The sequence below is a fragment of the Protomyctophum parallelum genome (assembly GCF_964188405.1).
Source record: "Protomyctophum parallelum genome assembly, chromosome: 7".
In the NCBI taxonomy this organism is placed as follows: Eukaryota; Metazoa; Chordata; class Actinopteri; order Myctophiformes; family Myctophidae; genus Protomyctophum; species Protomyctophum parallelum.
Genome location: NC_139705.1, coordinates 15,918,618 through 16,062,796, shown reverse-complemented (window position 1 = coordinate 16,062,796; position 144,179 = coordinate 15,918,618). Strand labels below are relative to the sequence as shown.

Below are 144,179 nucleotides of genomic sequence, written 5' to 3'. Positions count from 1 at the left end.
AAAAAGTACTCATTGCTAAAGAGTAACATAACAGTTTCAGGAGTCTCCCCAGCTTTTTATTAAACAGAAAATACATTTTCAGAAATTGAAATTGAAACTGGGATATACATGTTATCCAATCAGGATAGAGAATGCAGTCAGGAATCAGGAGGATACAGATGAAACAAGTGTAATTGTAACAAGTCATGACACAAAGAAATGAGGTGACAAAATTGGAACTGGAACAATATACAAATTAAGCTCATAAATAGATACTCTCTACTGATTGGCTGACATTTTGTCACCTACCACCTGAAAATATATTTTCTGTTTATTGAAGAGCTGGAGAGACAGGGAGACCCCTCTTACTGAACACTCAACACGCATCACAATATAATGATTTAACCAAAAAAGATCACTTGCCCCACCTTTTACTATATTTTGATGCCAATACTATTTTGATGCCAATACTTATGCCGTACTTTTACTCAAGCACATTTAATATGGGACTTCTAGGCCTACTTGTAACAGTGTATATACATTGCAGTATTGATAGGCTACTAGCTTTTACTTAAGTAAAACGAGTACTGAGAAGGCCTACTTTTTCCATCACTGGGGTTCATAGTCCACACTTTGAGAACCACAAATGCTGCTATGTAAAAGGTTTACCACCTGAGGAGGTCCGACTGACACATCTGAATGAGTGCATTATTTATTAGGCTGAGATACATCAGTGGTTCTCAAACTCTTTCATGTCAAGGACACCCAAAATTGACACGTATTAGCCCACGGACGCCCATTTGAACAGAAAACACATGCCAGGGACCCCCATACGAGAAGATTTGTACGGCTCTAGCAGTGATTTTCAACCATTTTATTTCAAGGACCCCCAGATTTACATGCATTTGTCTACGGACCCCCATTTAATGGCATTTCTATCTCTGAGACCCCAATTTATATTGTAAAACCAATGTTAATTTAACTCTGGGAATGTACACACACACACACACACACACACACACACACACACACACACACACACACACACACACACACAGACACTATGGTCTCAGTGGCACTTGCCCATCAGGCAAGTAAATAAAGGTCATGCCAAGTAAGTGATAGACTAATAAACAGTGCTTGCCTTTTATGATTTATTGAGCCTTGTGTTCTTTTTTTAATATGATAGATGGAGCCACTCATTCTGAGTCATTGGTCTGCAGACGTGGTGAAACAAACAGCTGATGCTGAATTGGACACGTTGAGAAGACGACAAAATGTAAGAGAAACAGAACTTTGACTTTTCTATGCTGGTTTATGCTGGTTTTGCCGTCCATGATAAAAAAAGGTACATTTTGAATTACCGTTCAATTTAACACTTTCTGGGGCTGTGCGATAAAGATTGTCATACCTCAATTTTATGCCAAGCTACCTACATAGGGATGCAACGAAAGGTAAATTGTTGGCTGAAACCGAATGCCGAATATAGGAAACAGTTGGCCGAAAACCGAATATCCGAATATGATGAATATTATATATCTTTTTTCCTACCATTGTTGTCATGGCCGTGCCTTAAAGCTACCTGAATTATGGCAAAATAAATGGTTATGGCAAAACTTAACTTAAATAATAATCACTATTATGGGTCCTAAAACATTTATTCAGCTCTTTCGAATGCATTAATTGCATACACTATTCTGTGATATATTTTCTGCCTATTCGGGCTGAAACCGAATAGGCCGAAAATGCGACAATAAATCGTCAAGATTTTTTTTAAATCGTTACAGCCCGCTGTAGCACACCCGCCACAGATAAGAGGTAATAGTCTATGCCGGTAAGCTCACAACGCTGATATCTCAATGCAAACTATCTTTGCTATTTTAAAATTATTATTTTTAAATCGGAAGCCTACTGTATGTGAAGTGTGAATCTTTCCACTAATCATGTTGTCGTGACAACATGGTTCAACGTGGAGGATGACTGTTATGACAGGGAGCCCATGGCAATATGGTGCCGTTCCAATTCCACACACACTCCCCTCGGTGTTCCCCCTGATGCCTATATATAGACACACACACACTCACCACAAACACTGTCTGAGCATTTTGGGAAGCCACATGAAAGTGGCAGCCGTATGTGTGTGTGCGTGTCTGTGTGTTTGTGCGTGTGTGTACATGCGTGCGTGCGTGCACGTGGATGTGTACAGTATGTGTATGATTCACAGTTGTGGTTGAGACAGTAGACTCTTCTCAAGCTCTCAGATTACGGCACTATTACTGAACTAAAGACAGACATCAGCCTCTGTGGGTTCTCCCCGGCTTAAGCAGCTCAGTCAGTGCAGCACTTCTAAACAACTTGTACCTCATGTTACACACAGCGACAATTTAAGTACAGTCGCAGCCAGGGTGCATGGTTTACTTATACTAAACAGATCATTTGCAAACTTGTAGACCAAACAGTGTGTGACACTTGGAGAAGAAAACAAGCTGCCCCTGGCATGGACAGCTAAAAGTACGGTTATAGTGTGGTTGAAACTTGAAAGAGTAAGTAAGGACGTTTGCTCAAGTACTATAGTTAGTTCACTAGTGTTGCACGATTCTTGCTCAAATGTGAATCTAGATTTTCTTGTGAGAATTGCTCACACAATTCAAATTTCTTTTCCATGAAAATATTTATTGTCTATAGTCTGATTGTGTGTTGTGTAGCCAAATTGATAGAAAATACATATTTATTCTATGTGTCAATTCTATGGTACATTTTAACAGTATTTCCATGTTTTGATACTTCTACTCCACTACATCTAGGAGGTAAATATTGTACATTTTTACTCCACCACAATTCTTAGACATCTTTATAGTAACTTTGCAGTTTTGGATTATTAAAACAAAACATAGGCAGTGATGTAAAGTCTAAGGATGCAGGATGCAGGCTATTTGCATCACTGCAGGCCTGCACTAACCAATTAAACTCTCTCTGACTATTTCATACTTTGTCTATTTGAAGATCTACAAGCAAAGCCTTGTGTGAGTTTGTAGATTGGCTAAAAAAGTTTGACAAAAAGATCTTCCAAACATTGTGTACTTTTACTTTGGTCAATGCCAGTACTTTTACGCAAGTCACATTTTAATACAGGCCTTTTATATTGTGGTATTGGTACTTTTACCTAAGTAAAACAACAACAACAACACCAAAACAATTAGTTTTCTACTTCCACCAGCAGCACTGACTGTTTCATAGTGGATGTAGCGCTGCACTGCACAGGGCGGGGGAGACAGGACTGTCATTCGGTAGTCACTCACGCAGATGAATTGCCAACTAACACATTTTTATCCAGGCCAACATTTTCCATTGCAGTCGAAACAAGGACCATTACTGTCCTCCAGTGGCCATTTGTGGAACTGAACAAGAAACTGTTCTATTATAGGAAACCCATTTTATTAACATTTTAAATGGCAGAACAAAATAAGATAGTTGTAAACTCGAGGTGGGGACAGGGAGAGAGAGAGATGGACAGACAGACGGACGGACGGACAGACAGACAGACAGACAGACGGACAGACAGACAGACAGACAGACAGACAGACAGACAGACAGACAGACAGACAGACAGACAGACAGACAGACAGACAGGCAGACAGACAGGCAGGCAGACAGACAGACAGACAGACAGACAGACAGACAGACAGACAGACAGACAGACAGACAGACAGACCGGCTATAGAAAAAAAGATCAAATGGAAATGGGGAGAGAAAGTGGACGGAAGAGAGATAGCTTTGAAGACAAACAGTACAGACAGAGAGACAGACAGACAGACAGACAGAGAGACAGACAGACAGACAGACGGCTTGCCTTTGTCCTCCCATTCAAAGGAGCAGACAAAGGAGCAGGACATCTGATCACCGGCCCCTGGACAGGAGAAAGCACCCAGTGCCTGCAGGGACCAAGGACGGGGCGGCGTGTGCGTGCATGCGTGCGTGTGTGCGTGCGTGCACGTGTCTGTGTGTGTGTGTGTGTGTGGCTTACAATTACGAACAGATTCAGTTGGTACTAGTTAAGAATAGGGATTTAGAGGTTAGATTTAAGGGTTACGCTTAATGAGTTGTGCCTGATTTACGCGTTGTTGTGAGCTTTTAGATCATCGATTTCAGTGGCTGATACATGGAGGCTCAACTAACTCAGGCTTCAATGTTAGGGTTTTTATTGTATTGGAGCTTTCGAGCGCCAGTTGTTCACATGTATGAGTCTGTACCGTGCATCTAAGTGACAATAAAGTGAATCTGAATCTGAAAAATGGCAAAAATAAACGATTACAATTTCAATACAGACTGTATATATAGTACAGAGTACAGAAACAGTATATAAATTTGCTGATCTTAAATGTAAATGTCCTCACAAGTATAGTAATACCAACGTGTGCATGCATGTGTGTGTGTGTGTGTGTGTGTGCGTGTGAGTGTGTGTGTATGTGTGCGTGCATGCGTTTGCGCACGCAGGCATGCATGTGTGTGTGCGTGCGTCTAATGTTTGCTGGGTTAGGGGTGAAGCAAGGAAACAGGTGCCCATTGTAGTGAAGGAGTAATGATGGAGGTAATGAGGGCTTGGGTTTCTCTACCTTTCCTTTCTGCCCGTCAGAAGTGCATGGTGGCTGGGCTCCAGGGAGCCAGGAGACTGGGTGAGAAACACAGAGCTAGAGGGTATCAATGAAGATAGCGGAGCTTGATCTAGATAGCACTGACTGAATAGTGGCCACCGCACTCCCAAGTACCACGGAGGGAGCCAGCCTTTTATAGCTTAATGGCTGCCAATTTTAGACTTTAGATTAATGCGTTATTACACCCAACTAGCTCCATTGGGTTTGTTAAACATAATGGCACATGGAAGCTGGGTGTGGGAGAAACTTATTTTTTCACATTGTGCGTTCTCTGCAGTATTGTCTTTGACCACTGAGCGGCAGCAAACTACACCATTGTTAGTGTGTGTCTTCTGTCAAGCCCCTTCACACTCATTACTTTTTTAGCTCCTTTAAGAACTTACAGTATGGTTCTTAAAAGGACACATACACAATACACATTACACACAAATGCACATGCACACACACACACACGCACGCACACACACACACACACACACACACACACACACACACACACACACACACACACACACACACACACACACACACACACAGTCTCACACACACACACACGCACGCACACGCACGCACGCAGTCCACGCACGCACATGCACACACGCACACACGCACACGCAGGCCCATGTGTGTCCTCTCCATTGACAGATAGGGAACATTATTAACATTAAAGCAAACACGACCACGTACAAGCGAACAAATGAAATGTTGTGACTGATGAATAGACACACGTCATGCACGCACAACACAATGTGTACATTCTTCATTGTGAGGGTGAGCCATAGCTTCCCGTTACCTTTGTATTTGGCAAACAAAGGCACATCATAATGCAAACAGTGTATTGTCTTATGTGACAGGGCTAATTGTGCTCGCAGAGGAAATGAGACATTAATTTCCAGGTGAGAGAGGGGATGTCGTTGATGGGTATTTTCTGTTTACACTTCTATGGAGTTATAGAGACCTGTCACTCTTTTCAGTGACAGGACACTATTATGTCGTGGTGTTGGATGGAAACCTCCATCCAACGGATCTGTCCCATTTTTCATAAATCCATTGGCGAATTTAGAACATTGCTGGCCCACAATATCCTACCTGACCTGGCTGAGACCTATATGCTCCGAGGAGCACTTTTTCTAGTTGAATCTCTTGTTGCCTTATCTATGCTCTGTCGTGCAACGGTGTCCAATGCTAAAAATGGCAGATTTTCTATTTTTTGAGGGGACATACGACATAGGCCAAAATAGGCGTACTACTAAATATATGATGTAACTATTCCCAACAAAAGATTACTGCAGTGTTAATAATTATATGGGAGCATTGAGAAGTTGAATGATGTTGGTGTGATCAGATAAATGAGAGCATCGTTTCAGAGAAACTATACCAAATATTCCAAAATGCATTTCCAAGGTGTTAAAGGTCTTGTGGAGAGGTTGCATCACCCTTCAACAACACAATGCTTCCTCCTGTTCCACCTCCTCCACCACACTAAAAACACAATGCTTTTAACCCCTGGCCCTGACTGATTGTTACCAGGTGGAGGTCTTCCTCATCGCCTGCATGTGTGTATGCACGTGCGTGCGTGTGTGTGCATGCGTGTGCGTGGAGATGACTCACATAGAATAACCCCGTAGAATACCACAAACTCTCCCTACATAATATGCACCAACTTTCTGACAAACCCAGATGTGTTCTGGGTGATTTATCCTATTTGGATCTAACGGAGAGTGTACACATCATGTAACCAAATGGACCCTTAACGAGTGTCCATGTGGTTTCATTCATATACTGTACTGTACAGTACAGACAGACAGGCCCTGGCGTACAGTGAAGTATTCACAGGTGTGCATAGCCATTAACATGTTTTTATAGCCCTGCCTCACACACACACACACACACACACACACACACACACACACGCACGCACGCACGCACATACAGTACATACAAATTCCTGATAGACATCCACACAAAATCACTGTCACATCGTTTATGTTCCCAATGGAGATCAATTAAACAAACTAAAGTTGGAGTGGTTTATACTTTATAATATCTCAATCAGAAATGTTTGACTCGCAGCCAGAAAGCAGTGCATGGTTGGGCTGGTGATGAAGTGCAAACATAGATTTGCCATAATCATTCCCATGTAAAAAAAAGAAAAGGAATGTTTCAAGGTGTTTATCTGTGCAATAGGGCCAGTGAAAGGAGTCTACGATCATGGTTTACATTCTGTCTGTCCCAACCGTGAAACACGAGCCTTCGGTGGTGCATGGCGATGTACTGTAGCTATGATAATGACCGTGGCGTTGTCAGGCTGCGGTGGAAAGTGGTGGAAAAAGTACTGCAATATTTTTACTTGAGAAATACGTATACAAATACTAGCTCCATTACAAGTAAATGACCGGAATTCAAAATTGACTTGAGTAAAAGTACAAAAGTTTTGGTATCAAAATGCTTGTTGTGGGCTTGTGATCTACAAGCTCACACACATTGTGAGCTTGTAGATCGGCTATTTTCAAATGGCCAAAATTTAGTGGTTAACCAATTTAGGATGGGAACCACTTTTGGTGTTTTAACCCCTTTTGGGGTATGTATACGTACTGTATGTACAGTATATATTTTTCAGAAAACTTAGGTCAGGATTTTGAAGGCGAATCTGCCTCAGCCCTACAGTATGTATGTTTTGTAATAATAATAAATCAAAATGTACAAAGTAACTATTAACTAAAGTTTTCAAAGTAGTATAGAAGTAAAGGTATTGAAAATTGGAATTACTCATGTGAAGTATATACCTCTAAACTGCCCTAAAAAGTACAGTACTTAAGTAAATGTACACGATTACTTTCCACCACTGATCACTGCAACAAGGCACGCTGGAGCCTTGAGAAGTGATTCAGCATGTACAGTATTCCTGTCTTTTCACGCTGGAGCCCCTCGAGCCTTGTTGTAAATGCGGAATTCTCACTCTTGACAAGCGGGGCTGAAATGCCATCAACTGTGGACAATCTACAGATGTGGTACTTTGCTGCCTGGCGTAGAAACTGCCCCCCACCCCCCCCGTTATAGACTATGAAGGGGCCCTGCATGGCAGAAACTGCATGGCTGAGATTTCTCGTCATCGCGGGCCTGCCCCGCATGCTTCGGATTGTTGGATGACGCCGACTAGCCTCGAGTCATCATCAGGTCTATTACAGGACGCTCACACAGAGAGAGATACAGTACACAGTGGAAGAGGCAGAGAAGAAGGACGTTATTCTCTGCGTCGACTGAGAGCTGTGACAGATCACACAGGCAGACACAAAGAGAGGATGATGGGGGAGATAAGAGAGAGAGAGGGACAGGCAGACAGTTAGGAGATTGATGATGAAGCCCTCGAGATTTGTACTTCGTCGTACAACCGACCGACGCCGTCACGGACCGGAAACAGTTGACCTCTAAGGTCACGACGCGTTGTGAATATGATGCGTTGGGAGCTTATAGATCGGCTATTTTGCGGCCTATGACGCTGTTGTACGACAGAGTATATAATCAGGCACGAATCAAAGACAGACGGAGGGAAAGAAAGAAAGAAAGAAGGGAAGAGGGGGTGGGGGTCAAGGAGATCGAGGCAGGAAGAAAAAAATTGTTTGAGCAAAGCTTTTACCACAAAATGTAAAAGTATGTTTTTTTTGGGGGTTTTTTCCATCTTTTTCTTAATAGCTTTTACCACAAATGTTTGAGGTAAAAAAGTTTTAACAAAAGTTTTATTTTTATTTTACCAAAAAGGTCCAAATAACCCCCAAAACATATTTACATCTATAAACTAAGATGGATGGATGGATAGATAGATAGATAGATAGATAGATAGATAGATAGATAGATAGATAGATAGATAGATAGATAGATAGATAGATAGATAGATAGATAGATAGATAGAAAGGTGCGTGGATGTACCAATGTGCACTGTATACAGGGTGGCAGAAAAGGATCTGTGAATGGCTGACAGGCCTACACACACACAAGCACATGCACACACTCACACAAAGACAGGCATGCATACATACTGTACATACATATGTTGAGACAAACATCCATCAGACTTGATTTCAAGAGTGGAGGCTGGTACAGTAAACACAGAGAGCTAATGTAACCCAGAGATTCATTCAGTGTGCGCGCGTGCGCACGTGTGTGCGCAGCATTCTGGCCAGAGAGTGAATGCAGCTTTAAGCCCAAATAGACCCCAACCTCAAGGCAGCAGCAGCAGCTCAGTGGAGGATATTGCTGTTCTGATTATACAGCTCAACATGATGGGAACGGAATGCAGCTTGTAAAACACATTTATGGCCACGTTACATCTTGAATTAGTTGTATTTATGTGTGTTTGGGGAGGAGGAGGTGGAGAACCCGACATGAAGGCTTTGCAGGTGATCTTCCCTGAAGATCTCCATGTTTACCCTGTCATCCTGGGGAAGCACTATAATCTTATGTATGTCATAAATGGGAACAGCATGCAGCCCAAAAAACACAGTACAGAGTGTATGAATGGACGCGGAGAGAGAGAGTAAGGAACGCAGTGAAAAAAGTGGGCTTGCAATAAAAATTACGCTCAACTATGATAATTTGAATAAAATTGCCCAGTGTGTAGGGTTTACGAGGGACCACCTCTCGACCTAGGGGTCGGGATCCACCAAGGGTGGCGCATGCAGCGAGCATAGCGCAGACAGCCTCTAATAGGTGGTAATTGTCATGTTCCCCCTGTATTTTTAATGATGTCAGGGTTATTACAAGAGAGCCGTCGCTCCATCCAGGCCTGGTGGTTTGAGGTTACATCGATGCGCCTCTGTGTTCAGATGAGTGTGACTAGTGCCAGTGACATGTGCTAAATAAAACATCATGCATGCATGCGCGCACGGACACACGCACGCACACACACACACGCACACGCACACGCACACGCACACACACACACACACACACACACACACAGCCACTTTGAAACATGCTAAATAAATCATTAGACCCCAGTAAACTAATCCTGTCCACATATGCTACGGCATGGGCTGCACACTGCATTGTGCTGCTCTATGACAGGCTTGAGTTTCACATCAGAGACCATAACACTGGTCCTTAGAGACTATTTGTTACGAGTGAGTACGGATGAGGACCCAAATGCAGGCGACAGTAGGCAGAGCAATAAACTTAGAAGGATTTATTAAAACAAACTGAGGTTCTTCCATAAACAGGGCAAAGAAGGCAGGACAAAAACACAGAAACCATACAGGAACTCACACCACAGGGAACTACGAACCAACAAGAACAATATGCAAACACAGGACTTAAAAACACACAGGATAACAGGGCACAGGTGGAACCAAAATACAATCAACATTAGGATAGGCTGGGGGACTAAAAGGACACAGGTGGAAACACTGACAAATTACAAGGCAGGATAGACAAGGTAACTAACAGTAAATAGGAAGACAGGACCACTAGGCACAATACTACAAAATAAGAAACACAAAACCAAAACCAAAGAACAGTCAGGAACACATGAGCAAATACATACAAAACATACTGAAATCAGTGAAATGACAGAAATACATATTAAAGTCCAATCTCAAATAAAGGACAGTCAAAGTTCACGGTCCGAGGAGCGGACCGTGACATAAACTTAACTTAGGCACATAGGCAACAATTAAACTGAGGCTAAAGCGTATCAGCGTAGATATAGAGGTTTCAATTTAACGGAGCTGATGATACTACTAGACATGATACTGAGAAGATACTAGACATGTTACTAGACATGATACTATACAAAGTTCACGGTCCGAGGAGCGGACCGTGACACTATTCAATGAATGGGCTACAACTTGGTGAAAAACAATCATCCATCCTCAACCGCTTATCCAGAGTCGGGTCGCGGGGGGCAACAGTTCCAGCAGAGATTTCCAGCCTTCCCTATATCCAGAGCAACATTAGGCCAGTGTGAAGATGTAATCTCCTCATATGGGCCTTGGTCTACCCCGGTGTCTCCTCCCAGTGCGACGTGCAGTGAAGACCTCCCTAGGGAGATGCTCTGAACTGGAGGCATCCGTACTAGATGCCCGAAGTCCCAAACCACGTAAGCTGGCTCCTTTCCAAGCGAAGAAGCAGCGGCTCTAAGACTCTTTCGTGTGACTGACCTTCTCACCCTCTAAGGGAGATGCAGCCACCCTTCTGAGAAAACTCATTTGGGCTGCTTGTATCCATGACCACCATATTCTTTTGGTTATTGGTTTTTTGGTCACCCACACTTAAAAATAACTGCATTGCAGAGTCAATTCCAAGACTTCAAGGCAGTCCTTCATACGGTATACGTTTTCAAAGCAGTGGTCACAGGTTTGTTACAGCATGGTTTTCTCCACCAGATTTCCACGTATCGGTAGGCGTCAATCTCCCAGCCCCATGCAGCTGAGTGGGACAACAGTGTTCAAAGTACACACCATAACACTGGTCATTGCTAAGCCAATTGCATAAATCACATTGAATTTTGGTCACCGCTGATGTTCCAGCACTGAACTTGATTGATGGAGCACGTCTGTGTATTTGGGGGGAAAAGAGACGCGACTAAATAATTCCTTTTGATATGCCAGGTGATGTGCTGAGCTTGCACAAGATCTTGGAGTGCAAAACGAAGCACGCCCTGTCCCATCTGGAGCAATTGAGCGCAGGACATGGGGAGTCGAGAAGAGCTCATATAGAAAGGCAGCTTTATGGAACGTAAACAGGAACCCATACTGACAAATTATGAGTGGAGGTTCTTTGAATAGCACATGCCCTCACGTTCCTCCTCCTTGTTCTGTTTGCTTAGTTACCTTAAATTGGGTAAACTGTTTTACGAGGCATCATTACTGCAGCGCCATAAAACCCACAAAGGAGACCAAATGAGACGATCTGTTTATCGCTGATCTTTATTTAACCCTCACTTATTACCCACCAGTTTCAATTTATGCTGATTTTAATGCATATAGGCTGTCACGCACTTTGCCCTATACTGTACCTACCTCATGGCTTTTTTTAGGGAGGGGGGTGTGTGATTGGGGAGGGTGGGGGGTGGATAGTGCTGAGCTAGTGTTAGCATTATAACATGCTACAATGCTAATGGCACAGAAGGAGCCTTGTAAAGTAGGCCTGCTTAGCCGCAGTCAGGCCACATAACGCTTGGCTTGTGATACGGTTTTTAGGCCCTCCTTCAGCACAGCTAAAGAAGTCAGAACTCCGTAAAAGCTGCAGCTGCTTTGTGGCAGCAGTGAATGAAGCTAATAGGCCTGAGTGCAGTGTAAATTACTAAATGCTATTGTAATTACAACTAATTGCAATGCTCTACTTGTAGAAGGGGAGGTGAGGGCATTTGGTGTAACGTTACCCATATGATCTTTCCATCGGGCGAATGCGTAATCACCCGTAATTATAATCTGTTCTTATAGCGAAACATGCAAAAGTGTTTGTGCGCGTGCGTGCGTGCGTGTGTGTTTATGTGTGCGTGTGGGTGACTGTGTGTGTGTTTCTGTGTGTGCGCATGCGTGCGTGTGGATCTACAATGAGTGTTCACATGTGTGAGTCCCTGGATAGATGAAGGAAAGGTCAGAATAGTGGAGAGAGAACAAAGATGGTTGTTGTTGCTGACTTGAGACACAGAGATTAACTGTAACGGTTTTGCAGCTTAACCTTATAACGACCTGCTTCCCGTCAATGTCATTAATTTACCTCAAAACTAACAGGGGAGAGACTAGACAATGGATTCTATAGTAGACTATAATAGCACTGCCCTACAAATCATCTTGTTTAGTGCATTCCTCACACTAAACAGTAGTAATTGTGCTAAATGACACAAAAATTGGTTATTTGGCATGTATGTCCAAATAAACTAAAAACTAAACTAATAGCACGTCAACAACCCCAAAGAGCCCATTCAAACAAAGTCAAATAGAAAATACAAATGTAGGTTATGTGACATTTATATGATATTTTCATCATTCAGTTAGGTATCCCTGCAGTCTCTTAAAATGATTTGTTTTTAGCGTAAAGATGGACGTTTTCTATATTTTGTCTTGCTTTACGGAGACTTTTGAACCAAACACGGGCTACTTTAACAGGACAAGGAATGACACTTTGCTGACTTTTACAGCTGTGCGCAGATTACAGACACGGCCCCAGACACAGGTGTGTGTTTGGCGTCTGACATGTGACATACTGGTGTAACCAGCCACACAGACACCTCTGGGTCAGACACCCTCCATGATTTACCTTCCTGCATAACACACACTCAAACATACACATGCAAACACGCACGCACACTCGCTGTGTTGCAGTCCAGAATTTTTATGGGTCTACAGTTGATTTAGGACTGTGAGGAATGATAATGCTCCGGATTCTCAAGATCCTGTTACACTCTGGACGCTCAACTATGAACACGCCACGTTAGCACGGCTGCAATGCTGTGAGCCTTACGGTGGCACAGTACCCCGCTCCATCACTATATCATCTTTCAAGGCTTCCAACATCATGTCAGGCACTCACTAATCTCTGTCTCAAGAACAGATTCTGAGCTGCGCTACCGAAGCTGTCTGCAGGGCCATTCAGAACGTCTATACCTGTACATTGTTGATAGTGGGAATGAAAACACAGGAGCACCACAGGAAGTGGAGGGCTGACATCCTGTTATACACATTCTATTGGGAGGTGCCCCCAGAGGCAAATTCAAAGGAAACAAGGGAACAAGAGGGCACTGTTTTTCCTTTTTTGCTGATGGGTTCCCAGATTGGGCACTCACAGACCTGATTGCTGGTGGTGACCAAACACTGTATAATAATGTACGAAGAAGCGCACACTATTCAGTGGCCAGTCTGGCCACTACATACTAGGATCGTATAGAATCCTCGCCATATTGGTAGGGGCAACTTGCCATAACTTCACTGCATGTGACTGAGCTGTATATACAAGTACCTGAGACAAAACCTTTTTCACTTCAATTTTGTATTTTAAATAGTTGATCTACAAGCTCTCAATGCGTCGCCTGGCGACAAGTTGACAGTATCCACTATTTTCACTATTTTAGAAGTGGGGCTTATGTACTGTAGTAACTTATTTTTTGCCACCCTCTATTTCTTCCTGAAATTACGCCTCTGTATTCGTCACACGACAACTAATATAGGGCTAAAAGTGGTTCTGGCTTGACAATCATTGCAGTAGTTCAGTAGTAGGAGACAAGGGGTATTACGTGCCGTGGAAAATGCCGTTAACTCTCTAACTGAAACAGACGTTTTGATGTGCTTGATATGTCTACAGAGACATATCAACCATCCGACAACTCATTCATGTGCAATTTACCAAACGTTTTATGAGCCTTGCAACGAGCCACAGAGGCGATGATACGATGCCAAATATTCCACATTTATTGGTGGCGATGCGAAAATCACATATCCTCTGATGGGTTCTACAGTAGAATGCTGTAGGATGCACCGTCCGTCCTCCACATGTGCGTGCACGTTCACAATCAAACTCTGTGCCTGAACAGCATGGATGGAACATTTGCTTGGCATGTCATGACAGATTGATTGATTTGTTTTAATGTCCGGATACCTTGTCCAGGACAGGCTTCAGACGCGCCCCTCCTCAGGAGACTTGGCTCAGATCTGAACCCAGTTGATTTGGCGTTAAGACTGAGGTTGCGACCGCATGCCCTTGCCGACGTTGACCCCAGGCAGCGTTCGAACCCACAACCTTCCACATGAAAGGCATATGCTCTAACCACTACACTAGGGCGGCCCTATCATGTCATGACAGATAGAGTGGTCATTTCAGTTCATTGTGCTATCTGAGCTGACAGTCAGTCCGTTAGTCAGTCCCATGGCGGTCCTCCTCCTATATATATTATACGTGCAAAACAGGCACATCCGCTGGTTTGGAAATTCCACCTGCTTGAAAGGGGGATTGGGCCCTGCGTGTGTGTGTGCGTGTGTGTGTGTGTGGGTGTGTGTGTGTGTGTGTGTTTGATCTATAAAAATTCCTGGCATTGCTACAGAGCACATTTAGCCCTGAGGGTCGACGTTTTACAGCATTTGCTGCTTGACCTTGTTTTTGAGTCAAGAATTTCACTTCAGAAAACACTTTAAACAACATAATTATTTATTTCTTGCTGCGCAATTGCTTTATGATTTATGTTCACAACTTCACACATACAAACAAACAGTATATACTGTAGGATATGTACATATGAGTGAGTGAGTGAGTGTGAGTGTGAGTGCGTGCGTGTGTGTGTGTGCATGTGTGCATGCGTGCGAGGGAAAGGAAGGGAGTAAACTTTTGAAGTTAAAATAAACCACTTCTGATGGTTTGCATACCACCGTACCTGAACCCGATGAACTCAGCGAGGGATATGATAAATGAGAGGAGCCACCCCCCCCCCCAAACCCCGGCCTAACACACCTGTGATACCTACGTACCTGTACCTGTCCATCTCTATACCTGTCTGTCTGTCTGTCTGTCTGTCTGTCTGTCTGTCTCCTGCTGCTGAAACAGGATCCCGGAGGCCTTGGGACGGGACGGGAGGGGAGGGGGTGTATGTATGAGATACTGCCCCTGCCGCTGATCTATTCAAAACCCAAACTCCCTTCTCCCCCACCCCTCTCCCCCAATACCCTCCCACCTCACCCGTATCACCCTGGGTGGGAGATCAGGTGTCCCCCTTTGAAATCTGGGATGGGATCAAACAGGCCACAGGCACTGAATCGGGCAGCTAGCTGCCACAGACTATATAGCATGCAGGACCCCTTAATGAGTAGTATAGTATGGGAAAACAGGACTGCCTTTTACGCAGAGCCTCGGTTTCGATGGGCGCTTGTTTTACAGCACCGGCTACTGCCTACCTCAAACCCTAACCACAAGCATGGAGAAGCGCATCCCTCACCAACCTTAATCCAGTCTTTTTAACAGAACCCTCACCAACCTTAATCCGGTCTTTTTAACAGACCCCTCACCAACCTTAATCCGGTCGCCTGTAAAACAAGCGCCCCCTCAGTGACCATTGACTACCAGGCTCTGCGTAAAAGGTCATCCCATGGGCAAACACCGGCGTTGCCATGTCTGATTAAGTAGCATTGGGCTTGTTGTTTTCTGTTAAAGGGATAGTTCACCCAAAAAGTTACTTATTTTCTATTGGTTACACACCCCACGAAGCCTTGAATTAATGGAGATTTTGTTTTGTTTTTGTCATATGCGTAAGTCAATAATTTGATGACGAGCTGAGACTCAATGGAGACTATTCGTGTTGTGAGCCTGTAAATCGGCTATTTAGGGGTTTCTTTTGGGATTGTTTTCACAGACCTGGTTGCTTATTTCTTCCGCAGAACCTGGCAACACTAGCAAACACTGTCTGTGAAAGAATAGGTGTGTGTGTGTGTGTGTGTGTGTGTGTGTGTGTGTGTGTGTGTGTGTGTGTGTGTGTGTGTGTGTGTGTGTGTGTGTGTGTGTGTGTGTGTGTGTGAGAGAGAGAGAGAGTAGAGATTGTAGAGTAGGGGCTGCTAGGGTCTTTTGTGTGCTTTGAATGTCAAGGGTGTATTTGGGAGTTAATAGACTGTGAGGGAAGCATGACAGTGTTTCTCTTTTCTCTCCAAGTGTAATTTAGACCACTGAATGAATGGTTTGAATGGTTTATTTCCATCTATTCAGTTAGACAATTTAGTAATTTAGACCACTACGTATTTTTTTCTCCGTATAAACGTTCTAATGCTTAAATGTACATGCTCCGTTGTGCGGCGGTGTCGCTTGCTGGAAACAGCAGACGTACAAGCCCACAAAGCATTGCAGATGCAACACATTGTGAGCTTGTTGGTCGACTGTTTCCATCATGCCAGAAGGACCGGAGGGACCGAGACGTTGCATTATTAAAAGAAAATACTCATGTACCCGAGCAGATACACAGTGTGCAGGTGTATTTTCATTCATTTCATTGATGTCCACTGGCCTACGCACCTGTGCATACGCCTGATTTTTAGGTGTGCAAAAGCTTTTTCCTACATTGGATGAAGTTTAAATTGGTCTTGAAGCGGTTTCATCCAATGTTGATTTTGACAATTCATATTCATAGTCTGTTTTTTTTGGTGGTGAGGTGACCACCGCTCCGGTGGTGAGGTGACCACCGGAGCTGAAATAACGTTGAGCGGTGGTGAGTAAAAACAGAGAGAAGGGCTGGGGCGGTGGTTTGCTCTTCACCGCGGCTCGTGACATTGTAGTTCGGTGGTCACCTCACCACCGAAAATCCAGACAGTGAATAACGCTTAAGTCATAATCCTTTGAATATAGTTTTAGTCATATTTTAGTCATTTGAAATGTTTTTGTTTCAGTCAAGTTAACTTTTAGTTGACTAACTAAATTGACAGTTGATTTTGTCGGCAATTGATGGTGTGTCTTTTTTTCTTTTTTTTTAAGATATTTTTTTGCGGCTTACGCCTTTTATTGATTTTTTAAGGGACAGATAGTAGGCTGACAGGAAACGGGAGAGAGATGGGGGGATGACATGCGGTAAAGGCCGTGTCGGGTTCGGGAGTCGAACCCGCGGCACACCGCGACTGGATCACCAGTCCGGTGCCCAGACCGTTACGCTACGGCCTGGGCCGATGGTGTGTCTTAATGCCTTATTTTACACTTGGTTGCATGCTGAAAATAGCCGATGTACAAGCTCACAACGCATGTAGATCTTCTACTTTCAGCACGCAACACCCAAGCACAACCAAACATAAAATGACTTGTCTTTTAGTTCTACTGGATCTCTTCAGTATTTTTCGTCATATTTTTAGTCGACGAAAGTACTGTAACACTGGAGCAGACGCACATCTGGAGCCTATTGGATAATCATGGATTTCACAGCTAAGAGCCATTCTAGGAATGCATTCAAAGAACAGACAGATGGGAGGGGGGGTTGAAGGAAATGTACATTTTGCAACTTGGATTGCAAAAAAGTTCAGAATTGCTTCAAGTTCAAAGAATGTTGGTGTTGTGTGCAGAAATCCTTTATCTTCCCATATGCTAATACGAGGGTTAGCATTAATATTACATTCCCGTCATTAGTGTGCAGCTTACTTCCTCAGCCTGCTTCCGCTTTTGCCTTTATTCTGATACCAAGTCCAGTGATTTATGAGGTTTTTATACTTTACTCGAGTATTTCCAAATTCAAATACCGTTATTTTCTACTCCACTACATCTCAGAGGCAAATATTGTCTGTTAGTTACTATACTTTAATTATTATTACAAATCATAGCCTACATTAAATACTAAAGGCCTATATATATTTTGGCCATTTAAGAATAGCTGATCTACAAGCTCACAATGCAGCGTATTTCTACACTGCAGTATTGATACTTTCACCTTTATTTTTAAGTAAAAAATAAAAATGTGAATACTTTCCCCCACCACTGACGTTACATAAAAACACGCTGCATGGTTGGTATTCACTGGGTGGTATGGCCGGTTGCCAAGTCACCATATACAGTATCCAAATGCACGTTGTTTCATAGACTCTGTACTATGTAGCTGCTTCCTTGGCCCCGGTAATTGTTTTCAGATTGGTGTTCTGGGGCCTTTCAAATATTTCTGCTGAACTAATGGTTCTGCTCGTCTACGTCTCATCTAATTAGGTTATTGTTTTGTGGTCAATTACAGTGGCATGTTATGTTCTGAATTAGCCCCGCGGAGAGATGAAGAGATACAGAGGGATAGTGTTTTGTTTTGTGTGCTTTGTGTGCAGGATGATTGTTTTATTACGGCGGAGTGCTACGTGGAAAATAATTTGGTTTTGCGCTTCAGCACAATGTCACCGTCTCTACTAGGCCGCTTAAACACTCAACACACGTTTTTATGCTTTCAGGGTTAAAAATTTAAATGGCAAAAAATATCCCATCTACAGTACAGTACATGCTCACAATGTGTCACGATCCGACGCATTGTGAGGTTGTAATTTACTAGAATCTTGAGCGTGCTGGTGTTTCGGTTTAACTTGTTTCGGTGTTGTCTGGTTCCCTGAGCTGGCTTTGCGCATGCACAAGCCGTCTTTCACAGATGTTGTTTCAGGAATGGGGCGGAGCTATCTTCTCATATTCTTTTAAATAAAGATCATTAAATATCCATCCGATTGTTTGTGGAATCTCACTTGTATGAAGCAGTGACAATATGCACTTATAAAACACAGTTAGAATGATAAAAAATATATATCAGTGTGGGAAGTGGGATTCGAACCGTCTTTGCAATGAACCAAAATAGCCTGGGGAGCTGTGCGCAACCCATCACACAATGATGCACTGACAACTGCTGTAGGAGACGATCTATTTGATCTTACGTGCGTCTGTCCAGGTGTGAACTTGAGAACAGTATAGTTACAACATGCCATGTTATCTTGTGACTCTGTTTTTTTTTAACAAATATAAGCACTCCGTTGAACTGATCAATGAATAGCTGTAGAAACAAGTCAATGATGTTGGTATAGTCACACCATGAAACACAAACTCTTCTGTGGAGACTGACAAATGCAGAATAGCGTATTAACTGAGTACACTGTGCAGAGCATAAAACAGCACCACCTGTTGTTGTCTAGCAGGCAGTGCAACATGTCAACTTGTGACAAGTTGTGTGGCATGCATAGTTGCAGCAACCATCATAATGTTTAGCCTTTGTAAATTATACTATTGACAGCCTATTCTGCATTTGTCAGACTTAACACAAGAGTTTGTGTTTCATGGTGTGACTATACCAACATCATTGACTTGTTTCTATAGCTATTCATTCATCAGTTCAACGGAGTGCTTATATTTGTTAAAAAAAACAGAGTCACGAGATAACATGGCATGTTAACATGACATGTTATCTTGTGACTCTGGTTTTTGATCGTGACTATACTGTTCCCAAGTTCACACCTGGACAGACGCACATAAGATCAAAAAGATCGTCTCCTTCAGCAGTTGTCAGCACATCATAGTGTGATGGGTTGCGCACAGCTCCCCATGTTATTTTGGTTCATTGCAAAGACGGTTGGAATTCCATTTCCCACACTGATATTTCCATTTATTTTTTATTTTCATTATTTTAACTGTGTTTTATAAGTGCATGCCATGTTATCTTGTGACAATACCCCATGTTAAAATGTGACAATACCCCATGTCAAAATGTGACAATACCATGTGACACTGTTAAAATGTGACAATACTAGGGCTGCAACTAACGATTATTTTCATAATCGATTTATCTGCCGATTATTTAAACGATTAATTGGATTATGACACTGCTATTCAAATAAAAGACAAACTAAATTAAAATTAATGAAAGCAACTCATGGTGTCTTTAGGCTTATTCTGACTGCATACATTTGATTAAAGAATAGCTACACATGTGTCAGTCTAGAAGGAACAGTACTCTTCTGAACTCAAATACATAGGTAATTTAAAATAAATATTGTTCTTGTTCTTGATATTATATTCGTTATGTGTCATATTTTGCTTTGCAGTTGCTACTGTGCAACTATCATCAGATTGTAAGGGAAGAGAGATGGCTCACTTCTCTTTTACTTTACTTACACTTAACACTGGAAAAACTATGGTTAAGTGCATTGAAATCACCTATGATAAATTGCAAAAAAAATAATGATTAGTTGCCGATTCGATTAATCTTTTACTAAATTAGTTGACAACTAATTGAATAATCGATTCGATTACGATGAATCGATATATGTATACCGGTATGTATATTCTCAGGCCAGCGCATCCTGGAAAGGGAAACCACTTGCCGAACTGAACTGCGGAAGTGTGCACCGGCTCAAATGTATATAGATATTTTCTCTATATTGTCCGAAAATGTTGTTGTAAATGTCAGTAAGTTTCCGCCTACAATGACATGCCCAGAGTAGGTATGCCAGGTCAAAAGTGCTTAATATAATGACATGTAGATGCACACACAGACCGACATACATCGATGAGCACGCACGCTCGCATGCACGCACGCACGCACGCACGCACGCACGCAAGCACGCACACACACACACACACACACACACACACACACACACACACACACACACACACGCACACAAGCAGGTAATAAGCAGGTAATCATACTTTAAGTATGACATCTTGGCTAGTTGCCAAACAAACATGGCATTCTAACACCACCCCCTCCCTCCTGCTTCCTCTTTTGTGCCTTAAATATATAAGGTGAGATGGTGAGAGAGAGAGAGAGAGAGAGAGAGAGAGAGACACACACAGAGAGAGACAGAAAGAGAGAGACACAGAGAGACACAGAGAGAGCCAGAGAGAGAGAGAGAGAGAGGTGGAGACAGGAGGAACAGTTGGAGGGGGTGCAGGCAGTATAGTTGTCATGTTTAGATTCTGAAATGTCTCTCACCCCGTGATGGTTGGTGTACTGTGTTCGCACAGTTTCCAGGGGCAACTGAAAAGTCTCTGTATCAACAAGTCAGCTTTAAGTCTAAGTCTGAGGTTTTCGACCAGGCACACACACGCGCACAAACTCACACAAACTCACACAGGTGCGCACGCACATGTACACACACACACACACACACACACACACACACACACACACACACACACACACACACACACACACACACACACACACACACACACACACACACACACACACACACACACAACCATAATGGCGGTTGTGTGACTGTTCAGTGTTCACTCACGCAAGTTCTCACGTTTCTCCAAATGCTTACATTCCGCCTTGCTGGTTTGTCCGGAGCTCTCCCCGTGTCAATCCCCTGAGTTTACACAGTCAAAGACAGCCAAGCCGGGGGAAGAGCCTGGATGACAGGGTGACATCCAAGGCTTTACAGCCCCTGATGGATATACAAATGAATCAGGCTGCATGTGTGTCTCCAGCAGTGCTGGAAAGTACATTTTTATCCAAGTACTCTATTAAGTAACATTTTGAGGTGTACTTTTACTCATTTCCAATTATTTTGCTTCTATTCCACTACATCTCGGATGCAAATATTGTACCTTTACTACACTATGTTTATTAGAAAACTTTAGTTACTATTTTAGTTACTTTGTAGATTTTGATTATTATTACAAAACATACATTTTGAGCTTGTATATTTTATTCGTGGGTACTTTTCCCTCCACTGGTCTCCAGACAGGCACTAGTAAAGCTTCTCGAGGCAGAGACCTTGGGACTCGGCTGGAGAAGTGAGACATTAAATCCTGATTTGTATGTAGTCGTATATGGCGGTGCTCTGCACCAGAAAGAGCCGATCTTCCTGTAGATCGGCTATTTTTGGTGCTGTCGTATGACAGAGTATAAATAAGGCTTAACCATTTCAACCAGGGGACTTCAACAGGGGTTCCGGGACACCTAGGGCAGGGGTTCTCAACCTGGGGGTCGCAACTTTTTGCAATTGAATGGCTCGAAGATATAGTAGTATAGTACATATACTACATGCATAAACTTATACAGTATTTATGTATGGTTCTATCATTACGTTTATTAAGGTTATTGTAGCGGTCAATTTGTAATGGGAGTGGGGAGGGGGGCGCGGCGCGAGTTGCGAGACCTGGCCAAAACATTTCCAGGGCTCCTGACCTTGTAGGGGCCGGGGGTCCTCAGACTCAGAGATACTGCAAGGGGGTGTTTTTTTTATTCTTACATGAACCACTGGGGTCCGCTCGTAATTCCGTCATGCCATTACTCCGACCACGTGGCTTAATGCGGTTAGGGTTAGTAATGCGGCAAGTTGGACCAACGAGACGTCGTTGGAACAATGACACACATTACTGAAACACTTGAACACTATAGCATCCATATTCTGGGGGAACCATTAGCCGAAAAAAATAGCATGTCTACAAACTCACAACACGTCTGTGCCGCTTGTAGATCGGCTATTTTCGGCAAAGAGGTTTGGTATCCAGGGAACAAAGACCAAGTACCGAGCCAAAGATCAGATTGTTAAATGACCGAATTTGACCGAAAACACACATTTAACATGAATTCAAAATGTGTGGAGGAGGTCCCTGCTTCATATTTCTCTCACCTAAGGGCTCCTTAGCCTAGAGAAAAGAACGTTGAAGACCCCTGATTTGAACCCTATATAGCTGCTGTGAAAGCTTACAATTTAAACGGAACGTCATGCTCAACATGGGGTATACAGTATATTATCTTTCATCAAAGCACATTGCGTGGCTACTTTTTTCTTTTTAAGTGTACATATCAACACGGCCAAGAGCGGAAGCCTGTGTTTCCTGCAGAAGGAATGTGGGTCAGGGTCAGAGGTCAACTGGGCACCCCGCCGTCTTTGATGCTTAACATTTATAACCCCAGCATGCAGTCACACATTACATCACATATTTAATCAATTTTGTGCGGGAACCACTTTTGGTGTGATGCTTTAGCTGTTGAAAAATAGCAGATCTACAAGCTCAACACCGAGTGCCGCGCTATGAACTTGTAGGTCTGCTATTTTTGAAAAATCGTGAAAATGTGGCACAAATCTTTGAATATATATTCTTTCAGACGTTTTTAACTCAAATCTTTGCTTCTGGGAGGGTCCCTGGAACAACATGTTTTCAGATGGGGGTCGGTGGCAAATTACATATTTTTTGAAGTCCTTGACATGAAATATTCATCATCATCATCATCATCATCATTTATTTAACTCACGACCATGATCACATGGTTTGGAGCACAGATTCATAAAAGTATACAATCGAAAGTATACAATACATTACAGATTACACGATATACATAGACATATCGTAAGGCTTTCCCTATTTATACAGTGGGAGAACATTTTTCAGAAAAGCACCCAATTTATAAATAACTTTTTGTTTTTCAGATTTTTGTAATGCAATTAGTTTAAACATAGAAGGGTAGGTAAAGAAATAGTGTATTTTGTAGGTATTTTTGCCTGAAATTCATAATGTCAGTATTCTTACATTCCAACAAAACATGATACTCATCTCCAAGTCTGGCTTCATTACATAGGTTACAAATCATCTGATTTCTTTCCAATCCTTTATATCTACCGATGACCTTTGGGATTCTTGTGTTGTTTAGCCTAAGGTTGCAAATAGCCTGTCTATACTTACGGTTTTCACATAGAAGATATTTTTCTAGTTTGAACTCTTGTTTGTATTCAACATAGATGTCACATGATGTCATACTATTGAGTTCACTTTGCCACTTTTGCAAATTGAGCACCACCTGACATAGGTACATACTGTAGGTATTTCAGAAAGCTTTCAGGATTTAGAAGACATTTTTTAAATGTCGACGTCAGGTCTAAATGGGTTAATCCAGGAAGTAACGCTAATGTCACAGCCTATGCTATCTCCTGCTACAACACGCCGCTGAGTCCATGCAGGTAATGAACCGCAGCTGTCCACACACGCGCGCCCGCACAAATACACGCACGCACGTACATCAGTGGTGGAATGTAACCAGGTACATTCACTCAAGTACTATACTTGATTGCATACTGTACTTGAAGTAAAGTTCAATACTTTACACAAAATTGTATTACCGGTCTTATGATCATTATTTGTATTAAATTGTACTTAACAGTATTTCCATTTTGCATACTTTTTTACTTCTACTACCAACCACATCATGAGGACGTCCCACATATATACGGTATAGGGTCCACCAAAATCTCCCGGAGGGGGCGTTAACATATGTGTCACGTGGTAGCGGCCGCCATGTTGGCAGGCATTTCTCGTTTGTTTACAGTCAGCGACCATCTGTGTGCGTTCTAATTTTTAAACACCAGAGGGAGTTCAACGAGCTCGTTCCTGGCGACAACACAGTGAGCCAACACCAGGATGGAAAGAAAAAGCGTCGGCCTCGACATACCTTGCTTACAAGGACAAGCTTAACTTTGAGGAAAAGGAGCGTTACCTTAACAAAATCAAGGATATTGACGGTCTCGACCCCTATGAACACACTGACTGAACAGAGGATTCGATCTTCTACCACCACTAATGCGACTACATTTAATGCTTGTCCTTGTAAGGTATGTCGAGGCCGACGTTTTTTCTTTCCATCCTGGTGTTGGCTCACTGTGTTGTCGCCAGGAACGAGCTCGTTGAACTCCCTCTGGTGTTTAAAAATTAGAACGCACACGGATGGTCGCTGACTGTAAACAAACGAGAAATGCCTGCCAACATGGCGGCCGCTACCACGTGACACATATGTTAACGCCCCCTCCGGGAGATTTTGGTGGACCCTATATGGACGTAAGTACCAACGAGCTGTCCAGATGTATCATGTATGGTGATTCGAGAACCGGGATGATTGGAGGCGATGATGGAGCGCTCGTCTGGACGATCTAGAGAGAGAGACTATCAAAGACTATGGTTCACAAACTTTTTAGCCAGAGACCCAAAAGAGAAATTGGGGACTAGAAGAAAAACGTGAAGACATAGAACAGACAGCCCGGACGGCTAGGGTAGCGGTCTAGGCACCTATAGGCTGCTGAAGATGGCTAGGGTAGCGGTCTGGGCACCTATAGGCTGCTGAAGATGGCTAGGGTAGAGGTCTGGGCACCTATAGGCTGCTGAAGATGGCTAGGGTAGAGGTCTGGGCACCTATAGGCTGCTGAAGATGGCTAGAGTAGAGGTCTGGGCACCTATAGGCTGCTGAAGATGGCTAGGGTAGAGTTCTGGGCACCTATAGGCTGCTGAAGATGGCTAGGGTAGAGGTCTGGGCACCTATAGGCTGCTGAAGATGGCTAGGGTAGAGGTCTGGGCACCTATAGGCTGCTGAAGATGGCTAGGGTAGAGGTCTGGGCACCTATAGGCTGCTGAAGATGGCTAGAGTAGAAGTCTGGGCACCTATAGGCTGCTGCAGACGGCTAGGGTAGAGGTCTGGGCACCTATAGGCTGTTGCAGATGGCTAGGGTAGAGGTCTGGGCACCTATAGGCTGCTGCAGATGGCTAGGGTAGAGGTCTGGGCACCTACTGTATAGGCTGTTGCAGATGGCTAGGGTAGAGGTCTGGGCACCTATAGGCTGTTGCAGATGCGTGGCGTGGGTTCGAATCCCGATCCTGAAGACCTTTGCTGCGTGTCACCCCCATCCCTATCTCTCTGTCCCCCCATTTCCTGGCAGTCCAGCGATCAATTCCATTCATCAATTTTTTAAGCCTATCCAGTGTCAACACCGACACACATTTCTTCTGATTTCTTTTTGTTTTTGTACTTTTCAGTACGAGTGAACGAGGCCGGGCTTTGGCGGAGACGAGAGCAGACATCCGAACAAAAGATGGCAGTCGTGGAGTTTATAGGAACAAAGCCAACAACATCCTGACAGCCTCAGAACGCCCCCGTCTGCTCCACGTGTCAATTTCCAGGTGAAAGTGGGAAGCTTGTCAAACACCAAGGCAAACAAAGACGGCCTCAAGTTAACCATGTTTTCTTTTGCTGCGGCAATGATACTGTAAGTGATCGCAGCACGGCAGAAAGTGCCAAGGCGGCCCAGAAAGCGTCTCCTGTTTGTGTGGAGCACAGAATGTTCCTGACAGCGGGCCTGACCTTCCTCAGTCATCCCTGTCTTCAGCCTGAAGTGATGCTGATTAGTTCTGTGGTTTAGGGCTCAATTGTGCATGTGTGTGATCTGTAAGTGTGAGTGCATGCACAGTTGCACGCAGTGTGGTCATATATGTGCACATATAATTAGCGTGTTTGCCTATTTGGTAACCAACAGTATTGTTCCTGGAAGACTTTATTATTTCTTTACTGTAGAACAACCCAAAGTTCTCCACGCTACTTCGCCCACTGCGTCATGGGGATTTGGGAACGGCGTGCTTTCATTTTGCTAAGTGATACATTTTTTGTTTTTTGTAAATGGGAAAAGGACACGACTCATTTAATTCTATCTTGGAAACTGTTAGGGTTACAGTTACACTTGGTAGAGAGGTTCACAGTTCAGTGGCCTAACAAAATAAATATTACATCAGTCGGACTTATGGTGGCGCTAACAGCCCACTTTAAGTTTTGATCTAACTCCTGAACTCAGGAGTTATAGAATCATGGCGCAAGTTCCCATATAGAGTAGGCCCTGCCCATTTGTGTCTGATGAGTGACAAGATTAATTATTCAATATTTATCCACTTTGATGGAAAGGTGAAATATTTAGCCATTTGTTGCAAAAAGCAATTTTTTTGGAGGGGGCCCAACCAAAATTAGGTACACTTGTGCCGGGGCAACCACACTCGCAATTTCCCCAAATTGCACCTTTCTAGTTGTATTCGTAATACGGATTGACAGTACCAGTGCGTGCGCTCGTGCGTGTGTTTGCGCAAGCCTGTGTGTGTGTGTGTGTGTGTGTGAGTGTGTGTTTGTGTGTGTGTGCGTGCACTTGTGTATGTGTTTGTGCAAGCCTGTGTGTGCACGAGAGTGTGTGTGTGTGTGTGTGTGCGTGCGTGCGTCTCTGTGTGTGTGTGTGTGTGTGTGCGTGCGTGCGTGCGTGCGCGCCATGCATATTACTTGCGCACATATAATTGTATTTGTTATACAGTTTGACAATGTTGCCAGTCAGTCTGTTCTCACATTCCCACTTCTCTGTCTGAAGTGCAAGTTGGTGGAGTCTCAGAGGAAGCTGGAAGCAGTTGGGCTGAAGCAGGCCATGGTCAGACCCTGCTGTGTTCCATCCAGCAGCAGTGCTGACGTGCACTAGTACCCTGTGAGACAAAGAGCCAGTGCCAGCTCTGATGTGGTGAACTCAAATCACTTGTCAGCTGGTTTTAATGGCGGCCTTGTCCCTGGGCCATCTCATTCTTTCCTTTTGTATGCTCTCTCTCTCTCTCTCTCTCTCTCTCTCTCTCTCTCTCGATGTACACCAGAGTTGGCACCACACCCATAGCAGACCCTGAACAGTTTTTTGGAGGGGCGCTAGGCCCTCCAATATTCAGCTTTAGTGCTGATTTTCGTCTTACACAAACATTACATTCCCATTGACAATGAATGGAGAATTTACGTCATATGTGGACAAGCAAATCGTTATTTTTGTCCTACACAGACAGTGTGTGTCCTACACACACTGTCAAATTCCTATTGACAGTGAATGGAGAATGTACGTCTCTCTCTCTCTCTCTCTCTCTCTCTCTCTCTCTCTCTCTGGACGTACATACAACAGAGTTGGCATCACCACCTACTGTATAGTGGACCCTGACTGGTTTGTTACTATAAAATGTGTCTTAACAAACGGAATGAGAAAAGAAATAAACGTGGCAAAGGCTGAGCCTGTTGGCGGTATGGCGTTGCATGTGGCCGACACTCTGCAGGCCTCCTCAGCATGGCAGCAGTAACACGTTAAGTCACCGGGGCGTAATGCAAACAGGGCATTCGTCATTTGGACAGTGTTTTGTCAGGTTAGATTGGGTTGAAGTCCATGCACTCTTTTTTTCCCCCTTCTTCTTTCCAAAGGAGTGCCGTTAATTTATTTAATTTAGATTTACTGGGTTGAAATCAGTATACTTTCCACTTTTTAGCCCCACGGGTGGTAGGGCTATATATACACACTTTGGTCCCAAACACGATCTGTCAAAAACTACAGGCTGAATTTCCACGAAATGTTCCGTGGACCTTAATGCCTCACGCTACAGAAACAGGAGATACAGTAGGCTCCTAGCTGTCCTATGGGCCTCATACAGGAGATACAGTAGGCTCCTAGCTGCCCTATGGGCCTCATAGCTCAGCAAGGCTTACATTTACTTACTACTTCATGCTCACCGGAGGATTACCCTTACTGCTTTTTGTGATCCCAATGACCCTTCCATGGCGCCCAAGGCCCGGATTGGCCATGGGAGGGGTGGGACAACCGCCGGTGGCCTGATGTCTGTCAAAAAATATAGATATTAAAATAAATTAATAATAATAATAATCCATGGCGCAGCAGCTGGCGATAGCTGGTATAGCGACAAAGACAAGCTAGTCAGTTTAAAACAAATAGGGATTGTTTAAATTGTGTGTGTGTGTGTGTGTGTGTGAGTGTGTGTGTGTGTGTGTGTGTGTGTGTGTGTGTGTGTGTGTGTGTGTGTGTGTGTGTGTGTGTGTGTGTGTGTGTGTGTGTGTGTGTGTGTGTGTGTGTGTGTGCGCGCATGTGTGTGTGTGTGTGTGTGTGTGTGTGTGTGTGTGTGTGTGTGTATGTTCCATGCACTGTACCTAGAGTGGAAGGGTGTAGGCCAAGATTTCCACTTGCACACGAGATATCTCAAGATGTTCGTCGACTAACTTTTTTCACTGACAAAAACGGAATATAAACTAAGCTATGATATCTAAACTTAGACTAAATATATTTACAATTTCGTCAACAAATACAAATTTGACTTAAATGTCAGGGAGGTATTGTGTGGAACAGATCCAGTAGAACTAAAATACAAGTCATTTTATGTTTGATGTTGCTCGGGTGTTTTGCTCTGACAATTGTAGATCTACAACGCATTGTGAGCTTAGATCAACACAATTGCACACAAGATATCTCAAAACGTTCATGCTGAACTATTCTTATTTCGATGACCCCATGACCTGGTCATGGGCACCACGTTCAGGTCAAGCGTTACATTTTTAGCTCCTCTAAAAGCCCCCTCCCCCCACACACACACACACACACACACACACACACACACAACTCACCACAAACAGGGGGTGGTGTTGGCCCCTTATCGGTGTCGTTTTGTCCTGCCCCTTATGTGACGCTTCTGTTAAGAGTTATTTAGAATCTAGATCACTGTTTCCCAAACACTGAGTCCCCATCTTTGGGTTGCGGACCAATTTTTCATGGATTGTGAGGTAAAGTAGGCCAAGGAAGGTTTCTGGTTGGGCGGGGCCACTTCCCTGCTGTATACCAAGCACGCTACCGCTGCTGCTGATGTCATGTATGTAAACACATGACTCACTCTCCCATTCATAAACACTGACAGTCTCCATCTTTCCCTCTGTCACACACACGCTTTCAACCCCAACCCCCCACATACACACAAACACATGCGTCTACAGTATACACAATATTACACATGTGTGAGACCCCCACTACACCCCAAACACACACACATGCATGCTGTACAGTGTTGGGGGTAACGCTGTTATAAATAATGACGTTACTGTAACGGAATACTTTTTTGGGGTAATGGAGTAACCTAACGAGTTAGTTTGAAATTTGAGTAATCTTTTACCTAGTTACCTTTTGCAATAACAATGGCGTTACTAGTTACATTTAAGACCTATATTTCCCTGTGTTTTCTGTTGCCACAAAGGAAAGAGAATCCATCTGAATGAGCTCTGTCAACGGAGAAGCAACACCGTCGCGCCACAGTGTTACACGAACATCAGTGACCCATATGCTTTGCAGTCATCACTGGTGTGACACACACAGCTTCTTGTTTACTGTTGTCACACGTGACGTGTGCGAAAAGATTGAGAGAAGACAAAGACTTTATCCTTTAGTATAGCTGTGGCAGTATCCACGCTATTTTTGGATTTGGGTGCGTAAAGATTACTTTTACTTTTACAAGTTACAAGGCAATCTTGTAACACACTAATCCTAACCTAACGAAGTTACTTTAGAAAGTAACGTTACCCAACACTGATGCTCTACATGTGCAATTCTCCCAACACACACACACACGTGCGCACACACGCACACGCATGCACACACACACACACACACACACACACACACACACACACACACACACACACACACACACACACACACACACTTATATGTGGTTTAGCTTATACGGTGATGTCATTCTACAACCATGTGATGCTGAATACTTGTCCAGATTGTGGGAGATGAAAGCGCAGGAAGTTGGTTTAAATCTTGCCAGCAGTGCAGCCAGCGAGGCTGGATTTTCACTGAATATGAAAAGTTGTCATATACACGGCCAGTCGGCCACAGCCGATAATAGCCAATAAATGCACTTGAATTCCGAGTCAGACGGTTCATCTCTCTCTCTCTCTCTCTCTCTCTCTCTCTCTCTCTCTCTCTCTCTCTCTCTATATATATATATATATATATATATATATATATATATATAATATACCTATACAGCCATGAAACCGTATAGTGGAGGAGCATGTATGCTGAACTTTAGCTGACATGATGGAGAATACAATTATAAAAACCACGTGGTCAGCTGACATTTTCAATTTGCAAAAGTGGTCTGACGAGACTGACATATAGGTTCAACATGGCAGTCCCCCCCAAAAAGTCAACAGCTTGGATTTCTCTCTGCGTTGGTCACAGGCGGTCGGTCACACCCCACACACCCCCAGCTGAGCTGTGCTGTGGACTCTGAAGCTGTGAGCTCTGGCTTCTGGCACATTATGTCAAGACAGTGAAGAGTTTTAATTGTGGCAGAGGACAGACGAAGGGCAGTGAAGTTATGGTTGTGTGTGTGTGTGTGTGTGTGTGTGTGTGTGTGTGTGTGTGTGTGTGTGTGTGTGTGTGTGTGTGTGTGTGTGTGTGTGTGTGTGTAGGAGGGTGTTCGTTCGGAGGGGTGGTCTTGTGTGGTCCTCCTGTGGTGTGGAGGGTGAGTTAGTCAGAGGTTTATGAATGGAGTGGAACAGACATCTTTATGGGTCTGTGGCCCCGGGCTCTCTCTCTCACCTAGACAACACTAAACACAGAGAGCACAGTTCAATGCACAGTTGACAGCTCCAGAACATGGTATGTGTATGTGCAAGTATGGGTAAATTGCGTGCATGTGCGTGCGTGCGTGCGTGTGTGCATGCGCGTGTGTATGAGAGAGATAGACAGACAGAGTGTGTGCGTGTATTTATATTGGCCCTTCCATTAGGAGTAGATTTTATCTCGTCTTTGCCTGGGGAGAAATAGTGCTCGAAAAGAGACCTCCACTGCCGTGAGGCCTGATTTATACTTTGTTGTACACTGGTGTCTTCCTAGCAGATCTACAAGCCCATGACGAGTTACGACCTGATTGTGTTGTGAGCTATGCAATTCAGACCTCCAAAAACAAACTGATAATGATTACTCCTCAGAGTAATCCCGTACGACGCACCTAATTCACCCTTTGTCAAGTCCCGCCCCTGGTTGTGCCCCTCTTCGCACCCATTGGTTGCCATTTTGTGGTTGGACAAAAATCCTTTCTCTGTCTCCATCCACTACCATTGAAATAACGTGTTTTTATTTGCTTCGTATTGATATTCTGTGCATTCAATTCTTATTTTAAACTGTCAGTAAAAAGGAACATTACAGGTGCAGTATGGTGACTCATGGGCATATCATGTTTTTATTTTATTTGATCAAATTCAACATAAACAAGGCGGAACCAGGGCGGAACAAGGCAGAAAGAGCCTGCTGTTAAGTCAGTCAGGGACCAATCAGAAGTCTGACAAATGGTGAAATCCAGCGCACTTTGCTAGTTTGCGATGGCTCGGGCTAGGAGACAAGCGGGTTAAGGAAATATCAATGGGATTGGTATTCAAGATAGTCAAAGAGACAGTGCCCTCAATTCCCACATATCTGACTAACTACTTCTCCAAAGTGAGTGACACCCACAGCCACAACACTAGAGGGAGCGACCATGATCTGGTACTACCCTCTGCCACAAAATGTAGAATTCCCCGACACCATAACTTGAAAAAGAGAGAGGCTAGCACTTATCAGACAAACACAGTCCATGTGTATTGGGTGCATGGTTCTGTCTGAAATAGCATCTTAGAAAAGATCACCAGTACTCTCTTGTTTATTTAGTCATGAGCCTTAGCAGCAGATCATACCGGATGGATCTTTTGGCCCACCCCACACACGGCCTGACACCATCCATAGGATGTGTAACGCTGATTTTTCATGTATTACTGCTATGTTGATTAATTTAATATATGATACTACAACAGAAACAACAATATGTTTTTTCAAGATAGTAAAATATGGAAAATAGGTTTAGGGATAAAGGGTAAGGCGTGCCCAATATAGGGTCACAAATATCTTACTGTACCAAATAAAGTATTCAATCAATATAAAAAACTTGTAGATCTGCTATTTTTGGCAAGGAACATGGACAACATAACTAAGTACACTAGCCAGCGTGAGGCAGAGCTTCCATTTAATTAAGTGATACGCGCAATATCCTGCATCACAGAACCACCATCCAGCAGGTCTGGTCTTTGTACGTCTGCGATAGGAATGTTTTCGATGGCGAGGAACACAGCGTGGAAAAACACAGCTGCAATTACTGCGTAGGATCAGCCTCGTCATAAATGGGGTGTGCTGGAAATGCTGGAAATGCTTAGTGCATCACTCAGTGTAACACGGTAAGCAACTATAACAAGCCTACGTTTCACCAGCATATAGGATATTGAACCCCCCCCCATACACACCCTGGATCCATAATGGAACGATTATACAAAAAAGAATGTCCCCGGTCGTGGCAATCCAGCTCGGTGCCAGTGGTGGAAAACAGTACTCAAATGTTTTGCTTAAGTAAAAGTATCAATACAATATAGAAATAGAGATATCAGGCCTCGAAATTGCCCTGAAATTGAATCTGTGCGACATAAAAATATATTTGGGAGCAACTGTGCGACTACCAATCATTTCTGTGATTGGTAGCTCGCTGAGTTACCAATCCCTTCGTGAGGAGAGGCTGAGACGAGACACTTCCACTGTCTGTTGCAGTATGTTGTATACTCTGTTACAAGTAAAACTCCAGAATTCACAATGTACTGAGTAAAAGTACAAAAGTAGTTGTATTAAAATGTAGCCTACTTAAAGTACCAAAAGTAAAAATACTCATTATGCAGAATGTCCCATTTAAAGTTTTCAAATGATGCGACGCATTGTGAGCTTGTATATAGGGGCTGAAGTGGTTATATTTTGTAATAATTATCAATATCTACAAAGTAACTATAGCAACTGAAGTTTTCAAATAAATGTAGTGGAATGAAAGTGCAATATTTAGATCCGAGACGTAGTAGGAGTAGACGTAAAATTGTACTCAAGAACAGTACTTGCAGTAAAGGTAGTCCACTTGGGTTACTTTCCAGCAGTGTGCGGTGCCAGCGTACATAGTGGGAGAAGCCACCACATCTTGTCCCAGTTAGAGGGACTTAGCGAGCAGCCAGGCTCATTCCAGTGACCTGTGTGCTGATTAGAGAAAGTGTCTGGCACTGAAGACAGGGTGTGTCTGCCAAACGCTAACCACCCAAGTGTAGGGTTTAAAGTCATGTGTACGTGTACGCACATACGTACAACTGTGCACGCACGCACGCACGCACGCACACACACACACACACACACACACACACACACACACACACACACACACACACACACACACACACACACACACACACACACACACACACACACACACACACGTCACACATACACACACACACACACACACACACACACACACACACACACACACACACACACACACACACACACACACAGACAGACAGACAGACAGACACACACTTTTGAATGGAAACACAAGTATACCATAAAATCTGACTCCTTGAAAATATCTTCATATCCCCACCCCCCCTCCCCCTCCCTCCCACAGGGTCACACATAATTTCCAGTCAATCCGGGTTGGATTGTTTTGGTGTTTAGTTCCATTCCACTGATCTTTTTTTGGAGTAACATCTATGGGATAGATTGGTCTGAGTAGCGGCATGTGTACAGGGGCAGACTGTTCTATCCAGTCTAGTGCTGCACAATTAATACAAACATTCAGAATACAAATATTCAGACACCTACAGTGTGCAATCTCATTTCTGAATTTGAGCATTTTTGAGAATTTGAGAATTGTTCAGCACAGACTTTAAGAGTTGAGTACTTTGCTGTTGTCCATTTAAAGCCATGCCAGAAGTTGGCTCCGGGTGTGTAGTAATGTTCAGCAACTACTGACTAAAGACAATAAATATTTCATGGAACATTTTTTAATTGTGTGAGAATCGTGATCTCAATTCTTGTGGAGGAAAATTGCGATTCAACATTTGTGCAGCACTAATCCAGGACAATAGAGACTTTATGTGAGCCGGAGCCATTCAGCTTCCGCTGGGGGCTGAAATAAAGACCACGATTAGGGTGATAATATTCACACCAGTTCTCACTGGTCTGACTCACATAAATTGGGGTTAATAGCAGGGGGAGGCCCTTTTCTTCCCCAACATCGTTCCCATTTCTCTTTTTCCTTGCTTCCCTTTGTTTGGCCATGGCGGACCTCCCCCGGTCACCTCGCCCTGAATACGGTTTAGAGCAGAGATCTAGAATCTAGAATCCTCAGGAGTTTCTGACTTGCCTCTCCCCCATTCAAAAAGCTTCAAGAAGCACGTCTAGCGCAGGCTCCGAGGAGAGCCAGGCACATGTTTGAAGAGTGGATCCGTCCAGAATTATTCCCACATTAAGGAGAGCTGCCAAGTTCTCTGAGAAAACAATTCTCAGAGAATACACTCTCATGTCTAAGACAAATTTCTTCCTCGGGAGACAAATAATAAAGAACCTTGAACCTTGAACCTTGATGTTATCCCACGGGTCAACAAGAGTCTATAACGGCATGGCCTTTCCTGTTCATTTGAAAAGGCTTAGAGATATTTAGCTAAATAAAAAACTGTCTTGATTCACCTTACATCTTCGCCTACATAACTCATTAACTGACAGACTGTTCCCTACCAGCGTTTTTACTAATCTTTCAAGACCAACAGAATATTTTGTACACCAGATATCTAAAAAGAAAATCACACCCGTGTGAACTGAGTGGTCAGCCTCGTCATAAATGCAACTCCCCTCTCCCCCCCCCCCCCTCCTCTCCTCTCTCTCTTTCTCATTAGCAGGCAACAGTACAGCACAAATTCTATCTCTCTCTCTCTGTTTCTGGCACAACAGCGCCCCTACTGGTACTCATAGTCATACTGGTGCTCATGGCCACATAGGTAGGTGGGTTAATGTCACATAGGTGAACACGGACATTGCTGTTCCTTGGAGTGGTTGCACCACTCAAAAAGAAGAAAATCTTTGCTTTCATCGTGGGAGGGGGAGTCTACTGTTCTTTAGTCATTGGCAGTTGAACATTGGGAGGAAGAGCATCTTCTATCGTAAACACTGAAAACACCAAATTACATCTATACGTAGAGGTCAATGGCGGTGAAGGAATGAAAAATGTCGTCATTGGCAGTCAATGAGAATGTCAATTGTAAACCTTTCTACAGTTATAGCCTGTAGAATTTTGTGTTCATCCTATTACTAAAGATAAGATAATAATGTTGCACCAAGCACATACACTGACTTTTAAAAGGCTGAATAGCTTGATAGACGTTGATATTACATTTATTGTTTCACCTTAAAGCCAGCATGGAAGTGACAAAGAGGAATCCACATCTGGGTTTTACCCAGATGTGGATTCCTCTTTGTCACTTCCATGATGGCTTTGATTTGAATGAGTTCCATACTGTGGCATTAAATCCTCCTGTAATGTTTTTTAACTTTTTATTCAACTTTCTCAATAACAGGTCAACTCCTGCTGATGCTATCAGCACGCCTGTCTTGTTTTCCATTGCTGTCAACCATGGTCCTAAAAATGCAGTTCTATGACTGAAGTTGCGGTCATTAAACTGCAGACTTTTGCACTGCAGGAACCGAGTATACTGTAGTAGGCTGCAGTGGTCTGCTAAATGCCTAAATTGTAAATTGTGGATGATCGTGACATCAATATCTCATGAACCTGAGATTACTGTATGTCTCCCCAAATTGTCTTGATGGGTATAATTCTTCCCAAGGATGCAAGTCAACCCTTAGTTTGCGTTCTTGCGTATTGCGAAAAGGCCAGAGATACAGACTAAATGGCTGGCCCAGTGTCTGTCTGAGATGATAATTGCCTGCTGGCCCATGAATGCACGTCTTGCACGTGCAACAAGAATGACTTTGGATTCTGCATGAGTGTTGGCTCAAGGAAACAATACCTCTAAAGCCTTTGAGGCCAAGTGGTAAGAGATTCTTGGAATATGAAAGAAAGAAGCATTGAATGTTACTTTCAACAGTGCTTTTGAAGTAAGGCTATAATACCGTGGGCCTAAAGGATCAGCATTTCATTCAAAGACTAATATTAGGCAATGCGGTTATACGTTCTGTACGCAGCAAATCCCACTGCTCCTCTCACATCCAAATACTTGGCTCTGTGTATTGATTATATAATGACATCCAAATGTTGGGAAGTGCAAATGGTTTCAGTAAAGATAACAAGTACGACTCCAGAACTCCTTTGACCTATTGATTTTTCCACTGCGTAGAGGGTCTGTTAGGATGACTGCATGTGATGTCTAATTAATTCATTTCACGTGATGTAATGTCTGTGTGTGTGCAGTGAGCAGTGACCCTGAGATGTTATGAGTAAGATAAGTGAGTAAATTGTAAAAATGTAGAAAGGAAATGGAATATGTTTGGACCGAAGATTATTTTAGGGGGGAGAGGGGGGGGGGTGCATTTTCTGCCTTTATTGATAGGCCTACAGTAGTCAGACAGGAAATGGGGAGAGAGAGAGGCATGACACGCTGCAAAAGTCGTCGGGATTGGGAGGATTTAGGCTCTGTCAATTGAAAATGAGTTTAATTACTATCATAAAAAATAAATAAAACTTGAATGAACTTTATAGTTGTACAACTGTACTCTGAGAAGGAACAAGTATTTTCTTTCCATCCATATATATATATATATATATATATATATTTATTATATATTTATTATCATACTGAACTTGTTCAGGATCACACCATTTGATGTCCATATGTTCCAAGCATAGACTGTAAAAAATATGGACAAAGCGTTCTCCGGGTCTAACATGAACGTAAAATGAAGCCTGAAATCGCTTCATTGTAAATCGCCATCTTTCTAGATCCGTTTGGTACCAGCTGGCCATTGGCTGGCTCCGTTTTGGACCAGCTGGCCATTGGCTGCCCAGACAACGAGGCGGGACTTCCCCCCCTTCTTCTCCGTTGGTTTTTATTTTGACTCGAGTGGGAGGGGAATCCCGATCATAGACTGTAACGGTAGCCACGCCCCTCAGAACATACGCGATGGGTTTTTTTCTTTATGGTCATTTTTTTTAATTAATGGGACCATAATTTTCCAAAAAGAATATTATGACATTAGAAATGAGACTTTAGGCCGCATAAATTCAATCAAAATGAATGTGCTTCCCAAATTCACATACCTCTTTCAATGTGTCCCTGTGTCCCAAAGTCGTTCTTTTCCTCTTTAGACTCAACAATTTCATCATATATTTGGCAGAATAAGAGGCCGCGTGTGAGCAGAATGTTACTTAAAAGGGTAAAGAGGGATGGAGGCATGGGGCTCCCTGATTTTCGTCACTACTATTGGGCTGCTAACATCCGGTGTCTTGCCTTTTGGAATCATTTCTACCTTAATCCCAATTGCCCAGAATGGACATCTCTGGAGCTTAAATCGTGTAGGAATCTATCACTTCCAGCTATTCTTAGTTCACCGCTTGGCCGCCCCCTGCCTGATTCAATAACTAACCCGGTGGTGCGTCATACGCTGAGAGTGTGGGCCCAGTTCAGGAAAACTTATAATTATAGAGACCTCTCCCTGATCAGTCCTGTGGCTTCCAACCACCTTTTTGTTCCATCAATGCAAGACGTGACCTTTCAGAGTTGGCATGGAAAGGGCATCAAATGGTTTAGAGACCTGTTTGTGGGAGAGGGGTTTGCATCCTTTGATCAAATTTCAACGAAATATAGTCTACCTAGACCACACTTCTACAGATTTCTGCAGGTCCGGCATTATGTGAGCTCTATATTACCTGGCTTCCCTAATAAGCCTAATCCTAACCCTATTGATGAATTTCTGTCTTTGGACCCAATGACTAAGGGCACCATTTCAATATTATATGATACCATTTCAAATTCGAGGCCAGCACCCTTAGATAAAATAAAGGCTGACTGGGAACACGATCTGGGGCTCACACTGTCTGAGGAAGTATGGGATTCTGTTTTCTCTTCTATACACAGGTCCTCTCTCTGTGCAAGACATTGCTTAGTGCAGTTTAAAATAGTCCATAGAGCTCATATGTCTAAGGCTAAACTGGCTAGTATTTATCCTGACGTAAGTCCTACCTGTGACAAGTGCAAGAGCGGAGATGCAACTCTGTTCCATCAGTATTGGATGTGTCCAAAATTACAACCATTTTGGGGGAATGTGTTCAAGACTCTGTCCAACATTTTACACCAAAATCTAGACCCAGATCCCTTAATGGCTCTCCTTGGCACTGCTGGAAGGGATGACCTTCCTCTAACACGCATAGAGTGTCGTATGGTCGACTTTGCCTTATTGCTCGCTAGGCGTGCCATTCTGTTCAAATGGAAGGATGCTGCCCCGCCCGTGCTCTGTCAGTGGCTTCGTGATATAATGTCCTGTCTTGAGTTGGAGATGTTAAGGTTTTCAATTGCCGGCTCTGAAAAAAAGTTTTACAAAACCTGGGCTCCGTTTATGACATTTTACCACAACACACAAACGGTATAGTGTGCCGTGCCTATGCCTCGGCCACGCCAACCACAACTGAAACAAATTCTGCTCTGCTAGTAAAATCTGCTTTATTATTATTTTTATTTACATTACATTAATTATGTATGCATGTATTTCGTATATAGATATATATATATGTATTTTCCAACTATCCTTGGGACTGTGGGTGGGGGGTGGGTGGGATAGGGGATGGAGCTTTATTTTTTTATTTTTTCATATTTGATATGTCTCTGTCTAATGCTTGCCCCTGGGTTTGTTTGTAAAAAAGAAAAAAACTTCAATAAAAAGATTTTGAAAAGAAAGAAATTAGACTTTAAACTAGTGACTGGAAGAAGAAAGTATTCATGACCATGTTTATTAAGGTAATACAGTCTAGGTGAAGTTGGGCCAAAATACATGGGCCTCTATGGAGCTATGGGGCTTTTTGGGTCCAGCCCAGCGCCACAACAGGCCATTATATGAACTACCGATTTCAAATGAGGCTTCACGAAATATCTGGCTGACTGCCCCCCTGGTTCCAAGATGTTTTTCAACGGTCGGTGTAGTCTCGCTACAGTATCTCTGCTCTCTATTGTATCATGCCAGCTCTGATTTTCCATGCAGGCTGAGTGTGAAGAATTGCTTCTGTGAACATCCTTGAACTCGTGATCACCTGTTTTCCATGACGCTTTACAGTACACCACGGCACCAAACAAAAGACATCTGCCCCAAGTCCACCGTACACAAATATACAGTACACACACATTTACATCTGCCCCAATTCAACTGTACAGACTACAGTACACACACATTTTCACTCAAAGGACCACTGCGTGGGGGAAATGAGCTCTCCAGCTTTGTGATTTATCCGCTTGACAGATATGTACAAATACATGTTTATGTATACATTTTTGTCAATAAAGTGTCAATCAATCAGTTAATCAATCAATCCATACCACCACACAATAACACGCACTTCCCGGACCGAAGACGTGCAACTCATACTGTATGCAGAGTTGGCAGTGGCCGGTATCAATCCCACAACCTTGGGGTTCAAAGGTGATGCTACAGTAATAACACATAGCTTGTAGATCAGTGAAGAGATTTATAAAGGAAAAATAAAAAAGACAGGGTCAAGGATAGACTTCTGGGAGACGCCAGTCAACAAAGAATAGTGTGTAGGGTTTAAGTGGTTTTAAAGACTCTTAATCCCCCTATGATATTTCACTGACAATAATTTACCTTATCTTCTTAGTCTGCTTTTCTTCACCTCCACTCTTCCCCTCTGCTTTACGCCACGGAGCTTGGTACGACATTAGCAGATGCTGTTTAGTTTCTAGTAGCAGATACGAAGCCTTGTGGGGGCAGCAGATGTATCCCATGTTCTGGGGTTTTGTTCGTTGGTTCTAGCTGAGCCTTCTGTCTGTAAGCTATCAACTGTAACCCGCCACACACAAAGGAAACAGGGTGTTAACTCGCCCTGTCTGGCTTGATAAAAACACTTCTTGTGCGGCCTAGACTGTGACAGCTTTTGAAATTGACAGTTCAGAATTGGTGAGTTTAAAAACAAAATGATTATTGTGATTAAAGTGTAAATTCTGTATACATTATACAAACCTATACAATGTACATCCATTGATGCCCTTCATAACTTCTATATATTTTTTCTGTTCCTTATTTATATTTTTTGAGAACTTACTGGATAATTTTTTTTAAAGGCTACAATCCTTAAAGCTGCTATAAGCAATAATATCTCAAAAATGTAATGACCTTTTTTTTTTCATTCTTCTTTTTGGGTATTCAGACAGCCAGCAATGGGTAAAACGCTCCCAATAATTTTTTTGTCTCTGTGACACAATCTGCAAAGATTTTCCTAGAAGCTTTGTCATTGGTCGATTTGCCTGTCTACTGATTGGTTAGTCATTTCAACTGTTTTTTTTTTTTTACCAATGACAAAGCTTCTAGGAACATCTTTGAATGCAGATTGTGGCCCCTAGATGTGTCATAGACTACATTTTTTTGGGAGCGTTGCTGGCTGTCTGAATACCAAAAATATGAATCATTAAACATATGAACATATTGACATATTATTGCTTATAGCAGCTTTAAGTTTTATATCCGTTGTCTCCCACTCCCAGTGACAGCCTGAGAGGTACTCGCAATAATGTCTGAATACAACAAAGATATACTCTAGTGTTGATTTTGACAGCAAATTTCATTTCGTTTTATTCACATTTTAGTCGTCAGAAAGGTTTTAGTTTTAGTCTCGTTTCAGTCGACTAAATATAGGATTTTAGTTGACAAAATCTACAGTTGATTTAGTCAACTAAAATGTATTTTGAGAGTGCAACACCTGAGCGCAACCAAACATAAAATTACTTACTGTATTGTTTAGTTCTACTGGATCTCTTCCCCCCTACCCACTAGTGGTCCCTCCCAAAGCAGAAGCAATAAAATAGTGCTTTACAGGAAAGATGTCCATGGAATTCTTCCTATCCTCAGAAGCTACTGTTTATAGTCTGTATTCACTATACACACTAGCTCTCTTCCAGTAAACTATCTGTTTTCGTTAGGTCTAAACAAATTACCAAGACTGTTTTAGTGTTACATGGAAAGGGTCATTCACTGTGTGTTATCACCAAGATGGTTTTAGTGTTACATGGAAGGGGTCATTCACTGTGTGTATTACCTTAAAGGACAGCTCCAGACTAAATAACATATACTGTAGGCTCATTTTCCTACTTATATTGATCCCAATTAAGGACTTGCCATCGGGTCTATTTTGCAGAAATGCCCCTGTCGTCCAGTTTCCCCAGCAGATCACAGCAGCCCTCATAAGCATATCACTTTTATGCTATTTAAAAAAAAAACATTATTATTATTTCTTTTTTATGAATGTTATTAGTTGTCATTACAAACACATCCATGCCTTGGGTTTTCCCACACGAGCGGCCACAGTCTCGTCAATCACATTTTGGGGTGAGCGTTGGGCAAAACTGCCAATTAAAGTGACTGTATACTGGCCAATCACAGTGCGTCTTTTCCGAGACTTGGCAAAACACATACTGTAACTAGCATAACATATTTTTAGAAGACTCACCCTTTTAGTTGTAACAGAGTATCTTTATAATTGTGGTATTATTCACCACTTTAATCTGAGTTCCGCCACTGTGTGTGTGTGTGTGTGTGTGTGTGTGTGTGTGTGCGTGCGTGCGTGCGTGCGTGCGTGCGTGCGTGCGTGCGTGTACACGTACCCATGCATACGTGTGCGTGATGCGCGTGCGTGTACACGTACCCATGCATACGTGTGCGTGATGCGCGTGCGTGTACACGTACCCATGCATACGTGTGCGTGATGCAGGCTTGTGCTGCTCACTCAGTGGAGGATGTTAGTTCCTGTTGACAATCGATCTCAGTCCCATGCTGGCTCCATTAAAGAGTCCTTCCTTTCCTTCTGTGTGTGATGTGAGTCAGGCCAGTCTTCCTCATCTAATCCTCCATGTCGCCTGAGCATGACATGGATCTCTCTCTGGTCTAAACACACCCAAGGACATCTCAGGACAACGGCACGTCGGCACCGTCCTAAGAGCTCAATAAACCCCATAAGTCAAACACAACTGTACACGAACAGTGTTTATTTTTATCCCACGATTTTTCACCCAGTGTCAATTATCTAATGTAATCCTGGGCGCTACACTTCCTCTGCCAACCTGGGGGGGCTGCCTCCTTCTATGCATGAGGAGTCCAAGCTGCTTCTTTTCACCTGACAGGGGAGGGTTTCCCCAGCCATATGACTATGACTACTATGACAACTCGTCGACTACCATTTTTCACTGACGAAAACTAAATAAAAACTAAACTAAACTAAGCTATATTGACAATTTCGTCAACTAATGAACTAGACTAAAATGTTTGGTTGTGCTCCGGTGTTGCGCTCTGAAAATAGCAGATCTAAAAGATCTACAAGCTCTTGTGAGCTTGACACCATCAAGGCCCACAAAAATATATTTTTGTCGACAAAATAAACTGTAGATTTAGTCGACTAAAATCAAATTGACTACAACTAGACTACCGGTATGTCAAAAACTGACTACGACAAAAAAAAAAGCTGTCAAAATGAACCTTGATTTATACTTAGTTAGTGCATCGTAGGCTCACAATGTCACTCTGCATCATAGGCTCACAATGTCACTCTGCATCATAGGCTCACAATGTCACTCTGCATCGTAGGCTCACAATGTCACTCTGCATCATAGGCTCACAATGTCACTCTGCATCGTAGGCTCACAATGTCACTCTGCATCGTAGGCTCACAATGTCACTCTGCATCATAGGCTCACAATGTCACTCTGCATCATAGGCTCACAACGTCACTCTGCATCATATGCTCACAACGTCACTCTGCATCATATGCTCACAATGTCACTCTGCATCATATGCTCACAATGTCACTCTGCATCATAGGCTCACAATGTCACTCTGCATCATATGCTCACAATGTCACTCTGCATCATATGCTCACAATGTCACTCTGCATCATAGGCTCACAACGTCACTCTGCATCATAGGCTCACAATGTCACTCTGCATCATAGGCTCACAATGTTACTCTGCATCATAGGCTCACAATGTCACTCTGCATCATAGGCTCACAATGTCGCTCTGCATCGTAGGCTCACAATGTCACTCTGCATCGTAGGCTCACAATGTCACTCTGCATCATAGGCTCACAATGTCGCTCTGCATCATAGGCTCACAATGTCACTCTGCATCGTAGGCTCACAATGTCACTCTGCATCATAGGCTCACAACGTCGCTCTGCATCGTAGGCTCACAATGTCACTCTGCATCATAGGCTCACAATGTCACTCTGCATCATAGGCTCACAATGTCACTCTGCATCGTAGGCTCACAACGTCGCTCTGCAATGAGTTTGTAGATCAGCTAATTTTGTGTGCGCCACACCTTCCAACAGGTATAAATCAGGCATTACTGTGACTGACAGGAACCTTTCTTGAGGGACTTCTGACCCGCCACCTGATATACTGTACAAGTAGTATAGGGAATGGATGTCCGATATTATCGGCAGATAAATGCATAAATAATTCCGATAACGAAAAATATCTGCATAGTTTTTTTTTTTTAAAGGTGAAAGGCGATCATAAAGGTCTATGTTTTCCCTGGTTAATTGGGTGGAGTTATGTGGGGGGGACATGATGTCACAGAATGTGGTGGTGGGGGTGATGGTGTTTGGGTGGTGTTATGTGGGGGGGGGGGGGGTGATGGTGTTTGGGTGGTGTTATGTGGGGGTGGACATGCCACCAGGTGGTGGGGGTGTTGAAACTGTTCCTCAAGGGTGTGATCTTCAACTTGTCGATCACTTTCACTGTTATGCATTCCTAACCAGACCCAGTATGTCCCCCGAGGCTCGCGGGTTGGTACACATGGGCTTCACTTCACTCTGTACCTGGTTGGGAAAATAGCTGGGGATTAGTCGGAGACATTCAGGGATCATGGAGTTACTTACAGTAACCACATAGATTAAGGTATATAGATAAGTTGGGTGAAAACAAGCCTTTTCATTTTGTAATGTTTCATACCAAGTTGACGGCCATATATGGAGTGTGTCACGAGGCGTGACGGACTGACAACCTTCAGGAGTGTGTCACGAGGCGTCCTGATCTTCATATGGAGACAGCCGTATATGGAGTTTGTCACGAGGCGTGATGGACTGACAACCATATATGGAGGCTTGAGTGACGGAGTGATGGAGTGACGAACAGGTTTTGCAGGTTTTCATAGTAATCTGGGACATACAGTTGCACATATATTAATTGTAGGCCCATGATGTGAAGGTAGTCATGGTACTGATTACTGATTCTACTGAAGAAGGCTCACTAATGGCTATTTACCTAAAAGCTTCTAAAGCGCGTCTCATATGTACTGTATGATACTGTATACTTGGTCAAAATTTCGGCCTTGACATTTGGCCCAGACTGGCCCACTACAACTGGCACGATAATATTTTTTGGGCTATGATCCTTTGGTTGTCCCATCAGGCAGTGGCTTGTAGGTCTATTTTCTACACGCAACGCAACAATGAACCGAAGTATGAACCGGGGTTCAGTCAGCCCGCAGCCCTCTGCTACTTTACAAAGCCAGCAGAGCATCTCAGCGTCAACATGCTGGGAGACAGTCAGACAGACATCGACCCTGTCTAAACCCTCTCTTAACGACCTGTCTCCATTGGAGTCAAGCCAAGCCAGCTGCTGCTTTGTTTCTCTACCCATAGGTGTTTTTATTTTCTGCAGCGAACCCCAACGCCCTGCTCCCCTGTTCCCTGCTCACCGTCTCGCTGTAGGCCAGGCCTTCACTGCTCTGTCCTTCCTTGCCCTCTCATAGGTCAGAGTGGACTCCCCCAGCTGTCTCCTCACTCTCTGATATAGGTCAGAGAGTTTGTCCTTCCCACCCATCACACAACTGCACCCCAACTTGTCGTCCCTGTCCTCACACAGTAAAAGTCTGCATCGTTAAAACTCTAACATTATATGTATACACTCTCAGAGACAGAGGTTCAAATGGTCCAAATAAAGATTTTTCATCAGGTTATTCAGGTACAATGATTATACTAGGAGGACGATTTTATTTTTCAAAAAAAGTGTACAGAAAGTGTTAAAATGATGTGGCCACACCCACCAGTTCATTAAGTATACCTGGTTTTCAGGTGGGTGGTGATCCACCTGAACTGAAGCCGCACCCACAGCTATTGTTGTATGATAATGGGGGTGGGATTAGGGTTATGATGACTTATTTCCCTTTCCGATTCAAAGTCTTTCAGCTTTTAGGAAGAAACCAAACATACACAGGGAAGACATATTTGAATATTCTAATAATGATGAATTGCATTTTTATGGCGCTTTTCTATGCACTATGTGCCTACTCAAAGCGCTTACAATGGTTCATTCATTCATACATTGGGAGGTGAAGCGGCGAACAGTCGACGCCAGCGTCCTCACTTCCTGAATATTCTAACCACACCTTAGAGTAATGTTAACTCCATAGACACATACAAAACAGAAAAAGTACAAAAAGCATGGCACTACTGTCATGAACTGTGTACTTTTATTGTGTAGTTTTGTTCCTAGTGTTTCCTGTCTGCTCTAATTGTTGCTACCTCTCTTGTCTCACCTACCCTAGCCTGGCCTAGCCAGCATGCTTTCTGGTCTAGAGGGGCGGGCACGCTTGGAGCAACCGCTGGAGAATATTGGTTCACCAATCAGAGACCCACCCCCCGTCCCCCTCCGCTCCCCCTCCCTGGTAGAAATCAGCTGAGGAAAGCGACGCCCCTCTGCTCTGTAGTTCACTCCCACTCCTACTCTCCTAGACCAGGAAATGTGTCACGCTCTCCCAGGCTTTCATTTTCTGAGCCAAACGCGAACGGAAATAAAAGCCTGGGTACCGAGGCTACACCTATCCTGATTGCTAACTTGAGTCCACCTGTATCATTCATGTATCATCGAGCCAATCGTGTGTTGATTGTAGTTTTGTTGCACTTGTGTCTAGTTAGTCTGTGTCTATTTAAGCCTCCCTTTAAGCCTGCTTCTGGGTCCTCACCTGACTTGACACACTGTGACAACTACATCTTGATCATTTTTACTATACCCTAACAATTTACGCCAACCCCTTACTCTATAATCTTAAGATCTCACTCACAGTAAACGCCTGACACCCTCCGGCACCTGCATGCACGCACACACACACACACACACACACACACACACACACACACACACACACACACACACACACACACACACACACACACACACACACACACACACACACACCTCACCCCCTAATAACCCACCAAATACTTCCTCACCTCTCACAACTCCTATTCTAACTGGCTAAGTATGTCTTCGGCCGTGTTTGCTTAGCCCAAGGGGACACTGGGGTGGGATGATGTCTTCATACGGCGTCCATACCATCTGTAACTGGAGAAAACAGAACCGCCGTGACATGTATTGAATGGCAGTTCAGTTCTGTGTCCTGTAATGTGTTATTTAACAGCCTGCCAACGTGTACTGTGCCATTATACCCCGACTCGCCACTGTCATGCTTGTCTTTGTATCTCAATGTCATTTGGATTCATTTTCCATTTTGCTAACCGTTGGCAACAGCATACGGTGAGTATTTGGTACTGCACCTGTTATCTCAATCACAATTTACGTTTCATGTGTTGACTGACCGGTGTCCACCAGTGGTCTGTACTAGCTCCCCTCCTTTTTGCCCTCTACTCCAACTAGTCCAGTCAACAGCTGGCTTCTTTTGTTTAAAGTGAGAAATTTGGTATGACTTTTTTATTGGCCTAAAATATTGTCTATACATACATTCATGAATCCACTTGCTGACTGGCTGTCAGCATTAAGCAATTTGTTATAGGGGTTTATATGTGACCATACCATTAACATAAGGCAACATTTTTAATTATGCTTAAAATACTAGTAGCATATGACATGTCAAACTAGGGAGATGTTTTCATGATTCTGAATCCATTCCAAGCATTAGTTATGCACAAAAATCATATTTTGGGCACATTTGGGCAAGTGGCTGTCGTATCTTTCAGCGTTCTGAAGAAATAAAAACCAGCGTGCAGCCGTGTAGGGAGAAAAAACAGGTCAGGATACAAAAGAGTGAGTTTAAAAACAGGCGTCTTTATTTGCAGTAAAAAGAGCGATCCAGGCGTCAAGACAAATCACAAAGGAAAAACCGTCCTCGGGGGAGAAAACACACAGTAACTCGGCCAAAGTGAGTACCGGAACCAGCAGTCACCCTGGTCAATCCTAAAACCGGCCCTTATATTGTAAACAGGTCCCGCCTCTGCCTCGCTCTTTCTGGTCGGAGGGAGGCGGGACCTACAGGCAAGAGAAACCCCTGGAGTCCCTATTTGTTTAGATTTATACGCAGTTATACTGACTACATAGTTAGAACTTAACAAAACTTAAATGTAAACTGTGAACAGACTCTTATGAACATGGTTAATCATAACTAAAGGTATATGAAACGGAAACACAGGGAATGTTTAACGGAACTATAAAATTAAACTGAACACTCTCTTTTAAGAGGTAAATTAACACGGTGGAGCGAAACACTATATTCTTATAGTACATTTTAAAGGAGACAAGTTGCACTCACTATTAATGGTTATAGCGTCTCATTATTCTCTTATACCAACAGATTGTTAAAAGTCATTAAGTTTAAACTGTGGAATAGTTTTACCCAGTGTTTTAAGTCTGACCACGAGTAGCCTACCAAATGGAAAATTCCAGACTCTCCACCGCAGGGAAGGGAGCTTCAAAGTGTGAATCGTAAATGCTTCCTGTCTCTGAGAATTTGAGAGAGAGCCTTTTGTGAATGAGATAGCTTTTAAACACATTTCACTGACTTAGTGACAATAGTACCTTAGTTAGTTAGCTCATTTATAGAAATTATACGACATGGCTATGGCCGTTTTTAGCCAAAGGAGTGTTTTGAATGCTTGAAATGCATTCAGAATCATGACGACCCCCTAGTTTGACATGTCACATGCTACATAAAGCATAATGAAAATGTGAAAATCTTGCCTTATATAGGATGTTAATGGTATGGTCACATATGAAAATAAATTGCTCAATGCTGACAGCCGGTCAGCAAGTGGATTCATGAATGTATAGACAACATTTTAGTCCAATAAAAAAGACTATATACCAAATGTCCCACTCCACTAAACCCTTTTGGCCAAACATCCAGAAGCTCACACGTTTGGAGATCAGCTAACCCGTGAGGTTGTAGATCAGCTATTTCAGCAGACTGTATGACTATTTGTGCGAAATAATGTTCGCCAATTTCTTCCGAATGATCGCCTATTATGACACGCCCAGAATAGTGATTCTAGTGCTCATCGTTAATGTGTCATTAACGACCACAGGCATGCAGTGAGTGTGAATGGAATGAACGGTGAATGGTTAAAAGCAGTCATCCTAGCGTAAAGGGTACGTGTAGTGACGTGCAGCGACGTAGGATGTTGAGTCACAGTCATTTATGTGTCCAGGAAATGGTTCTCCTGAGAGATACATTTTCCTTGGATTTACAGTAGATGAGAGGGGTCTAGACCTAATTTCTTAGAAAATGTTGCTCTTGACAGCAGGTTTATGAGTTGTGAATCTGTGTATCTTTGGCATAAAAACGTATACCCACATAATTTAATTTGAAGTGGGTTGAGAACGGTATCCCTGTGGTCAGTGAATTATATACTGTAGGGTGTTAAGTGATTGAGGCAGTGATTCATTCTGTTGAATTACTCATCTGTAAGCAAGCGCTGGCAGTATCACATGGCATGTTCTGAAGTGTATTAAACAAATACATAATGTATTTGCTCAAGGCCACATTGCGTGACCAGAAGATAGATTAGTCATCAAGAACAAACAGAATCCAGAGGGTTTTTATTTGTCACTTAAACTCGTACACGCAGCGACATGTTGCCGATGGGACATCAGAGACTGTGCTACACAACAATAGAAAAGTGGTTTTCAACCATTTATGAATCACGGCCCACACTTTAAAAGTATTCAGGGCCCACCTATCTGACCACTTAACACGGCAGCCGAATTGCCAATTATTTGGGGGCCCCGGACGGTGTTCCACAGATTTACTTCAACACTGACTTCCTGTATACTTGGAACTGCAAGCAGTACACATGGTGACAGAACACATATTTATATGTTTGCTTACACAGCTTAAGTATATAGATTATAAGATTATATACAGACACCGGGATGTGGGTCAAGCCTTGCAATACAGTTTCCCATTCACATTGTTTTTTTTGTGCATATGGACTTCATGGGAAATGTTATGTATTTCCTTTCACAAAATAACTCCTGCTCCCGATTTAAACGCGCCACATGTGATTTTTATCAAAACCATTTTCCTTGTTTTTATTAGGTCGTATGGGAAAGTGTGTGTGTGCACTTTGGTAGGATAACCCCCGCCACAACAATGCATTTCGAGGCGGAGGAGATCTTCATGTCACTGAGTTGAGAGCAACGAGGGAACAAACCCTAAGGCCAGTGTTCCATTACAGGACACAATGCTCTCTGTGTGTCACGGCTGAACAACCCGGACAGGCCAGTAGGAAGCTTTCGCTGCCGTTTTCACAGACTAGCGTTCGCCTTGAATCTATAGTCAGTCACATATACTATGGGTGGTGATGTGAAACTATTAGGGCTGGGGCGATATGAACACAATCAAATTTCACAATATTTTTGGACCAAATACGGTACCTTGATATCAATGTGATATGTAGTGGCAATAACATCGTATTCTAATGATAATGCAGATTTTCTTAACTTTTCAAAAAAGTGTCGGAGATAACTAAAATAGCCGATCTACACGTTGCTTGTAGCCTACTGTACATTGTCTTGTTTGCTATTTTCAAAAAATTTGGCAAGTAAGGCTTAAGTGACTCAAACCAGGGAAAGGCAACACTTTTGCCATATCAGAATTATATATACAACCCAGATGTTATCTAGTCTCATATCACAATATCCATATAATATCAACACATTGCACAGCTCTACTGTATATATAATCCAAGCTCCTCTCTGAATCTTTACATACAATATTACATGAACAATCATAACAGTACACAGGACAATCCTCAGTGTTCATAAAACTCACACATGTCCTTCTGGTGACATTTGCACACTCTTTGACACTCTTTCACACATTTGTCTTTGAGTCGCTTGCGGTCGGTTGAGTCACGACTGCCAGCAGCAGACACAGCTACTTAACTAGAGTTGTGTTGTGGTTCATCGTCCGGGCTGAGCGTGCTTCTTTCCAAACCATTTTCCAAACCAAAGTGTAGAAAGCTCTTTTGAGAACACAGACATGTTGACTAAACAACTTAGCACCACCGCTGCTGACAATACAGCCACATTCCCCTTTCACTTGTTTTTAGATTATCAAAAGGCCTTATCATAATGGACACAGGACCAGACATCTGATTATTACATAGACTAAAGCTAACCGTGTATGGGAAAGGAGTGTTGCTTATCACCTATACTGTATGCAGATAAATGAGCCTTTAAGAGGGAGTGCCGTTGGGAATATGCAATTTGTTTAGAACTCTTGCAAAAAAATATAAAACTGTTACTGTACTGTACATGAACTTATGATTGTATTCTGAGGATAAGCACTTTGTACTTTACCACTGAATCAGTAATGAGCAACATTGAGTTAACAATTATTAGTAAAGAAAGGCCTTGTTGGTCCTGGCGGCGTTTCCTCTCCTCCGCGTCATCAGTGCACATACCTGAGGCGGGGTTGGCGAAAGAGCCTTTCTGTGTGGAGTTTGCATGTTCTCCCCGGGTCCCCTAGGGTAGGTACCCTCACAAAAAATATGCAGTAATCCTGGTCTCTAAACTGCCTCCCCCTGATCAGCCTGATGGAGGGGAAAGGAACTGTTTGGAATAACGTGTTCCTTCCATGCACTACATCCAACCAGGGAAACTCCCCCCTGTCAGGTGTAAAGGAGCAACTTGGACACTCATGCATGAAGGAAGCATGAGTTCAAGTCCGTTGCTCTCCCCAGGTTGTCGGAGGGTGTGTAGAGCCCAGGATCACATTCGATAATTGACACAGGGGTGAAAAATGGGTTACAAACATTAAAACATAAAAAAAAGAAAAACTATTGTATCTAAACCGCGCTCATCCTTGGCTTTAGACAGATATGTAGAATCTATGCAAGACCAACCGGATGTTGATACATTTGTACTATAATGGCGAAATGTCTGGGGGGAAAAGATTTTCTGAACGAATGGAAGAAACAATGGTGAGAGAGGCTAAAAGGTTTAAAAACCTTAAACATGAAATTATCACAAAATGCAGATGCAACACACTTGAGCATACACACACCCACACACACACACACACACACACACACACACACACATACAGTATATACAGTACGTTCACACCCTACTTTAAGGCCTTAAAGAGATGTCTGGTTTCCTTTGAGAGAGTTAGAGAGATGTCTAACAGTAGAGCAGTGGGAATGTATATCCAATGCACCTCTTGGGTATAGTATAGTATAGTATAGTAAAATTTTTAGCTACTTTTACTTTACTGGGGTATTTCCAATTTTCAGTACTTTTACTTCTACTCCACTATATTTCAGCTGCAAATATTGTACTTTCACTCCACTACAATTATTTGAAAACTTTTACTTAGTAGATTTTGATTATTTTATTATTACAAAACGTATATTAACCACTTAAGCCCTACATTTTGACAATAGCCAACAATAATTTGAAAATAGCCGATCTACAAGCTCACTTTCACATTTTCAAACTTGAAATGCTGGGACTTTCTGCCTAATGAGTACTTTTACTTTTGGTACTTCCAAGTAGGCTACTACATTTTGAGTATTGATAGCTCTACTACTAAAACATGTGAGTACTTTTTCCATCAACAGCAGCAGCCGGGGATGTTTGCTATAGGCCCGTGTATGTATGTACAGTATACAGTACACGGCGGTCCGTCCTTGTGGTTGTGGACAATAGCAGGATTCTGCGTGGTGACGTTGGGGGTGTGGGAGGAAAGGGGACAGAGGATTCAATGAGTGAAGAGGCTTCTGGGATGCGTCAGCACCATGAAGGCCATGATGATGAGCCTGTAGGAGGACCGACGCTTTAACTCAACACAATGCACATGGATGAACGGCCATTCATCTGCCACAGACGCACGCACATGCATGCACGCACGCACATGCACGCATGTTTGTATTTAATGCATTTGAAAGTTGCTGAAAATGCTGCAAACCTTTACCATAGACATGACATGACTTTGTCTCTATTTTGTTAAGTAACTTGCAGTGTTAATTGGAAAGTCATTACAGCGGCAGCTGTAGGCTATATACTAAGGGAGGGAGATATTAACAGACACATCCCTTCATTTGTTTCTGTTCTAAGCATGAAAAACAGCTGTAAAAAATATTTATTCTAGTTAATTTTATTCATATATGAATAACTAAGCCTTTGAAATGGCGGAAATTTGCCTAGTGCACGTATAGGCTATTTGCACTATATGTATATGCACTGTTGCACACACACAATGGAAAAACTGCTGTAAAATAACGTTTATTTTATTTTATTTCATTAGAGTCACGGAATGAGTTGAAATGCCACCGGCACCTTCCCAAGGATTATGGAGATGTTTTAATTTTAAGAGAGAATTGAGCGAACTTCAAATCTCAATATTTTACCAAAGAGCTCTGAGACCGCTGTTGCCATGTCTCATAGAAACAAGTAAATAAGTCTATAAAAAGAATCCCAAAAGAAGCGCATATAACGGGGGTCTGCAACCTATTTGAAATTAAGTGCCATGTTTTTATTTTCTAGATAGTGAGTCTGCCATATCAAGATTAATTTTAATGAAACCACATTAAAATTTCCAACATATTTTGATTGTCCACAAATATAAAGTTCTTCTTTTTAAAACCCATTTACTGCCACCATTTATTGAGAAATTAGGATCTAATTCACGCCAGATTTTTTTTAATTTTAGCTCTTATTTTGAAAAGCCACATTTTGCCTCAACCGGAAGTGGGCTTATCCCTGCCAGCTTTACGTTGCCAAGACAACCTTTGTTTACATCATCGGATCAATGCCGGTACACTATAGCCCTCCACAACGTCGGCTCGTGCCGTCAAAGAAACGCTGTTTTGACCAAAAATGCCATCTGGGACAAGGAATAGGAGATACAGGCGATTGAAAGAAACGGATAGAATGGATTCTTATGGCGACGGCGATCTAAGATGAACGATCCAGTGCAGTGCTAACAACACTGCTAGCTAACCGGCTAACGTGAGTAGCATTATGGCTCGATCGATCAAACGCACTATAAAAGTGCAATTGCCGAAGGGCTACGGCAATGGCAGCAAGTGTTAATATCAAAATTAGGCTTCAATTGCCGAAGGGCTTCGGCAATGGCGGCAAGAGGGTTAAACCCGGTCGATGCCAAATTTTGCACACACACTCCCTGGATGCCAACGATGAACCTCTGCCCCAAACTTTCCAGAACGGCCTGTTATAGCGCCACCAGGAGGCCGCTTTGTGCAAAACAAATTTTTGCACAGTACACCTACAGATTTTGTCCAAACATCGCGCAAATTGGTACACAGTCTCTCTAGAGCCATTCAACGAAACGGGTCTTTCAGATTTCTCAGACTCCATCCTGATTGGTTAAGATTCACAGGAGTGCTCAGTTTCAAACAAAATGCTGCAAATCATGAACACATCGCGTGATTTCCGTGAAATTGTGCACGCACATTCCCACTAGGCCGAGGAAGAAATGCCACATGAACAATTTCAACTCAGCCTCAAGGTGGCGCTATAACTGGCCGAAAAGTGTTTTTACCTCTAACTGCACGGATCTGTGGATAACTTTTGTTGCCCTTTTATCCAACCACCAGATGAAGGCAAGCTGCAATGTCCTACATTCCTATCCTGGTGGAGACCTGTGCCCAGAAGGGCACTTTTTCTAGTTTAGCACTCTTTTCTCCTTTCTCCAAAAGTTACAAGACACAAGTACATTATTTACAAAGCTTGGCCGGGCCATTGTGATGTGAGGGTGCAAGGTGTACTGTCCTAGCCTGGTTAATAAACCAGACCAATATCGCACGGATCCGCGGGATATTAGTCTGGGGAGGCTCAGCTTGGATTTCATTTCCAGGGAAACATTTTCTCTTTGACGCAATTGGTCAGAGCTACTGTCAGTCAAAGGTCTCAAGCATTGAACGTCACTGTACCAAAGCCCGCCCATATTGCATACCGTGTCCCTATTGGGCGCACACGTTTTCGTGTGTAGAAAATGGGTGTACAATTGAGCCTCTCCAGACCGAAATCCGCCGGTAGGCAATTTTTTTTTGCCAACGGCTGATTCGGTCTGGTTTATTAACCAGGCTAGTACTGTCCTTGGACGCCGGGCAATGTCAGAGGTTAAAGCCATGGTTCATATAACTTTAATTCTATGAACCTTGGCTTTAACCTCTGACATTGCAGATGATTGGATATCTCACATGGATGACTCACATGGATTGTTACACAAAGCATTCCATTACACAACTTTTCTATGTCGTCATAGTCGGGGCGAGGTCTTGTACAGTATGTCCAAAACCTTTACTTTTCAAGAAAAAACTAAACTAAACATGTGTTCCAACAGATCCAAAGTATGTTATAGTCCAAGAAGTTGGATTGAACAGCTGGTTTTGACCTGCATTTTGGTGACCATATGGGCCGCATGTGTGCGTGTGCATGTGTGTGTGTGTGTGTGTGTGTGTGTGTGTGCAGATGTCACAGCTAATACACCAGATATTGTTGTTGTTGATGAGGACAGTAGAGAAGTGACCATTTTGGAAGTGGCATGTACATTTGACCACAGTCTGGAAGAGGCATTCCTTACCAAGGTGCTGAAGTACCAGCGTCTTAAGGATGCTATTATACAGCTTAAGGCTACTAATGTAAACTATTTGTGTTCATATTTGGACAGCACTGTTGGAGTTTACACAAGAACGGCTCTGTGCGCTTCTCTGGAGTGTTGCCATGTCTGTTTATTATAAGCGACTTTGGGCTTCATTTTCTGTAAAGTTGCTTGTAAATATTGGTAGATGTGGTTGCTTTTCTTGTTTCTAAAGTTCTTATTTGGGCTTTTCTCCTAATGTTGTTTAAACCAGTGATCCTCACACAGCGACATTCCCATGTCAAGGAACCCCAGATGAATGCATTTGCCCATAAGGACCCTAATCCAGCCTCCGACGGACCGGTGCGGGAAGGCAAGGGAGCAAGTTACCCTGGCTGCGCAGCTGCGCTGCAGAAACAGACTGATCTACAAGCTCTCAACGCCTAGCGAACGGAGCTGCAAAAACAGGCAGGACGCGGCGCCTTGAGAGCTTGTAGATCTGGCTTTTTGGCGACCTGCAGTGAGCTGTTCTCACTTTACTTTTATGACACGAATACATCGTTAATCGGCGAATATTTGTCAGACGATGGGCGGTTGAAAAGAATTGGCATATCGCCCAACCTTACCAGTGACCCCCATGACAGATTTGTGTTTTTAAATGTTTCAATAAAATGTTTCAAAAATATTCCACAATTGTCACTTTTTTCCAAGATTCCTTTTGAAAATAGCAGATCTACCAGCTCACAATGCATCACATTGCGACGTGTAACATTGTGACATTGTGAGTATTGTCGGTTTAAACATCTAGTCAAATAACATTCTTCACAGCACATTCTGTACATTCATTAAAACTATGAACTCTGACTGCAGGGGGATATATATAATGATCATTATAACAATGTGCAAGAAAATATTTAACGGTGGCCGAGATTAGCTGCTCACGGACGGACACACGGACGGACACACACACGGACGGACGGACGGAGTGCAAAACATACTCTCCCCCCATGCCTTCGGCCTGGTGGAGACAAAAACCTGGACATAGAGAAAGAACTGCTCACTCTTGGCCAGATGAAGCCCAGTCTGGTCAAAACATGTTGCTGTTGTTTATTCATTCCCTGTCACATGTATTTCACCCCCCTACTTTTATTTTGGAGACCAAAAACTCACGGGCCGTAAACCGGCTGTAAAATAACGTTTATTTTATTTTATTTCATTAGAGTCACGGAATGAGTTGAAATGCCACCGGCACCTTCCCAAGGATTATGGAGATGTTTTAATTTTAAAAGGTTGAGAATTGAGCGAACTATGACCATTTCAAATCTCAATATTTTAAGTGCTCTGAGACCGCTGTTGCCATGTCTCATAGAAACAAGTAAATAGGTCTATAAAAATAATCCCAAAAGAAGCGCATATAACGGGGGTCTGCAACCTATTTGAAATTAAGTGCCATGTTTTTATTTTCTAGATAGTGAGTCTGCCATATCAAGATTATTATTAATGAAACCACATTAAAATTTCCAACATATTTTGATTGTCCACAAATATAAAGTTCTTCTTTTTAAATATTGTCTTGCACATTGTTATAATGATCATTATATATATATATATCCCCCTGCAGTCAGAGTTCATAGTTTTAATGAATGTATAGAATGTGCTGTGAAGAATGTTATTTGACTAGATGTTTAAACCGACAATACTCACAATGTCACAATGTTACACGTCGCAACACTCCAGAGAAGCGCACAGAGCCGTTCTTGTGTAAACTCCAACAGTGCTGTCCAAATATGAACACAAATAGTTTACATTAGTAGCCTTAAGCTGTATAATAGCATCCTTAAGACGCTGGTACTTAAGCACCTTAATGCCTCTTCCAGACTGTGGTCAAATGTTCATGCCACTTCCAAAATGGTCACTTCTCTACTGTCCTCATCAACAACAACAATATCTGGTGTATTAGCTGTGACATCTGCACACACACACACACACACACACACACACATGCACACGCACACATGCAGCCCATATGGTCACCAAAATGCAGGTCAAAACCAGCTGTTCAATCCAACTTCTTGATGACAGAATAGCTGGTCCAGTGATGGCTGGTCCCTCCCAGACATTTAGTCTAGTTTTTTATTTTATTGACAAAAATGCCAGTGCATTTAGTCTTAGTTTTAGTCATTATAGCTTAGTTTTTATTTAGTTTTCTTCAGTGAAAAAAGGTAGTCACGCTATAACATACTTTGGATCTGTTGGAACACATGTTTAGTTTAGTTTTTTCTTGAAAAGTAAAGGTTTTGGACATACTGTACAAGATCTCGCCCCGACTATGACGACATAGAAAAGTTGTGTAATGGAATGCTTTGTGTAAGATATAACAACAATCCATGTGAGTCATCCATGTGAGATATCCAATCATCTGCAATGTCAGAGGTTAAAGCCAAGGTTCATAGAATTAAAGTTATATGAACCATGGCTTTAACCTCTGACATTGCCCGGCGTCCAAGGACAGTACACCTTGCACCCTCACATCACAATGGCCTGGCCAAGCTTTGTAAATAATGTACTTGTGTCTTGTAACTTTTGGAGAAAGGAGTGCGAAAAAAACCTGGACATAGAGAAAGAACTGCTCAGGGCCGATTCATACTCCTATTTTATTGCTGTTTCGGCGCTGTAGTGTCGAAATGATTTTGGCTCGTTAGACATTTTCAGTAGCACCGAAGAGCCGACTTTAGGACGGTACCCCCCCCCCCCCCCCGAACCTCAAATTACGTCAAATTGTAGGCTCTACAGAGCCGAACCGACTTTTATTCAGCTCTAAAATAGGAGTATGAATCGGCCCTCACTCTTGGCCAGATGAAGCCCAGTCTGGTCAAAACATGTTGCTGTTGTTTATTCATTCCCTGCCACATGTATTTCACCCCCCTACTTTTATTTTGGAGACCAAAAACTCACGGGCCGTAAACCGGCTGTGTGAAGCCCAACACACACCGTCTGTGAAGCGGGTGCGCAGCGACACGGCACAGTATTGCCGCGCGGGATAGGTTAATTGAAAATAACGGAGGCAGCTGTTTTGACGCGCAGCGTTCACAGACGGTGTGTGTTGGGCTTCATCTTATTTTGATTTACCCAAAACATACATTTTGTATAACCGCAACCATCGACGCTTTAGTTTTTTTTTTTTCCTGCATGCTTTTCAAGGATGATCAAACGGTGACTCAGTTTTATGCCATCTAGCGTAAAACCACTGAAAGCTAAATCTGGTCTTTCTCGTGTTTGGCACTCTGAACCTTGGAAGAAAAAGACCTTGGTTATTTGAGCGACTCCGTGACCTTTCTGTCTAGCACTTTTTGACTCTTAGTCCTGTGAGTCTTGTTGTATTATCATGTACAACATTTGTTTTGATGGGTTTTACATGATAATTCTGGGTGGGAGTGTCGTGTGCAAGTGGTATGTGTTATCCCACACCACACACGCACGCATGCACGCACACATACACACATACACACGCGCGCATACACACATACACGTACGCGCGCACAAACATTGCAAGTCTCTATTGGAAGCTATATCTCTGCACTCCATCTGTCAACATGTAAGAACACAGTGTAATCTATAACATCGCCTTCACAGCCTGCAGTGGGCCGCAAAATGGCCGACCACAGGACGCTCAGAGAACCAGCGAGGCACAACATCAACACTGTCATGAGTGAGATGAATGAGGAATGCACGTGTGTGTGTGTGTGTGTGTGTGTGTGTGTGTGTGTGTGTGTGTGTGTGTGTGTGTGTGTGTGTGTGTGTGTGCGTGTGTCCGTGCGTGCACGTGTGCGTGTGTGTGTGCCTGTGTGTGTGTGTGTGTGTGTGTGTGTGTGTGTGTGTGTGGGGGGGGGGGGGGTGTGCAGATAAGCAGTAGAGATGCGAGCAGGCCTGGAGCTGTGTCTTTGTGGTGAGGAGGAACCTGTCCAACCGCTTCTCGCAGTCAGATAGCATCGATACAGATTATCCGGCTGTTAAAGAGCCATGCTGGAGATTAGGCTGGTGTTTAGTGTTTGGATGTACAGACAGGACAGATTTACTCTGCCGCACTGTGTCATCTGGAGGCTACTCTTACAATACCAGAGCAGTGGTGGTGAAAGTACTCACAAATGTTTTACTTAAGTAAAAGTATTAATACTGCAATGCAGAAATACTCCCAAGTAACTCCCCGGTATTAAAAATCTACTTTAGTAAAAGTACAAGAGTGTTCGCATCAAAATGTACCAAAGTGAGTACTCGGTTTGCGAAATGTCCCGTTTCACAAGTCCTAACTCTGAGAGGGTACAAACGGATTAGGCCTACCCGTCTCAGAGATGAAAGGACCAATTGTCTGCCTATCTTCATTATACCCAGAGTGTAGAGTAGAAGAGTAGAGACACACTTTGATCTCACCGCAAAGCGGGTGCTATGGGCTATAGTTCCAAACATTACTCCTATGACTGGAACTATCCCATTCAGAGGGAGTCAACGCTAGTGTCGCCACTCTCTTACTACTGTATATTACTCTGATTATACCTTAACGTATAATTGGTTTCTCAGAGGTGGACAGTTCAGAAACCTGCCTACCAGTAGATGTATCATCAGTAAGCACGTCGGGTCATTTCAAGAGTGTTAATGTTATGTTTTCAGGGGCACTAGCCCCTCCAATGCCTGGCTTTTGAAATTACGTCATATAGACTTTAAATCTAAACAAAATCTAATGGCAGGCAAGTCTATGGACTTTTAATGTTTGTTTAGGGCAGCAGTTAGACAAACATTGACGACGTGAGCCGTCATGTGGCCAGTATAAATACATCTTGCTACTGATTTCATCTTATATTAACACAATTAACTGCATCCACGTCTCATAACGTAGTGGTAGTGAATATGCAATGAATGTGGCAGCCGCCATGAATTTTGACGGGCGCTAGCCCCTCCTATGTCCAGCTTTTGGTGTACCACAGTTTTGGTCCAAACACAAACATCAAATGCTATTGACTATGAATGGACAATTTTGATTGTTCGTGAACACAAACATTGCATAACACAAACATTGATGACGAAGGTGAGGATGCAAATTCTGATTGGACGGAATGAGATGATGTACAGTATGATGATGTACGGTGATAAGAGCGCCCCTCACTTCATTCATGCAAGAACAATTCATTCATGCTGTTTCAGCATGCTGGTGTTCCAGGAAAAGAAGGGCGCATCGTTTCTGAACGTTCCCACAACCCACCAATGAGACACAGAGTGAGTACTGAGTAGATTCTTTATAATAAGTTAGGAGCAATTATATGAAGTTAATGTTGAAAATGGGTGAAGTGCTCCTTTAACGCCCAGGATTGTACCGTGAAGTTGGTGTCTAAATACCGTGCTGTAAATCAGCGCCGTGTCAAATTCTCTCACAACAAATCTCCATTCCTATACGGGCATTGACTGGTTATTATGGACCTGTAAAGAGACGACAGCACATTAGTGCTTTATCATTATAATCCCACATTGTACCTCATGGGCACGCACGCGAGCACACACACACACACACACACACACACACACAAGGTGCACACGTGCACACATGCACACCCTCGCAAAGGGTCTTGAATTGTGTATGAATACTATGAATACAATTTCTTACACTGCAGTATACATCACCGCACTCACATGCCCATATGCACGCGCACACACACACACTCTCTCTCTCACACGCACACGCACACAATAACAGTAGCTTTGGAGGAATGTGCTGTGGTGGCAGACTTAATGTGAAATCTCATGAAAACATGACAAACTTTTGGCCCTCGGGGAAGGAATGCTTTCTACTGCAGCAGCGAATTAATCACCGCTGACGCAACCACAAACCTTATTATCGCATTGATGTGAGCGTGCTCATGTTCGTAAGGCATCGGGAAAAAACCATTTAACTCTGCATTATGCCATCGTTTAACCTCCTCGAAAGTGAAAATACAAATTGTGTTTAAAGCTGCAATTCGCACTTTTCATGTCCTACGTGGGATCTGAACCCAAATCGATTTTGCGCGTCACTAATTAAAGGCTGGAATGTGTCGCTTGAAAATCGCCCCATGACGCATTAAGCGTGACGTGTGTCGCAGAATGAGTTGAGTTGTGTTCTCCGTTGCTGTATGTCTCGGAATATAACAGGCCAGGCTGGCACGTGCACACATGTAAAAAACTGTCCTCTCCAGACCACGAATCTAACATTTACTACGGTGAAAGAAATGCAAATACCCCCCTTTTCCATCCCATACCCGAAGGCAGCATTCAGGAGAATTGCCTTTTTCCGAACTCTCCTTTGTCTTGAACGCAACATTTTACATTGAAATCATTTGTCCTCTGTGTAGAAATCCATGTCGTACAACACATCTCTAGTAGCTAAAGAGAGCTTTGTTGCGCCCGAGTAGATCTGCTATTTTCGCTATTTTTGCCAAAGATGGCCTTCAGGAATTTCTCTTAACATTCTCTTAACATCCCTCTGACAGGCTGCGTACTTTTAAATGTAACTCTCTGGGGTTTTATTACCTCCACCGGTGTATATTATAGACAGCACATTGAGTATGTCCAAGGTTCATGGCTCTTTATTTGGTCTTGCGCGCACAGGTATACATAACAGTAAACCTTACTTTTGTTCACCAGGGATTTGTCGGCGTTTGTGCCGGCGGCCGGGCCAGCCGTTGTCACCCTTGTTCACGTACGTGTGGAGTATGTTTCAGGCTTTAGACTAATCCCCGGGGTTTAGAAACCTGATCATGCCGCATGCAACAATGTTGTTGTTTATTGTAAATAAGCTGCATTTAGGACCGGGCCGGGAACAAGGTCATATCGTATGCATAATACACTCTGACAGGCGCAGCAGTGTCTCAGGAGCCAGGCCTGGGAATCGGAAGGTTCCCGATTCCCAGTGGGTTAGTGTCAAAGTGTCCTTGAGCAAGACACTTGAACCTCTTTTGATGTGCAGGTTGGTGCTTTGCATGGTTTCCTCCTCCATCGGTGTGTGAATGTAATGGCGCTACAGTATATACAGTAAGGCACAATTTACCATGTTATGAATCTCTCAAGAAAGATTCTGCCAACAACAGAATCTTTCAGACAGTGCTACTGCCTTAAACATGTAACGTTGTTATTAGTAGGAGTAAACATAGAAGCACAGATTGCCGTTTTATTTACCACTCTCATGCTCGCACATATTCCTGACTTCTACTACCGGTGTCTTACACTGAAAATAGTCGACAGTAAGCTTGTAGATCGGCTATTTTTGCTGCGTGACACCCGCACACAACTGAGTGTTAGTACTAACTTACTAAGTATAACTTAAGCTGTGGACACACACACACACACACATGACTCTGTCCCATGTGTCGGAATCCTTGAAACATGAGGATATGGGTGCACTCTTGACCTCTGGTCCAGCCCTTGCAGCCCAAAGCACTCACCCCTCCTCAGCCTTTCTCACCCGTGGCCAGCCCAGAGTGGGCCGCGGGTTCAAAGTTCACAGTCTGGAGTTTCCCCTTTCAGACTGCAGCCTTGATAACAAGGACCCAGGCACATTTGACAGCATCACACCCACACAACCACACACACACACGAACAAATACGCACACTGACATTGCACTCGCGCACACACACAGACACACGAACGAGCATGCACGCACACACACACACACACACACACACACACACACACACACACACACACACACGCACACAAATACACACACACACACACACACACCTCACAATCAAACACAGACACACTCAATCAGAAATTGTCAAACAAAAGTCGTTTCTTTTTTTTGTTTGTTTGTCTGAGCAGATGAGAGTGTGGGGGTTCAGAATTCTTGAGCCTTCTCGAGTTGTCACCTGCGTTACATCTCTTGTGAAGGGCCTCTGTTTACTGCCTGTTAAAGTTTCTCATTAACACACACAGCATCGCAAAACCAACGCAAAGGAATTCCATTTTCCCAGGAAGAGGAGGAGAGGATGACACTGACACACAATCCTTCCTTTCTCTCTCTCTCTCTCTCTCTCTCTCTCTCTCTCTCTCTCTGTCGGTGCGGAGGGGTGGGATGTCTGTCTGCCCATCGCCAGGGGCTCTGACAGTGATATCGTTCAGGTCAGAGAGGGAGCTGGGAGAAAGACACACACACACACACACACACAGGGCCACAGATAGTGAGATGGCAAGACATATAGAGGGCAGGGGGAAACAAAGATGCGTAAACAAGAGAGAGAAAGAGTGAGAGGTACAGAGTGAGATAGAAAGAGGTTCAGAGAGAGAGAGAGAGAGAGAGAGAGAGAGAGATGGAGAGAGATGACAGTAAGAGTGACTGTTTTGATACTGGAGCCTAGGCCCCTATTGAATGCAGGGTGTGGCTGCCTGGCTGGTCTCTCTACCCAGGGTGGGTGAGGGGATAATATGGTTGCCTACTCTAGTGGATATACAGCACACAGCCACATCCTCAGCATTCATTTCATTTAACCACTTCGTTGTTGTACGTCAAATAGTGAAAATACACGTATCTACAAGTTCAGAATGGCGAATGTTCACCTATTATGCCCAAGACAGGGATGCCAGCTGGTCCATTCAAGGTTCAAGGTTGTACTTTATTGTTACCTTATGTTACAGTACATGCTTTAAGAGTACAACTTCTTTTGGTTTGGCTTCCTTCAGACTATGCAGCAGCATAGACAATAACAACAGTAGAATAATGATAAAAACATGAAAGAAAGGATAAGAATTAAGAACTAGAAGAGAGCAAGGAGAGAATACAATAAATTAAAGAGCGTCATCGAATGTACAGATAATCTTGATATATTTTACATAGCCGAAATGTTTGTCTTCGATCCATCATGCAAGAATAAAAACTAGAACGCAGTCTTGGTGTGCGCGACCCATTACCTTTATTTCCACATACCAGCAGCATTAAATCTTTTCCCCCCCAGTAGCTGCTACCTAACGTTGTACAAACGGTGTATTCTATGTACAAGAGGAGGTAAGCGCTTAAACCCTATACTTATTGCAGATGACCGGGGTTCCCCAGGGGTCCATACTTGTTTTTCCCTCTACACAAATAACTAGCCAATCTACAAGCTTGTAGATCAGCTATTTTTGGGGCGACGGCTTGCCTAGTGCCAGACCTTGGCATATTATGACATGCCCACAATAGGGATGATAGGGTTCATGTGGTTAATTGAGCTCTACGTGTTGCTTCATTGTTTCTCAATGACAAATTGCCCAATTCACCTTTAATACAAGTTACCAGCTGTTGACTGCAGCGGACCATCAAACCTCCATTCTTGTAAAACGCCATAAATGTAGCTGGATTCCACACAGCATTCTCTGTGATTGCTTTGCGAGCGCCAGCACAAATTCCACACGGCAAATGTAGTCTCTCAAAGATAATTTGTTTAGTTTAGCACTCCGCAAGGCTCCTGGTCTGCTCCTTTTTTCTTCTCTTCTATTCTGGACAATAGGACATGACGTGTCGTGAGATATGTGTATCAATCAATCAATCAATACTTTATTTCAGTCCCATATCACAGAAAAAATAAATACATCACAGTATAAAACCCATACATTACAGTAGAAAAGAAAGAAAAAATAAATACAAGTTTTCAATGTCTAACATGCAGACAAGTCCGCCAATGCTTCCACAGTTTGGAAGAGAATCTATACAAACTGTATATGGGTTAGTCAAAGCAGTACAATTTATACATCAGCATAACTATAACAGGCACAATCATAAATTGTGTCTGTTATAGTTATCCAGTATTTATTTTAGTGCAAATATACAGGTCTGTGCCAAGTAACCTCTCAATTCTACTCAAAACAACCATCTCCATCACCTTGGACATGACACTGTATCAAACGATCACCTAGTTTTTGCTGAATTTTCACCTGTTATGAAAGTGATGCTATAGTTTTCACGTGGCTATCTGGAAGTAACTACACAGGACATACCCCAAGGGTACGCGTAGGTCCAGGCCAGGGGTCATCGTCATGCTGGCTTGTGGCGGACATTTGTCAAAATTCTATTTTTGCCACAGACATACAAAATGAGTAACACAAACACACAAAGAGCTAGCTCTAAATGTACACGGCATGTGTATTGTGTACACTCTCTGAGTTATGGGAGTCCTTGGAAATAATACGTCTAAGAACCGCTGGCCTAGTGGGACTCCATAGTGTCAGTAAATCAGTGTCATATTCATATTCCAATAATAATCACTATCATATTCTGTATCATATTCTGAAGAGACTGACATTCAGTAATTGGGTCTTATGATGAAAATAAGAACATTATAATGGCGTGTAAAAGGATCTGGAATTTGCCACGGATGAGGCCAACTCTTACGTACTGTACATGTACGGACATATCGATGACCTCTGACCTCAAGGGTACATACAGATGTGCCATTCCAACTCTTCACGCTTTCCTGATCTTTTCCTACTGCTTTGCTACTGAAAATAAGTGATAAAGTGACCTTTATCTAATGCCCCGTCCCCCTTTCTCATTGACGATGTTCCGACAATGCACTGGTAATCTACCGAACTGCCAATGGCAGGACATGTGAAGTTCTCATTTGTATATGTCCAGGGAGTGACTCAGGTTCATTCATATTCACAGAGCTGTAGCTGTTCAATCAGACGCCAAGGTCTGACGTGACGTCACGTAACGTCCGTCCGCTACATTAAAAACTGTGATCCCCGCTGCACGGCGGAGGAAGAGGTTGAGTCATCCAAGCAGGTCAAAGTGTTCACAGCGGAGTCCATCAATCACCTCCTCCTGCCTCCAGCAGCAGGTATATATACGTCTGTAGCGAGCAAGAGGCGCGCACGTGTGGTTGAGAGGGGCGTGGAAGAAGTGGGTAGGCACTAGGACCTGCAGGCGAGCCACACAGGAGGGTGGGAGCAGGCTTTGGGACTCTCTCTCACTAAAACTTTCAGAACAATTCATTTCCCAAAGAGTGTGGGTGGGAGACAGACAGAGCGTGGATGGCCCCAGACCTGGATTCACAGCTTTAACAAGCAAAGGAGCCTATTGGAGTGGGGAGTTTTGCACTTTGGGATAATTCCGCTGCTTTGGAACTCCTGGAGAGTGTTTGTGTGTGTGTGTGTGTGTGGGTGTGTGGGGGTGTGTGTGTGAGGTGGAATATACTGTTGACAGACTTTCTGTGGAACTTTACACTTAAACCAAGCGAGCTGGGAGAAGGAGCCCTTATAGGGTGGTGAGTTCTGTGCTGTTTGATTTGGAGTTAAGTGAAATTGTGTGTGTGTGTGTGTGTGTGTGTGTGTGTGTGTGTGTGTGTGTGTGTGTGTGTGTGTGTGTGTGTGTGTGTGTGTGTGTGTGTGTGTGTGTGTGTGTGTGTGTGTGTGTGTGTGCGTGTGCGTGTGCGTTTGCGTCTGTGTGTGTGTGTGTGTGTGTTTGTGTGTGTGTGTGTGTGCGTCTGTGTGTGTGTGTGGGTGGTGCGGTGTGGAACAGAGAGTCAGATGTGTCACTCCAAAAATTGTTTTCTTCATACCTGTCATTAAGTGAAAGTGGAGCTTCTGAATTGCAATTGAAGTCACCAGCAGGCCCGGCGGCTCCCCTCGAGGGGACACAAAATTCAACAGAGAAAGATCAGAGATCAGTGATGGATGCATAATCCTCATATGGACTCTGTTATGTTGTGTTGTGTTCTGTTCTGCCTCTTTCCTCCTGGTCCCCAATCTGATAACCGTGGTCAATCAGAGACTGTATAGGAGAGGAGAGGACAGGACAGGAGAGGAGAGGGGGAAGGTAAAGATGGGGGGGGGGGGGGGTTCAGGGGGGTGAGAAGGGGTTTCTCTAAACTTCAATGGGAACAAGTTCGCTGTTCAGAAAACTCTTGGGACATCAGGTTACCGTCCTCTCTCTCTCTCTCTCTCTCTCTCTCTGCTCATGTTACACAACCCTCTGAGCGTCTTTTCCAGCGTTAACGAGCTCCAGCGTCCAAACATGAAGTGTGTGTCGGCAAGAGTTTATCCTCATGTCAGGGCGGGTCTTGTTGCAGTGTATGTGTGTGTGTGTGTGTGTGTATACCATACGTAGGTAGTATATTATGTGCATTACATTTTCATGGTCCGAAGTGTGCGTGTCTGTGTGTCTGTGAATATGTGTTTGTGTGCGTGGCCATGCGCGTGTGTGTTGTGTGCTAAAGACAGACCTCATGCCTGCCACTCCTACCAGAGAATTCCTGGCGGGCTTCTGTCAGGATAGGAATGTCACCACCGTCAACATTTATCCACAAACAAACGCAAACACGTAAACTGCTTCATGCATGCGCCGTAGGCTTAAATAGTTCTCTTTACAGGTGCACTAATAGTGAACCACATCAACAAGACCGGCGTTGTGTATACGCTTGCATGTTCTCTCTCTCTCCCTCCTACTGTGTGTCTCTCTCTAACTCTTTTTCTCTCTCTCTCTCTCTCTCTCTCTCTGTCTCTCTCTTTATTCCTCGATTTCACTCCCTTTGGCTGTAGCTGAGTGAGAGTCTGTCTGTCTGTCTGTCTGTCTGTCTCTCTCTCCATCTCTCTGTCTCTGTCACACACTGACACGCATCTGTGAATTGTCTGTTTCCGCAGTGTTGTCCACATCTGTGTCGGATAAACAAACTTATCAAAACTTTGAGAGGAGGCCAACGAGTCAAGCCCCTCTTGGGAGAAAATGTGCGCTAGCTGGACCGAGAGAGAGAGAGAGAGAGAGAGAGAGAGAATCCTGCAGATTGTTTATGAGCATCACTGTCGTTGCCAGTAGCGTGTCCTGGACAATGAAACTGACGATGTGTTTTCATCGCCCCAGTGTTGGTCTATGTCAACAGAGGAAGTGGAGAGAGAGAGACAGGGAGAGAGAGGTAGAGCAGGCTCTCTACAGTACACAGGAGCATAACGTTCTAAAGATGCATAGCCCCTACACAAGTACCAATAAACAGCACGTGTTTAATGATCCTGACCCGTCCGTTTGTTAAAATACAGTTTAGGCATTTAGCAGACGCTCTTATATCCAGAGCGACTTACAGTAAGAAGGGTAAACACATACTGTACTGTGCATCAAATGCAGAGAGACAGTGTAGTGTCTCAGAACACTTAACTATAGGATCACATAGAATGCAGAGAGACAGTGTAGTGCCTCAGTAAACTATAGGGTCACATAGAATGCAGAGAGACAGTGTAGTGTCTCAGTAAACTATAGGATCACATAGAATGCAGAGAGACAGTGTAGTGTCTCAGTAAACTATAGGATCACATAGAATGCAGAGAGACAGTGTAGTGTCTCAGTAAACTATAGGATCACATAGAATGCAGAGAGACAGTGCCTCAGTAAACTATAGGATCACATAGAATGCAGACAGACAGTGCCTCAGTAAACTATAGGATCACATAGAATGCAGAGAGACAGTGTAGTGCCCGGTAAACTATAGGATCACATAGAATGCAGAAACTATAGGATCACGAGTAAACTATCATCATCAGTCTAAAAAATATGCTGTCAAAATATTCATCTGTACATTGAGACTATAGATACACCAGGCAAACGATAAACCTAGCATCTGTCTAAATTATAACATTGTGGTCGAGAAAGACAAGCATAAGAAACAAAAACAAAATAAGTCTTAAATAGCTCTATCTATTCCCGTTGCAATCATTGCTATAGTATCTAGTCTCTCCATCTCATTAGTAAACAGAACTTAATGTTTCAGGTTGGGAAACCAATCAGGAGAGAGAATGAATACGTACATTACATGATGAAGTATAAACTAGTGAAATTTGAAGATGATTGCAAAAAAACGATGGTATAAATCAAATAAAAATACATTTTAGCATCGTGTTGACCACTTAAATCTTGTGTTCTATGACAGCAGCTTTTTCAGTTTGGAGGGAAATTTTCTCCTGTAATGACTTGCCAAAAATAGGGTTTGAACGTTGTTAAACGGGAGATTGTCTAATTGAATATATCCCTCAAAGTCATGCAAGCATGCACCATCCAAACACAGCCTGCAGCACTGCCTGAAACAGCTCCTACCATATAAACTATACAGTGGTGTAAAGTACATTTACTCAAGTACTGTATCCTACTTAAGTACAATTTTGAGTTTTGTATTTATTTATTGTCAATATTTTCACTTCTACTCCACACACAAAATATTGTACTTTTACTCCGCTACAATTATTTGAAAACTTTAGTTACTAGTGACTGTGTAGATTTAGATTTGTATTACTAAACATACATCAACCACTTAAGCTCTCTATATATTTCTATTTTTGAAAATAGCCAATGATCAGATTCCTATACATGTTGGTACTTTAAGTATATTTTTAGGCCAATACCTTTGTACTTTTACTAACGTAAATTCTGAATACCAGACTTTTACTTGTAACTGGGTATTTCTACATTGTGGTATTGATACTTTTACTCACGTAAAACAAATGACTCTGACTCCAGCATTGACTCTGGTCTTGTGTGTGTTGGGCAGATGGGCACAACCATGTCTGTGATTATTCATGACCCGTCTCAGGTTTCCCTTTGAAGCTGACTTACAGCTTTCCCTATGTTAGCACCATCATGATATGCGTGCGTGCGTGCATGTATGTGTGCATGTTCATGTGTGCGTGTTTCAGTGTGTGTGTGTGTGTGTGTGTGTGTGTGTGTGTGTGTGTGTGTGTGTGTGTGTGTGTGTGTGTGTGTGTGTGTGTGTGTGTGTGTGTGTGTGTGTGTGAAGCACATTACACTATACACTGTACATTTAGACAAGACATGATGGTGAGGACACTTTCTGTGTTCATGGTCAAAATGTTTTCTTACTGTTGGTCTTCCAGTAAGATTCAGGTTGGGTGAGGATGGCTATATCTTGCTCGACGGCCCTTACCCCTAAACTTATTTGCCATTTTTGTTACTATTTTGAAAAACATTTAAAAATAGTTCAAATAGCTGATATACAAGCTCACAATGTGTTGATGTAGGTCGGCTAGCAAATAAGTTTAGGGATAAGGGGTAAGGGGTGGCGCAAGATAGGGCCTCGATTTCACACATCCCAAATTTCTACTCACACTGCTTAGCATTGAGAGCTTGTAGATCGGCTATTTCTGGTGCATTTGTGTGTGTGTGTGTGTGTGTGTGTGTGTGTGTGTGTGTGTGTGTGTGTGTGTCGCTTCCTCTCGATGATATTTCTATATCAGTGGTTTTCAATGAGTGGTCCGGGGACCACCAGTGGTTCTTGAAGGGGTTCCAGGTGGTCCACAGCAGCTAAATGAAGGAGAGCTTCTAACCAAATGGACCCTTATTAGTTCTTTAACTTTTGTGTAAAATGAAACAAAATGAACCCTCACAGGGGAGTTAAATCATTGTTAAACATCTGCATTACTTAAAGATGGAGTGCCGCGATTTTTTTCCACCCTAAAACATGATCATCAGGTATTATTAGAATATAAGGAGGAAGATTTCTTTCAAAAAAGTGTACAGTATTTGTTAAAATGTTGTTTTTATGTGGGCACCCCCACCAGTTCATTAAGTATGCCTGGTTTGCCTGGTGGGTGGTGATGGGTGGTGATCCACCTGAACTGAAGCCGCACCCACAGCTGTAGTTGTATGATAAAGGGGGAGGAGTTAGGGGAGGGGCTGATAGTGTGATGTCACTATATTACTGTTTTTTTCATTGGCACGTTTGACTGTCAAGGGTTCAGCCACCAGGAAGAAACCCTAAATACAAACTCAATACACCATTGTCCATTGCACATAAAAACGACTCCAGGGTGTCTAATGAAGTACTCATAAACACATGAAAAACTGGAAAAATACAAAACTTGTGGCACTCCCTCTTTAATTTACAAGAAGTCTACACAATTAGAGAATGGATTTGTAGACAAAATCGTATCCAAAGATAACAAAATTCTTTAGTTTTGGGTCAGCAAGTCTAAATCTCATCAAATGTTGGTCTGTGGCTCAAATGCCAAATAAATAATGGCCCTTGATATGAAAAAGGTTGAAAACCACTGATTTACTTCATTATGTTTATATGTTCATCGGTTCACTACTTTGGTGGTGGTGGTTGTGTGGAGGGGGCGAAAAATACTGGATAATAATGGATCCATCACGGATAAAAGTCAGAAACTGTTATCTTGCCTATAGGCTCTTCAGCGAGGGGCCACCACCACGCTTTGAAAGTGAGTCTCCACTAATTTGGCCTCCTTTGTGATGGCTCTTCACATCCAGAGGGCTCCACCCTTTGAAGTTCTAAGCACTACAACATGATGGAGCCCCCTCCCATAAATACAGCATAAAGCAAGCTTCTAGTGGGAGTTGTCCAGACTTGAGAGGGTTAATGCGTATGACACCTGGGGGATAGGCGGACTGTGGGACACACAGTGGTGGAAAGTAACTATAAGTACATGTTTACTATATCCAATCCAATACTTTTACTTCTACTCCACTACATCTCGGATCCAAATATAGTACTTTTACACCCCTACAATTATTTAAAAACTTTAGTTACTAGTTAGATTTTCATTATTATTATTACTATATACATACATTAATTAACCACTTCATACATTTTGGCCATTACATTTTTTTTTTATTCCGTTATTTACTTTAAAAAAAATTCTATTAAAAATGTCAGATCTTTTTCCACCACTGGGTGTGTTAACCCATTTAACCAGAGGTGCTCCATATGGAAATTATGACCAATATCCGATTGTCATACCAGCTGATACCCACATAACCGCTGACGCTCTTAAAGGACAACTTTAGTTTTTTTCAACCAAGGTTCATGTTTTATGTTGTTATTAGAGAAAGTAAAAGGTGAGTGTAATTTATTTTTCATTTGCTGCTTTCTTTCGTTTTAGGGATTTTAGCTGTTTTTGACAGGGGGGCGGGGGCATTCGAGCACAGGGCTAAATATGTATTTCTTTACAAAATTTGATAGCGATTTATTTTTTTATTCTTTACTATAGTCCTACTATAGACCCCAAGAAATTACATTTGGCCACAAAACATCACGAGATCTACTGAATGTGTCAAACTGACATTGAGCCTATGACACACAGTGTGGCTTCCCCCCAGTAGGCTACCTTCACATTCAGTAGATCCTGTGATGTATTTGTGGCCAGATGTAATTTCCTGGGGTTTATTAGGACTATAGTAAATAATAAATAAAGAAATCGCTATAACATTTTGTAAAGAAATACATATTTAGCCCCATGCTCGAATGCCCCCGCCCCCCTGTACAAAACAGCTAAAATCCCTAAAACAAAAGAAAGCAGCAAATGAAAAATAATTAACACTCATCTTTTACTTTCTCTAATAACAACCTAAAACATGAACCAGACTGGCTGCTCTGCAGGTACTAAGACATTGACGTCACATTATTATTGCATCATCAATATCAGTAGAAGAAATCCGGATTATTTTAGATAGGTTCGATACCCATACCCATATTATGGCCGATATGGCCCGACTTTCATATGCTATACTGATTATATTGTGCATCTCTACATGTTACCCATTTGCCTATATAATAGCCGTCGATTAATTTACCTCTGCTGCACACCCCACAGTACCAACGTAGGTCCCATCCAAACATGTTTCATCACACAAAACCAGACACAACATTCTTGTGTGGTCAAAACAATACATTGATGGATCCATACTTTGTACAAGGCCCCTAGCTGCTTCGGTTGTTTCTAGGGTCGCTGCCACCGCAGCTTGGCACGGGTCAAGGTAGCAGCAGGAGGTCAGAACAGGGGGGGGGGGGTAAGGTGAAGCAGCTGCATGGAGCAGTCTGTCTGGAATATCTGTGTGAGAGGTTAAAGACTAAAGTTCAGACCTAAGGGTCATTTCTGTGTTTGTGGAGAAACGGGAAGAATTGGGAGGTCAACATTGCCGGAGAGGAGAGGAGAGGAGATGAGAGGATGGAAAACACAGAGACATCTCACATGCAATTTGGGGTTTGGCTTTAACTCCAGTGTGGATGTATGCTATCCCAACAACTTTGAGAAGAAGCATATTATATAACAGAGATGTTTGACAGTCACAACCTACTACGTTTAGACTGCTGGAGACGTGGGCAAGCATTCCATTGTCCCACCAACCATTGCACCCATATGGAGCTGTTTTTATAACTGCTCTTTTGTTGTTACCAAATCGAAAATATATACTATACTACCGCACTACTCTGTAAGGTTCCCAGATTGTGGAAAACTTTTAATCCAGAGGTGTTACGCAACTTCGGCTCCTCCTTGATTGTGTGTGACTGCTGCTAAAGATCAAGGTTTGACAGGTGCTTCTTCAAAGCGATGTGCTTGTCTGTGTTTGTCTGTGTCTCTGCGTCAGTCAGTCTCTCTGTCTCTCTAATGCGTGTGCGTGCATGTCATATATGTGCTGCTAGTGTGCCGTAGTAAAAGTGCATCAAAGTCTACTTAAAGTATATTTTTGATGCCGGTATCAGGTAACATGCATGGGGTCTGTCCCCGTTACTATGTGCTAGACCCCTGGGATATGGATGCTGAGGTGGAGCGCGACACCTACCATCAGCTCCCAGTATTTACCGTGCTAGACCCCTGGGATATGGAGGCTGAGGTGGCGCGCCACACCTACCATCAGCTCCCAGTATTTACCGCACATCTTGCTGCACCCAAGCCGTGCTACTCCTACGCTGAGTTGGCAGTGCCCGGGGTCGAACCCTTGACTTTGTGGGTCAAAGGTGAGAGCTCTACTGACTGTGTTAACCAGACGATCTTCAAATAGCCTTCTACAGTATGTATAAAATAGGCATTAAGTAAGTGGTTGATAAGTGTTTTGTAATATAATAATTTAGATCTACAAAGTAACTAGCAAATACAGTTTTTCAAATAACGTTTACGTTTCACTGTAGTGGAGTAAGACATTTTCATTTTCTTCTGAGATGTAGTGGTGTGCAAGCAAATGTACAGAAAATTGGAAATGCTCAAATAATATAATTATAAATAAATATGAGTCCCGGTACTTAAATACAGTGCTTGAGTAAATGTACTTAGTTATTTCCCACCACTGCATAGCCTACATGCTGGTGTGTCGAGTGCATCAAAAAAGACATGACGGACAACTCGATGCGTAGACAGACATGCCTGCTCATTCCATGTTGAATGCCTCTGTGACTTTCAGTTATGGACTACTAAGATGTGCTGTGCATTCATACAGCCTACTGCAGGAGCCCATAGTATGATAAATCACCAGTGGGGATTTTACTGGTACAGTAACAGCATGCTGCGGCTATAATGTGTTGACTTAGTCAGTGTTTGATATGATGACTTGCCTCACCGCAGCCACTGTGTGTGTGTGTGTGTGTGTGTGTGTGTGTGTGTGTGTGTGTGTGTGTGTGTGTGTGTGTGTGTGTGTGTGTAATCCTAAATGTCTGCTTGTGTAAGCGAGTGTGTGTGCGTGCGTCTGTGTGTACCTTGTATAGATCAGTTGACATGTTGCTGTCATCACTCTCTCTTTTCCTCTTTCCTTTCCCCGGCCGCTGTATTGGGTTGGCAGACTGATTGTAGCTTCTTGTCTGGACATGAAACACCCAACGTATATCACACGATGAGAGATACGATAATATCAAAATATAATATAATATCTGAAAAGCGCTCTTTAAAGTGATACAAGGGCCCAAATCTAAAGATAAACACAATAGAGTATACCGAAGTCTGGAGTAATTTACGCATCCTACCTGGGTCGCGTTTCTTTCCGTCATTCTGAATTAGACTTTTTAATCATATAAGAACTGTGTTCCAAAAAGAAAGAAACTAATTATCCCGGCGGTTATTACTGCCGACGAATTAGTTACATTTCGCCAAAAACAGAATGTGTATCAAATATGAGTGACTGACTATCGTAAACGACAAAGAGCCACCTCCCTGACAATATCACAGGGACATTTTTTTTTTGTGACCACAATCTTATATGAGACGATTCTAAGATGACCCAATGCTATTCTCCATAGAGAAAAATGCCCGCAACCCAGCTGGGGATGAACGAGTGACATCAGGACTTTGGTACTCTATAGAGAGAGATACACGCAAGACGAATTTAAAGGCATTACATAGACTCTAAACACACATTATTTGCAGCTGAGTAACCCCTTCACCAGCACAAAGCATTCTTCCTGATACTTTTATATTTTTATTTTAATATTTAAAACTCACCCTCAAAACAATTATACAGCAAGCTAGCAGGCAACATGGTATTGGTGGGTGACTTAAGTATATTGACATTTCCAGCTCTTTAATAAACAGAAAATAATTGTAAAAAAATAAAAGAAGAAAAGAAAAAATAAACTTTCTGAGTACCTCTAGAAGTACCCCAAAGTACCCCTGGGGGTACTAGTGCGGCAGTGCCCACTGCCCCCTTTTAAGAAACTCTACCAATATAGAGATAGAGAATTTAGACATACACAAACCCAAATCTAATACACAATACAGAGATACACACTCCAAATCGAAAGATATATACACAATATAAGGATACACGAGCCAAATAAGCAGCGGCGTGTTTGTGTTTGGTTTGGAAACGCAGCAAAAAAACACACGCCTTAGCCCCAAGGATACGTACAACTAAGGCTGCTTATTATGCACTTATATGCCAATTTGGGAATAAACTGTATGCACTGGGAAGATGAGCCCCTGGTGTCCACACACGCGCGCGCACACACACACACACACACACACACACACAGACACAGACACACACACACACACACACACACACACACACATGCTCTGTTTTACGCTACCATCACGCAGACAGCACCACTTCCTCCAGTTGCTAGTACAGCATAGCCACGAGGGATTACAAGAATTCAGCTTCTGGAGATGTTTGCCCCCCTCCCCTGTATGTGCACCGTGGCAGTCTGCTGTATGCGGCAACACGTTTTGTTTGGGTTGAACGCAGTGTTGATTTGGGCGACTAAAACCATGGCGACAAATGTTCGTCGGCTATACCTATTTTTCACTGACGAAAACGAAATTAAAACTAAGCTATATGTTTGATGACTAAAACTAAGACTAAATATACAGTATTGACAATTTCGTCAACAAATAAAAACTGGACTAAAATGTCAGGGAGGGACAAGTGGAGAAGAGATCCAGTAAAAGAACGGATATTTTATGTTTGGTTGCGCTCTGAAAATAGAAGATCTACACAGTACACACGCACGCCCACACGGACGCACGCGCACACACACACGCACGCACACACACACACACACACACACACACACACAGTCCAAAATACCGTAAAAACAGATCAAAAGCAGACACAAACAAGCCTGCATGCACCAGAGAGGAGCCACTTTCCACTCTCCACCTTTGGCCATAGCTCTGCTCACACACAGGACATGGTGTGCTGTTAACAGACAGAGGATAGCCTGGGAGGTCCCACAGAGACAGGTGGTCGACATCAGTGAGAGATAGAGGTAGCCAGAGCACCAGAGAAAACCACGAGAGAAAGTGTGTGTGAGAGAGATGAGGGGAGACCACACAGAATGGGGAACAGATAGGTCAGGCCTTTAGCTAGAAGGGCTAGGCAGGAACGACAGTGACGAACCAACTAATGTGACTGTAGAAGACCAGAAGGTATTTACCGCATACCGTTTCAAGTGTCTAATAATGCAATCCTGTCCGTCACATGGCTGAATCCGTACCAGCTGGACATGGCTACGTTTGTACTGGCTGGCTGGTCAGACATAAATTACGCTCCCTGTTTTTAAGGCTTATTTATTCTCCCAGAATATGAGACTATTACCATCAGCACCCAGTTTCTATATCCGTAAATTGATATACTGTAGACCCAGGCCCTCCCAGAATGTTACGCTGGCCGTAGCTGTCTCTAACCTAATGCCTAAACACGTCCATATATCTACAATACTACATTTAACTGTCTCTAATGACTATGGCTGTCCTGATTACACATAAGGCACATAAGTTGACAATTAATTGTCATGCACACAAATAATTGTGATCCATGATTAATGATTATGATTCGGCATTAAAATTGGAACTTTTAATATGAATAGAAATTACATTTATTTTTGCCTTTTAGGCTTCGTAATGAAAAAGTGCACAGGGCAGGTATGTCAAATAAGTTAAATAATATAATAATATTTGTAAAGGAAGGAGAAGGTCGCACAGCTCATAGTCACGATGCAAAAAAACATTTTTATTTAAAGACCAACGTTTTGGCAAGCAATATGCCTTCCTCAGGGTATATGTTATACCCTGTTATGATACCCATGTTATACATCATGGGTATGATATGATACTGCCGGTTCAGGAACCACCACATTAAATGTGTTAGTTGTAAAAGATGCAAATGTGGCAAAAGGACATTTTGTCATCCTAGTATGATGGATCCTTAATACCGCCCACTCTGCTGAGTGCTGACAGGAATGCACTGACCCTTTGCAACTTAATCCATGTCCTAGCACCTTGACCAATGTCCTTAATAATAATAACCATTATTGTTCCGAAGGATATTCATCTTCACGGGTCTGTTCAAAACACCCATAACAAAACACAAAAAATATAACCAAGACCATACATAAACATGAAGTCCCCACTGTATACCATCCTATCGGCGGGGCAGTTTGTTTAATGCCGCGATGGACGAGGGGACCTACTAAATCAGACCTTTTCCCACGCTAAGGTTCTGTATCTTTTGTCCCGATGGAATGAGGCGATACAGGGGACGATCAGCGGCATTTGATATTGAAAGTGCTAACGGTGTGATGGCCTTATTGTTCGTATCAGAAAGTGTGGGTGTGGAATGTCTGATGATCTGTGTGTGTGTGTGTGTGTGTGTGTGTGTGTGTGTGTGTGTGTGTGTGTGTGTGTGTGTGTGTGTGTGTGTGTGTGTGCGTGCGTGCGTGCGTGCGTGCGTGCGTGCGTGCGTGCGTGCATGCGTGCATAGAAAAAGAAAAAGCTTGTAAATATAAGAGACCCTTCGGTTGTACCGCTTGTAGCAAAAGCTCAGAGACCCACGGTGAAAGCGCTCAAACTTGATTTATTATCCTGCCCTGATCTCATTACCCCTCCCCCTCTCTCTCTTCTTCCCTTTCTTCACCCATTTTCTTGCCTGTAAAACAGTAATGTGACAATAAAGCTGATTCTTTACTGTACAGTATGCTACATGACAGAGAGTAATGACAGAGACAAAAAACTGTGCAAGTCGCGACAGAAATATCAGCCGATAGATAGAGATGCAGATCATTAACAGTGGGTTTATCGTGAAAGTTTGAATGCAACAAACAAGGACATTTATTAAATATTTCTAAATAATATGAACTACAGTATATTGTGGAAAGATGTTGGCAGTATGTTACATGACCCTGATGTATCAATGGGAAACCAGAATGAATGGTCCTTTAACCACTTAAATCCTATATAACGAAGTATATAGGGATCCAACTGGGCTCTACTTTGTCCACATTTTCTTCCTCTCTATAGGGGGCTCCATTTTTGTCTCATCTTTCTAAAGCCACTATTTGGGGATTTAGGAGTGGGCAAAGGGTGTTCCCCCACTAAAGTTGGTATTTTGGTTACCAACTTCCCTTAAACACCTCCATTACCCGTTATATTATGCATACTGTAGGTGTGGTTTGGGCGTTGCAATAATTAAACCAAATTCAACCAATCACCAGTCAACGTGTTATCCGTTGCCCGTTAGTGCTATATTGCTTCATAGCCGCTGCCCTGAAGTCTCACTGCTGCACCCCCCCCCCCCCTTCCCCCCATGGTGCCGGTGCCGTTCTTTTTTTTTCTCCACACGCACAGAGCCAAGAACACTCGTCTTTTCATTGAGTCACAACTCGCTCAAATCTTGCTCATTTCTTTAAATGCTGAGTTCTATGTAAACTACGGAATTAAGGCTTTTGGTATATCGTGCGTGTAGGCCGTCTCTACGGAACGGTATGAAGCGAAAAGGAAAGTTCGGTCAATAAACCCCATTTGCTGCTATGGGGTGATCATGAACTGAAAGAGCAAATGGAAATGGAATGGCACACAACTAACTTATTTGACTATACAATTATATAAACACAATGGACACACGGAAGTGGCAGGCACTCGACTTCTGCTGATTATAGGAAAATTACAAAGAGATAGTAGAATAAGTAGAGATGAGGCAGCCTACTCTGTGCCTGCAGACATCTCCATTGAGGCGTGCGGCGTGCCGTGTGCCGCTCTACCAAACTAATTTAGCATGGCTTACGGGTGCTTCTTCTTTTTCTTCTTATTGGGTTTATTGGCGGTTGGCAAACATATCTGTGCATTACCGCCACTTACTGTATTCTTGGAGTTACTATACTCTCCTATTTACAAAAATAAACAAAAAGTCCACCCAAAGTGATCCCCTTCCATATCTTTTGTCCATAAACAAAACTAGGTAAAAAAAAGTGCCCTTCTGGGCACAGGTCTCCACCAGGATTTCTTCCTCAGCCTAGTGGGAATATGCGTGCACAGTTTCATCGCAATCGGACGCTGCGTTGAGGAGTTGTGGCGATTTGTACAAAGCGGGCTACTCCTGAAAACTGTAAAAGCCAATCGTGGCCAATCTGGATGGAATATGAGAAATCAAACAAACCTGTCTTGATCACATGACTATGGAGATCATGTGTACCGATTTGCGTGAAATTTGGATAAAATCTGAAGGAGTAATAATAGAAAATGTGTTTTACATATGTCGGCCTCCTGGTGGCGCTATAAAGAGCAGATGTGAAAAATTCCAGGCAAATGTTTTTCCTTGGCCTCTAGGGAGTTGGCATACAAAGTTATCCACAGATCCGTGCAGTTAGAGGTAAAAACACTTTTCGGCCAGTTATAGCGCCACCTTGAGGCTGAGTTGAAATTGTTCATGTGGCATTTCGTCCTCGGCCTAGTGGGAATGTGGGTGCAGAATTTCACGGAAATCACGCGATGTGTTCATGATTTGCAGCATTTTGTTTGAAACGGAGCACTCCTGTGAACTTTGGAAGCCAATCTTAACCAATCAGGATGGAGTCTGAGAAATCTGAAAGACCGGTTTCGTTGAATGGCTCTAGAGAGACTGTGTACCAATTTGCGTGATGTTTGGACAAAATCTGTAGGTGTACTGTGCAAAAACTTGTTTTGCACAAAGCGGCCTCCTGGTGGCGCTATAACAGGCCGTTCTGGAAAGTTTGGGGCAGAGGTTCATCGTTGGCATCCAGGGAGTGTGTGTGCAAAATTTGGCATGGACCGGGTTAACGGTGGCCGAGATTAGCTGCTCACGGACACAAAGACGGACACACGGACGGACGGACACACACACGGACGGACGGACGGACGGACGGAGTGCAAAACATACTCTCCCCCCATGCCTTCGGCCTGGTGGAGACAAAAATCATCCCCATCAAGCATTGTCCATTCTGTTAAGTGCCTCCTACTCCGGGCCAGAGTAGGCATGAATCCCTCATTCAGCACTGTCCAGGTCCTCTCCACTGACGTCATCAATCTTCAGGAATCTCTTTGCCGCATCGAAAATCATTTTAATTCTCTCCGACTTCCCTTTGATCTCTACTGCACAATTAATTATAATTAGATAAACGCCAAAAAACTTTTCTTGTCCATACAGATGCCAGGCTCAGCTGCATTTCTTTTTTGTTCCTGTTTCTCTGCCACTCCTGCCTCTCTCCTTACTTCACTTTCCTCCACTCTCTTCACTGCTTCGGCGTAGTCCCTCTTGTCCCTCATGTCCCTCTTTCCAGTTCTAACCTTTTCCACTTTGATTTCTTTTGCCTTCTTAGGGCACTGCGCTGACCCTGCGTAATGTTCTCCCCCACAATGCAGGCACTTTGCTGGTTTTTCACTGCAACCCTCGCAGTTTTCCTCACTGCACCTCGGGCATCTTTTAATCCCCCTACATACTGCCACGATATGTCCATACATTTGACAGCAGAAGCACCGGAGTGGTGCTCTTTCAAACAGCCGGACCCTGTAGCTCAAGTAATGGCAATACACTCGCTCTGGAAGCGTGTCCCCTTCAAAAGTTAGGCAAACAGACTTGGTCTCTTCTCTTTCCCCATCTCTAAACCGTGTGAGCCGCTTTGCATCCCGTACTCCTTCAACATCAAGAAACTCGTCAGACTTTACTGTCACTGATCACTCCCTTAATTCACAGTCACCCGTCCGTCCGTCCATCGCTTTGCTTTGAGTGCTATCACTGAAAAGTAATCCCTTCACATCATTATATTTTTATCTAATGTAATCTACGGTGATGTACGTTCCAAGTACAAATGTGCTCTGCAGTCAGAACTAAAATGTCATTGTCTGTCTTGTCTGTATGCGATCTTTCAAATCACTGACCATATCATTATTATGTTCCATATATTTATTATGTTAGTAATTTCAGTGCTAAGGAAAATAGAGAGAACATTTCTTGGAATTGTAGAATATAGTAGAATAGTAATCTAAACTTCTAAAGCCCCTTTTTGACATGGAATCCATAACATTGTTAGGACCTGTTCAGTATCATGTATCATGGTCAGTATCATGGTTAGTATCATGTATCATGGTCAGTATCATGTATCATGGTCAGTATCATGTATCATGGTCAGTGTCATGTCTGTATCATGGTCAGTATCTCAGTATCATGGTCAGTATCATGTCAGTATATTTGTCAGTATCATGTCTGTATCATGGTCAGTATCATGTCAGTATATTTGTCAGTATCATGTCTGTATCATGGTCAGTCTATCATGTAGAACCAAAACTAAGTTCAGCACACTAGGTAAAGCTAAAGTATTGTTACTACTTGTACCTCGGCCTGGCTTTAAGTGGATGTGCGTGCTTTATTGTAGTTTTCAGTCAGTGTCATGTCTGTATCATGGTCAGTATCTTGGTCAGTATCATATCTGACCCGCATTAACTGTTCAGCAGAGCTCAGCAACCAGTTTTCTTTTTCCTTTTTTTTCTTGTCTAAATTGATCTGAAGCCATCATGTAACTTCAGGCTACATTTCATTCAAATGCCAGAGCTTAACTCGGCATGTAAACATGACATAAAATCATAAATGCATTAATGTGTAAGTGTAATTATTTCTAGTACTGATAATACCGAGTTTTCCAGACGTTTTCCAGACGTTTATTAGCTTACTTCAACATTAAGTCACTGTATGAAGGTAAGCGTGGAAAGTCGTAATAATTACCAGGCAATGTACACAAATTAACAATTATTAACCACGTTATGTTGTTAAATAGATGTATTGTATCGAAAACATTACGGTTTCTTGGTTTTGGAGAACCATGTCCGCATTTTATTCTTCTCTCTGTTGGCCTGTAAAGTTGAGTGCCGGCCTGAGATTGGCTAATGCTATATGACGCAGGTGTCTGTGATTGGCTCTGGCTGTTGTTTACTTCCGGAAAACGCAGAAGTAATGTGTACTCGAAATATTATGAATATAACGTTATTATAGAATCATAAATGGTTACTACTTCTACCATTCATTGCCAATGTAAGCGTTTCTAGCTGTTGCAAAAGACACAAAGCTACAAATAAGCTGTATACCTTTGTATCTTGTAGGCTATATAGCTATTTCCCTCATTTGAGAACAAAGGGAAAACAGCGCCCTCTAAATGCCACAGACCATAGTACTGAATGTCAGACATCACTGTATAAGCCATATCTCAAAAACTAGTGTGTCGAAAATTAATTGTAATTCAATGACTTAGCCCCGGTCAGAAACGGTCACATATAAGTATCATGGTCAGTATCATGTCTGTGTCATGGTCAGTATCATGTCAGTATCGGGGTTTACAAAAAAAAAAAGATTAACGTTCTCTCCTATGGCCTATACCGCATTACTACAGAATGGAATTGTGGACAAAATTGTATTCAACGACAACAAAATATTCTTAGTTTTGGGTCTAAGAGGCTAGATCTCATCAAATGGTAGTTTGTGGCTCAAATGCAGAATATATAATAGGCCTTTATATGAAAAAGCTTGAAAACCATTGCTATAATGGAACATTGCCAGCGGATTATCACATTTAAATGGCAAAGGAGCTTAAACACTTGAACCCTATTCTATATTCTGCAAATATAGCAGATCAACAACAACACGTTGTGAGCTTGTACAGTATATAATATATTGGCAATTTTACGCAAACACTGTTATTTGCTATAGAGGGGAAAAGGTACGGCCCCTATTACAGACCACCGCTAGGGACACCAGTAAAAAAAAGTATATATAGGCTTGTTTAAGAGTGGTTAAGAGTACAGTAGGAATAGCTACACCAGCAGTTCGCTGGACCACACCATAAGATGAAGTTTCTGGTAAAACTATCGGGAGGGCCGGGGAGACACAGGGATGCGGACAATGCATATCCTGTTTCTACTCAACACTTTGAAACTCTCTCTGGTTTACAGAGGCCTCCTCGTACATCTCTCTGTCTCTTTCTCTGCGCCCCCACAGCCTCCCCCAAATCTGTCCATCTTACAATCCCCACAGCATCCTGCGTCCCTTTCATCTCCCTCCTATAATATGGTTCTATTATTTATTGTTGTCCCCAGACATCATCACTGCCCATTTCTCCTCCATCTCCACCCTCTATTACTTTACTTCGCCTCCTATCTTCCCCCCTCCCTATCCCTTGACATCACTGTCTCCATTCCCTCCTCCATCGGCTGTCTTCAACTCTCTCTCCCCCGCCAGGCAGACAATCCCGTCCACAGCGCTCTCTCTTCTCTCTCTATCCCACCGTGGGATCTTAGGTTCTCTCTCAACAAGCAACGGGAGTTACAGCATTAGCGCAGCCAGGGCAAAACATTAGCCGCTTGTCATGAGAAGATTGTTGAAAGCCAAGGTCATAAAAGGCTGGGGGCCTGGAAAACATGTTAATCATCATCTTCATCCCCGCCATCGAGGACTGGAGGCTCGGTCTCCCAGTGTTGAATGGGTGGGGTGGATGGCGTTAGGGATGGCCCCGATTTGAGACAGAACCAGGGGAAGACATATCAGGAGAAAGCCCCATCCTAACCCAGCTGTTGTGGGTTCGTTCGTTGAACTGCTGGCTGGATGTATCCAATGACTGGAGCTCGGCGCTCCAAGACAGCAGCGGAGAGTTCATTACGAGGACATTCAACACCATCACACCACTGAAAATCACATCCTGACAGGAGCCCAGTGGGCCCTTAGGCAATGAAAGGAGAGGCAAATATTGTCAGTGGAGAAGCAAAGCTTGCTCTTAGGTTGTTTATTAAGATCAGACTGTAGTGGCAGTAGTAGCTATTTAGGAATTAATCTTGGTGGCATAGTTACTTTGTAGCAAAACCCTTATGGCTCTGACAAACAGAAAATGACAATGCAATTGCATCATTGTAGTGTCACATGAGGCCAGTTGTTCATGTCGAAGGCAGAATAATTTGTCAAAGCATGTCTATCTTTATATTAAATTCAGCTCGTTTGCCAAATAGAATAGGGTACTTTCGTATGTCATTCTGGTCATTCATATTTTGGCATTTAATGTGCTCTCACCTTAGTATGAGGAATGCAGGACTGTAGTTTCACAGACACGCGTATACGTAAAAATTTTCAGGATTATGTGCGAACCTTAAATTATTTAATTAAATTTACTGGGCCTGGGCTGTAGCTCAGCGGTCCAGGCACCTTGGCTGGTAATCCAGTCTGTTAGTGTGCCGTGGGTTCGACTCCCGATCCCGACAGCCTTTACTGCATGTCACTCCCCCATCTCTCTCCCCATTTCCTGTCATCCTAATCTGTCTGTTTTATAAAATAAAAGGCGAAAGCCAAGAAAAAAGAAAACAGATGGTGTTTATAAAAAAGAGAAACAAGTCAAATGCATTACACACTGTGTTCTGGTGGTCTGTGCCCTGTGTTGATGCTCGAAAATAGAACTGAGCTCTGAAAGATTCGCCAACAGGTTGTGGCGCACCCACTTGACACCTCCAGTTTGACAACAGCCGTTAAAAAGAATGGGTGCATTTCTAGACGCGAGCGGCCGATGCTTTGTATCTGTCAAGGCCTTTAGACACTCTCTGCAATGTATATTTCTGCGTTCCACCTGTTAATTTCCCTTTAAATAATGAGCACTGTATAACACATTTTGACGAACAAATTAGGTAATTATTGGAGAGTGGCAAAACTATAAAATACTAAATAAAATGCACCATTCCTTGGTCCTACAAAGAGCTGCATTGTTTTGGGTTGCACTTTCTGTTTGCTGCTCCTCTCTTACTTCCAAGTAATTACCAGTGACTCTAGCTCCCAGCTAACATGCAGTTTGTTTTTTAGAATTATTCACACAAGGATTCAATCTTCCTATTATGACGAATGCCTTTGCATACTTACTGTAGGACAATGGATGACAAAAAATTGGCTACGGTCACATTGCAGTCACAACTTTGTTTTGTGTCACGGGTGGCCCTAGCAAATTGAAAATGACTGGAGCAAATGTTGTGCCCAGTATTGACTGTAGAACTTTACCTCATACAGCTACAGTATGCATTTCTGAAAATGTGTGAAATCTCAACTGTAAAGCAGTGACTCCCAGTGTCAGTGCTCTGACCAGGTTTTGGAGATGGCGGCCAAACATAAAATCCGTACTCCACTATCCGGAAATGGGAACGCTAGTGCCTCTGTGGGTTTGTGTCATGTCAAAACAAGAAAGAAAGACATTTTGTGTGTTTGCCAGAGTGTTAGCTGGCTTCAGTAATACATTTTGGATGTGCTGAACTATTGTTCACTGTGGCTGACTGACATACGCATACATTGTATGTGGCGTTGGAACGACTCGCTCATTACTAACCCTGTCCCTAACACTAACTGCACGCAAAGCCACGTAGTCGGAATAATGGTTTACTGATTAAATCTATGTTTGTATCTCTGTATCTATGTATCTCTATCTGAGTAGAATAAGTTGTCTTTTTTGTGAAATTGGCACTATACGGTACATACTGTACAATATAGCTAATTGAAAGCACAGCCAATCAGCCATACGAGTACTCAAACTGTTCTGGCCATTTGTCCAGAACAAATTCCTTCCATTGGGAAGGCTAATTAAATTAAGTTGACAGTGAATTTCTGGCCTAGTTGGTGGTCGGTGGTGAATCACTTGATAGCTTCTGAAGCAGCCGCAGTCCTCTGTAAACTACAACGCTTGAAGACACGTATGCATACGTGCGTGCACGCACACACTCGTTGGAGGTCAAAACAGCCAAGTTGGAAAATAGGCATGTCCTTAGAGAGGGAAATCGGATCTCCATCAATCCGGTCTCCTGTGTTTATGGATTTGATCAGAAATGGGTTGTGTAATTTTCCAAAAGGAAAATGAGCACTGAGCGGATATAGAAAGATTTGACCCAGGAGAGCAGTACAGGTCTGCACCTGTATGTACACACACACACATGCACAGTTGCGCGCACGCACGCGCACACACACACACACACACACACACACACACACACACACACACACACATCACACATAAAAATCTGTTATCCCTGTTAGAAACTACCTCCGGCTACATGCCTACATCCCAGGATGATGATGGAAGATGAACAGACAGACTAGTTTTAGTCGACTAAATCTGTGCTTTTAGTCGACTAAATCTACAGTTGATTTAGTCGATTAAAATATATTTCGGCGGGCCTTGATGGCATCGTAATGCCTGATTTTACACTTGATTGCAAGCTGAAAATAGCCAATCTACAGCTTAGTTTTTATTTTATTTTATTTAGGCTAGTTTTCGTCAGTGAATTTTCATCATTGTTTTAGTCGATGAAATCAACACTAACAGCCAGCCAGAGAGACAGACAAAGACACAGGAGTGAGAGGGAGAAAGAGAGAAACACACACACACAAATAGTTTGGGTTCAACACTTTCATTTTGGAAACGGTTCAGAGTCTGCAAATTATTTGGATTCGATACGCTTCAAGACAAACACATGTCTCATTGGATCTATGTGTGCCATGTCATTTTAAAATTGAACTCAATTCTGATCTTGCTGAAAGAATGTGGTCACCATGAAGTGCTCCAAAAACACAGATTTTTGTGTCCACTAACAGTTTGCCCAAGAGATTCAATAAAGGATTCGAGAGGATTCTGGTTCGATACGCGGATTCCACATTTAGATTCAGATTTGATCGAGTCCTTTTGAACCCAAACCTGCACGAGACCTAAGCCTGTATCCCACTTGCACTAATAATCCACTGTAATGTTCTATATTGGCGTAATAGAGTGCCGAAGTCCTGGAGTCACTCGTTCGGGCCTGTTGAGAACAGTGTTCGCCGGCTGCCGGGCGTGGCTGCACTAATAACTTTGGGGCAGGCCCGTATATGGGCTTAACTGTGACAGCACCATATATGGGGGCTTCATGGGGTGACCATATACAACCAAACAAACAACACACTGACGGGAAATGCACGATTCCATAGTAAATGTGACCTGACAAAAGGTTGCCATCCTTCATAAATAGCATTTGTTCATGAGCTGTCCCCGCCAGCTCCATCCACTGCCATGAATTTCATCTTCCGGTGCGAGGTTTGCCACCCATGATGAGCATCCCCGGCATCCAAATCGTCTTTCCCTTTATAAACTAGCTTCCTTGGTTTTTACACAGACAAGATGCCAATGCAACAAAGCCCTAAGAAGACACACCGTTTGCCAGTGACAGTGCATGCGCAACTGACAGTTGGCTCTGTTAGCATTTTCCCAAGGGAAAAAATACCCGAATAGTACATATTTTATTCGATTCGACAATGTGTGAATAACTTTTCTGCCTTTGCTGGATATGCTTTATCCGGTAATGATATGGATTACATGTGAGAGAGAGAGAGAGAGAGAGAGAGAGAGAAGGCTCCACAGAATAGAGCTGAACCCAGTAAAGCCAGCCAAAGACACTGGAGAATTGCCAGAAGGCAGTTCATTTACTTTCCTCAGTCCTCACCTCGCCCGCATGCTTCCATGAGATTCTCAAGACACCCCGAACAGATGGGTAGATAGTCCTCCTGCATGCACACAACCTTTTTATTCCACCATGGAACGACCGGACGAGAAACATCTGTCTGACACAGTCGAAAATAGCAAGGCTTGGTCTCTCTGTCTGTGCGGGTTGTGTCCATGCAGAGATAATCTTCACAAACCATTGGACCGATCAACGGCAGATTTTACTTTTTTCACATTGTTTTATATTTTTATATTTTTATTTCATTGTATTCATGTTTTAAGGGGGGGGGGGGGGGGGGGGCTAAAGGGTTTTCTTCTTTGTGGGTCTTAGATATTTCACAGAGAAGATTGTGTGCACATCTCAATGCCTAGGTGCTGGATGTCAGGCATCAAGGCAGATATCAAGGAAGAGAAAAAACATCTGCACACTTTCTAAAGCTCCATGAGACTTACTTTATTAGGAGGCCATAAATTGCCTGATGAAGACCCAGTAGGTCCAAACGTTGCAATGTGTTTCCTCCTAAAAGAGTCTCATGAATCTTTAGAAAGTAGTGTGCGGATGTTTTTTCTCTTACTGGATCTTAGATACTTGACAGGCCTATATACATTTCGGCTTGTAAATCTGCTATTTAAAAAATATTATCTCACATTACAATACATTATATATTTGAAACTTGTAAAACGGGACATTCTGCTGCTAAACCCATTCAGGACAGGAACCCCTTTTGGTGTTTTGACCCCTCTGGACAGTCGGAAATCCCTTTTGGGGTTCTTGTTGCTATGTACAGTATAGCAGCATAACATTTTTGTATTAGATTTTTTTTTTTTTTTTTTTTTTTTAATTCAGAAAACTAAATGACACATTTTGACACCAATACTTTTGTACTTTTCGTCAAGTAAATTTGACTTTTATTTGCAACAGAGTATTTCAAATTTTCTATATTGTGGGATCAATACTTTTACTCAAGTAAAAGATGAATAATATTTTTCCACCACTGCAGTCCCAGGCTGCATGGCGACATGAAGTGATGAGATGATCCACAGTAGAGCTACCCTCTCTTCTCCCATGTGGAACCACCCGAGATCCACATGGTATAATGTTTTATGACGACTTTAATTCCAACTATTCCACACGCTCATCATCACTCACATACAATATATAGTATTATATATTCAGATAAATCCTACATATAAAACGGAACCTTTTGGCACAGCTACCTTTGAACCAGTTATGGTTTTATTAAATGTATAAAGATGTCAGATTTTCTTTTCTTGATGAAAACTGACACCACAGCTGCTTTAAAGCTCTTGCTGGCTCAATGTTCTCTCTGACGCTAGCTGAAAAAAAGAAATGAAAACACCCACACAGTGGATGTGTTACTGTAAGTAGTAAAGTACAGTACCTATATTTGTTCTGCTGCCAGAACAACTCTGTTAGGGTGAATAAAAGTTCACACGTTTAACGTATACATTTTTTTACTGGATTATATTTGAAAGCTGGTCCTTGGTTTAATACGAGGTTAATAGCCTTATAAATCTCTCGTCTGTACAATTTCAAAGAAGGGAATACAATTACCTGTGGACTGTACACAGGGACTTTTTTAGCACTGTGGCACTGCGGCCCAATACACCAGTCACACTTATACAAGTTGACGTTGAGCGATGCCGCACACATGCTTAGTGTGCCTGTTAGCTTATAGAGTGCAATTCTTCATACACTTGTACGCGTTCCTTTGTTCTATGTACGTTCCATAATTTGTCATCATTTGTCACTCATGTACTGTAGGTCTCTCTCTATGCCTCTCTCTTTTTCTTCCTGAGTTGTCCCAGGGCCAGGGGCAGTCTAGTTTGACGTTTGAAGTGTCCCTGATGCACAACAGGTGCCGTGGTTCCCACAGTAAAATGGCTTTCAAAGATGAAGATGAGGGTAAAGGACAGATCAGGGTCTGATCTCTTTCATCTCTGCTACTCACGTTACTGCGGTTATGAGTTGAACTCTAAAAGCATTCGCATTTTTCAATTCTCCTTCCACCACAAGTCTGGCATGAAAGCTATGGACAATACTGAGAAAGAAAGGTGCTTACCTGTGCTGAACGATATTTGATGCAACATGTTTGTAACTTGGTTCTCAAATGGCGTGCTGATCGAGGCACACATGGTGTGCCATGAGACAAGTTGTGAATACAACTATACAAAAAGTTTCACATACTACAGCAGTCTTCTTTCCTTCTGGCTTTTCCCTTGAGGGGTCGCCACAGCGAATCATCTGCCTCCACCTCACCCTGTCCTCTGCCTCCTCTTCTCTCACACCAACTGACTTCATGTCCTCTTTCATTACATCCATAAATCTTCTCTTTGGTCTTCCTCTAGGACTCCCGCCTGGCAGTTCCAACCTCAACATCCTTCTACCGATATATACTCACTGTCCCTCCTCTGTACGTGTCCTAACCATCTCAGTCTGGCATCTGGCTTTATCTCCAAAACATCTGACATGTGCTGTCACTCTGATCCTATCCATCCTTGTTACTCCCAGAGAGAACCTCAAAATGTTTGTCTCTGCTACCTCCAGCTCTGCTTCCTGTCTTTTCCTCAGTGCGACTGTCTCTAAACCTTACAACATAGCTGGTCTCACCACTGTCTTGTACACCTTCCCTTTCATATACTACAACAGTATGTGTAATTCATTCCCAATACAGAGGCACATTCTATAGGGCAGGGGTGGGCAACCTTGATGATGGAGAGGGCCATCGTCCACATTCACACTCACTCCAGACTCCAGAGGGCCATCATCCACACTCACTCCAGAGGGCCATCATCCACACTCACTCCAGAGGGCCATCATCCACACTCACACTCACTCCAGAGGGCCATAGTCCACACTCACACTCACTCCAGAGGGCCTTCGTCCACACTCACACTCACTACAGAGGGCCTTCGTCCACACTCACACTCACTCCAGAGGGCCTTCGTCCACACTCACACTCACTACAGAGGGCCTTCGTCCACACTCACTCCAGAGGGCCATCATCCACACTCACACTCACTCCAGAGGGCCATCGTCCACACTCACACTCACTGCAGACTCCAGAGGGCCACATTGCATATACTGTCAGGCTGCTCTCTGTATTTGAACTATTTTCCTACTTAATCATTCAATGTGACAACAAAAGTAACCAAAATAGCCGATCTACAAGCTCAAAACGTTGAGCTTGTAGAACTGCTATTTTTCTATTTTTAATTGGAATCCTGGATAATTTATTTTGCCTTTTTTTTTTTTATCCTGAAAAGTAATTTTTTTTATTTCATTTCAAGTGCATTTAGTTATACTTATGTTATTTTTATGAAAGAACTTAAATATAAATACATTGAACATGAAAAAGACTAATTTAATTTAATACTAGTCATCAGGGCTTAATTAATGCTGGAGCTGAGCTCCAGAAGCTGCCGGTTGTGCTTTGTTACTTGTAGAGGGTGCTCCGCTACATGTAGAGGCCACTCCGCTATCTATAGGGTGACCAATCTGACCATAATATTAATATACATATTATGTCCCGATCTGTGCGGGACGTGAGCGGACAGTCCTGACTTTTCCTGCGTGCCTGTGCTGTGTGCGGAGAACAGCTTTGGAAACTGTCACTGCGCGTGTGTGCATGCGTGTACACACTAAAAACATGTGGGTTATTTCTGTAACTCAATTCCTGGGTTACTTGCGTTGAGTTATATTTCTGGGTTATTTTCCAGAGCCATAACCATTTCCTGGGTTATAGGGACCCAATTCATGGGTTTTTAAAGTGGGTTAAGATTTCTGGGTTATTTTTCTGAGGGTAACCCAATTGTTGGACCGGATAGGTCACACCCCATGGGAGTGGTTAGAGGAAGTCCATTTCCCAGCATACACTGGGGTGCCAAGGACCGTGTGTTATTGTTCTTATATGTCTTATTATTTTAATATTAGAATGTGTATGTTATGGGTCGTTGTGTTTAGTGTTTTGTTATGGTATTATTTGGTGATATGTTGTTTTATGTGATTTGTTAGCAAAACCATGAATGTAAATGTCTGTTTGTTTGGTCAGTCTCTCTCCCCTTTTCCCATTCATATAGTATCTGTTGGAAAGGGTTTGTTGTTGATGGTTGCTCCAACAAAGAGTTTCATGCCTCTTGCAGGCAACTATACACAGTAAAAACACTTTGGATATTTATGTAACCCATCCCAGCCATATCAATTTCCTGGGATATAGGGACCCAATTCATGGGTTATAAGATTTCTGGGTTATTTTTATGAGAGTAACCTTATTGTTGGCTCAGAGAGTTGGGATTGATTGATTGATTTATTGATTGATTGACTGACTGACTGATTGAACCAATAATGCTTCATTCATAACCAACATTATGGGTCAAAATAACTTGAAAGTTGGGTTATGTTGACCCTCTGAATGGGTTATTTTTATAACCCAAGTTATGGGCCAAAATTAATAACCCATTTTGTTGCGTCAAAATAACCCAGGGGTTGAATAGGAACCTTTGTAACCCAGGAGGGGGGTTAAAAATAACCCAAGATGGGTTATTTTAACCCAGCCATTTTTTAGTGTGTACTGTATAGGTAGGATCCTGTCAATCAAACAGCGGGGGAAAGCATGCAGCTATAGTTAAGGGAACGCCCACAAAAACCACAACAAATAGTGAAACAAGTCAAGTCTTTTTAGCGACACTTGACTATAGTATACTGAAAATTGTGATGAATGAGGAAATGGGAGGAAACTACGACAGACAGTTGGCTTTGTTAGGACTCAGAGGGATGCTAAAGTAAACGTTTCTTTGTTAATATATTAAATTGACACTGCACTTGTTGCCGCTCTTGTGCCTCGAGACATGAGATTAACTTGGGACTGTACATAGTTGACTTGTCTTGGCCACATTACTATTGTGAGCTCCTTACTCTGGTGGCGAGGGAGGCGACCGCAAATAGGCCAAAATAAACGCATAAAATTAAGCACTGCTAGTCATTAAGGGACTTAATTAACATGGTTTTCATGAACTCCCGGAGTGACAAGGACTTCTTTAACATGTTTATTTAGCTCCCTATTAATTGATAACATTATAATAATGACTTACCGCGGATCGGGGCTCCCGTTCGATCGGCAGCTCTCGACTCGATTATCTTTGCCTGGAGCCTTATGGTGGTGGGAATAACAAGAACAACCCTAACTCTGGAGGCATCTAGTCCTTTATCTCGTATTTCCGGCTCAGATCGTGCTGGATGAACATAGCGAGTATGTTTAGCGGATCAATAGTAAATCCACGTCGCCACCTGGTTAAAATATTAATGCTTCATAAAGACTTTAAATGAAGGTGGGGGCCGCATATGGCCCTATAGGCTGCAAGTTGCCCATGTATGCTATAGGGCCTAGCAGGGGTGGCCATTTTCAGTTTACATCGTTCCAGATTCTAGGCTTGATTTTAAGCGTAGAATCCAGGCCATCCAGCCATCCAGGATCCCGATGATTCATGACTATAAAACTATCATAATATGCAAGGAATTAAAATACCTTGGTCATGTCCTCACTGATGATTGGATGGATGACAGATGTCTACAGGCAATTTATGCACTGGCAAATATGTTGCTCTGTAAATTGTCTATGTGTTCTGTTGATGTTAAGTGTTCACTGTTCAGAGCCTACAGTATGTCACACCTCTGTACACGGCTCATCTCTGGCATGCGTACAGGTTGAGGAGTATGCAGAGGCTCAAAGTGGCCTATAATGATGCTATGAGGTTGTCCACATTCCCAGATGGCATAGTGCCAGTCAAATTGGATTACCAGCCTAGGTGCCCGGACCACTAGGTCGTCCTGGGCCACGCTTGAGATCATTACGGTACTTTGACATAATTCACAGTTCAACTTGCCCAATGCATTGTCAATGGCCATGGCCATTTCAAGGGTAGCAACAGCAAATAACACAAGTCTATACATTTTATAATTATAATAATAACTTTACCCCAGGGAGCTCATATGCTGAGTTGCTAGTGCCAGGATTTGATCCCATGACCTTGTGGTTCAGTGTCAAGAGAAGAACACAATTGACCTTATGGACACGGCTGCCATCTTGCCAGCAAGGTGCTAACTAGGTGCAACTTCCCATTGACAGCCCATTCATCCAAACAGAAAAGTCTTATCTAATTGTATTAAACAACATCAAACTCACCAACATTGCAGCTGTACGAAAAGCTTGAATTATCCACTTTCTATGTGTAAGTGTTTGTTTCATAAAAATCCACCTGTCAAGAAATACCTTGCAGGTGATTTATGTCAGAGTTTGGAAGCGCTCGTTATCAGTAAAGCAACCTCCTGCTGCCTCCTGCATTATGTGCAAATTCAAAACAGGTGGTACGCAATACGCATGGGCCATCGAGCACTTCCAAACTCCAATCACCTGCAATGAATTTCTTGACAGGAAGTAGCCCATAACAAGTCTACGGTGGATTTTTATGACACAAAGACTTCACAGATTGAAAGAGGATAATCCAAGCTTTTCGTACAACTGCAATGTTGATGAGTTTGACGTTGTTTAATACAAGTAGATAGGACGTTTCTGTTTGTATGAATGGGCTGTCTATGGGAAGTTGCACCTAGTTAGCACCTTTCTGGCATGGATTGATGGCGAGGAAACCCCCGTGCAGCTGGGCTTTAACATTGAGCGCTCGTTTGCACTTCCGCATTGGACCACCAAAATGTGGTGGTCCAATGCGGAAGTAGACGTTTTGAGACAGTCCTTCCGGGTGCTTCAAAACGCCACTGAACAACTTCCACTGACATGAATAGCGGAGGGGGCGGAGCTCCGCACCTGATCAGCCTCTATCCTTCTTTATACTCTATGGGGAGACCTCCCTCCATTCAGAGTTCAGTGTCCACGCCCCAATACTCAGGTGTATTGTAGTAGTCACTGATTACCCCCTCCACTATAAAGCCTGGTGCTATAGACCAATTATTTGTTTATATAAATTGGGACTGCATGGGCGCACAGGTGAATGTTTCATGTAATCAATTCCCGCAACAGATCTCCAAACCTGTTGTTTTGGGGAGCGCTGGTTTCAGTCCATACAACCTCCTCTTGTGAGGTGTACCCTAGGAGACATTTATACTTCAAAGTGCAACAGTATTGCGCACAGAGAACAGCTGATATACAAGCTCACATCGCATCACGGATGCGACTGTTGTGAGCGTAGAAGTCTGTGTGCGCAACACCATCGCAGGATGAAGCATGAATTATACTTGATGGGCTGCAGGTGCGCGTGCAGCCATGGACAAACAGGCTCTGCCGTGATCATGAGCGCACCTCCCGTTCTTATGACAGCGACTGGAAGTGTGGTTTTGAGGACAACTGATTTGAATTGCTATTATTGTTCAAACACAACAGAAACCAATGATTATATTGCAAGGGCGAGAGATCAAAATACAAATCCTAATCATTCTTCCTCCACACTGGGAGAAAAACAGCATCTGAAAGTTTGATGGTGCATTTTTTACACGTGAGTGCAGTTAGAACTTTTCCATTGCATCTTATGAGAGGCAGGGTTCTTGTGCTGCCAGTATGCGCGTGCATGCTGTTGCTTATCAGTGTGACGTTGTCTGTTAAGGCGTCTATTCATTCATTGCTGCTTGGCTCTTTCTGTATGCACTGGCTTGTGCATAGCTGCAATTTGGAACACTAGATTTTTTATAATCTAGAGTTGCAACACCTGCAGTCATTGACAGCCCACACATCCAAACAGAAAAGTCCTATATGTTTGTATTTAACAACGTTACTCAGCAACATTGTAGCTGTATGAAAATTAAGCTTGAATTATGCTCTTTCTATCTGTGTCATAAAAATCCAAAATTCTGTGCAGGTGATTTTCTTTTCTCAAAGTGTTTGAGCATTGAAGTGCTTGTTGGTAATCACTCAACGGCCCTATGTTCCACCTGAAATTGCACGCGGGAGGCAGCAGGAGTTGCATTGTTGAAAATGAGCGCTTCCAAACTCCAACACTTTTTACTGTTAATCATAAAGCTGCTGCAGGTGTGGCTGTTGCTTATGTAGTTTGGAGGACATTGCTGGCCTGTCTGGAAATTAACTCTATTTCACCTACTTGTATACAGTCCAACAAAAACCCTTTTTTTGATGAGATCTTTGGAAATGGGCCTTGCAGTTGCTCAGTATTGATTCATTTCACGTTTACAACAGCCAGTATAAATGTTTGGGAGCTTCCGCGTAGTCAGTCGGGGATGATTCTGTAAGGTCTTGTAATGAAATTGCTATGGTATGAACATTCAGTGAAAATTGCAGTTCTACGACCTTACAGTGCATTGTTGGGAGCTTTTAGATTGGTTATTTTCTGCAAAGATATGTAGTGTAGTAGGCTATACGGGGCCTTTGGGCCATTAAAATTATATGCATCTAGGCAGTCGGCAGCCTTTGTAAACTTTTTTGAGATGCGAAATTAAGTGTTGTTTTTAATGGATGCGCCTGTGTGCTCCTGAAAACTCTTCGAGGGGGTTTGTCATGATTATTATCACTTGAACCATCAGAGTCGGCATGAGTCAGTATATGTATGCCTATGCATGGGCTAGACGCTAGAGCACTGGTTCCCAAACACTGGGTCGGGACCCATTTGTGGTTCGCAGACACATGTTTATGGGTCCCTTTCTTTTTTATTTGCTATACATGTTTTTAATGGTTATTTATTTCAAAACATTTTCTAAAAACGTTCTTAAAAAAGCAACATTTTTCATGAATTAAATAAATAAAAGGAAATGTTAAGTAAAGTAGGAAATATTTCATGAATAAATCAAAGAAAAATCTAAGAAAACAAATTGAAATGCCGATCTACAAGCTTGTAGATCTGCTATTTTCACTAGTTTGGGTCCTAAGGAAAATAAAAAAGTTTAACTCTTTCTTCTCTCTCTTTAAGGAACCATGCACTGGGCTAATAGTCTACTTGCCAGCCCATAGAGCCCCATTGTGAACCTATAGGCATGTTGAGTACATCAAAGTTTTATGTTAGAAATGTTGAGTATGGGTCCCCAGCATATAGAAACTGCCGGATGCTAACTTGCATTGTTGAGAGCAATTTTCATAATTGGCATAATATGTGACCATACCATTAACAACCTATAGAAGGCAAAACTAATTATAAATTTCATCATGCTTTATGTAGCATGTGATGTGTCAAACTAGGGGGTTTTCATGATGCTGAATCCATTCCAAGAATTTGTTTTACAAAAAAAAAAGCATGATGCAATTTGTTTTCCTTATAGGTTGTTAATGGTATGGTCACATATTATGCCAAATAATTTGCCAAATAAATTGCTCAACATATACAAGTTAGCATCCGGCAGTTTCTACATGCTGGGGACCCATATTCAACATTTCTAACATAAAACTTTGGTTTACTCAACATGCCTGGGTTCCCATTCTGGCAAGTGGACTATAAAGCAATTGTTCTCAAATGCTTAGGCTCGAGACCCAAAAGAGAAATGTGATGTCTCTCCAGCCAGGACACAGAACTAGTGAAAATAGCCAATATTTCTGTTGAAAACACAAGTTAATCGTGACCCATAAAGAAACGGGGACATGACCCACAAATGGCTCCCTGGGAAACACTGGGCTAACATGAATCAATGAATCAACACTTACCATAAGGATTTCAACTTTTTTTTATTGAGTTATCGTCAGAGTGTGTGACTTGTGCTGCCGTTGGACTTATTCGAGGAGGAAATCAAAGTTCTCCGCGCTGTCTCTGAGTGTATTTAGGTCATAAATTACCTCTGAACAACTTAAGGGTGTGCTTAAGGCCGGGTGCTTTGGTCAATGCATGACATCATTTTGCATGACAAGAACTTTGATTTATGGCGATAACAAGACTGTTGTATCAGTTCCACATGGCAAGATTTCTAAAACGTGACACTGATTGTCCTCAGTGGATGATTGGCTCCTAGGGAGCATTATTTTGGAATACAGAACATGTCTGCCCTTCAACTGATGTTCACAGTATTGGATGAAACTGTGACTACAATGAGACGTGGAGAAGAGAAGATGAAAGTACTATCAGCGGTGTGTGTGTGCGTGCGTGCGTGCGCGCATGTGGATGACTGCATTTCACAATTTCAATGATTAAAGAGTTCCATTCCAAACAGACTTTTTTAAAATGTTACACCTGTGGTGACAAAACCCTGGTTCAACCACAGTGCATTGTTGACGAAATTATCCTTAAAACACTTTTTTACCCGGCATACTCAGTCGACCGACGGAGTTCCCCAGGGGTATACATGGGGCACAGACGTTGGTCCGACGTGCAACAGTCATAACATGTGTGAGTCTGCCACATGCGTGGCTCCCGACATTCTGCGGGCGGTTATGGTTAGGTTAAGTTAGGTTTTGATATAGGGTGTCGGACTAATGCCTGTCGGACTGTTATTACGTCGGAACAAACACATGCACCCCGGTATACACTAGGACCTCATCTCCTGTTATCGCTCGACACAGAATATCTTCACCACAAATAGCCGATTTATAAGAATTACGATCGTTTTAAGGAGTTACATTTTTACCACAGTAAGTCATGAATATTAGGCAACATTTAAGGCTTTATCCGGAATGGATGTGCATGTGGGTGCGCCGTGGTGTATAGAGGGGAGAAAGACAGAGAGAGCAGGTTGACCTGGCACTGTTCCCTCTTGATAATTATTTCCAGCCAGCCGATGACGGCAGCAGGAGGATCTCCACTACACTGAGCTGATGAGAGACGCAGACACACTGTTTACCTACCTCTCTCTCTCTCTCTCTCTCTCTCTCTCTCTCTCTCACACACACATTTAATCTTCGTCTCTTGCTCTCTTATCGCAGAGAGAGAGAGTGCAAGTCAGTTGGCCCAATGGGCCCATCAGCCGTTCTCTCTCACCCGTTCATAATGTGTACTACGTGGGCCCTGGCTGGCTGTCAGCGCTCCGGAGGAGGTGTGTGTTTGACTGAGAGACCTGTTGACATTCCGCTCCAGCACATCTTTTAACGGGGACTTGTTACTAATGACTAATGTATCACACACTGATAGGGAAGGAGCTGTGCTTATCTGTAGCGCTAACCTCAAACCGATGACAGAGGATGCTTCCCCTGTGTAAACTATATTATCTCCCTTTTCAGACCACCTGTCTTGTCCCTACATCACACTAAACACCTCAGTATACATAAAGGGCAAGACCGCTTTGGTAGAGGTTTGGCTTGTGTAGTTTGCATGTGGAAGGTAGTAGTGCACGGACATCCATGGCCCAAGTGCAAGGCAAACAGAAATGCTGAAAAGGCTCAGGAGTCAGGACACCTACGTATATGTGCTGATGAAGATGGAATAAGATGGAAATGTTGAAGAGCAATACAACTTTAGAGGATGCTTTTTCAGTATCGCCAGTGTGCAAACTCTATTCTTCAAGGTTGTGTAACCTTGCCATATTGTAACAACAAAGGTGGGAAAGAAATCACAAATAATTTCTCCATTTGACTGGAAATTGATAATTTTATTCAACTCAGATATGGTAGTGGTCCAGAGCTCAAAAAATATTGAGAAGCATTGATCTACCTTCCCCTTGGTTGCCCTTTAATTATCTTCCTTCCATATAAAACGCATGTTAACTGAATCATTGCAACTTATGTATGAGAGAGCAGACACATGTGAATGATTATATGGACACATTTCCTATTAATAGTACCAATCCGGTACACATTCCCTTATTGAGTTCTTGACGTCCGACTTCCCAGTAACTGACAACGTTGATGCGTCATCATACGTCACCAGGTCATGTTTTCTAGTGACTAGTGGTAGAACTAAAATACAATGGAATCAACTTTCCTACATTACTAAATGCATGGTCAGGGACTTCATTCAATACCCTTCATGACCACTAGTTGAAAACCTAGAAAAACTATTAATCTAAGATTCTAAGTCAATGAGGAACATATTTTTGAATTATCAATTTCTAGTCAATGGAAGAAATATTCTTTTTATTTATTGCCCGCCTTTGGAGTTACATTATGGCAAGATAACTAGTAACTATCTCTATACCAAAGTGGTCTTGCTCTTTAATAACAACATGAAACGACCGCTTATAGCCTTGCTCAAAAGCGCCTGCACAAACATTAAAAATATACTTTAGAATAGATAGCATGTTATTCAGACAGATGCCAAGTTCATTTGTTTACAATATAGTTTCAATAGTTTTAATGTACTGAGCCGTGATCACTAGAATGTATTGTCTGTTAGACTGATTCTAGGTGTCTGCTTTACCTATGATCTATAGATTAGACGCTACACTGTATCTCTGCATTTGATGCATGTGTTTGCCTTGCTAACCATAAGTCCCTCCGGACGAAGAGCATCTGCTAAATGCCTAAATTGTGAATTGTAAATCCTCGTCCAATTGGGAATACAGTAAGTTAACTGGCAAACATCATCAGCTCATAGTCGACAGCGGTAAATGTGCGGCCGAGCCGTGCTTCCATCGCCTGCGGCAAAGTAATTAGTCTCTGTCTGCCTTGTGTTTCCCATTGATTGGTTTTCCAGGTCACAACCCTGGCAGCTGCGTGACTTATCTCTTTCTACGCATACTTGCACCAGCTTTTTTGGCAACCTTGTTTAACCAGGTAGTGCCTTGTAGTGCCTTATACGCTGTTATCGGTCACACAGCGCCCCAAAGTGATTGATGGCTAAAACAGAAATGCTCTTCATTTATTAGTTTGGCATTAGTGTGTGAGGAAGGGGTTAGTGCTGTTGTTTAGATCAAAGGACGCTTTAGTTACACATCAGTCTATCAAGCCTGTTGTTCTAAACTTCCTTTGTGCCTTTATCGGTGCCAACTTTGAACAAAGCACCATTCGTAAATAATAAAGACCACAAAAATGTTTGGTTTTGGAGAGAGTGTCTGCATCTGTTATTAGTTCATTATTAATGGTCGTAAACAACACATTTTGATGATTATTAATCCAGCTGGAAGGAACGTGACATTCTAGTTCATTTATAGGGCAATTTGCTCCCATTGGTTTTACATTTTGTGTTTTGGTTCATCATTTCCTTCTTTTCCAACGTCTAGCTTTCGGAATTATGTCAGTAGGCACCAAGTCTATGGACTTTAAATGTGTGTTTATAGTACTCTTAGCCTGGTAATGTTTGTTTAGAGCACTTTTAACGTGACGTCATGTGGCAGCCAAGTCTAGGGACTTTTAATGTGTGTTTAGAGCACTTTAAACAAACATTACCACGTGCCCCTCACTTCACACGAGTGTGATTTTATTTTATTGAGACAGATTACCGGGATAGGGGGAGTCATGGGAGAGAAGTTTCTGTGTGATTTGATCCCAGAGAAGGGGGTACACACATTCCAGGGTTCCAGAGATGATGGGGGGGAAGGCCTCCAACCACATGCCATCTCTCTGGGCACCCTCTTGCTGTTTTATTCATCAAGGCCCCTTACACAACCACATGTTTGTCAGTTATGCCTTTCTGACATGTTGAAGTCATAACTGCAGTTATCCACATGTGGACAAGCATGTCAGCGCAATTTGTGGCGACGCTAGTCCGCCCGGCATGCAGCCGAGGTGGACGGGTGGGAAATTTGGTATATAGTATTTTTTATTGGCCTAAAATATTGTCTATCTACATACATTCATGAATCCACTTGCTGACCGTCAGTATTGAGCAAAAGTATTGTCACGGTACGCTCCTCTGCCCTTGGACTTTGTCTGTGTTTTGGGACTTATTACTTGTATTACCTTATTTTGTAGTTTTGTTCCTAGTGTTTCCTGTCTGCCTTGTTTTCTGTCTCCTGCCTTGTCTCACCTCCCTGTATTAGTGTAACCCTAGCCACCTGTGTTCTGTTGTCTGTTAGCCTATCCCATTGTTGATTGTGTGTTTCAGTTCACCTGTGTGTAGTTAGTCTTGTCTATTTATATGCCCCAGTGTTTTCAGCTCCTTGTCAGTTCGTCGTCGTGAATGATGTGTTCAGTTCCTTGTGTTTCCCTAGTTAGTTATTCCAAGTCCTAGTTATTCCAAGTTGTTTCACATGTGCGTTTTTGAGAATTAAAACCACTTTAATTCACTCCTCTGCCTGTGCCTGGTTCATCTGCACCTGAGCCCTACACCTCCGTGTCCATGTGTCAGCAATTGTTTTTATAGGGTCTCTTGTGACCCTACCATTAACATCCTATGGCAGGCAAAAATGTCAAACTTTCCTTTTGCTTTAAGTAGCATGTGATATGTCAAACTAGGGGGTTTTCATGATTCTGAATCCATAACCACTTGCCCAAATGTGCAAGTGGATTCATCAATGTATGTATATAGACTAGATTTTAGGCCAATAAAAAACACTATATACCAAATTTCCCACTTTAACAAAAGAAGCCTGTTGGCTGCCGGACTATAGTGCAAATGACTCTTGTCGAAGCTAGAGAGTTGGAGGCAACCTCACACACCATGTTATGTAGGATGAGACTTCCGCTTTTATCAGTACCATATGCCAAGACTTATTTTCTGTAGAGCAGTGAGTTCACAAACGTTTTAGCTCAACCGGCCCCCCCTATATATATATATATATATATATATATATATATATATATATATATATATATTGCCCGGGACCCAAACTAGTGAGAATAGCTGCTCTACAAATGTTGTGAGCTTGAGCTTGTAGATCGGCTATTTTCACTACTTCTTAAACATTTGTTTTAATTTTTTGAATTCATATAAACTTACACTTTTTGGGGGAATTTATATATATCTTTCTTTCCTACATTTTGTTTTAAATTATATATATATAATTTAAGAAATAAAAGGACCCATAAAAATGTGTCCGTGACCCACAAATGGGTCCTGACCCAGTGTATGGTTTAGAGGATGTCGGAGTGTAAAACCTGGTGGACAATATAATCGAACTTTTCTAACGCAAGTCCTGATCAGCAGCCAACCCACCCCCCCATAAATGTTTGTGAAATGTCTAGCTTCCCATGGACTGCTTAGCAAAAGCAATGATCGCTATAGCACCGATCTCTAAGGCAGAGTGTGGATTAGCTAGCTTCCACCAAAAGCCATAAAGTAAACAAAACAGCATTTGGGCACCTGGCCAAAACCCTGTTGACTGAAATAAGAAAGCAACCGCAAGAAAAGTCTGTTTTGAAAAGTGTCTTCTGTTTTCGCTTATGCACGCCCGTGTGTGTGTGTGTGTGTGTGTGTGTGTGTGTGTGTGTGTGTGTGTGTGTGTGTGTGTGTGTGTGTGTGTGTGCGTGCGTATAGTTGCGCTGTGGAGAGAGAGAGAGAGAGAGAGAGGGAGAGAGAGAGAGAGAGAGAGAGAGAGGTGCTCTGTAAAGCGCTGTGGAGAGAGAGAGAGAGAGAGAGAGAGAGAGAGAGAGAGAGAGAGGGAGAGAGAGAGAGAGAGAGAGAGAGAGAGGTGCTCTGTAAAGCGCTGTGGAGAGAGAGAGAGAGAGAGAGAGAGGTGCTCTGTAAAGCGCTGTGGAGAGAGAGAGAGAGAGAGAGGAGAGAGAGGTGCTCTGTAAAGCGCTGTGGAGAGAGAGAGAGAGAGAGAGGAGAGAGAGGTGCTCTGTAAAGCGCTGTGGAGAGAGAGAGAGAGAGAGAGAGAGAGAGGGAGAGAGAGAGCTCTGTAAAGCGCTGTGGAGAGAGAGAGAGAGAGAGAGAGAGGGAGAGAGAGAGCTCTGTAAAGCGCTGTGGAGAGAGAGAGAGAGAGGGTGAGAGAGAGGGAGAGGAGAGAGAGGTGCTCTGTAAAGCGCTGTGGAGAGAGAGAGAGAGAGAGAGAGAGAGGGTGAGAGGGAGAGAGGGAGAGAGAGAGTGTAAAGCGCTGTGACCCCTGTGCTCTCCTGCGGTGCCGTGTTTACGCTGCCTCCGCTGGCATTAAACACAGGCCACATATTTTTAACATTAGGATCCTCCCAGGCAGGCAGCTCGCCCTCTGGGCCATGTAAATATAATACAGTCTGGATCAATCACCCCTGTGCACTGGCCGGGCCGGACCAGTGTGTGTGTGTGTGTGTGTGTGTGTGTGTGTGTGTGTGTGTGTGTGTGTGTGTGTGTGTGTGTGTGTGTGTGTGTGTGTGTGTGTGTGTGTGTGTGTGTGTGTGTGTGTGTGTGTGTGTGTGTGTGTGTGGAAAAAGTACTCACATATTGCACTTGAATAAAAAGTATCAATTGAGGTTATGTGCGTGACATCATCATCATACCAGGAAGTTATGCTGGAAAGCCTATGAGTGAGAAAAAGAATTACTTTCTGGCCTTGCCCATACATCCTGACAGAAAAGTTCCACTCGATGTGCCACTCACTTTATGCATGGGAATTACCATAGTCTATACTGCAATATAGAAATACTAAAAAGCCGGAATTCAAAATGTACTTGAGTATAAGTGTTGGGATCAAAATGTACTTAAAGTACCGAAAGTAAAAGTACTGGCCGGTTCAAATTTTCAAATGGCCGAAATATATGTAGCCTAGGGCTGAAGTGGGTAATGTATGTTTTGTAATAATAATCCAAATCTACAAAATAACTAGTGACTAAAGCTGTCAAATAAACGTCAAAAAGTCCTATATTTGGATCTGAGTCTATTGGTGCATATGCATACTGTCCTGACCGTCCGTGTGTACAGTATGTCTGCATGTTTGCATGCTTCATGAGAGTCTGGACATTATAAAGCTTCAGTCTAAAATTGCACAGACTGAGCTACAGTGTACTTGCATGCCAGAGCCATTGAAGGAGAGTCACGACATCTCCGTTCACTTCACGGGGCCAGTCCAATGGCGGCTCTTCTACATAGACTGTAATTGGTGAAGAGCATAGCGAAGTCCTGGACCGGTAGTTGACAGAAAGCACTGGACTCAGCACTGGACTCAGGCAACAGCCCAGCTTTAATGATCTTAAATCCCTATATTTTACATAGTTTTTTGGTAATAGTACAACATAATCATTACAGAGAGACTTTAGTTGTCACTGTACAATTCTTTAAAACGGTTTGCTGATATTTGCGCCGCCCTGGTTGAAAACAATGTATTTAAAACTCCAGCTTGTCACACTCCATGGCTGCATGAACAGCGCTCGAGCGCTGTTTTCTGCCCCCTCAATGACACCACTCTCCTAGTCTACAACACCACACTCTTCCACGCTAAGTTTGCAGGCACACTTGAAAATGGTCTATTCTTCTTAGACATTTGACATCTTTAAATGGGACATTCTGCATAATTAGTAGGCCTACTGTCACTTGAAGTACAAATTTTGATGTCAATACTTTTACTTGTAACGGAGTAGTTCTGAATTGCAGTATTGATACTTTTACTTAGGCTATGTTACGTAAAACAATTGAGTACTTTTCCACCACTGATAGTTTAGAGAAAAGAAATAAATTAAAAAAGTGTTCACAGCCCTTCCTATGAGACAAAAAATTGTACCATTTTATCATGAACATTAGTGAGGACCAATTACTGTATAATTATGATGATGGGTTAAAGATGGGTGAAGTCATCCTGTGTGGAAATTTAATCCATTTTGGGCGGGAACCCCTTTTGGTGTTAGCATTATGTTATGCTTAAGCTATTGAAAAATAGCAGATCTACAAGCTCGTAGCGCGCCACCGAGTGGCGCGCTACGAGCTTGTAGGTCTGCTATTTTTGAAAAAATTGCTTAATGCTCTGCAGCTTCTCTATCGTCTCCTGCACTGCTGCTGAGGGCCTGAACACTGTGACGGATCTAAAGGCCTGTATCTGTGGAAGCCAAGATCTGTGGATATTACTTAGTCCGTCTCTTGAGATCACTCAAAACACAACATGCAGGGGCCAGACGGCAAATTGACCCTGGGCCTGAACGCAGACAAAACTGAAGAACTGTGGACAGCCCTGCAAGATCATTCCAAGGACTTTACTTTTCTCATTGTAATTGTACTCAGTGGTGCCTGAACAATGACATCAGAGTGTGTTGTCCTTTTTTGTGTATAGCAGAACGTTCTGGTTATAATGAGAGCGATTAGATCTGTGACATTGCGGTATAATTATGCCAGTTCAATATTGTTGCTCCCATTAACAACGACCTACTGCAGGAAAGACGGGCAATACTGCCCTCTTCTGGTCATTATGTGTCACCCAAGCTAGGCATTCAGTTCAGCAAAAGCTTGGGTTGTGAGTCACGTTTATCTGTTGCTTTTAATGCTCCATGAGAAAGTACCCTGAAAGCAGAGATTAATTTGACTGTTAAACAGAGCTGTCATTTAATTTTGGCTAGATTTTATGGTATATTACCTTTGATGTTGAGGTTAAACATTTTAAGCTCTACTACTATAGTATGCTGGTAATAATTGCTATGTCGTATTTGTTCACTAATAACAGGGATCTCAATGTCTCTCCAGATCTTAAGAAAAGAGAAAATACATTTTCAGGCCAGGAAACCAATTTTAATGTTTTCTCTTTTTTCATCACTTCCAATTTCATCCTGTATCTTGCATGAGTTCTCTCTCCTGATTCGATCAAATTGTTATCCCCGGCATGAAAATGTATTTTTATGCCGTGATATATTAACACAAATCTTCTCTTCTGGGGGTTCCTGGCACAAAACAATTTCAGAAAGGGGTACGTGTCTTTCTCTCCCCCCACCAGGATAGGATCGTTTTTCCCTCAAATTGTACTTAATGGACCAATCCTGCAAACTTTGGAAGGCAATCTTAGCCAATGAGGAAGCGGACAGGTCCGTGTTGATGACTATGGAAATAGTGTATACCGATTTGCGTGATGTATGGATAAAATGTGTATGAGTAATGTAAAGAAATGTGTTTTGCAAAAGTCGGCCTCATGGTGGTGCTATAACAGGCCACTGTTTGAAAATTTTGGGCAGAGGTTTGTCGTTGGCATCCAGGGAGGGTGTGTGCCCAGTTTGGCATCGTCCGGTCCAACGGTGTCGGAGATTAGCTGTACACAGACGGACGGACGGACACACACACACACACACACACACACACACACACACACACACACACACACAAGGACACACGGACGGAGTGCAAAGCATGCACAATAAGTCATTTGGGGGTGTTGTACCACTCTTTTAGTAGATGTGGTCCACCACTGGGAATGGGACTGATTTGAGTGAATAGAATATGTTTTCTAGCCAACCAAAGGTCAACCCCCGCCCCCACCACCACCACAAGGCCACTAAAAAGGCAGTGTTAGGGTTAGCCAACCAAAGATCAACCCCCACCCCCCACCCCCACCATTAACAAGGCGGCGTTGAAATAACCATTTGTCACAGTAATCAGCTTTGTGATGTTCCAAAACGTTCCCATCTGGGTCCCATGTTTACAGGAAGCATTATGCAGTGCTTCTGACACACCTGTTTTACGTCTCTCCACAACAACGACCTTGTCAAGGGAAGGCTCGGTGTGTGTGTGTGTGTGTGTGTGTGTGTGTGTGTGTGTGTGTGTGTGTGTGTGTGTGTGTGTGTGTGTGTGTGTGTGTGTGTGTGTGTGTGTGTGTGTGTGTGTGTGCGCGCGCGCGCGCATGCGTGAGAGAGTTTGTCACACATAGTGACACCATTCTTATAAATGCTGTAAATAATGAGGTATGACATAGCTCACATTCCACTGCTTGGCATATCTAAACTGTGTCAGTTAAACACGGTGAGTGTGTGTGTATAGTATACGGGGCATTTGACAGGGTCACGTAATCATGGCTCATACAGACACGTGGCTACGTCGCTTCACAAACACAGGCAGAAAGAATATTGTGTTGTGCCTGTTTTCAATGGGAATACGTAGCCCTGGTCCATAGTGTAAGGAGAACGTCTCCTTAACGTACTTTCAACTTCCTGCACACGCATGAAAGACAGCAGCCTGTCGACTGCTGCAAAAATAAAAAGAACAATTTATCACCAATACAAAGACGGTTTTGTGCAGTTGAAAGCCTATATTTTCCCTAGTGGACAAAATATTTTGTTTATTCCAAGCCGCCGCACCGTAGAAGCAGAATGCTGCTTCACCATGTTTTTTATATGCCATTGTGGGCGCATCGAGCAGGTCAGCAGTAGAGGACCTGAGGGGGGCCGTTTGGAACATATCTAGGCAGGCAGTCATTATAGGTAGGAAGGTGCCAGACCATTGAGAGTAAAATAAAAGTAAAATAAAACAACCGGGAGCCAGAATCAGAATCATCTTTATTGTCACATCACAGTTGTACAGGTAAAAAAAAGTGGGTGAAATTTGTTTTGAGTTTGAGTTTGAGCGCACAACTGTACAACCAATGTAGCAAACGCCAATGTAGTGAAGCTACATAGAATTGTTTCTTGAGGTACAGTGAAGTATTTTAAAGTCTCTCGGGTATTAAGAGCAAAAAAACCTCCCAGTGCAGAGACATAAAAACTAACACTAACTCTTGCATGTGATTCGCTTCTATATTTCAAAAACTGTTTTGCTCCAAGATTCGAGGACTGAACTAGAATCGAAGACATGCCCATACAATTTAAATGCATGTTGGCTTTATTTTTATGTGTAATACACATTCACAATATTCATACTTCATCGTACGCCCATGTCGGTCGCTGAAAAATAACAGATTATTCTACGCATCACATCACGTTTTCATTTTCAACAAACAAAATGAGCCAAAAGACAAAATTAGCCACAGGGCCGATGTAAAAGGTTAATGTCTATAGCTGAAGGCAACCTTCTATTCCCGGAAAGCATTCCTCTGTGCATTTCTCCTCACATATAGAAAGATATTCCACCTTCAGACACCAGGAAGCCTGTGGGCAGATCAACATGCATGACTTTCAAATGAGCCGTCATTGATAAAAGTATCAATACTGCAATGCAGTAAAATGCAGTAATCAAAATGTACTTGCATAAAAGTACAAAAGTATTGGCATCAAAATATACTTAAAGTAGCAAAAGTAGATTGTATGTACATTATTCAGTATGTATAAAAGTTATTGTATGTATAAAATGTATAAAAGATATTTTGAAAATAGCAGATCTACTCAATTTTCAAATATCCATTTAAATATGGAGTTAAGTAGTTAATGTATGTTTTGTAATAATAATCAAACTCTACAAAAAGTAACTAGTAAATAACGTTTTCAAATACATGTAGTGGAGTAAAAGTACAATATTTGTCTTGGAGATGTAGTGGAAGTAAAATGTTAGAAAATCTTGTACCCTAGGCTACTACCCTCGTAAAAACAAATCAACATTGTACCTAAGTTACTTTCCACCAGTATGTGCATCTGTTAATGTGTTTTGTCTGTGTGTGTGTGTGTGTGTGTGTGTGTGTGTGTGTGTGTGTGTGTGTGTGTGTGTGTGTGTGTGTGTGTGTGTGTGTGTGTGTGTGTGTGTGTGTGTGTGCGTGCGTGCGTGCGTGCGTGCGTGCGTGCGTGCGTGCGTGCGTGCGTGTGTTTCTCCCTCCATGCAGAGCTGTGGTTCCGGGGGTCCAGACGGCAGGCATGAGGGGTCCGGCCTGCACTGGAGTCTGGCTCTAGAGCCCAGAGGGGGCTCACACTTCAACTGGACACATTCCACAGGTACACACTAGACACGCCACTGAAACACCTAGCTGAGCATATAGGTTCACTAGACACGCCACCACAACACGCCACTGAAACACCTAGCTGAGCATATAGGTTCACTAGACACGCCACCACAACACGCCACTGAAACACCTAGCTGAGCATATAGGTTCACTAGACACGCCACCACAACACGCAACTGAAACACCTAGCTGAGCATATAGGTTCACTAGACACGCCACCACAACACGCAACTGAAACACCTAGCTGAGCATATAGGTTCACTAGACACGCCACCACAACACGCCACTGAAACACCTAGCTGAGCATATAGGTTCACTAGACACGCCACCACAACACGCCACTGAAACACCTAGCTGAGCATATAGGTTCACTAGACACGCCACCACAACACGCCACTGAAACACCTAGCTGAGCATATAGGTTCACTAGACACGCCACCACAACACGCCACTGAAACACCTAGCTGAGCATATAGGGTCAAGGGTCAAAGGGCTTCGCTATGGTCGCCAATGCGTGAGTGTGAATATTATTTTATCAAGTGATTAACTGACAAGAAAAGGCCACATAACTAAGTCTGCTTCATAACTCAGTTGTTTTCCGGTATAGGGCAGATCTCTGCTGGTGCATACAGTACCAGAGTTGATTAGATTTTGTCGATTAAAACTGTGATGCTGCGTCTATCTTTTTTCACTGACAAAACTGAATAAAAACTAAATAAAAAATAAGCTATAATGATCAGCTATAAAATCTGCCATTTGTGATGCCATCAAGGCCCGCCAAAATACATTTTATCGATAAAATCAACTGTAGATTTACTCAACTAAGATCTTATGCTATTTAGTCGACTAAAACATTTTGGATGACTAATATATGACAAAAACAAAATATTTCTTTATTCAAAAGATTATGACTAAAACTAAATCAGAATTCGCTGTCAAAACCAACACTAATACACAGACAGACTCCACTATTTGCATTTTTTTCCCCAGTCATCTCCCAGCAGTATCCTTAGACACGTTCCAGATCTCCATAGTTTTGCTATTTGTGCCAGAATAGAGACGGGTTGGATACCTAAATGTTTTTTAAACAATGTCTGTTTTTGAATACCACACTGAACCTGACGCTGTCTCAATTGTTCTGGGAACTTTAGATTCCAAATATGTGTTACAACGAGCAGAGCCGCATTCTTTCCTGTGCTCTCTGATCTCTGTCCATTTTTATTTATTTTGACATTCTGGAAGAAAATAAAGTTCAGATTATTTTTTAACTGTAGCTCAATGAATTGAGCAGATGAATTCACCGGGGAAAGAATTAAAGTTGATATAAAGTCTGGAACTACAACTCCTGAAATCCGAGCAAGGAATCTGGCATTTCCGTTGACGAAAATATAGTTTAAAAAAAATATATATAAATATATATTTTTTTTTATATCCATTTCTGCTAAGCAGCAAGCTATATGCTTATATGATTTTGATTTATATTATGATACATGAGCACTTTCTCATGATCAGTGATTTCTCATGTCATACAGTCCGTTGCTCCAGACTGTATGACAGAAGCATTCTAAAATGGCACTAGTCAACAGTCTGTACACAGTACCAGTGTGTTGTATCCCTCTAGGACGTGTGCTCTCCATGAGGTCTAGACTAGGTGTGTGAACGCTGACCAGTGTGTTCTCCTAGACTAGGTGTGTGAACGCTGACCAGTGTGTTGTTCTCCTAGACTAGGTGTGTGAATGCTGACCAGTGTGTTCTCCTAGACTAGGTGTGTGAACGCTGACCAGTGTGTTCTCCTAGACTAGGTGTGTGAATGCTGACCAGTGTGTTCTCCTAGACTAGGTGTGTGAATGCTGACCAGTGTGTTGTTCTCCTGACAGGACGTGTGCTCTCCATGAGGTCGTCGCCACTGGTCCTGCTGCTCCTGATCGGCGTCCAGGCTGTACTGAACATGGGAGGTGGGCGGGCCCTGAGCACCGGGGGCGGGGCAGCCAACCACAAAGCAGGACAGCAGACAGCAGTGGCCAATCACAGGGCAGCGGGGGACCGCCTCTCTGAGCACCGCTCTTCTTCTTCCAACAAGGACCACCAGAGGACCAGCAGCAGCCACGTTAGGACCAGAAGGCCCCACCGGGCGGCCTCGGACGCCCTCCACCAGCGCCCCGTCGACGGGGCGGACTCCTCCTCCATTCCGGAAGTGGACCCCAAGCTCTTCTCCAAGAGACGCTACCGCTCCTCACCGCGTGTGGTCTTCAGCGAGGTGGCCCCGTCCCACCATGCGCTGGAGGGCGAGGGGGGCGAGGGCGACGGGATGATGAAGGGGGTGAGGGTGCGGCGGCGGTCGGGCTCGCAGCCCATGCACCGGGGCGAGTATTCGGTGTGCGACAGCATCAACACGTGGGTGGGCAACCTGACGCGGGCCACGGACATAGCGGGCAACGAGGTGACCGTGCTGCCCAACGTCAAGATCGACAACGTGGTGAAGAAGCAGTTCTTCTACGAGACCACCTGCCGGTCGCCCACCACGCACAGCCGCCCCCCCGGGGGGGCCCCCGCCGGGCCCAAACGGGGCGGCAAGCAGGGCAACAAGTCAGGGGGCAACTCGGGCTGCCGAGGCATCGACGCGCGCCACTGGAACTCCTACTGCACCAACACGCACACGTACGTGCGCGCTCTCACCATCTTCAAGAACCAGACGGCGTGGCGCCTCATCCGCATCAACGCCGCGTGCGTGTGCGTGCTCAGCCGGAAGTCCTGGGGGGGACGCCTGGGGCACTGAACTATGAACCTGACACGCACGCACGCATGCACGCACGCACAGGCATACACACACACACACGCACGCACTCACACACGCACGCATACGAGTCGTGCACGCACGCACACAGTCACACACACTTCACCATCAAGCACACACTTCCTCAAAACAGCCACTGCAGCTTTATTGCCAATACTGTAATCCTTTTCCCCCTCCTTCCACACACACACACATACACAGACTTTTGCCTCTCATCTTGTCACCTTACTCACAAAAAAGCAATTTGCACACACACATACACACACACACAAACACATGCAAGCACTGACACACACACACACACACCCACGCACTCCACCTGCTTCATGCATTAAACCCTCGGCCCCTGACCCTACCTCAGTCCGAGAGAAGTCCTGGTTGTTTTTAAGTTATGAGGACTGCATGTCATATTTATGGTTTATACAGTCAAATATGAATATCTATATGTGTATATATATTATTATACAAAATGAATTCAAGCTTTAATGTTGTTGTTTTTGTGTTGTTGTTGTTCATGCTGTTATTTATTAAACACCTCAGTACATGCCAGAGTTGTTGCGTCACTTCTATAGCCAGTGTTATTAATGCTGCTTTTTGCACCACTCAGGCCTGCAGGTCCGGCTCCGCTAAACTCTTAACGCTGATGGAAACAGATGGACGGCTGGCTCCAGTGAGGTCCAGACAGTGTCCTTGGAACATGTACAGTATTATGGAGCTGAGGGGGAATGTTAGGCTGTGTTAAGTCATTTCGTTCACTAAAACTATGACGAACAAAGTTCGTCGACTAACGTTTTCACTGACAAACAAATAAATAAAAACTAAGCTATGAGGACTAAAACTGAGACTAAATATATTGACAAGTTCATCAACAAAGCTAGACTACTGAAGAGATTCAGCAGAAGTAAAAGACAAGTCATTTTATGTTTGGTCGTGCTTGGATGTTCGTGCTCTGAAAATAGCAGAATTGTGCAAATCTTTGACTACATACAGTATATGAGCAAACATTTTTAACTTGAATCTTTGCTTCAGGGGTTCCCTGGAACAAAATATTTTAGAGATGGGAGGTCTGCGGTCAAATACATATAATTTGGGGGTTCCTTTTGACATGAAAAAGTTTGAGCACCACTGATATAGCAACATAAGCAACATTTTTTGAATCGGCCTCAGGTCTTAAGGGGTTAAAACGATCATGTGACCGAGGGGGCCTTGGGAAGGGACCTGATTTACAACCTCTGTGACCACTAGGGAGGGACAGCCAATTCCAGGGCTCAAGACAATGCTACCCTCTTGTGGTCATATAAGAAACAACACTACACAGTAGACAGTAGACTAGAGTGTGGTTGAAATCAAGTCATATTGCAGAGTAGGAATCTCTCTCTGTCTGTCTGCTGTTCTGTGCCAGTGCTCTCATCGTCGGTCACACTTCTCTCTAGAACAGGAGTCCTCAACGTTTCTCAGGCCAAGGACCCCTTAGCTGAGAGGGAGATGAAGCAGGGACCACCCCCACTGCATTGTGTTGTGTTGCAGATTACTACAACTTTAAATTACTATAAATAACTTTTTCATAGATATGTTCATAGACTTATTTGAAGCAGCACTGTCATCAGTGTATGTTGGAGTCATACACTGGCAGAAATATAACCACTTGAACCATCAATACTTAGTAAACTGTACTTGGTCTGTTCCTTCTACACCAAACCTCTTTGCAAAAGAATGCCGATTTACAAGCAAGAATATTCCTTTACAGCGACGTACAATGCCTCGCAGCGTGAGTATTTCTCAATCTGTTGTAATGGAAACTACTATTCTGTGACACTACTATTCTGGGGAAAGATTTACATATTTCCTTACCATAGTATGACATTATATACATTTAAGGTTCTATCTATAAAGCAATGTAATTCAGGGGTGCCTTGGATGAAAAGGTTATTTACAGGCATGACCTGAGCCAGTTTGATAACCACACTGCTCTAGACCAGTGGTTTTCAACCCTTTTCATATCAAGGCCCATTATTTATTCTGCATTTGAGCCACGGACCACCATTTGAAGAGATTTAGCCTCCCTGACCCAAAACTAAAGAATATTTTGTTGGATAATATTTTGTCTACAATTCCATGCTTTTGGCAAACAATGACCAAAATAACACTCTAATTGTGTAGACTTCTTGTAAAAGAAGTAATGCAGATGTTTAACAATAATGTAACTCTTGAGAGTGTAAAATGAAACCAAATGGACCGGTACGAGTCCATTTGGTTTCATTTTACACTGTCGAGAGTTAAAAGACCTAGTAAGGGTCCATTTGGAACCCTTTCAAAGACCACTGGTGGTCCTCGGACCACTGGTAGAACACCACCGCTCTAGAACAATGATGTAGCCTCGGTGTGTTGCCAGGAAACCAGCGGCTCTGCAAGGACTGGAGAGACCCGAGATAACCCCCATTAACTTTACGACAGGAAGTGAAGAAGACATGTCACGTTGTTGTGGTTTGTCTTTAACCTGCTTCCTGTTCCCGGTAGGTACTAGGTGGTCAAATTAGCCTGCTGTAAATGTGCATGCACAGAGGTTCATCACTCAGAACGTAGTGTGTCAGGAGGAGTGGATGGATTCTGACAGTAAATGCACATACAGTAAAGTGATCCCTCCGAGACCTTTGGAGAAAGAGGTTTGTGGAAAGATGCTACTGTAACTGAAACATACACTAAACAGGTATGTTAAATACTTTTTTCTTTTTTTTGTGTTTGTTATTGTACTTAAGGCCCTCTTACAACGAACTGAGTCACTAATTGTAAGACTTGGGTTGGACATAATTTTGACCAGCAGATGGTGATATTAAGCTGTCAGTATTAATGGCCTAAATTTCTCTTTTCAAACGTGCCACCTGCTGCATGCATGGCTGGCTGCAGTATTCATTTGAAGAATCTCATGAATTACCATAGCTAGAACAAACCTATCATTCATATACAGTAATTACAAGTTGTGTACATGGCAACAGTACTGTGCATCAGCCCTACTGCCTGGCTTCTAATGACATAACGTGAGAAAACAAAATCTCCCAGACAGCATTTCTTTAGAATAGATTCTGCCTCCAATAATGAGCTCAGAAAAAAGAAAGGGCCAAGGCTCTGACCAGGCTATGGGTGTGACTGACAGACAAATAACAACGGGTTCCACCCATTAACCACTTCAGAACGGGTGTCCCGCCCATTCTCTGAGGCAAAAAACATTTGGTGAAATCAGTAGATCTACAGGCTCACAAAGCATCATGACATAATAATATTATTGTGAGCTTGTAGATCAGCTTTTTGGAGAGAAAAAAAGAGAGGGGTTAAAAGGAGCAGACCTAAAATAGAGCCCTGAGGTGACCCTGGTCAACAAAGTATGGGTTAATGATGCATGGAGTTGCAGATGCTTTGACAGTTTACAAACTAGATTTTACAATCTAGTCAGTGTAATATGGCATAGTGATTACATCTGTAGGCTATCGTTGTTTTTACAGACATACAGTACTCTTTTTTTTCTTCACAAACGAATACGCTATATTGACAAGCCTATATATGTTGGATCAGCGGTGTTTAATTGCCACTGCGTACACAGAGTTGAAGTCAGTCGGTCCCTTATGACAATACACAGGGCCATCTATGGGCAATTGGGCACAGCGGTCAGATTATGTGGCTCTGGACAACCGGATCTACTATATATTATGCCTGTTTTGACTCACCTAATCCTAATGCACCTTGTGATTACTGTTAATTTGAGTCACCTGGGACCTGTTTGCCCCAGCCAATCCCTGTGTTGTGTTGATTGTCTTTGAGTTCCACCTGTGTCTTGTTTAGTTCCCTCAACCCTGCCCTCCCTGTCTATATAAACCTGTTTGTTCTGAGAATGCAGGTTGACTCCTGCAACCCATGGTTGCAGTCATTAGTTGCACCATAAGTTTTGAATCATGGACTGGAGAGGAAAAGCTTACTTTGTCACTTCACAACTTGGACTCAAGAGTTTTCCTGCATTTGGGTCAAGCTTACAAAAAACTAACAAACTAAAGCCATCAAATATGATATATTGCTTTAAATGCCATCTAAAAAACATAACACTTGTGTGAAGTGAGGGGAGCCCACTGGGCCACATGACATCATGTCTGAAAGCCAGACGTTGGGGGGATAGCGCCCCTCAAAGAATGTCATCCTACACTGTCTATGTCGACTGTGGCAGAAGATTGGGAGTGAATCTCTGCAGTTCTGATTGCAATGGGAAGTGCATTCCATAGTTTTGGAGGCAGAAGGGAGAAGAGTTTGGGACAGCGTTGTGGCTGTGCCATACCTTTGGTTGCTTTGAATGCCAGCATCAGAGTTTTGTACTCAAATGGAGCCAATGGAGGGAGCGGAAAAGGGGAGTGCTGTGACATGTGAGAATTTTGGCTGGTTAGAAACCAGACGAGCTGCAGCATTTTGGATCAATTGGAGAGGCTTAAGTACGCATGCCAGTAGGCCAGTAAGGATTTATAATAGTCAAGTTATGACATGACTGATGTCTGGATAAGGAGCTGGGCTTACTCCTGGGTGAGGAAGGGTCTGATTATTTTGATTAGCTTTGAACGTGAGCTGACTGTCCAGGACAACACCAAGATTCCTGGCTGTTGGGACAAACGTTACCCAGGCGTTGTCTACGGAAATAGTTAGCTCCCGCACGGACGCAGGACTTAGCTACAAAATGAATGTGCAGGGGTGCAAGCAGGTACTGGCGATCTAGCCAGATGTATGGAGGATGGAGATGACTGGAGAAGCTGCTGGAGGGCTTGTCCAAAAATGACCTAGACTAGAGAGAAGGTCAGAGAGAGAAATTCTGTTAATTGGCACTCAGCCTCACAGTCACAACTCACATTTTACCCATTAATACCGGGAAAGCAGTCATTTTAGATTTATTTGGCTGTTAAAAGTTAGCAGATATACATACAAGGTCATAGCGTGTCACTTTTGTGCCATGCAATGAACTTGTGCAAATAATTAAATGTTAGTTTCAAAGGTAAACTATTTTTAACAATCTATAAAACAATATGTCATTTTTTTGCCTACTGGCAGTGTGCACAAGAAAGTTGGCACTGCTTGGCCTAGTGGTTTATTGGGAGATTAGCTCCGGACGGACAGATGCAGCGCACACACCACGCGCACATGCACACACACACACACACACACACACACACACACACACACACACACACGATTCCTAAGTTCATTTCAAAGAATGTAGCAATTTAACATAATTTGTCCGCTTGCTTGACAAACTCCATTAGTCAACTGGAAATCTTTAATTCTATTACATTACTGCTACTTGGAAGGCATCATTCATCAATCATAGGCCGAAGCTTCATCCAATAACAAACAACCTACATACTAATATACTGCTAATGACTTGGAAAGAGCACTCATTATGGTCATGGCATCCAGATGACGTTTGGCTCCCTCTCCTCTGTATCTCAAAACATTTCAAACCCCTGGCTGCTTGTCGTCACGTATTGTGTTAAAGCAACTCCAGCCAGCACCATGTTGAGCATAAATATTTTCCCTACGGCCATGGCGAGGAGAAGGGACATGCAAATAGCCGGTCATTTCAGAAATGCCCATATACAGGCACCGAGTGGTCTGCTAGGCCATCAAGGGGGGAAATCGAAGGGGGGAAGTGTGGGTACAGTGGGAAAATAAAAACGGTGTGTGTGTGTGTATTATTTTTGCTACTTTTAAACTTGAAAAGTAAAAGTTTGGGATACCCGACACGGACGATTTAATAGCATTCAGACCTCTTCAACCAATGCATTTAATGCAATGCAACCCATTTTTTCACCCACGCAGTGTCAATTATCTAATGTAATCCTGGGCGCTACACTTCCTGTGCCAACCTGGGAAGTGGCAGCGGACTGACCTCATGCTTCCTTGTATGCATGAGGAGTCCAAGCTGCTTCTTTTCACTTACTTTTCACCTGACAGGGACTAGTTTCCACGGCCGGACGTAGCGTGTGGAAGGAACACGTTATTCCGACCAGTTCCTTTCCCCTCCATCAGGCGCCCTGGCGGAGGTAGGTATAGAGTCAAACTACAGGGCACAAAAAACACTCATTGGGCTAAAAACAGCCATAGCTGTCATCACAAGTTTTCTCCAGCTGCCGGGCGTGGCTGCACTAATAACTTTGGGGCGTGCCCGTCTAGAGTTTGAATGGACAGGTATCAGTCAAAAGGGAGACATCGAAGAGGAAGGACGGGTTTGAGGTCAGATAGAGTAGAGTTTCTGGCCGGCTCCATTATGCAGATCTAGGTGATGATCCAGTCTTCTCCATGTATAGCTATCCAGAGTTTGATGAGGTCTGTGTCGTGATCTTCATATATGGAGACGGCCATATATGGTGGCGTGACCATTATATGGAGGTGTGTGACGAACAAATGGGAGATGCAGGTTTTCATAGTAAACTGCGACCTACAGTCACAATAATCTGATAATTGTATCAGGTACGTGCAGATCTTTTAAGATACAGTCTGTATTTGACAGTCTGTATTTCTAGGCGGCCTTGTATTTTCGGCTTCTTTTGGAAATCTGTACTTAGCTGGGATCAGCTTTTGCTTGGTAACGATCATGTTTTCTTTTTTTAGAACGCAGTTCTTATAAAAAACATAAGTCATTTTTTGATTTGGAAAATGACTATGATCCTGGGGGTTGTATTGTGGCTTTGATGTCAGGACTTTGGTTACTCTGTGATGTGGTTCAGTTTCACCCTCTGGGACTCATTAGGGGAATGGAGGAAGATTCAGAGAAAAGACCAGGTTTGCTTTGGACTCCAGCCAGCAGACGACAGAACAATGGTGAATGAAAAGTTGGCTAAAAGACAGAAACGGACAAGATAATGTGTTCTCACTTGTTTGTTTCCAACGCCTCTGTGGGGATGAATCTAAAATAGCTCAATGACTCTCATACAGTACCATGTTTTTTTGAAAAAACTAAATAAGATAAATACACTGGTCTTATAGTGTATTTGAGAAGACATTAAACCCTTGGAGAAACAATCAGTTGAGATCAGTGTCAGACAATTTCGACTAATCTAGACAGTCTTGTGCTGCCCTGCAGGTTTAAAGGGCAATAAGTAAATAAAAAGCCTTCGTTTGGCCCAATGGCTAATTTGTACAAAGTAACTAAAGTTGCAACTCCTTAAGTTGTATGTAATGTAGCCTATTTTTGTTGAATATTTTAACAATTGTAATTTTACTTTATAGTGTTTCAGTATTGTAGCTGTAATGGAATACAATCACACAGATTAGAATTAAATAACAAGCGCCTGGACCTGTACAAAGCCTAAGTGTTTTTGGACACTGACTTATTTGTGTATCCCAAATGTCAAATTAGCCTTTGTGATTTTGGTGGATAAACTATTACCTCAAGAACAGATATACAATTAGATTTCAAGGATTTATATTAAAAAAAAGAAGAAGATGTCTCTGCCTTCTGTTCCCAGACAGTGTTTTTGGTGAAAACAAGCTATATTCATTCCAGTAATTAAAGAACGGAACATCGTGGTGACACACTTTTCCCCCTCTGAAAGCAGAGACTAATTTCTTTCTTTTGGTGTTTATACGCGGTGATGGAGCGAAATATTCTGTGGGTCTTGAAAGATTAGTAAAAATGCTCAAAAACGGGATGGATTGGCTATGTAGTAAACTCATCCAGCACCCTCCCATATCCATACCTACCCTCAGCCAGACCTAAACCATGCCTCTCTAAACTACCCTCAACCACACCTATCTTGTTCATATTCTTCCAAAACATGGACAGTCGTTGAGCTATTTCAGATTCATCATCAGATTCATCCACACAATCTAAACTATGCCTAAACACAGCTGGCTCTGACTGCTTATTCAAAGAATATTTTCCTGTAAACTGCGGGTCAAAGTGCTAACATTACAGATCTGATGGTGTACTGTACAGTACATACAACAACAATATGGAAGGCAACATTATCGTCTGTGTCGGGTGGAAACCTCATGTTAAAAACTGTTACTTTTCAGGATTCAAATTAAAAAACTATAGATCTACAAGCTCAAAACGTTTGAGCTTGTGCATCTGCTACTTTTGATGGTTTTGTGTGATGCTGTAGACTGTGTAGTATGATGTAGTATGAAATAGGGCGTTAGCATTTGTTTTGAATTTGAAACAAGGCAGTCCTGGCACCGCAGAGCGATGTGAAGTCATCGTTGGAGTTTCATACCTATAGGCCTGGAATTGTAAATTATCATGACGTCCTTAATTGTCATTGTCAACATCACACAACACAACATCACACTGTCAGTACCTGCTATTGTACCTATCAGTACCACCATAGTACTTATACACTAGCCTACTTACTGTATGTGTATTACTACTTTTGCTTTTTAATGCCTTTTATGTTTATTCCCGCTTAGTCTTTAACATGTGCCCCCCCTGCTTTTGTGATGTGTTTTTTAACTAACATGCCTGTACGAGCTTTGGGATAACCTGAATTTCCCCTTGGGGATCAATAAAGTATCTATCTATCTATCTATCTATCTATATATCTACAGTAGTATGGCATCAAATTGATAACTCAATAGGGTGTGCACATGCATAAAGTGAGTGGCAAAGTGAGTTTAACGTTGTTTATCTCCATGGACATAAGATGGACACAGACAGACACACACACACAGGCAGACAACTCTGTGGTTCTTGACATGTGTGGGGACAGGCAGGCAGACAGACAGACAGACAGACAGACAGACAGAGATTCAATGCATTTACTTAGATGCAACCTGTACTTTATTTTAGATGACATCTGTAGGCTTGGCCAGTTGGAAAAGGAAGGAGGGGAGGCGGCCTTGCTTGATCATTTTCAATGAAACTCGTCGTCACTGCGTTGGAGTGAAGTTCCAATCGTGTTGTCCCGAGTCCCCTTGAGCCCCCCCTCCCTACATTATTGAAATGGGCGGTCTGGAAAGACTCGCTGTTGTGTGCTTGTGTGTACGCGCGCGCGTCTGTGTGAGTGTGTGTGAGTGTGTGTGTGTGTGTGTGTGTGTGTGTGTGTGTGTGTGTGTGTGTGTGTGTGTGTGTGTGTGTGTGTGTGTGTGTGTGTGTGTGTGTGTGTGTGTGTGAGTGACTGCCTCAACTGACAGCGCTTCATGCTCTCAGTGTGACAAGAGCGGACCGTTATTATTGCTGTTGACTGGAGCCTGGAGGAGGCAATCATAACTACAAGCAATCACTGCTTCTTTCTTTCGTGTGATTGATTAATTGATCACTTCGGCGGTACGAGAATTAATTAACAACAACAACAAACAGCCGAGAGAGAAGATGGGGAAAGTGGAAGGAGGGATGAAATGTGTCAAATACCTTTTGTTCGTCTTCAACTTCATATTCTGGGTAAGTGCGCACGTGTGCTGCATTATCATGATGATGATAATGATGATGCTGATTGTAGGAAATGAATATAGGCCTAGTGCAATGTGCATGAATGATGTGCAGAAAGAGCAAGTGCATGCATGCCGTCCATCATCCTCTGTAAGGCAGCTCCAATCGGATTCGGAACCCAAAGCTTTAGAGCTCCGAGTTAGTTGAGGGATGAGTTGAACATGAAAAAAGCGATTTAAACGCTTGTTTTCAATTCAACCCGTCGGTTATATTTGCTTGCTAAACATATGTAAAACATCTGAGAGCAAGGGGAAGGGGGTGATATCCTTACTTTTGGATACGATGTGCGGAAAAGGTTAAAAATCTACGAATACGATATTGGCCAAATATTGGCCGGTGTCGTCATCCAACTGCCGGCAGACGATGCACCCCACGCTGTAGGACCTGACCTCATCTCAGCGGAGAAATCTACCTCTGCTCTGCAAGTCTGCATGCATGTGCTCTCTCTCTCTCTCTCTCTCACACACACACACACACACACACACACACACACACACACACACACACACACACACACACACACATGTAGGCTACAGAGAGAGAGAGAGAGGACCACGCGTTCTTCCACCTGCCGCAATGAGTCAAGAAGTGATATACATAACATAGGCCTACTTGCAGACAATGTTTACATTGTCGTCGACTCGTCGGGTTCTTTATTTAGCAGCACGCTGTCTTGGATCTGTGTGGCGCGGAAAGGGTGACAGCCAGGCCCAGAGACTAGAGGAGAGGAGAGGCTGAGTTTTTGGCTCGCAGACCTCAAATCAGATTTTCCACAAGAGGAAAAATCCGCCCCTTCTTTCCCTCACTCTCCTGGTCGAAGCGTGTTTTTGAAAGGAAGGCTAGAGAGAGAGAGAGAGAGAGAGAGGAAAAGTGCATGGAAACATAGCCCAGCAGCACTTGGCTCTCCACTCATTAAAAGACATTTCAGAAATGAATGACCGATCAAACTATTAGTTATACCGCGGCCCTTCAAACGGGAACCATGGGAATTCTTTGGCATTGCAACAACTGCTGCCACTATAGTGCTGCCTGTCTTAACAAACAAGTCTATTAATGATTAGGTAGGCTATACCAGTGGTGGAAGAAGTAGGCCTACTGAGATATTTGACTCAAGTATTGTGGCTACTCAATTCAATACTCACTCAATTAATGCCACTATATACTACTCTGTTTACAAGTAAAAGGTCAGAATTCAAAATGTACTTGAGTAAAAGTAGAATACAAAAGTATTGGCATCAAGACATACTTGCAGAATGTCTCATTTCAGAAGTTCAATTGGTAGACTATGTTGATCTACAAGCTGACAACAGCTTGTAGACTGGATATTTTCAAATGGCCAAAGTAACCTGAAATGGTTAATGTATGTTTTGTAATAATAGTATAATACTAATAATAAATAATCAACATCTACAAAGTAACTAAAGTTTTCAAATAATTGTTAGTAGTGGAGTAAAACATACAATATTTGCCTCTGAGATGTAGTGGAGTAGAAGTAAAAGTATTGGAAATTGGAAATACGCCAGTAAAGTTAAAAAAAAAAGAAGTAGGCCTACAGCTTTTATGTCAAAAGGACATCCACATTAAATGATTCTTGTCAGGGACCCCCATACAAGCTGTGCATTGTTGTTCACACTTTTCAAAATCAATTCAAAGTGATCTACAAGCTCACTCACAATAACATGTTGGCGTCTATTTTTAGAGATGTATGGTTGAAGTAAGGACGGTATATTAATTCATTTTGCTGGGGACCCACTGGAACCCCCTCAATGACCCCTGACCCCACTTTGAGAACCACTGCTCTATCAGGGGCCGGAGACACTGTCAGGTGGATGTGAAAGGTGTGTGTGTGTGTGTGTGTGTGTGTGTGTGTGTGTGTGTGTGTGTGTGTGTGTGTGTGCGCGCGCGCGCGTGTGTGTGTGCGTGGGTGGGTGTGTGCGTGCATGCGCCAGTATGTCACAGATTTGTTGTTGCACAGTATAAGTACAGTAGCTCCAGTATATATACTAGCCCCCTCCTATGCCCAGCTTTGAGTGTTTTTATCAAAGTTTTTAGAATGGGCCTCTGGTCTAAATGGTTAAGTTGTGGGTATGTCACACACAGATGCACTGCACATACATGTGCTCTTTGCTATTGTATTCTTTGACACCATCACTCCCAAAGCTCTGCACAGATCTGTGTCCATTGGTTTACGATGAAGTCAGGGAGAAAGGTAGTCCATGCACCCAGTGGCGCCGTCAGGACGTAAAAAGTGGGGGGTCATTATTATAAATTGTTTTGGGGGGGACGTCATGACTCACATTGTATTAGCCCGTCTGACACCTTGACCGAATTTAATTGAATTGCAACAGCAGTTACTGCACGTACAGTATGCAGCCAATACACCAGTATTGAGCAGCAAAATGTAAACGGTGCTAGACCATGGCATGCACCAGCACCGGTCGGGGGAACATAAATAAATAGATACTGTAGACCAGGCATCCCCCGATAGTGCAGGGACGTTTCAGACCCAAATGACCCCTCCCTCCAGCGCCTATCCATGCACCCCCATCCAATTAGACTGAAGTTTAGCCTCTCCTTACATCGTAAACCTGTTCTCTCACTCTCTCTGTGTCTTTTTGTGAGTGTGCGTGTGTGTGTGTGTGTGTGTGTGTGTGTGTGTGTGTGTGTGTGTGTGTGTGTGCGTGCGTGCGTGCGTGCGTGTGTGCGTGCGTGTGGGCGCGTGCGTGTGTCCGTGAGAGAGAGAGAAAGAGTGTGCACTCCTGTGAGTGGCTGTGCACTCTCCTGTCTGTGCCGTCTGCGTTCTGTGTGCCACAGTGTGCTGCTCTCTCCCTCTCACTCCTCTGAAGGGAAGTTCCTTTGTGTGTGCGTGAGACTTTCCAACACAGCATCTGCCCAGTGGATCAGGCGCTGAGTGGCGTGAATGGCCCCATTGTGACACCAGGACAATGGCATAACTTCAGTCTGCTACGCTACCCCTGCCCGGCTGAGCAGAGCCCACTGGAGCGACCCACGCCGGCCCGTTAGCCACCCGGACCCCCCCTCCTCCCTCCCCTCACCAGGATTATGCTATGCTAACATTAGCGCGGCAACAACCACCCAAGGGTGGGTGGTGGTGGGTGCGGGAGAGAGGTGTAGTTGAGGGAAAGTGGAAATTGTGGTTGACCGATGCATATGAGCTAATACTGTAGCATAGACCATGAGGCTACATGGTAAATGGTGCATTTATATATAGCGCTTTTATCCAATTTGCTTTACATAGATTGTGCATTATACAGTACATACAGGAAACCATGCAGGGCACAAACCTGCTCATCGGCAGCAATTTGGGGTTCAGAGTCTTGCTCAAGGACACTAACTTTGACAATAATGACACTAACATGACATCTTCTAAGGGAAGGCGAGGACTACAGCCAGGAAAAAAAGGGTCAGTGGGAGATTGAGGGGATATCCACAGTGGCTGAATGCGTCTTCGCCCGCGCATGTTTAACTTTAAGCACCCGCGCGCGTGAGTTGTTAAGGCAAAAGGGAGACAGTTGGCTGGGGAACCACCTGACCTAGATAAAAGGGAAAATAGATTGGTATGGATAGTGTGGGATATCAGGTGACCGCGTACACAACAGAGCAATGGCGGTGTATTGTTCCTATATGATCTCTTCCGTCCACATCAAGCAGACCCCTCGACCTCGCCACCGATACCTGTCAGACGGTCACACTCACAAAGACAAACCCCTCCTCCTCCGGCCGTTCGGCAGTCCACATATAGCATCGAATGAAGGCCTTCAAGGTTGGACAGGGACTGTCCGTAAAATAAACCCTCTGCATGTGTTGCCTGCGGTTTATGCTTGGTTGCGTTGCGCGTGGGTGTAGCGCACAGAAAACTGCAAGTATCCAACTTGGGCTTAAGTGTTCATGATGTGTGGGTGGACAGACGTGGTGTGGGCTGCACTTTACTTGTCATCTGATCTGAGCCTCTGCTCTTTCAGCCGCAAGCGAACACTGATCCCCCCCCCAACCCCCACCCCCCACTGCCCATCCCATCGCGCCCTCCTGACCCCCCTCTCTCCTAATCACTTCATCTCTGTCTCAGCCGTTCGTCCCCCCAGCCCAACCCTACCCCACCCTACCCGCTGCTGGTGTACAGAGGGATAATGAGACAGGGTGGGGGGGTGAGGAGGGGCAGATATGGTTCCCGTCAAATCCGCTCTGCGAGCGAGCCCTCCTCACATGGCAGGACTTCTGTATGTCGTTCATCACGCCCTAAGGCCCCTACTATAAGCTGTCAACAGATGAGAGACTTCACACAACCAAACCACTCAACTCACACAGAGGAGCAGAGACAATATGCTGACAGACTCAGATATGTGTTCAAGAGCAGTAGCAGAAGTAGTTTTTGCCACGTGGAAAAATGATGGCCAGTGTGGTGTCTGGTCTTAGACCTTCAGCAGCACACACGCAACATTTTGTCCTTCAACTGAACACAATGTTTCTCCTGTGTTTACAAATGCTTTAAATTTCCCGTCACTTGGTCACTGGTATCTTGATATAGTGAAATTCCTCCCGGACTCTGTTTCTATAACTGTCACTGACATAACCCAGGCAGGCAAAGGCTTGTGTGTACTGTGCTGGTATGATTCTCTAGTAGTTAAACACCTAGTGAAATGAAAAATATGTTTTTCACTTTAGATCGTATCCGTGGTGACGTGGTCATCATAGGGCATACCCAACAATAGAAAAAAATACATTTTTGTGTACAATTTTTACATCAAAAGTCCCTAAAAAGCCTATTTTAATTACTTCCTGTGAATGAAAACATGCCTCGTGATGACATACGTCTTCTCTCATGAATATAAATGAATCTTGATTTTATTCATCTGTTTGATTCCCATAGACGCACGTTCATTCAAACACACCTGATTTGAGTCAATTTAAAGCATAAATAACAATGCTTATTTCTCAAGAATAGTGTGTAACAGAAGCCTCGTTTATTTTTTTATGTTGAATTTCATAATTTGTAAATGTAGGTGAAAGACTTCATTGTAAGCATGCCATATTTAGAATCTTTATCTTACTTTTCGATATGCCACAACATTTATATAATGATATCAAATATGCTGCAGGGCCTGGTACTCATCCCTGAGGAATGCCCCGACAGTATATATGTCTACTACATCCTCCCATGCTCCCTCCCACCCTGCTATCCTCCACCACACTACAACACAATGGGATTAACCCCACCCATAATAATTACCTTGCTCCAATTTTTCCTTTCACTCTTTCCCTAAAATGACCCTTTCCCTATTCTGAAATTAAGCCCGTTTCTAACTCCCTAAAACACCCACTCCACCCCGCTAATTAGTGAGCATGCGTCTTCAATGTGTATGTGAAATTCATATAGGCCTAGCCAATATCATAGCTCTATCATTATTAATCCATAATTAGTCCATTATAACGGGTTTGCTCTCACCAAGTAAGAAGTATTTGCATGAGGCCAGCCGCTGGGATAACGGAACAATCCCTGTCCTCATGGAAATTCTCTTAAAAAAGCAGCCTTTTTAACTGCACTGTTAAAAACGTAGGGGCTTTACACTGTAAAGGAAGCTCAATAAAGCCGTGGACCAGAGAGTTCCATCCATGTCCATGCATATAACCAGACTTATAGAGTAACCTCAGAGCAGTTGGGAGAGAGAGCAGGCAAATGAAGACATGTGTACTACACACACCCTTGTCGCGGCATACTCTGCTATTCTCATTTCTATCATCGTCATTCGACGCATAGGCGCTGGAGAGGCAGTCATTTGGGTCTGAATGTCTCCGCACTATTGGGGAATTATTATTATTTTTCTTCCCGACCGACGCTCGTGATCTCTCTAGCACCGTTTGTTGCCCAATTGTCATTGTGTTTTGGCTGCCGCTGCATGCTTGCCTCACCGCAATGACCATTCTGGCTACACCTATACATGCAGTATAACTGCAGTTGCTCTCTATATCAACTCTCAATCTCGAATATTGTCCCCCCCCACTGTTACGTCCCGACGGCGCCACTGATTCGAGGAGTGCAAAGGCTAGCAGATTGTTTTCTCTGTCACCGAACAAGATGCCACGCAGACTACTCCGTAGAGTTCTTTGTCGCCGACGACACAAAAAGACGTTTGGTCCCCCCTTATATTATCCTAATGACTTTGGTCTCTTATTCTCTCGTTTCTTCGCTCCCTTCCCTCTTTCATTCTCTCCCTCCTTCATTGTTGCATCTCTGTTCCCCTCCTATTGTGTGCCAACAGCGTAGTCACAAGGACACAGTGGGCCTTTGTCCCCTTTGGGTGAGGTACGTGGGGACTGGGGAGAGAGAGGGGGTGCAATGGAGTAGAGAGGAGGGGTGAAACAAACAGGCGGAGGTGGAGGCTTGGAGCTGAAAGAGGAGGGTGTAGTAGTGAGTTAGGAGATAGAGAGAGGCAGCAGGGGAGTTGGGTGGTGTAGGGTGGGGGTGGGGTGCGTCTGTCTGCATGGTGTCAGTCGGGGTATAATGGCAACAGGCAGGCAAAGTGGTGGTGGAGTGAAACAAGAGGGGAAGGTAAAATATAGTAATGGAGGCTAATGGGACCTTTGGGAGAACCGTGGGGGTCTCTGTGGTGCTGTCACTGAGTTGAGGATGTACTTAGCACGGCGGCTGCTTGCTGCGCTTTGGGATTTTAGCCCAGCCACCAGGCAGGCAGTAACCTGTGTGCTCTGGTGAGAGGTTGAAGTTTGGTGTTGTTGGTACTGTAGCAGCAGGGAGGATCTGTCCAGACATCACCCGTTCTGCAGTAATTAATATACAGATCTACAAGCTCACAATGTGTTGCAAAGTGCTGCATCGTGAGTTTGTGGATCAGGTATTTTTTATATAAGATATAAGATATTTGGTGTTGATAAAAAAATATAAAAAAGGAGCAGACCTGCTATTATAGAGCCCTGGGGGTTTAAGTGGTTAAAAGCATCCACAATAGTACTTAGGATTGGCCGAAAGCAGGAACAGCCCTCAACCTTATTCAGTTATCATAAACCACCTGCTCCTCCATATACTCACCACCAGACACACACGCATGCGTGCACACACACACACACACACACACACACACACACACACGTATGCACTCTTCGCCCTGCCTCCACCCTCCTTAATTTGCCCGCTGCACCACCGTCCGGCACGCCATCAGGTGTTCCGGACAAATACCAGCGTTAACCGGATCCAGAGTTTAGCTCTCTGGGCCGACCCAGCCAGGTCCAGTCCGTCTGCACAGTACATACCCCGCAGCCAGGCCCAGCCAGCAGGTCCAGGCCGTCTGCACAGTGCATACCCCGCAGCCAGGCCCAGCCAGCAGGTCCAGGCCGTCTGCACAGTGCATACCCCGCAGCCAGGCCCAGCCAGCAGGTCCAGGCCGTCTGCACAGTGCATACCCCGCAGCCTTCAGTTGGTCATGCTTTACAACTCTGGATGGACCGGCTAATGCGGCATCTCCCCCAACTGTTCGGCTGTCCCATACATCAAGGTCCATGACACTAAATCCTCCGGTTCTGGAGGAGGCCTGCCTCCAATGCCCTGTCGTGTTCTCATGCTTTACTGCCTGGCTACTGGCTCGTCTTCAGGACCACGCGGAGTAAAATATAGCCTATAAGTTTCCTTTGGACCTGCAGGAGAGGAGAGAAGAGGAGGAGAGGAGTAGAAGAGGAGGAGAGGGAGGAGAGGAGAGAAGAGGAGGGGAGAGAATGAGAGAAATCAGAAGATAAGGCCAGAGAGAGTTGAAGTAAAGAAGAATGGAAGAGCAAGGATGGAAACAGGAAGCGCTGTAGAGGTCTCAAAATGGAAAGAAATATTAAACAGCTTTACAATGATTACAGATTATTTTAACAGCGCGTAGGTAGTAGGTGAGAGGCACGCACATGCTGCACACAAGTACACATTCGCAGGCTGACTGCATAAATACTGAAAAGTAGGACAGAAGGCGACCATGTGACATGAAGCACTGTCACCCAAATGCTCTCTCTCTCTCTCTCTCTCTCCCTAGATCTCTCCATTTGGATGAATCATTTTATTTTCTGCACACGCACACACATTAAACAGGGTGTTGTTTGGTCGCTCTGGCCTGAACCTCTTTAGACTGGATTATCCTTGGTTAGTTTGGTTAGTTTATTTATCTCAGTCATTTACAATACAGTTGAACATTCAGAATGAGGGTTACACAAGGTTTGGGCTGAAGCCGAAGCTTATTATGCCCACCTTATTAATGATTCAAATAATAAAAGGGGAAAAAAAGAACAGAAAAAAACAAAAGCAATGGGAAAACTGATTCTCTATAGTGCTGTGCTTCTTATCCCATTCTGACCTGAGATCAGATTCTAAAAATGTCTATTACATCCTGACAGTTTCATTATTAACCCATTCTGACTTGAGATCAGATTCTAAAAGTGTCTTCGATTTTTCAAAAATAGCAGACCTACAAGCTCGTATCGCGCCACTCGGTGGCGCGATATGAGCTTGTAGATCTGCTATTTTTTAATAGCTAAAGCATAACATGATGCCAACACCAAAATGGGTGCCCGTTCAGAATGGGTTAAATATCAATGATAAACAGAAAAGACACATTTGGCTTGTATGCCTTACACTAGTTACGCCCACATACATTTAGCTTTTTTAAATCGTGCTTATATATTTGAAGTGGTTGCTTCAAATATAGTGTATATCTTTATTATTAGTGTGGTTGCCCTAACAGGGCAACCAGACTATTGTTATTGTAAATGAGCGATACTTTGCCGCACTACTCCTCCCAGAGTTTTTGCCGCACACTCGAGCCATATGTCAAATTGACCGGCTTCATCGGGAATCGTGTGCTTGTATTTTGCTAAGAAATCCGTTGTATAGTTTAATTGATATTAATGAATTAGTTCTCCATAGACTTATAATGGGGAAATCGAAGACTAAATGTAAGTATTTTTTTTCCATTGGAGACCGTAAGCGCCATATTTACAAGACTTGGGAGGGAGGTTCATAATAATTATGAAAATTAATTGAAAAGGAATTACATCAGTCGGCCTCATGGTGGCGCTATAACAGCCCACTTTACGTTTTTCCCTATAACTCTTGAACCGTAAGTCGTAAAATCAAATTTTCCTTTTCCATGGATTCCTTGGGTCATGATGCATTTCCACATATAGGCCATGCCCATTTTCGTCAGGAAAGAAATTCCTGCTAATTAGAATTTTCTCCAAAACACACTTTTGGCTCCTCCTCCTACAGATTTTGTCCAAATCTCACAAAATCGGCACACATGATCTCCGGACCTATCCGATTAAAACACCAACTGCAGAATTTTGGTAGTGCGTATCGTTCGGCCGTAATTGGTCCGAAGATAGTAGGAGGGGCCTATTTTACAAAAAATGCCATAAATCACGAACGGAATGTCCGATCCATTCCAAATTTGAATCGCATGTCTCGGGTGGTTCAATCAACCAAGTTCCAAAAGCAATTCCATTTTCATCCATAGGGGGCGCCGCAAATGCAAGAAATGTAACCGTTTGTCGCGAAAACATGATTTTTGGGAGATAAATCTCATCCGAAGTAGTTATGCATGATCACAGGGGTGACGTGACATTGTAATTGGCTGGCAAAATTAGCGGGAGGGGCCTATTGACTACTAGTTTATATTCATATTTGAATAGAAAAGAGAGGTCGCACACAATGCATCGCAACGCATCGTGAGCTTGTAGATCAGCTATTTTTAAATGGTCGAAATGTATATAGGGTTGAAGTGGTTACAGTAATGTATGTTTTTCTAATCAAAATGTAAATCTCCAAAGTAACTAGTAACTAAAGTTTTCAAATAATTGTAGTGGAGTAAAAGTACAAATGTTGGCTCTGAGATGTAGTGGAGTAGATGTAAATGTATTGGAAATTGGAATGCAGTCAAGTAAAGTACAAATAACTCTATTTTTTTTTTTACTTAAGTACAGTATTTGAGTAAATGTACTTAGTTACTTTCCACCACTGGGCTAACGACAGGAGGATGAGTTAACAAAACGTCAACAAAGAGAGAAGTATATGACCAAGCTGTCCGTCTGATGACAAAAAAGATTACAAAAGAAAGGAGAGAGAAGTATGACTAAGACACAGAAGTGGTCAATGTTATCCTCAACTTCATATTGACATCTGTTGTCCAGATCATATCTCACAGCAGGGCTGCAGGGCTGAATCATTCAGGCCGCGGTATCCCTATACCCACACACGTGTACGTTTGGATTACAAGCCATAGAGTATAGACAGAGTTGCGACATTGAGGGGGCAGAAAACAGCCCGGTCACGTGGTTATGTACTCACTCGAGCCCTATCGACTACAATACATTCCGTAAACTTCTGTATTTCATATATCTGTATTTATGCCAAATATTGCGATATCGATACGTTATACGATATTACCGTTAAAATTTCATATTCTACATTTTAAGTGTTGCAACACTTATACATACACGCACGCACACGTGTGGGGATTGAAAAACCATAAAACCTGGGTGATCTATTCTACTGTATGCTATCAAATTGTATGTTTATTCATGCAGCATAGTACTGTACAGTATATTGGTGTTTTAAGAAGTATGTTACACTTTAGCCATTGAAAAATAGCAGATCTACAAGCTCATAACGAGGCACCGAGTGCCACGCTACGAGCTTGTAGGTCTGCTATTTTTTTTTAATCGTGAAAATGTGGTGCAAATCTTTGAATATATATTCTGTCAGAGTTTGCTTCATGGGGGGTCCCTGGAACAACATGTTTTCAGATGAGGGTCGGCGGCCAATTACATATATTTTTGACTGACATAGAAACATAGGATTTCAGAAAACTGACATTTGCAGAAATGTCTTCAGGTCTAAATGGGACCGGACCGCATCTTCATGATATGATCTACTGCACCACGGATATGTCAACATGAAGTCGAAATGAGTCATAGTTCTCTCTTTTTGTATCTTTTTGTCATCAGTTTCCTCCTTTAAGTGAAAGAAAAGTAGTGTCAAAATATCTTTTGTATTCGGTTTCAAAACAGGCCGTTTTCGGCCGTTTTCGTGCTGGGGCCCTTACCGTTTGTCGCAAAAACATGATTTTTGGGAGATAGATCTCCTCCGATGTAGTTATGCATGATCACAGGGGTGACGTGACATTGTAATTGTCTGGCAATATTAGTGGGAGGGGCCTATGTAAGCGACTGTGGCAACCACACTTTGCAATTTTGAAAGATTGCGACCTTTCTAGTTGTTTACTGTGTTTACTGTGTGTCCTCAGGGGGCATGATGGGAACAGATCGCTGATCACTAATACCTCTCAGCATTGATCTGTGATATAGTGGAGAGAGTCCATGGGCCTTATTCAGCAGGCCTCTGTGTCCCAGAGAGAATCTCATGTCTCAAGCCGTTGTCTGACATTTGCGGTCGGTCGTCTCGGGCTACACGGCTAGAGGCCGAAAAACACTGGCTTCAAGGTCCATCGATCAGTCTCTATAGGGTCATATACTGTCCTGGTTTTAGCAGACGTTGTCCTCGTCAGAGGCACGTTGCAATGTCTGTGGTTGTGGGCAATGTGGTTGGGTGGTGGATCTTGTGTGTTTATATATATAATATATATATGTATAAAATTGCGCTGGGACGTATTGGCCTAGTGCCCTTAAAAAGTCTGTAGCATACCAAATGCACTGTAGGGCCCGGTTTTGACAAGCCTGAAGGTTGTTGGTAACAATTTGCGTGAAACTTCAAAGTGATCTGTAATGGTTTTGAGTGTTTGGACAACAGACGAGTGATGTAGTTCTCTCAGAGTCCTCATTTAACTTAAGCAGGTCTTATTGAAAATAGTATTGCAAAGGGCAGAGGGCCAGTGTGGAAACTCCATGCCGCCACCGGTTACTTTATTTATGTGGAAAGAAAAACTTTTAGAGAGAGCGGGAGAGACTCAAACAGGAACCCATGCTCTCTCTCTCACTCTACAGGCCTGAATAACATGTTCCTTCCACTGTGCTTGTTTTTAGATGAATAGATTGCAGCCCTTTATGATGAAAGCTTCATTCAAATTAACCGCGGTCCCAGACATGCTATATGGGAAGCATGACATTTTATTATGAAACCCCACACATATTTCTCAGAACATAAATTATGATCATTAGCTGTCCGGAGGAAACCTCATAACTCAATTTTTTTAGGTTTTTGATTTTATTCCATAAATCAGTGCTATTGAACACCCTTTACGTCGTCTGTGTGTTGTTTCGAAAATATTTAAGCGATGGAAAGTAGTAAAAAACGCATTGGGCAAAACCTCTTAACTCCATTGGACCCTCAAACTGTCTGCTAAAACAGCTAACTCCACCACCTCTCTCCTTCTCATGCAAGTAATTGTCAAGATCTAAAGTCACAACACCAACTTTGATGAGGCAGTATTGCATAGTTAAAAAACTAAGATTTTATTCATTTCCTTAAAACGTATACGTGATGTCACTGTATATTGTCCAATCATATGAAGGCAATTATATGCAGGGGCGTGTAATTCTATCAGACGATAGAACAAAAACATACTTTGGGCATGTCATAACCCCACACAGGTATATGGACTAGTTTAATAAATTCCTGTTTTTCTGTATAATTAACATGTCACTGTGGTTCTGTGTGTAGTTGATGGGTTCTCTGGTGCTGGCGGTGGGACTATGGCTGCGCTTTGACCCGGAGACGGTCTCTCTTCTCAACGGCGACGGCGCTCCTGACACCTTCTTCATTGGTGAGTATCAAAGCACACCTCGGCCAGATTGACTGCTTTCGGTACAACACCATCCATCATACAACAAAGTATAAAATAGGGCTTCAGTGCTTAACCCCAGTGGTCGTTATAAAACATGCGGCCGATGCAGAAATCATCCATTGAGAAAGTGCTGAAAGTGATATACATATTAAAAGATTTCAAGGAGGTAATTGATTATGACCACAGTTAGTTGACCTCAACTATGACTTCTGACATCGGACACACTCATGTCTGACCCCTGTTTTATATGATCCAGTTAGGAACGGCACATTATGGCAGAGAAACGTCCTCATGTGTTCCTCCCTCTTCTCCCTTATCATTCTTTGTGTTCCCATGCATGCATGCATCGATTGGCAGCGAAATAAAGGCTTATTCATGCTCCAGTTTTAGACGGTGTTCAGTAAAAACAGAGAGATGTGATTGGGTGAGCGGTGAGTCGTTTATCACCAAAACGGTGTTTAGTAAAAACAGAGAGATGTGATTGGGTGAGCAGTGAGTCGCTTATCACCAAAATGGTGTTTAGTAAAAACAGAGAGATGTGATTGGGTGAGTGGTGAGTTGTTTATCACCGAAGCGGTGTTCAGTAAAAACAGAGAGATGTGTTTGGGTGAGTGGTGAGTCGCTTATCACCAAAACGGTGTTTAGTAAAAACAGAGAGATGTGATTGGGTGAGCGGTGAGTCGCTTATCACCAAAATGGTGTTTAGTAAAAACAGAGAGATGTGATTGGGTGAGTGGTGAGTTGTTTATCACCGAAGCGGTGTTCAGTAAAAACAGAGAGATGTGTTTGGGTGAGCGGTGAGTCGTTTATCACCAAAACGGTGTTTAGTAAAAACAGAGAGATGTGATTGGGTGAGCGGTGAGTCGCTTATCACCAAAACGGTGTTTAGTAAAAACAGAGAGATGTGATTGGGTGAGTGGTGAGTCGCTTATCACCGAAGCGGTGTTCAGTAAAAACAGAGAGATGTGTTTGGGTGAGCGGTGAGTCGTTTATCACCAAAACGGTGTTTAGTAAAAACAGAGAGATGTGATTGGGTGAGCGGTGAGTCGCTTATCACCAAAACGGTGTTTAGTAAAAACAGAGAGATGTGATTGGGTGAGTGGTGAGTCGCTTATCACCGAAGCGGTGTTCAGTAAAAACAGAGAGATGTGTTTGGGTGAGCGGTGAGTCGCTTATCACCACGGCGTGACGTCAAGTTGTTTGGTGGTCACCTAAAACTGAGTATGAATAGAACGAAGGGAATATTCCTCACAGTATATGTGTGATCCCATGCAGTGTGCGCGCGTGTGTGTGTGTGTGTGCGTGTGTCTGCGTGCGTGCGTGCGTCGTGCACGTGTGAGCATGTGTCATTATGATGAGTTAGTAGGCTATATGGCATATACTGTACAAACAGGATGGGTGTCTCAACGTGCAGATAAATGTTGCATGTCCATGTTGATCATGACTTCAGTTCAGTTCTTCCACTGTGGGTGTGGCTCTGAACCAACGGCAGGAAAACTAAATATGTGCAGGGAGAGACCACAGCGGCACTAAACACCTCTCAATCATTCACACACACGCACGCACGCACACACACACACCACCCAGCTGGAAATTGAGAGTGGAGAGAAAGAGAGAGAGAGAGAGAGGGGGGGGGAAGAGTGCAGCGTCCATAACGGTGTCAGGAACCGTGCCATTTCTGTATTCTCGTTGTGTTTTCTAGTGTTGTTTGTTGGTTGTTTTGTGTTCCTGAGACTTTTGTGTATTCCTTGTATCTTAGTTCACCTACAGTATATACCTTTATGTTATGTCTCATGGTTTCCTCTTGTTGCTTCTGTTCTCTGTCTTGTCTCACCACTCCTGTGATTATAGCCTGATGTTATGCACCTGTCCTTTTAGTTCTAGCCTATCCACCCCACGAAAAAAGCGTTTGATCAACAGTCTGAACAGCCTGAGCAGTCCAACAGGCATTAGTCCGACACCCTATCACAAACCCTAACCTCACAGGGAAGCCACCGGTGAGTCTTAACCGGCCCCGCATGTGTCGGACTGTTAGTACGTCGGACCAGCGTATACGCCCCCACGAAGAGAGGGGCTGGAAGGAGCGCCGCGGAGCGATCCGCTGTGTTCATTGTATAGGCCGACGAGGATTTACTGTGCTCTGCCTACCGGGTCCAAACTCCAACGGGCCTGAGGTGCCTCAAGCAAACTTTGCAACGTTAGGTAGAAAACTGGGTAGCATCAAAGGTCAGACAACAAGGTCAGACCACGCGGGCACCACTCAGTCTATAGCTGCTAGAGAGATCTGCTTCTTTGGTGGCAGCTAATGGGCATCCAAATGAATAAAGACACCTCTATAGCTGCTAGAGTGATCTGCTACTTTGGTGGCAGCTAATGGGCATCCAAATGAATAAAGACACCTCTATAGCTGCTAGAGTGATCTGCTACTTTGGTGGAAGCTAATGGGCATCCAAATGAATAAAGACACCTCTATAGCTGCTAGAGTGATCTGCTACTTTGGTGGAAGCTAATGGGCATCCAAATTAATACAGAATATAAAGCCCATGCAGCACTAATGGTTCCCAAAGGTCTGCCCCGGACTCAAACTGGTGAAAATAGCTGATCTACTTATGCCGCCTCGTTGTGAGCTTATAGATGTGCTATTTTCACTACTTCTTAACCCATTTTGACCTGAGATCAGATTCTAAAAATGTCTTCTACATCCTGACAGTTTTCTGAAAAAGCTATGTTTCTATGTCAGTCGTTCAAAGATAGCAGACCTAGTGGCGCGCTATGAGTTTGTAGATCTGCTATTTTTCAATAACTAAAGCATAACATAATGCTAACACCAAAAGGGGTTCCCTCCCACCCAAAATGGGTTTTTGTTTTCTAATTTATGGAATTTCTTTGATTTATCTTTGATTTCTTCATGAAATTACTGGCAAAAAAAGAAAAAAGAATAATTGAATTTATTTTTAATTCATGGAAAATGTTGCTTTCTAAAAAAAAAAAAAAACGTATACACATAGCTTATAGCTCAAATCTAAAGTGACTCTCCCAGATGGAATTGGGCTACAGCCAGAGAGCTCTGGTGGTGCTCAGCTGTCACTAAGTAAATCCATCCTACTGTACTAGTACTACAACCGCTCCCAGCTGTCTGTCTGCCTCACAGCATCTGATGATGTCAGTTATGATAATCGCTCTGCATTAATGCTAAAGTTAGACCTCCTCATCCCCTGCTTAATACTTGATGTCTGAGTTCAGCCAGTTCACCATCTTCTTCTGTGATGGATGGATGGGCCTGATAATGTTGTAGTAACTTCATTATCTGTGCATGCTGCGCATTGCTGTGCAGGATGTGTGTGTGTGTGTGTGTGTGTGTGTGTGTGTGTGTGTGTGTGTGTGTGTGTGTGCGCGCGTGTGTGTGTGTGTGCGCGCGTGCGTGCGTGCGTGCGTGCGTGCGTGCGTGCGCTGTATGTGTATAATGGTTGTTTGTGTCCAAGCGAGGGCTTAGATGTCTATGTGGTTTCTGCTGAAAGGGAAGTGGTCTTGGTCAGGGTCCTCAGAGAGAGGAGCTATACACATGGCTTTGACAGGGAGAGCCATCACCAACCCCTCATACAGCTCTGCCTTGGGAAGCACATCTGAGAGCACTCAGCTCTCTTACCATAGCTGTCTGACTCCTGTGGCATTAACCCATTAAGACCGCGCCCGTTTTGACCGTTTGGCTATGAAAACATAGCAAAGTCATAGCGCATCACTACTTCTTTTTGTAATCGTGAAGATGTGTGCACTTTTGTAAAGCAAACATTTTTAACTCAAATCTATATCTGGGGGGGTCCCTGGAACAACATATTTTGAGATGAGGGATCTGCGGCCAAATACAGAGGTCCTTGACATGAAATGGTTTGAGCACCACTGATATATAGAAAGAAACAGGTTTTTAAGAAAACTGATTTAGAAGACATTTTGTAGAATCGGAGCTCTAAATGGGTTAAGCCTAGTAGTTGCCTGAAAATAAGTTATTTTATGTTAACATGCACTCGAACAAACAGAAAGGTAGGAGCGCACACCAGTAGTGGCCGCAGGAGATGTTAACATGCACTGCAATACATTAATATTACTTTAAATATCTTTGTGTATTTTAAATTATTACACTACAAAACAATGCATAACTATTCTATACACTTTAAAGCTTTTAAGGTTTTACATTTCACATTAGTACTGTAGCTTCATAAGTTCATAGCTACATCTTAGTCTTCTTTATCCATACAATTCTTAATAGGAATTAAGAAGAAAAAAAGCTCTGTGATGTTTAACGCTAGGGCTGTCAGTCTGTCAGTTACTGGGATGAGACTCAGCGGAAACATACGTCAACAGTTGTAGGAAGAATTTAAACTATTTTAAATTTCCAGCAAAACTAAAGTGAGAAGCATTGTGAAGAAGTTTGTACTTGCAATGTAGAAATACTCTATTCTTACTCTAAAGGTGTTTACAGACAATATTTATATATAGGGTCGTCATGCACATCGATAGCTGCAGGCGTGTGTCTCACAGAGAGCGCAAATTAACGGAGAATGTTTTTAGCAGCGATCGCTTCCTCCGTGGAGTAACTAAAAACTCCCCTTCTTCCACACAATGACAGGAGTGGCAGGAGTTTTCACAGCTCTGAGGTCATCCATTATAGACGCTATACGCCATGAAATCAAGCTCTGCAGCGACAAGAACATCTTTGTGTCGATTTGTTTTTTTTAAAAGGCCCTGTATTGCTTTGTCTTTGTCTGTCTCTCTCCATTTCACCCAAGAGGCCATAATCACCTGGGGAGACGTTATGCACTCTCTAACCCCTATCCTCTGCAGAGCATTTTGCCTAGCAACAGGCCCCACCTGTGTGTGCATGTGTATGTGCGTGTGCGTATACACCCAGGTGAACCTGTCAGCTGAGTATAGGTATACCCTACAGATACCTTGCAAAAGCTAAGAGACGCTTTGGTTGTACAGTTTGTAACAAAGCTTGTACATAAGTTACGAGACCTTTTGGTTGCACTGCTTGTGGCAAAAGCTTGTATATATCTAAGACCCACACTGAAGAAAACCCTTTACCTATAAAGGGTGGTAAAAGCGCCTTTACTTTAATAGCAGACCTACGAGTGAGCTTGTAGATCAGCTATTTTTGGCAAGGAGGTTTGGTGGTCTGTTCAACACCAACACAAAAAACACAAAACCATATAGCACAGAACAACATACTGTATCACCAAGACAATACATACACATGAAGTCCCCACTGTACCATCTTATCGGTGGGGCAGTTTGTTTAATGCCGCGATGGCTGAGTGGACACAACTACTACTAAAACTGACCTCACCCCAAGGAACTGTATCTCTTGGTGTTGAGGGTCCCGGGCACAAAATCCTTTCAAATGGCAGTCTGCTGCCTAATATGTATCAGTTACACACTTACACACTTATTCAGTAATGGAAAGATCAAATTGAATCAGTGTGTACGAAAACACCGTCTAAGATCCTTCAGTGCTAGTAGACGGATTCTGAATTTGTTCTTCACTTCTGTTATATTATGAGTGTTCTTCAGTACTAAAATCACAACTGCTGCAACAACTGAATATTGGTTAAAAGTTTGTTGGACAACCACTTGAGAGACAACTCAGACAAGACACATTTCAGTGTGAACTGACTAAAGTCACTGAATAAAGTACTATATCATATCATATATCAGTTATTTGGGGGTCCTTAGCATGAAAATGTTTGAGAACCACTTGTTTAATGGGTGGTCATTCAGGCAATTGACATCACATTTTATTTTAGGGCACTATTGTGATTGTGTTGTCTACTCTACATAATTATATTGTGCTGCTGGAGTGTCATGCTATATTCCAGTTGTTATACTGTGTATTGTGGTCATTAAAATCGTGGTCATTAAAACTAATTCCAAATTAGGGTGTTGCAAACATAAAGCCCCGATGGCGCCAATGTTTGGAATTTGCTCATCTCAAAGACAGTCACACTACAGAAATAGCCCAGTCAAACAAATCAAAATCAAATGTCTCCTGCGGCCTAGGCTCTAACCAGCCACCCTTTAAAGTTGAGATGGTCTGTAGATTCTTTAGTCCACTGATTTATTGTGTTTTTTTTTTTTTTAGGTCTGTCTGTGTCCTTTTACAGTTACAGTTCAATCCTGTGCTGCCCTCTTCTGGTCTGGTGATGAAATACAATGTTAGACGAAGCAACAGTGTAGTGCTGCTGTGTTGGGAGCACTGTTACCATATTTAGCGGGAGAAATAAGCAGCCAGGTCTATGAAAACAAGCCCAAAAGACAAAAGAAGTGACTATAGGCCACATGAGCACATTAAACCTGTATACCATTTGAAAATAGCCAATATACCCATGTCTTTCTGCAGGCGTGTACATCCTCATAGGAGCTGGCAGTCTGGTCATGTTGGTGGGCTTCTTTGGCTGCTGTGGAGCCGTTCGAGAATCCCAGTGTCTGCTGGGGTCGGTAAGTCCAAACACCACATGACACATACGTACGTACGCACGCACGCACAAATGCACGCACAAATGCATGCACGCACGCACGCACGCACGCACGCACCAGGAAATAACCACATTTACATTTCATATTCAACTCGTCGTTATTAGGATCCATTTACCGGATCAGAAATGTGTGAAAAGTGCTTTGTTCTTTGTGCCTATTTTTTCCAGTTCTTTGCCTGTCTATTAATCATCTTTGGAGCGGAGGTGGCAGCCGGGGTTTTTGGATTCTTAAACAAAGACAAGGTAGAAGAATGATGTTATTCATACTAAATTTATAATGCACACTTAGAGCAACTCAATACGTTGGGAACTCCTTTCTAGGACTCCACCTAGAGCTGCAACTATCGATTATCTTCATAGCGATTGTGCTATTGATAACTTTTTTGAATTTGATAATCGAGTGCAGCAAATGAACAATTTATTTTATATATTTTTTTAAAATAATTGATTACATCGATTTGTCTTAATATCAACTTGAGCCCTATTGTATACTCTGTTGTACAACGGTGTTGCTTAAAAATAGCAGATCTACAAGTACACAACATGTTGCATCATGATGTGTTGCATCTAATGTATATGTACTTTAGTATATGTACTAACGTACTGTACTGTAGTACATATAATAGTACATCTAATGTAGATGTAAAAATGCATACATTTTTGATCATTTTATAATTTCATTAAAATCTATTGTGTTATTATAATGGATTAAATCTATTAGTTCGATCAACTGCTGCAGCTGTAATAATGCCATCCATTCTATCTCGCAGATCATCGAAGATGTCCAGAACTTCTACAAGGAAAGCTACGCGTCAGCTAATGATAATAGCACAATGCTCAACTCCTACCACAGTGTGGTAAGTTTTGGGAAACTAAAATCAAATACGGTCATTCAAGGGCTAGCTCTTTATGTGCATCTGGCAATATTATTGTCCACTCTTTTTTGTATGTCCATGGCAAAAATTTAATTTTGACAAAAATGCCTTTTTTTTAAGTTTGAGCAAAGCTTTAAACACAAAACATACAAAGGTCTTCCCCTCACATCAGATATTGAAGCCTTTTCTACAAAATGTACAGCTGTTTTGTTCATGTGCCACATGGTGTGCTCTGTCTGTCCGATATGCTGTAGCTGAACTGCTGCGGAACCAAAGAAAGCCCCTGTCCCACTACTGGTCCCACTACTGATTCGCCATCAGAAACCAAGGTGAGACCTTCTAGAGAACAACACGTAACTCTGCTACGTTACAAACCACCCCTAGTTTGCGTTAGGGCAGTGGTTCTCAACCTTTTCAGGCCGTGAACCCCTAAAATAAGCATACTATTTTAACTGGGACCCCCCCCCCCACCCTGACAAGCACATGGAATTGATAAATAGTGCATTTATATAGCGCTTTCATCCAAAGCGCTTTACAGATTACAGATTGTGCATTACATTCACCCATTCACACACACATTCGTGGAGGAGGAAATGCACCAACCTGCACATCGGGAGCAATTAGAGGTTTAAAGTCTTGCTCAAGGACACTTCGACACTACAGCAACTCTGGGGGAGCCCGGGATCGAACTCGTTTCCCATTCGGCCACTCTACCAGCCACTCTACCCCTGATCCACTGTCGCCCGAATTGTAGGAGTTGAGGCATTTCCATTTAGTTTGAACTCGGTTCCACAGATTAATAGTGTGAACATACCAGATCTACAAGCTCACAATGCTCTGCAAGCGTTGTGAGCGTATTTGTCTATTTTACAAAAAATATTTGGCGATTTGACCAATGTTTGACCTGCAATCATCCGGCTCTAACGAACCACCCAGTTCGGGGGGCCATCGCTCTTATTAACTGCTAAATTTGTTTATTTTATTTATTGAGGCCACCTCATCAGAGCTCACTGTGACATTGTACATTGGTTTTTTGCAGGACTGTGAATCAGGCATCGAGGAGTTCTTCAACACTAAACTCTACATCATTGGTTACGTGGGCATTGGTATTGCCGGAGTCATGGTGAGTCTGCAGTCTGCATGTGAGAAGTATTGTATACCACAATTTCTCTTCTGCATTTTGTCTTCAGACTCAACATTACTTCTCATATATGAGTGAAACTGCCAGGATCGTTTGTTTATTTTTGGAACAGTCTTATTTGACGTGAAAAAAGGTCTATGGGAATTCAGAGTGGGGGGAAAAACACGACCCAGGTAGGATGTATAAATCATGTCAGTAGAAGAGAAAACTAGTTAAGAGCTGTACAGTGTGAAATAAAAAATCCAATCAAATTAAATAAAAAGTAAATTGTTGTGCAATTAAATTAAATTAAATTAAATTAAATTAAATTAAATTAAATTAAATTAAATTAAATTAAATTAAATTAAATTAAATTAAATTAAATTAAATTAAATTAAATTAA

General features: G+C 43.0%; 2 protein-coding genes across 2 annotated transcripts in view; both read left to right on the top strand.

Moving 5' to 3' along the window:
- The first annotated feature begins 66,727 nt into the window (after positions 1–66,727).
- ngfa (nerve growth factor a (beta polypeptide)) lies at positions 66,728–113,541 on the top strand. Its single transcript, XM_083768838.1, has 3 exons — positions 66,728–66,891; positions 110,084–110,192; positions 112,078–113,541. The coding sequence occupies exon 3, from the start codon at positions 112,092–112,094 to the stop codon at positions 112,974–112,976; it is 885 nt and encodes a 294-aa protein (XP_083624964.1). The 5' UTR covers positions 66,728–66,891; positions 110,084–110,192; positions 112,078–112,091; the 3' UTR covers positions 112,977–113,541.
- Positions 113,542–122,137: 8,596 nt separating this feature from the next.
- The window catches only part of LOC310861669 (CD9 antigen-like), a 27,005-nt gene continuing 4,963 nt past the window's right edge, over positions 122,138–144,179 (top strand). Inside the window, exons 1-7 of the mRNA XM_083769226.1 lie at positions 122,138–122,400; positions 135,128–135,230; positions 141,646–141,743; positions 141,950–142,024; positions 142,552–142,638; positions 142,911–142,985; positions 143,696–143,779. Of these exons, the coding sequence (XP_083625352.1) occupies positions 122,332–122,400; positions 135,128–135,230; positions 141,646–141,743; positions 141,950–142,024; positions 142,552–142,638; positions 142,911–142,985; positions 143,696–143,779 (591 nt within the window). The 5' untranslated portion in view covers positions 122,138–122,331. The remainder of the gene's footprint in view (positions 122,401–135,127; positions 135,231–141,645; positions 141,744–141,949; positions 142,025–142,551; positions 142,639–142,910; positions 142,986–143,695; positions 143,780–144,179) is intronic.

Coding starts and splice junctions, on each gene's coding strand:
- ngfa (XM_083768838.1), top strand. CDS start 112,092: ATGAGGTCGTCGCCACTGGTCCTGCTGCTCCTGATCGGCGTCCAGGCT.